The sequence below is a fragment of the Lepisosteus platostomus genome, chromosome 26 (genome assembly GCF_059453375.1).
Source record: "Lepisosteus platostomus isolate fLepPlt1 chromosome 26, fLepPlt1.hap1, whole genome shotgun sequence".
In the NCBI taxonomy this organism is placed as follows: Eukaryota; Metazoa; Chordata; class Actinopteri; order Semionotiformes; family Lepisosteidae; genus Lepisosteus; species Lepisosteus platostomus.
The window spans coordinates 1,157,729-1,301,907 of record NC_142636.1 but is presented as its reverse complement, the minus strand read 5'-3'; the positions used below and the strand labels follow the sequence as shown (position 1 = coordinate 1,301,907).

General features: G+C 39.2%; 1 protein-coding gene and 1 long non-coding RNA gene across 4 annotated transcripts; one reads left to right on the top strand and one right to left on the bottom strand.

Annotated features, from left to right (window-relative positions):
- Positions 1 to 51,321: 51,321 nt before the first annotated feature.
- LOC148639367 (uncharacterized) lies at positions 51,322 to 51,940 on the top strand. Its single transcript, XR_015930654.1, has 2 exons — positions 51,322 to 51,640; positions 51,791 to 51,940. It is a non-coding gene; the product is annotated as an uncharacterized LOC148639367 (long non-coding RNA).
- Positions 51,941 to 60,060: 8,120 nt separating this feature from the next.
- On the bottom strand, positions 60,061 to 131,302 carry LOC148639366 (uncharacterized). Of its 3 annotated transcripts, XR_015930598.1 has the most exons (4): positions 130,879 to 131,283; positions 61,647 to 61,694; positions 61,289 to 61,350; positions 60,061 to 60,231 (listed from the first exon to the last, which is right to left on the bottom strand). XR_015930598.1 is itself a non-coding variant. In XM_088620810.1 (3 exons), exon 3 carries the CDS (start codon positions 101,970 to 101,972, stop codon positions 100,953 to 100,955), a length of 1,020 nt encoding a protein of 339 aa, XP_088476936.1. In that variant the 5' UTR covers positions 101,973 to 102,007; positions 130,879 to 131,022; positions 131,172 to 131,302; the 3' UTR covers positions 99,958 to 100,952. The 3 variants fall into 3 exon arrangements, 1 of the variants encoding a protein (XP_088476936.1); XM_088620810.1 differs by lacking the exons at positions 60,061 to 60,231; positions 61,289 to 61,350; positions 61,647 to 61,694 and adding an exon at positions 99,958 to 102,007 and having other exon boundaries at positions 130,879 to 131,022; positions 131,172 to 131,302; XR_015930597.1 differs by lacking the exons at positions 60,061 to 60,231; positions 61,289 to 61,350; positions 61,647 to 61,694 and adding an exon at positions 115,333 to 115,734 and having other exon boundaries at positions 130,879 to 131,285.
- Positions 131,303 to 144,179: the final 12,877 nt, after the last annotated feature.

The window sequence follows — 144,179 nt, the reverse complement described above, 5'->3', positions numbered from 1 at the left end:
TAACAGCATTTTTCAGCTTCATGAAAATTTGCCTAAACCAGACAGAATATTAAAGAAGATACGTTTTCCTAAAGTTTTTAGAAACCGTTTTGATAGTTTGAGGCTGATTTTTTGGAGTTTGAGGAAAATATTCAACTTTGATGTTTGGAGGGCTTCTGAGACACCCTGCCGGAATGTACATTTGAAACCCTAGCTAGGGTTAGGGATAGCATTCCCACAACAGGTAGAAGTTTTTTACTGCTAGTGCTGCATTCCGGGCCCCCAGTTATCTTTAGGATGTGTGATAATTTGCTCCTATCTGCACTTTTAGTTTTCGGACAGTTTTGGTCACCTTTTTGTATATTGCCCTATCCAGTGATTTTATCCAAAACTGAGCCAGATGAAAAGTGTGAAGAATACATGTTCTAATGGGTAAACTCTCTTCATTTTGTCATTTAAAGTGCAGCTAAAAGTGCAAGAGAGGGCAAAATTCTATGGTTCTTGTAACCCTAACCCTAGCCAGGCATTAAAAGCATGCCGATTTAACTACCATTTAACAGCATTTTTCAGCTTCATGAAAATTTGCCTAAACCAGACAGAATATTAAAGAAGATACACTTCCTAGCGTTTTTAAAAACCGTTTTGATAGTTTGAGATTGATTTTTTTTGGTTTGAGGAAAAAATTCAACTTTGATGTTTGGAGGGCTTCTGTTACACCCTGCCGGAATGTACATTTGAAACCCTAGCTAGGGTTAGGGTTAGCATTCCCACAACAGGTAGAAGTTTTTTACTGCTAGTGCTGCATTCCGGGCCCCCAGTTATCTTTAGGATGTGTGATAATTTGCTCCTATCTGCACTTTTAGTTTTCGGACAGTTTTGGTCACCTTTTTGTATATTGCCCTATCCAGTGATTTTATCCAAAACTGAGCCAAATGAAAAGTGTGAAGAATACCTGTTCTAATGGGTAAACTCTCTTCATTTTGTCATTTAAAGTGCAGCTAAAAGTGCAACAGAGGGCAAAATTCTATGGTTCTTGTAACCCTAACCCTAGCCAGGCATTAAAAGCATGCCGATTTAACTACCATTTAACAGCATTTTTCAGCTTTATTAAAATTTGCCTAAACCAGACAGAATATTAAAGAAGATACATTTCCTAGAAGTTTTAGAAACCGTTTTGATAGTTTGAGACTGATTTTTTGGAGTTTGAGGAAAAAATTCAACTTTGATGTTTGGAGGGCTTCTGAGACACCCTGCCGGAATGTACATTTGAAACCCTAGCTAGGGTTAGGGTTAGCATTCCCACAACAGGTAGAAGTTTTTTACTGCTAGTGCTGCATTCCGGGCCCCCAGTTATCTTTAGGATGTGTGATAATTAACTACCATTTAACAGCATTTTTCAGCTTTATGAAAATTTGCCTAAACCAGACAGAATATTAAAGAAGATACGTTTTCCTAAAGTTTTTAGAAACCGTTTTGATAGTTTGAGACTGATTTTTTGGAGTTTGAGGAGAAAGTTCAACTTTGATGTTTGGAGGGCTTCTGAGATATCCTGCTGGAATGCAAATTTGAAACCCTAGCTAGGGTTAGGGTTAGCATTCCCACAACAGGTAGAAGTTTTTTACTGTCAGTGCTGCATTCCGGGTCCCCAGTTATCTTTAGAATGAGTGATAATTTGCTCCTATCTGCACTTTTAGTTTTCGGACAGTTTTGGTCACCTTTTTGTATTTTGCCCTATCCAGTGATTTTATCCAAAACTGAGCCAGATGAAAAGTGTGAAGAATACCTGTTCTAATGGGTAAACTCTCTTCATTTTGTCATTTAAAGTGCAGCTAAAAGTGCAACAGCGGGCAAAATTCTGTGGTTCTTGTAACCCTAACCCTAGCCAGGCATTAAAAGCATGCCGATTTAACTACCATTTAACAGCATTTTTCAGCTTCATGAAAATTTGCCTAAACCAGACAGAATATTAAAGAAGATACATTTCCTAGCGTTTTTAAAAACCGTTTTGATAGTTTGAGATTGATTTTTTTTGGTTTGAGGAAAAAATTCAACTTTGATGTTTGGAGGGCTTCTGTTACACCCTGCCGGAATGTACATTTGAAACCCTAGCTAGGGTTAGGGTTAGCATTCCCACAACAGGTAGAAGTTTTTTACTGCTAGTGCTGCATTCCGGGCCCCCAGTTATCTTTAGGATGTGTGATAATTTGCTCCTATCTGCACTTTTAGTTTTCGGACAGTTTTGGTCATCTTTTTGTATATTGCCCTATCCAGCGATTTTATCTAAAACTGAGCCAGATGAAAAGTGTGAAGTATTCCTGTTCTAATAGGCAACCTCTCTTCATTTTGTCATTTAAAGTGCAGCTAAAAGTGCAACAGCGGGCAAAATTCTTTGGTTCTTGTAACCCTAACCCTAGCCAGGCATTAAAAGCATGCCGATTTAACTACCATTTAACAGCATTTTTCAGCTTTATGAAAATTTGCCTAAACCAGACAGAATATTAAAGAAGATACATTTCCTAGAGTTTTAGAAACCGTTTTGATAGTTTGAGACTGATTTTTTGGAATTTGAGGAAAAAATTCAACTTTGATGTTTGGAGGGCTTCTGAGACACCCTGCCGGAATCTACATTTGAAACCCTACCTAGGGTTAGGGATAGCATTCCCACAACAGGTAGAAGTTTTTTACTGCTAGTGCTGCATTCCGGGTCCCCAGTTATCTTTAGAATGAGTGATAATTTGCTCCTATCTGCACTTTTAGTTTTCGGACAGTTTTGGTCACCTTTTTGTATTTTGCCCTATCCAGTGATTTTATCCAAAACTGAGCCAGATGAAAAGTGTGAAGAATACCTGTTTTAATGGGTAAACTCTCTTCATTTTGTCATTTAAAGTGCAGCTAAAAGTGAAACAGCGGGCAAAATTCTATGGTTCTTGTAACCCTAACCCTAGCCACGCATTAAAAGCATGCCGATTTAACTACCATTTAACAGCATTTTTCAGCTTCATGAAAATTTGCCTAAACCAGACAGAATATTAAAGAAGATACATTTCCTAGCGTTTTTAAAAACCGTTTTGATAGTTTGAGATTGATTTTTTTTGGTTTGAGGAAAAAATTCAACTTTGATGTTTGGAGGGCTTCTGTTACACCCTGCCGGAATGTACATTTGAAACCCTAGCTAGGGTTAGGGTTAGCATTCCCACAACAGGTAGAAGTTTTTTACTGCTAGTGCTGCATTCCGGGCCTCCAGTTATCTTTAGGATGTGTGATAATTTGCTCCTATCTGCACTTTTAGTTTTCGGACAGTTTTGGTCACCTTTTTGTATATTGCCCTATCCAGTGATTTTATCCAAAACTGAGCCAAATGAAAAGTGTGAAGAATACCTGTTCTAATGGGTAAACTCTCTTCATTTTGTCATTTAAAGTGCAGCTAAAAGTGCAACAGCGGGCAATATTCTATGGTTCTTGTAACCCTAACCCTAGCCAGGCATTAAAAGCATGCCGATTTAACTACAATTTAACAGCATTTTTCAGCTTTATGAAAATTTGCCTAAACCAGACAGAATATTAAAGAAGATACATTTCCTAGAAGTTTTAGAAACCGTTTTGATAAATTGAGACTGATTTTTTGGAGTTTGAGGAAAAAATTCAACTTTGATGTTTGGAGGGCTTCTGAGACACCCTGCCGGAATGTACATTTGAAACCCTAGCTAGGGTTAGGGTTAGCATTCCCACAACACGTAGAAGTTTTTTACTGTCAGTGCTGCATTCCGGGTCCCCAGTTATCTTTAGGATGAGTGATAATTTGCTCCTATCTGCACTTTTAGTTTTCGGACAGTTTTGGTAACCTTTTTGTATATTGCCCTATCCAGTGATTTTATCCAAAACTGAGCCAGATGAAAAGTGTGAAGAATACATGTTCTAATGGGTAAACTCTCTTCATTTTGTCATTTAAAGTGCAGCTAAAAGTGCAAGAGAGGGCAAAATTCTATGGTTCTTGTAACCCTAACCCTAGCCAGGCATTAAAAGCATGCCGATTTAACTACCATTTAACAGCATTTTTCAACTTCATGAAAATTTGCCTAAACCAGACAGAATATTAAAGAAGATACATTTCCTAGCGTTTTTAAAAACCGTTTTGATAGTTTGAGATTGATTTTTTTTGGTTTGAGGAAAAAATTCAACTTTGATGTTTGGAGGGCTTCTGTTACACCCTGCCGGAATGTACATTTGAAACCCTAGCTAGGGTTAGGGTTAGCATTCCCACAACAGGTAGAAGTTTTTTACTGCTAGTGCTGCATTCCGGGCCCCCAGTTATCTTTAGGATGTGTGATAATTTGCTCCTATCTGCACTTTTAGTTTTCGGACAGTTTTGGTCACCTTTTTGTATATTGCCCTATCCAGTGATTTTATCCAAAACTGAGCCAAATGAAAAGTGTGAAGAATACCTGTTCTAATGGGTAAACTCTCTTCATTTTGTCATTTAAAGTGCAGCTAAAAGTGCAACAGAGGGCAATATTCTATGGTTCTTGTAACCCTAACCCTAGCCAGGCATTAAAAGCATGCCGATTTAACTACCATTTAACAGCATTTTTCAGCTTTATGAAAATTTGCCTAAACCAGACAGAATATTAAAGAAGATACATTTCCTAGAAGTTTTAGAAACCGTTTTGATAGTTTGAGACTGATTTTTTGGAGTTTGAGGAAAAAATTCAACTTTGATGTTTGGAGGGCTTCTGAGACACCCTGCCGGAATGTACATTTGAAAGCCTAGCTAGGGTTAGGGTTAGCATTCCCACAACAGGTAGAAGTTTTTTACTGCTAGTGCTGCATTCCGGGCCCCCAGTTATCTTTAGGATGTGTGATAATTTGCTCCTATCTGCACTTTTAGTTTTCGGACAGTTTTGGTCACCTTTTTGTATATTGCCCTATCCAGTGATTTTATCCAAAACTGAGCCAGATGAAAAGTGTGAAAAATACATGTTCTAATGGGTAACCTCTCTTCATTTTGTCATTTTAAGTGCAGCTAAAAGTGCAACAGCGGGCAAAATTCTTTGGTTCTTGTAACCCTAACCCTAGCCAGGCATTAAAAGCATGCCGATTTAACTACCATTTAACAGCATTTTTCAGCTTTATGAAAATTTGCCTAAACCAGACAGAATATTAAAGAAGATACATTTCCTAGAAGTTTTAGAAACCGTTTTGATAGTTTGAGATTGATTTTTTTTGGTTTGAGGAAAAAATTCAAAATTGATGTTTGGAGGGCTTCTGTTACACCCTGCCGGAATGTACATTTGAAACCCTAGCTAGGGTTAGGGTTAGCATTCCCACAACAGGTAGAAGTTTTTTACTGCTAGTGCTGCATTCCGGGCCTCCAGTTATCTTTAGGATGTGTGATAATTTGCTCCTATCTGCACTTTTAGTTTTCGGACAGTTTTGGTCACCTTTTTGTATATTGCCCTATCCAGTGATTTTATCCAAAACTGAGCCAAATGAAAAGTGTGAAGAATACATGTTCTAATGGGTAAACTCTCTTCATTTTGTCATTTAAAGTGCAGCTAAAAGTGCAACAGAGGGCAAAATTCTATGGTTCTTGTAACCCTAACCCTAGCCAGGCATTAAAAGCATGCCGATTTAACTACCATTTAACAGCATTTTTCAGCTTCATGAAAATTTGCCTAAACCAAACAGAATATTAAAGAAGATACGTTTTCCTAGAGTTTTTAGAAACCGTTTTGATAGTTTGAGACTGATTTTTTGGAGTTTGAGGAGAAAATTCAACTTTGATGTTTGGAGGGCTTCTGAGATCCCTGCTGGAATGCACATTTGAAACCCTAGCTAGGGTTAGGGTTAGCATTCCCACAACAGGTAGACGTTTTTTACTGTCAGTGCTGCATTCCGGGTCCCCAGTTATCTTTAGAATGAGTGATAATTTGCTCCTATCTGCACTTTTAGTTTTCGGACAGTTTTGGTCACCTTTTTGTATTTTGCCCTATCCAGTGATTTTATCCAAAACTGAGCCAGATGAAAAGTGTGAAGAATACCTGTTCTAATGGGTAAACTCTCTTCATTTTGTCATTTAAAGTGCAGCTAAAAGTGCAACAGCGGGCAAAATTCTGTGGTTCTTGTAACCCTAACCCTAGCCAGGCATTAAAAGCATGCCGATTTAACTTCCATTTAACAGCATTTTTCAGCTTCATGAAAATTTGCCTAAACCAGACAGAATATTAAAGAAGATACATTTCCTAGAAGTTTTAGAAACCGTTTTGATAGTTTGAGACTGATTTTTTGGAGTTTGAGGAAAAAATTCAACTTTGATGTTTGGAGGGCTTCTGAGACACCCTGCCGGAATGTACATTTGAAACCCTAGCTAGGGTTAGGGTTAGCATTCCCACAACAGGTAGAAGTTTTTTACTGCTAGTGCTGCATTCCGGGCCCCCAGTTATCTTTAGGATGTGTGATAATTTGCTCCTATCTGCACTTTTAGTTTTCGGACAGTTTTGGTCACCTTTTTGTATATTGCCCTATCCAGTGATTTTATCCAAAACTGAGCCAGATGAAAAGTGTGAAGAATACATGTTCTAATGGGTAAACTCTCTTCATTTTGTCATTTAAAGTGCAACTAAAAGTGCAAGAGAGGGCAAAATTCTATGGTTCTTGTAACCCTAACCCTAGCCAGGCATTAAAAGCATGCCGATTTAACTACCATTTAACAGCATTTTTCAGCTTCATGAAAATTTGCCTAAACCAGACAAAATATTAAAGAAGATACATTTCCTAGCGTTTTTAAAAACCGTTTTGATAGTTTGAGATTGATTTTTTTTGGTTTGAGGAAAAAATTCAACTTTGATGTTTGGAGGGCTTCTGTTACAACCTGCCGGAATGTACATTTGAAACCCTAGCTAGGGTTAGGGTTAGCATTCCCACAACAGGTAGAAGTTTTTTACTGCTAGTGCTGCATTCCGGGCCTCCATTTATCTTTAGGATGTGTGATAATTTGCTCCTATCTGCACTTTTAGTTTTCGGACAGTTTTGGTCACCTTTTTGTATATTGCCCTATCCAGTGATTTTATCCAAAACTGAGCCAAATGAAAAGTGTGAAGAATACATGTTCTAATGGGTAAACTCTCTTCATTTTGTCATTTAAAGTGCAGCTAAAAGTGCAACAGCGGGCAAAATTCTATGGTTCTTGTAACCCTAACCCTAGCCAGGCATTAAAAGCATGCCGATTTAACTACCATTTAACAGCATTTTTCAGCTTCATGAAAATTTGCCTAAACCAAACAGAATATTAAAGAAGATACGTTTTCCTAGAGTTTTTAGAAACCGTTTTGATAGTTTGAGACTGATTTTTTGGAGTTTGAGGAAAAAATTCAACTTTGATGTTTGGAGGGCTTCTGAGACACCCTGCCGGAATGTACATTTGAAACCCTAGCTAGGGTTAGGGTTAGCATTCCCACAACAGGTAGAAGTTTTTTACTGCTAGTGCTGCATTCCGGGCCCCCAGTTATCTTTAGGATGTGTGATAATTTGCTCCTATCTGCACTTTTAGTTTTCGGACAGTTTTGGTCACCTTTTTGTATATTGCCCTATCCAGTGATTTTATCCAAAACTGAGCCAGATGAAAAGTGTGAAAAATACATGTTCTAATGGGTAACCTCTCTTCATTTTGTCATTTAAAGTGCAGCTAAAAGTGCAACAGCGGGCAAAATTCTTTGGTTCTTGTAACCCTAACCCTAGCCAGGCATTAAAAGCATGCCGATTTAACTACCATTTAACAGCATTTTTCAGCTTCATGAAAATTTGCCTAAACCAGACAGAATATTAAAGAAGATACATTTCCTAGAAGTTTTAGAAACCGTTTTGATAGTTTGAGACTGATTTTTTGGAGTTTGAGGAAATAATTCAACTTTGATGTTTGGAGGGCTTCTGAGACACCCTGCCGGAATCTACATTTGAAACCCTAGCTAGGGTTAGGGTTAGCATTCCCACAACAGGTAGAAGTTTTTTACTGCTAGTGCTGCATTCCGGGCCCCCAGTTATTTTTAGGATGTGTGATAATTTGCTCCTATCTGCACTTTTAGTTTTCGGACAGTTTTGGTCACCTTTTTGTATATTGCCCTATCCAGTGATTTTATCCAAAACTGAGCCAGATGAAAAGTGTGAAGAATACATGTTCTAATGGGTAAACTCTCTTCATTTTGTCATTTAAAGTGCAGCTAAAAGTGCAAGAGAGGGCAAAATTCTATGGTTCTTGTAACCCTAACCCTAGCCAGGCATTAAAAGCATGCCGATTTAGTTACCATTTAACAGCATTTTTCAGCTTCATGAAAATTTGCCTAAACCAGACAGAATATTAAAGAAGATACATTTCCTAGCGTTTTTAAAAACCGTTTTGATAGTTTGAGATTGATTTTTTTTGGTTTGAGGAAAAAATTCAAAATTGATGTTTGGAGGGCTTCTGTTACACCCTGCCGGAATGTACATTTGAAACCCTAGCTAGGGTTAGGGTTAGCATTCCCACAACAGGTAGAAGTTTTTTACTGCTAGTGCTGCATTCCGGGCCTCCAGTTATCTTTAGGATGTGTGATAATTTGCTCCTATCTGCACTTTTAGTTTTCGGACAGTTTTGGTCACCTTTTTGTATATTGCCCTATCCAGTGATTTTATCCAAAACTGAGCCAAATGAAAAGTGTGAAGAATACATGTTCTAATGGGTAAACTCTCTTCATTTTGTCATTTAAAGTGCAGCTAAAAGTGCAACAGAGGGCAAAATTCTATGGTTCTTGTAACCCTAACCCTAGCCAGGCATTAAAAGCATGCCGATTTAACTACCATTTAACAGCATTTTTCAGCTTCATGAAAATTTGCCTAAACCAAACAGAATATTAAAGAAGATACGTTTTCCTAGAGTTTTTAGAAACCGTTTTGATAGTTTGAGACTGATTTTTTGGAGTTTGAGGAGAAAATTCAACTTTGATGTTTGGAGGGCTTCTGAGATCCCTGCTGGAATGCACATTTGAAACCCTAGCTAGGGTTAGGGTTAGCATTCCCACAACAGGTAGACGTTTTTTACTGTCAGTGCTGCATTCCGGGTCCCCAGTTATCTTTAGAATGAGTGATAATTTGCTCCTATCTGCACTTTTAGTTTTCGGACAGTTTTGGTCACCTTTTTGTATTTTGCCCTATCCAGTGATTTTATCCAAAACTGAGCCAGATGAAAAGTGTGAAGAATACCTGTTCTAATGGGTAAACTCTCTTCATTTTGTCATTTAAAGTGCAGCTAAAAGTGCAACAGCGGGCAAAATTCTGTGGTTCTTGTAACCCTAACCCTAGCCAGGCATTAAAAGCATGCCGATTTAACTACCATTTAACAGCATTTTTCAGCTTCATGAAAATTTGCCTAAACCAGACAGAATATTAAAGAAGATACATTTCCTAGAAGTTTTAGAAACCGTTTTGATAGTTTGAGACTGATTTTTTGGAGTTTGAGGAAAAAATTCAACTTTGATGTTTGGAGGGCTTCTGAGACACCCTGCCGGAATGTACATTTGAAACCCTAGCTAGGGTTAGGGTTAGCATTCCTACAACAGGTAGAAGTTTTTTACTGCTAGTGCTGCATTCCGGGCCCCCAGTTATCTTTAGGATGTGTGATAATTTGCTCCTATCTGCACTTTTAGTTTTCGGACAGTTTTGGTCACCTTTTTGTATATTGCCCTATCCAGTGATTTTATCCAAAACTGAGCCAGATGAAAAGTGTGAAGAATACATGTTCTAATGGGTAAACTCTCTTCATTTTGTCATTTAAAGTGCAGCTAAATGTGCAACAGCGGGCAAAATTCTATGGTTCTTGTAACCCTAACCCTAGCCAGGCATTAAAAGCATGCCGATTTAACTACCATTTAACAGCATTTTTCAGCTTCATGAAAATTTGCCTAAACCAAACAGAATATTAAAGAAGATACGTTTTCCTAGAGTTTTTAGAAACCGTTTTGATAGTTTGAGACTGATTTTTTGGAGTTTGAGGAGAAAATTCAACTTTGATGTTTGGAGGGCTTCTGAGATACCCTGCTGGAATGCACATTTGAAACCCTAGCTAGGGTTAGGGTTAGCATTCCCACAACAGGTAGAAGTTTTTTACTGTCAGTGCTGCATTCCGGGTCCCCAGTTATCTTTAGAATGAGTGATAATTTGCTCCTATCTGCACTTTTAGTTTTCGGACAGTTTTGGTCACCTTTTTGTATTTTGCCCTATCCAGTGATTTTATCCAAAACTGAGCCAGATGAAAAGTGTGAAGAATACCTGTTCTAATGGGTAAACTCTCTTCATTTTGTCATTTAAAGTGCAGCTAAAAGTGCAACAGAGGGCAAAATTCTGTGGTTCTTGTAACCCTAACCCTAGCCAGGCATTAAAAGCATGCCGATTTAACTACCATTTAACAGCATTTTTCAGCTTCATGAAAATTTGCCTAAACCAGACAGAATATTAAAGAAGATACATTTCCTAGAAGGTTTAGAAACCGTTTTAATAGTTTGAGACTGATTTTTTGGAGTTTGAGGAAAAAATTCAACTTTGATGTTTGGAGGGCTTCTGAGACACCCTGCCGGAATGTACATTTGAAACCCTAGCTAGGGTTAGGGTTAGCATTCCCACAACAGGTAGAAGTTTTTTACTGCTAGTGCTGCATTCCGGGCCCCCAGTTATCTTTAGGATGTGTGATAATTTGCTCCTATCTGCACTTTTAGTTTTCGGACAGTTTTGGTCACCTTTTTGTATATTGCCCTATCCAGTGATTTTATCCAAAACTGAGCCAGATGAAAAGTGTGAAGAATACATGTTCTAATGGGTAAACTCTCTTCATTTTGTCATTTAAAGTGCAGCTAAAAGTGCAAGAGAGGGCAAAATTCTATGGTTCTTGTAACCCTAACCCTAGCCAGGCATTAAAAGCATGCCGATTTAACTACCATTTAACAGCATTTTTCAGCTTCATGAAAATTTGCCTAAACCAGACAGAATATTAAAGAAGATACATTTCCTAGCGTTTTTAAAAACCGTTTTGATAGTTTGAGATTGATTTTTTTTGGTTTGAGGAAAAAATTCAACTTTGATGTTTGGAGGGCTTCTGTTACACCCTGCCGGAATGTACATTTGAAACCCTAGCTATGGTTAGGGTTAGCATTCCCACAACAGGTAGAAGTTTTTTACTGCTAGTGCTGCATTCCGGGCCTCCATTTATCTTTAGGATGTGTGATAATTTGCTCCTATCTGCACTTTTAGTTTTCGGACAGTTTTGGTCACCTTTTTGTATATTGCCCTATCCAGTGATTTTATCCAAAACTGAGCCAAATGAAAAGTGTGAAGAATACATGTTCTAATGGGTAAACTCTCTTCATTTTGTCATTTAAAGTGCAGCTAAAAGTGCAACAGCGGGCAAAATTCTATGGTTCTTGTAACCCTAACCCTAGCCAGGCATTAAAAGCATGCCGATTTAACTACCATTTAACAGCATTTTTCAGCTTCATGAAAATTTGCCTAAACCAAACAGAATATTAAAGAAGATACGTTTTCCTAGAGTTTTTAGAAACCGTTTTGATAGTTTGAGACTGATTTTTTGGAGTTTGAGGAGAAAATTCAACTTTGATGTTTGGAGGGCTTCTGAGATACCCTGCTGGAATGCACATTTGAAACCCTAGCTAGGGTTAGGGTTAGCATTCCCACAACAGGTAGAAGTTTTTTACTGTCAGTGCTGCATTCCGGGTCCCCAGTTATCTTTAGAATGAGTGATAATTTGCTCCTATCTGCACTTTTAGTTTTCGGACAGTTTTGGTCACCTTTTTGTATTTTGCCCTATCCAGTGATTTTATCCAAAACTGAGCCAGATGAAAAGTGTGAAGAATACCTGTTCTAATGGGTAAACTCTCTTCATTTTGTCATTTAAAGTGCAGCTAAAAGTGCAACAGCGGGCAAAATTCTGTGGTTCTTGTAACCCTAACCCTAGCCAGGCATTAAAAGCATGCCGATTTAACTACCATTTAACAGCATTTTTCAGCTTCATGAAAATTTGCCTAAACCAGACAGAATATTAAAGAAGATACATTTCCTAGAAGTTTTAGAAACCGTTTTGATAGTTTGAGACTGATTTTTTGAAGTTTGAGGAAAAAATTCAACTTTGATGTTTGGAGGGCTTCTGAGACACCCTGCCGGAATGTACATTTGAAACCCTAGCTAGGGTTAGGGTTAGCATTCCCACAACAGGTAGAAGTTTTTTACTGCTAGTGCTGCATTCCGGGCCCCCAGTTATCTTTAGGATGTGTGATAATTTGCTCCTATCTGCACTTTTAGTTTTCGGACAGTTTTGGTCACCTTTTTGTATATTGCCCTATCCAGTGATTTTATCCAAAACTGAGCCAGATGAAAAGTGTGAAGAATACATGTTCTAATGGGTAAACTCTCTTCATTTTGTCATTTAAAGTGCAGCTAAAAGTGCAAGAGAGGGCAAAATTCTATGGTTCTTGTAACCCTAACCCTAGCCAGGCATTAAAAGCATGCCGATTTAACTACCATTTAACAGCATTTTTCAGCTTCATGAAAATTTGCCTAAACCAGACAGAATATTAAAGAAGATACATTTCCTAGCGTTTTTAAAAACCGTTTTGATAGTTTGAGATTGATTTTTTTTGGTTTGAGGAAAAAATTCAACTTTGATGTTTGGAGGGCTTCTGTTACACCCTGCCGGAATGTACATTTGAAACCCTAGCTAGGGTTAGGGTTAGCATTCCCACAACAGGTAGAAGTTTTTTACTGCTAGTGCTGCATTCCGGGCCTCCATTTATCTTTAGGATGTGTGATAATTTGCTCCTATCTGCACTTTTAGTTTTCGGACAGTTTTGGTCACCTTTTTGTATATTGCCCTATCCAGTGATTTTATCCAAAACTGAGCCAAATGAAAAGTGTGAAGAATACATGTTCTAATGGGTAAACTCTCTTCATTTTGTCATTTAAAGTGCAGCTAAAAGTGCAACAGCGGGCAAAATTCTATGGTTCTTGTAACCCTAACCCTAGCCAGGCATTAAAAGCATGCCGATTTAACTACCATTTAACAGCATTTTTCAGCTTCATGAAAATTTGCCTAAACCAAACAGAATATTAAAGAAGATACGTTTTCCTAGAGTTTTTAGAAACCGTTTTGATAGTTTGAGACTGATTTTTTGGAGTTTGAGGAGAAAATTCAACTTTGATGTTTGGAGGGCTTCTGAGATACCCTGCTGGAATGCACATTTGAAACCCTAGCTAGGGTTAGGGTTAGCATTCCCACAACAGGTAGAAGTTTTTTACTGTCAGTGCTGCATTCGGGGTCCCCAGTTATCTTTAGAATGAGTGATAATTTGCTCCTATCTGCACTTTTAGTTTTCGGACAGTTTTGGTCACCTTTTTGTATTTTGCCCTATCCAGTGATTTTATCCAAAACTGAGCCAGATGAAAAGTGTGAAGAATACCTGTTCTAATGGGTAAACTCTCTTCATTTTGTCATTTAAAGTGCAGCTAAAAGTGCAACAGCGGGCAAAATTCTGTGGTTCTTGTAACCCTAACCCTAGCCAGGCATTAAAAGCATGCCGATTTAACTACCATTTAACAGCATTTTTCAGCTTCATGAAAATTTGCCTAAACCAGACAGAATATTAAAGAAGATACATTTCCTAGAAGTTTTAGAAACCGTTTTGATAGTTTGAGACTGATTTTTTGGAGTTTGAGGAAAAAATTCAACTTTGATGTTTGGAGGGCTTCTGAGACACCCTGCCGGAATGTACATTTGAAACCCTAGCTAGGGTTAGGGTTAGCATTCCCACAACAGGTAGAAGTTTTTTACTGCTAGTGCTGCATTCCGGGCCCCCAGTTATCTTTAGGATGTGTGATAATTTGCTCCTATCTGCACTTTTAGTTTTCGGACAGTTTTGGTCACCTTTTTGTATATTGCCCTATCCAGTGATTTTATCCAAAACTGAGCCAGATGAAAAGTGTGAAGAATACATGTTCTAATGGGTAAACTCTCTTCATTTTGTCATTTAAAGTGCAGCTAAAAGTGCAAGAGAGGGCAAAATTCTATGGTTCTTGTAACCCTAACCCTAGCCAGGCATTAAAAGCATGCCGATTTAACTACCATTTAACAGCATTTTTCAGCTTCATGAAAATTTGCCTAAACCAGACAGAATATTAAAGAAGATACATTTCCTAGCGTTTTTAAAAACCGTTTTGATAGTTTGAGATTGATTTTTTTTGGTTTGAGGAAAAAATTCAACTTTGATGTTTGGAGGGCTTCTGTTACACCCTGCCGGAATGTACATTTGAAACCCTAGCTAGGGTTAGGGTTAGCATTCCCACAACAGGTAGAAGTTTTTTACTGCTAGTGCTGCATTCCGGGCCTCCATTTATCTTTAGGATGTGTGATAATTTGCTCCTATCTGCACTTTTAGTTTTCGGACAGTTTTGGTCACCTTTTTGTATATTGCCCTATCCAGTGATTTTATCCAAAACTGAGCCAAATGAAAAGTGTGAAGAATACATGTTCTAATGGGTAAACTCTCTTCATTTTGTCATTTAAAGTGCAGCTAAAAGTGCAACAGCGGGCAAAATTCTATGGTTCTTGTAACCCTAACCCTAGCCAGGCATTAAAAGCATGCCGATTTAACTACCATTTAACAGCATTTTTCAGCTTCATGAAAATTTGCCTAAACCAAACAGAATATTAAAGAAGATACGTTTTCCTAGAGTTTTTAGAAACCGTTTTGATAGTTTGAGACTGATTTTTTGGAGTTTGAGGAGAAAATTCAACTTTGATGTTTGGAGGGCTTCTGAGATACCCTGCTGGAATGCACATTTGAAACCCTAGCTAGGGTTAGGGTTAGCATTCCCACAACAGGTAGAAGTTTTTTACTGTCAGTGCTGCATTCGGGGTCCCCAGTTATCTTTAGAATGAGTGATAATTTGCTCCTATCTGCACTTTTAGTTTTCGGACAGTTTTGGTCACCTTTTTGTATTTTGCCCTATCCAGTGATTTTATCCAAAACTGAGCCAGATGAAAAGTGTGAAGAATACCTGTTCTAATGGGTAAACTCTCTTCATTTTGTCATTTAAAGTGCAGCTAAAAGTGCAACAGCGGGCAAAATTCTGTGGTTCTTGTAACCCTAACCCTAGCCAGGCATTAAAAGCATGCCGATTTAACTACCATTTAACAGCATTTTTCAGCTTCATGAAAATTTGCCTAAACCAGACAGAATATTAAAGAAGATACATTTCCTAGAAGTTTTAGAAACCGTTTTGATAGTTTGAGACTGATTGTTTGGAGTTTGAGGAAAAAATTCAACTTTGATGTTTGGAGGGCTTCTGAGACACCCTGCCGGAATGTACATTTGAAACCCTAGCTAGGGTTAGGGTTAGCATTCCCACAACAGGTAGAAGTTTTTTACTGCTAGTGCTGCATTCCGGGCCCCCAGTTATCTTTAGGATGTGTGATAATTTGCTCCTATCTGCACTTTTAGTTTTCGGACAGTTTTGGTCACCTTTTTGTATATTGCCCTATCCAGTGATTTTATCCAAAACTGAGCCAGATGAAAAGTGTGAAGAATACATGTTCTAATGGGTAAACTCTCTTCATTTTGTCATTTAAAGTGCAGCTAAAAGTGCAAGAGAGGGCAAAATTCTATGGTTCTTGTAACCCTAACCCTAGCCAGGCATTAAAAGCATGCCGATTTAACTACCATTTAACAGCATTTTTCAGCTTCATGAAAATTTGCCTAAACCAGACAGAATATTAAAGAAGATACATTTCCTAGCGTTTTTAAAAACCGTTTTGATAGTTTGAGATTGATTTTTTTTGGTTTGAGGAAAAAATTCAACTTTGATGTTTGGAGGGCTTCTGTTACACCCTGCCGGAATGTACATTTGAAACCCTACCTAGGGTTAGGGTTAGCATTCCCACAACAGGTAGAAGTTTTTTACTGCTAGTGCTGCATTCCGGGCCCCCAGTTATCTTTAGGATGTGTGATAATTTGCTCCTATCTGCACTTTTAGTTTTCGGACAGTTTTGGTAACCTTTTTGTATATTGCCCTATCCAGTGATTTTATCCAAAACTGAGCCAAATGAAAAGTGTGAAGAATACCTGTTCTAATGGGTAAACTCTCTTCATTTTGTCATTTAAAGTGCAGCTAAAAGTGCAACAGCGGGCAAAATTCTGTGGTTCTTGTAACCCTAACCCTAGCCAGGCATTAAAAGCATGCCGATTTAACTACCATTTAACAGCATTTTTCAGCTTCATGAAAATTTGCCTAAACCAGACAGAATATTAAAGAAGATACATTTCCTAGAAGTTTTAGAAACCGTTTTGATAGTTTGAGACTGATTTTTTGGAGTTTGAGGAAAAAATTCAACTTTGATGTTTGGAGGGCTTCTGAGACACCCTGCCGGAATGTACATTTGAAACCCTAGCTAGGGTTAGGGTTAGCATTCCCACAACAGGTAGAAGTTTTTTACTGCTAGTGCTGCATTCCGGGCCCCCAGTTATCTTTAGGATGTGTGATAATTTGCTCCTATCTGCACTTTTAGTTTTCGGACAGTTTTGGTCACCTTTTTGTATATTGCCCTATCCAGTGATTTTATCCAAAACTGAGCCAGATGAAAAGTGTGAAGAATACATGTTCTAATGGGTAAACTCTCTTCATTTTGTCATTTAAAGTGCAGCTAAAAGTGCAAGAGAGGGCAAAATTCTATGGTTCTTGTAACCCTAACCCTAGCCAGGCATTAAAAGCATGCCGATTTAACTACCATTTAACAGCATTTTTCAGCTTCATGAAAATTTGCCTAAACCAGACAGAATATTAAAGAAGATACATTTCCTAGCGTTTTTAAAAACCGTTTTGATAGTTTGAGATTGATTTTTTTTGGTTTGAGGAAAAAATTCAACTTTGATGTTTGGAGGGCTTCTGTTACACCCTGCCGGAATGTACATTTGAAACCCTAGCTAGGGTTAGGGTTAGCATTCCCACAACAGGTAGAAGTTTTTTACTGCTAGTGCTGCATTCCGGGCCTCCATTTATCTTTAGGATGTGTGATAATTTGCTCCTATCTGCACTTTTAGTTTTCGGACAGTTTTGGTCACCTTTTTGTATATTGCCCTATCCAGTGATTTTATCCAAAACTGAGCCAAATGAAAAGTGTGAAGAATACATGTTCTAATGGGTAAACTCTCTTCATTTTGTCATTTAAAGTGCAGCTAAAAGTGCAACAGCGGGCAAAATTCTATGGTTCTTGTAACCCTAACCCTAGCCAGGCATTAAAAGCATGCCGATTTAACTACCATTTAACAGCATTTTTCAGCTTCATGAAAATTTGCCTAAACCAAACAGAATATTAAAGAAGATACGTTTTCCTAGAGTTTTTAGAAACCGTTTTGATAGTTTGAGACTGATTTTTTGGAGTTTGAGGAGAAAATTCAACTTTGATGTTTGGAGGGCTTCTGAGATACCCTGCTGGAATGCACATTTGAAACCCTAGCTAGGGTTAGGGTTAGCATTCCCACAACAGGTAGAAGTTTTTTACTGCTAGTGCTGCATTCCGGGCCCCCAGTTATCTTTAGGATGTGTGATAATTTGCTCCTATCTGCACTTTTAGTTTTCGGACAGTTTTGGTCACCTTTTTGTATATTGCCCTATCCAGTGATTTTATCCAAAACTGAGCCAGATGAAAAGTGTGAAGAATACATGTTCTAATGGGTAAACTCTCTTCATTTTGTCATTTAAAGTGCAGCTAAAAGTGCAAGAGAGGGCAAAATTCTATGGTTCTTGTAACCCTAACCCTAGCCAGGCATTAAAAGCATGCCGATTTAACTACCATTTAACAGCATTTTTCAGCTTCATGAAAATTTGCCTAAACCAAACAGAATATTAAAGAAGATACGTTTTCCTAGAGTTTTTAGAAACCGTTTTGATAGTTTGAGACTGATTTTTTGGAGTTTGAGGAGAAAATTCAACTTTGATGTTTGGAGGGCTTCTGAGATACCCTGCTGGAATGCACATTTGAAACCCTAGCTAGGGTTAGGGTTAGCATTCCCACAACAGGTAGAAGTTTTTTACTGTCAGTGCTGCATTCGGGGTCCCCAGTTATCTTTAGAATGAGTGATAATTTGCTCCTATCTGCACTTTTAGTTTTCGGACAGTTTTGGTCACCTTTTTGTATTTTGCCCTATCCAGTGATTTTATCCAAAACTGAGCCAGATGAAAAGTGTGAAGAATACCTGTTCTAATGGGTAAACTCTCTTCATTTTGTCATTTAAAGTGCAGCTAAAAGTGCAACAGCGGGCAAAATTCTGTGGTTCTTGTAACCCTAACCCTAGCCAGGCATTAAAAGCATGCCGATTTAACTACCATTTAACAGCATTTTTCAGCTTCATGAAAATTTGCCTAAACCAGACAGAATATTAAAGAAGATACATTTCCTAGAAGTTTTAGAAACCGTTTTGATAGTTTGAGACTGATTTTTTGGAGTTTGAGGAAAAAATTCAACTTTGATGTTTGGAGGGCTTCTGAGACACCCTGCCGGAATGTACATTTGAAACCCTAGCTAGGGTTAGGGTTAGCATTCCCACAACAGGTAGAAGTTTTTTACTGCTAGTGCTGCATTCCGGGCCCCCAGTTATCTTTAGGATGTGTGATAATTTGCTCCTATCTGCACTTTTAGTTTTCGGACAGTTTTGGTCACCTTTTTGTATATTGCCCTATCCAGTGATTTTATCCAAAACTGAGCCAGATGAAAAGTGTGAAGAATACATGTTCTAATGGGTAAACTCTCTTCATTTTGTCATTTAAAGTGCAGCTAAAAGTGCAAGAGAGGGCAAAATTCTATGGTTCTTGTAACCCTAACCCTAGCCAGGCATTAAAAGCATGCCGATTTAACTACCATTTAACAGCATTTTTCAGCTTCATGAAAATTTGCCTAAACCAGACAGAATATTAAAGAAGATACATTTCCTAGCGTTTTTAAAAACCGTTTTGATAGTTTGAGATTGATTTTTTTTGGTTTGAGGAAAAAATTCAACTTTGATGTTTGGAGGGCTTCTGTTACACCCTGCCGGAATGTACATTTGAAACCCTAGCTAGGGTTAGGGTTAGCATTCCCACAACAGGTAGAAGTTTTTTACTGCTAGTGCTGCATTCCGGGCCTCCATTTATCTTTAGGATGTGTGATAATTTGCTCCTATCTGCACTTTTAGTTTTCGGACAGTTTTGGTCACCTTTTTGTATATTGCCCTATCCAGTGATTTTATCCAAAACTGAGCCAAATGAAAAGTGTGAAGAATACATGTTCTAATGGGTAAACTCTCTTCATTTTGTCATTTAAAGTGCAGCTAAAAGTGCAACAGCGGGCAAAATTCTATGGTTCTTGTAACCCTAACCCTAGCCAGGCATTAAAAGCATGCCGATTTAACTACCATTTAACAGCATTTTTCAGCTTCATGAAAATTTGCCTAAACCAAACAGAATATTAAAGAAGATACGTTTTCCTAGAGTTTTTAGAAACCGTTTTGATAGTTTGAGACTGATTTTTTGGAGTTTGAGGAGAAAATTCAACTTTGATGTTTGGAGGGCTTCTGAGATACCCTGCTGGAATGCACATTTGAAACCCTAGCTAGGGTTAGGGTTAGCATTCCCACAACAGGTAGAAGTTTTTTACTGTCAGTGCTGCATTCGGGGTCCCCAGTTATCTTTAGAATGAGTGATAATTTGCTCCTATCTGCACTTTTAGTTTTCGGACAGTTTTGGTCACCTTTTTGTATTTTGCCCTATCCAGTGATTTTATCCAAAACTGAGCCAGATGAAAAGTGTGAAGAATACCTGTTCTAATGGGTAAACTCTCTTCATTTTGTCATTTAAAGTGCAGCTAAAAGTGCAACAGCGGGCAAAATTCTGTGGTTCTTGTAACCCTAACCCTAGCCAGGCATTAAAAGCATGCCGATTTAACTACCATTTAACAGCATTTTTCAGCTTCATGAAAATTTGCCTAAACCAGACAGAATATTAAAGAAGATACATTTCCTAGAAGTTTTAGAAACCGTTTTGATAGTTTGAGACTGATTGTTTGGAGTTTGAGGAAAAAATTCAACTTTGATGTTTGGAGGGCTTCTGAGACACCCTGCCGGAATGTACATTTGAAACCCTAGCTAGGGTTAGGGTTAGCATTCCCACAACAGGTAGAAGTTTTTTACTGCTAGTGCTGCATTCCGGGCCCCCAGTTATCTTTAGGATGTGTGATAATTTGCTCCTATCTGCACTTTTAGTTTTCGGACAGTTTTGGTCACCTTTTTGTATATTGCCCTATCCAGTGATTTTATCCAAAACTGAGCCAGATGAAAAGTGTGAAGAATACATGTTCTAATGGGTAAACTCTCTTCATTTTGTCATTTAAAGTGCAGCTAAAAGTGCAAGAGAGGGCAAAATTCTATGGTTCTTGTAACCCTAACCCTAGCCAGGCATTAAAAGCATGCCGATTTAACTACCATTTAACAGCATTTTTCAGCTTCATGAAAATTTGCCTAAACCAGACAGAATATTAAAGAAGATACATTTCCTAGCGTTTTTAAAAACCGTTTTGATAGTTTGAGATTGATTTTTTTTGGTTTGAGGAAAAAATTCAACTTTGATGTTTGGAGGGCTTCTGTTACACCCTGCCGGAATGTACATTTGAAACCCTACCTAGGGTTAGGGTTAGCATTCCCACAACAGGTAGAAGTTTTTTACTGCTAGTGCTGCATTCCGGGCCCCCAGTTATCTTTAGGATGTGTGATAATTTGCTCCTATCTGCACTTTTAGTTTTCGGACAGTTTTGGTAACCTTTTTGTATATTGCCCTATCCAGTGATTTTATCCAAAACTGAGCCAAATGAAAAGTGTGAAGAATACCTGTTCTAATGGGTAAACTCTCTTCATTTTGTCATTTAAAGTGCAGCTAAAAGTGCAACAGCGGGCAAAATTCTGTGGTTCTTGTAACCCTAACCCTAGCCAGGCATTAAAAGCATGCCGATTTAACTACCATTTAACAGCATTTTTCAGCTTCATGAAAATTTGCCTAAACCAGACAGAATATTAAAGAAGATACATTTCCTAGAAGTTTTAGAAACCGTTTTGATAGTTTGAGACTGATTTTTTGGAGTTTGAGGAAAAAATTCAACTTTGATGTTTGGAGGGCTTCTGAGACACCCTGCCGGAATGTACATTTGAAACCCTAGCTAGGGTTAGGGTTAGCATTCCCACAACAGGTAGAAGTTTTTTACTGCTAGTGCTGCATTCCGGGCCCCCAGTTATCTTTAGGATGTGTGATAATTTGCTCCTATCTGCACTTTTAGTTTTCGGACAGTTTTGGTCACCTTTTTGTATATTGCCCTATCCAGTGATTTTATCCAAAACTGAGCCAGATGAAAAGTGTGAAGAATACATGTTCTAATGGGTAAACTCTCTTCATTTTGTCATTTAAAGTGCAGCTAAAAGTGCAAGAGAGGGCAAAATTCTATGGTTCTTGTAACCCTAACCCTAGCCAGGCATTAAAAGCATGCCGATTTAACTACCATTTAACAGCATTTTTCAGCTTCATGAAAATTTGCCTAAACCAGACAGAATATTAAAGAAGATACATTTCCTAGCGTTTTTAAAAACCGTTTTGATAGTTTGAGATTGATTTTTTTTGGTTTGAGGAAAAAATTCAACTTTGATGTTTGGAGGGCTTCTGTTACACCCTGCCGGAATGTACATTTGAAACCCTAGCTAGGGTTAGGGTTAGCATTCCCACAACAGGTAGAAGTTTTTTACTGCTAGTGCTGCATTCCGGGCCTCCATTTATCTTTAGGATGTGTGATAATTTGCTCCTATCTGCACTTTTAGTTTTCGGACAGTTTTGGTCACCTTTTTGTATATTGCCCTATCCAGTGATTTTATCCAAAACTGAGCCAAATGAAAAGTGTGAAGAATACATGTTCTAATGGGTAAACTCTCTTCATTTTGTCATTTAAAGTGCAGCTAAAAGTGCAACAGCGGGCAAAATTCTATGGTTCTTGTAACCCTAACCCTAGCCAGGCATTAAAAGCATGCCGATTTAACTACCATTTAACAGCATTTTTCAGCTTCATGAAAATTTGCCTAAACCAAACAGAATATTAAAGAAGATACGTTTTCCTAGAGTTTTTAGAAACCGTTTTGATAGTTTGAGACTGATTTTTTGGAGTTTGAGGAGAAAATTCAACTTTGATGTTTGGAGGGCTTCTGAGATACCCTGCTGGAATGCACATTTGAAACCCTAGCTAGGGTTAGGGTTAGCATTCCCACAACAGGTAGAAGTTTTTTACTGCTAGTGCTGCATTCCGGGCCCCCAGTTATCTTTAGGATGTGTGATAATTTGCTCCTATCTGCACTTTTAGTTTTCGGACAGTTTTGGTCACCTTTTTGTATATTGCCCTATCCAGTGATTTTATCCAAAACTGAGCCAGATGAAAAGTGTGAAGAATACATGTTCTAATGGGTAAACTCTCTTCATTTTGTCATTTAAAGTGCAGCTAAAAGTGCAAGAGAGGGCAAAATTCTATGGTTCTTGTAACCCTAACCCTAGCCAGGCATTAAAAGCATGCCGATTTAACTACCATTTAACAGCATTTTTCAGCTTCATGAAAATTTGCCTAAACCAGACAGAATATTAAAGAAGATACATTTCCTAGCGTTTTTAAAAACCGTTTTGATAGTTTGAGATTGATTTTTTTGGAGTTTGAGGAAAAAATTCAACTTTGATGTTTGGAGGGCTTCTGTTACACCCTGCCGGAATATACATTTGAAACCCTAGCTAGGGTTAGGGTTAGCATTCCCACAACAGGTAGAAGTTTTTTACTGCTAGTGCTGCATTCCGGGCCCCCAGTTATCTTTAGGATGTGTGATAATTTGCTCCTATCTGCACTTTTAGTTTTCGGACAGTTTTGGTCACCTTTTTGTATATTGCCCTATCCAGTGATTTTATCCAAAACTGAGCCAAATGAAAAGTGTGAAGAATACCTGTTCTAATGGGTAAACTCTCTTCATTTTGTCATTTAAAGTGCAGCTAAAAGTGCAACAGCGGGCAAAATTCTGTGGTTCTTGTAACCCTAACCCTAGCCAGGCATTAAAAGCATGCCGATTTAACTACCATTTAACAGCATTTTTCAGCTTCATGAAAATTTGCCTAAACCAGACAGAATATTAAAGAAGATACATTTCCTAGCGTTTTTAAAAACCGTTTTGATAGTTTGAGATTGATTTTTTTTGGTTTGAGGAAAAAATTCAACTTTGATGTTTGGAGGGCTTCTGTTACACCCTGCCGGAATGTACATTTGAAACCCTACCTAGGGTTAGGGTTAGCATTCCCACAACAGGTAGAAGTTTTTTACTGCTAGTGCTGCATTCCGGGCCCCCAGTTATCTTTAGGATGTGTGATAATTTGCTCCTATCTGCACTTTTAGTTTTCGGACAGTTTTGGTCACCTTTTTGTATATTGCCCTATCCAGTGATTTTATCCAAAACTGAGCCAAATGAAAAGTGTGAAGAATACATGTTCTAATGGGTAAACTCTCTTCATTTTGTCATTTAAAGTGCAGCTAAAAGTGCAACAGCGGGCAAAATTCTATGGTTCTTGTAATCCTAACCCTAGCCAGGCATTAAAAGCATGCCGATTTAACTACCATTTAACAGCATTTTTCAGCTTCATGAAAATTTGCCTAAACCAGACAGAATATTAAAGAAGATACGTTTTCCTAGAGTTTTTAGAAACCGTTTTGATAGTTTGAGACTGATTTTTTGGAGTTTGAGGAGAAAATTCAACTTTGATGTTTGGAGGGCTTCTGAGATACCCTGCTGGAATGCACATTTGAAACCCTAGCTAGGGTTAGGGTTAGCATTCCCACAACAGGTAGAAGTTTCTTACTGTCAGTGCTGCATTCCGGGTCCCCAGTTATCTTTAGAATGAGTGATAATTTGCTCCTATCTGCACTTTTAGTTTTCGGACAGTTTTGGTCACCTTTTTGTATTTTGCCCTATCCAGTGATTTTATCCAAAACTGAGCCAGATGAAAAGTGTGAAGAATACCTGTTCTAATGGGTAAACTCTCTTCATTTTGTCATTTAAAGTGCAGCTAAAAGTGCAACAGCGGGCAAAATTCTGTGGTTCTTGTAACCCTAACCCTAGCCAGGCATTAAAAGCATGCCGATTTAACTACCATTTAACAGCATTTTTCAGCTTCATGAAAATTTGCCTAAACCAGACAGAATATTAAAGAAGATACATTTCCTAGCGTTTTTAAAAACCGTTTTGATAGTTTGAGATTGATTTTTTTTGGTTTGAGGAAAAAATTCAACTTTGATGTTTGGAGGGCTTCTGTTACACCCTGCCGGAATGTACATTTGAAACCCTAGCTAGGGTTAGGGTTAGCATTCCCACAACAGGTAGAAGTTTTTTACTGCTAGTGCTGCATTCCGGGCCCCCAGTTATCTTTAGGATGTGTGATAATTTGCTCCTATCTGCACTTTTAGTTTTCGGACAGTTTTGGTCACCTTTTTGTATATTGCCCTATCCAGTGATTTTATCCAAAACTGAGCCAAATGAAAAGTGTGAAGAATACCTGTTCTAATGGGTAAACTCTCTTCATTTTGTCATTTAAAGTGCAGCTAAAAGTGCAACAGCGGGCAAAATTCTGTGGTTCTTGTAACCCTAACCCTAGCCAGGCATTAAAAGCATGCCGATTTAACTACCATTTAACAGCATTTTTCAGCTTCATGAAAATTTGCCTAAACCAGACAGAATATTAAAGAAGATACATTTCCTAGAAGTTTTAGAAACCGTTTTGATAGTTTGAGACTGATTTTTTGGAGTTTGAGGAAAAAATTCAACTTTGATGTTTGGAGGGCTTCTGAGACACCCTGCCGGAATGTACATTTGAAACCCTAGCTAGGGTTAGGGTTAGCATTCCCACAACAGGTAGAAGTTTTTTACTGCTAGTGCTGCATTCCGGGCCCCCAGTTATCTTTAGGATGTGTGATAATTTGCTCCTATCTGCACTTTTAGTTTTCGGACAGTTTTGGTCACCTTTTTGTATATTGCCCTATCCAGTGATTTTATCCAAAACTGAGCCAGATGAAAAGTGTGAAGAATACATGTTCTAATGGGTAAACTCTCTTCATTTTGTCATTTAAAGTGCAGCTAAAAGTGCCAGAGAGGGCAAAATTCTATGGTTCTTGTAACCCTAACCCTAGCCAGGCATTAAAAGCATGCCGATTTAACTACCATTTAACAGCATTTTTCAGCTTCATGAAAATTTGCCTAAACCAGACAGAATATTAAAGAAGATACATTTCCTAGCGTTTTTAAAAACCGTTTTGATAGTTTGAGATTGATTTTTTTTGGTTTGAGGAAAAAATTCAACTTTGATGTTTGGAGGGCTTCTGTTACACCCTGCCGGAATGTACATTTGAAACCCTAGCTAGGGTTAGGGTTAGCATTCCCACAACAGGTAGAAGTTTTTTACTGCTAGTGCTGCATTCCGGGCCTCCATTTATCTTTAGGATGTGTGATAATTTGCTCCTATCTGCACTTTTAGTTTTCGGACAGTTTTGGTCACCTTTTTGTATATTGCCCTATCCAGTGATTTTATCCAAAACTGAGCCAAATGAAAAGTGTGAAGAATACATGTTCTAATGGGTAAACTCTCTTCATTTTGTCATTTAAAGTGCAGCTAAAAGTGCAACAGCGGGCAAAATTCTATGGTTCTTGTAACCCTAACCCTAGCCAGGCATTAAAAGCATGCCGATTTAACTACCATTTAACAGCATTTTTCAGCTTCATGAAAATTTGCCTAAACCAAACAGAATATTAAAGAAGATACGTTTTCCTAGAGTTTTTAGAAACCGTTTTGATAGTTTGAGACTGATTTTTTGGAGTTTGAGGAGAAAATTCAACTTTGATGTTTGGAGGGCTTCTGAGATACCCTGCTGGAATGCACATTTGAAACCCTAGCTAGGGTTAGGGTTAGCATTCCCACAACAGGTAGAAGTTTTTTACTGCTAGTGCTGCATTCCGGGCCCCCAGTTATCTTTAGGATGTGTGATAATTTGCTCCTATCTGCACTTTTAGTTTTCGGACAGTTTTGGTCACCTTTTTGTATATTGCCCTATCCAGTGATTTTATCCAAAACTGAGCCAGATGAAAAGTGTGAAGAATACATGTTCTAATGGGTAAACTCTCTTCATTTTGTCATTTAAAGTGCAGCTAAAAGTGCAAGAGAGGGCAAAATTCTATGGTTCTTGTAACCCTAACCCTAGCCAGGCATTAAAAGCATGCCGATTTAACTACCATTTAACAGCATTTTTCAGCTTCATGAAAATTTGCCTAAACCAGACAGAATATTAAAGAAGATACATTTCCTAGCGTTTTTAAAAACCGTTTTGATAGTTTGAGATTGATTTTTTTGGAGTTTGAGGAAAAAATTCAACTTTGATGTTTGGAGGGCTTCTGTTACACCCTGCCGGAATATACATTTGAAACCCTAGCTAGGGTTAGGGTTAGCATTCCCACAACAGGTAGAAGTTTTTTACTGCTAGTGCTGCATTCCGGGCCCCCAGTTATCTTTAGGATGTGTGATAATTTGCTCCTATCTGCACTTTTAGTTTTCGGACAGTTTTGGTCACCTTTTTGTATATTGCCCTATCCAGTGATTTTATCCAAAACTGAGCCAAATGAAAAGTGTGAAGAATACCTGTTCTAATGGGTAAACTCTCTTCATTTTGTCATTTAAAGTGCAGCTAAAAGTGCAACAGCGGGCAAAATTCTGTGGTTCTTGTAACCCTAACCCTAGCCAGGCATTAAAAGCATGCCGATTTAACTACCATTTAACAGCATTTTTCAGCTTCATGAAAATTTGCCTAAACCAGACAGAATATTAAAGAAGATACATTTCCTAGCGTTTTTAAAAACCGTTTTGATAGTTTGAGATTGATTTTTTTTGGTTTGAGGAAAAAATTCAACTTTGATGTTTGGAGGGCTTCTGTTACACCCTGCCGGAATGTACATTTGAAACCCTACCTAGGGTTAGGGTTAGCATTCCCACAACAGGTAGAAGTTTTTTACTGCTAGTGCTGCATTCCGGGCCCCCAGTTATCTTTAGGATGTGTGATAATTTGCTCCTATCTGCACTTTTAGTTTTCGGACAGTTTTGGTCACCTTTTTGTATATTGCCCTATCCAGTGATTTTATCCAAAACTGAGCCAAATGAAAAGTGTGAAGAATACATGTTCTAATGGGTAAACTCTCTTCATTTTGTCATTTAAAGTGCAGCTAAAAGTGCAACAGCGGGCAAAATTCTATGGTTCTTGTAATCCTAACCCTAGCCAGGCATTAAAAGCATGCCGATTTAACTACCATTTAACAGCATTTTTCAGCTTCATGAAAATTTGCCTAAACCAGACAGAATATTAAAGAAGATACGTTTTCCTAGAGTTTTTAGAAACCGTTTTGATAGTTTGAGACTGATTTTTTGGAGTTTGAGGAGAAAATTCAACTTTGATGTTTGGAGGGCTTCTGAGATACCCTGCTGGAATGCACATTTGAAACCCTAGCTAGGGTTAGGGTTAGCATTCCCACAACAGGTAGAAGTTTCTTACTGTCAGTGCTGCATTCCGGGTCCCCAGTTATCTTTAGAATGAGTGATAATTTGCTCCTATCTGCACTTTTAGTTTTCGGACAGTTTTGGTCACCTTTTTGTATTTTGCCCTATCCAGTGATTTTATCCAAAACTGAGCCAGATGAAAAGTGTGAAGAATACCTGTTCTAATGGGTAAACTCTCTTCATTTTGTCATTTAAAGTGCAGCTAAAAGTGCAACAGCGGGCAAAATTCTGTGGTTCTTGTAACCCTAACCCTAGCCAGGCATTAAAAGCATGCCGATTTAACTACCATTTAACAGCATTTTTCAGCTTCATGAAAATTTGCCTAAACCAGACAGAATATTAAAGAAGATACATTTCCTAGCGTTTTTAAAAACCGTTTTGATAGTTTGAGGCTGATTTTTTGGAGTTTGAGGAAAATATTCAACTTTGATGTTTGGAGGGCTTCTGAGACACCCTGCCGGAATGTACATTTGAAACCCTAGCTAGGGTTAGGGTTAGCATTCCCACAACAGGTTGAAGTTTTTTACTGCTAGTGCTGCATTCCGGGCCCCCAGTTATCTTTAGGATGTGTGATAATTTGCTCCTATCTGCACTTTTTGTTTTCGGACAGTTTTGGTCATCTTTTTGTATATTGCCCTATCCAGCGATTTTATCTAAAACTGAGCCAGATGAAAAGTGTGAAGAATTCCTGTTCTAATAGGTAACCTCTCTTCATTTTGTCATTTAAAGTGCAGCTAAAAGTGCAACAGCGTGCAAAATTCTTTGGTTCTTGTAACCCGAACCCTAGCCAGGCATTAAAAGCATGCCGATTTAACTACCATTTAACAGCATTTTTCAGCTTTATGAAAATTTGCCTAAACCAGACAGAATATTAAAGAAGATACATTTCCTAGTAGTTTTAGAAAACGTTTTGATAGTTTGAGACTGATTTTTTGGAGTTTGAGGAAAAAATTCAACTTTGATGTTTGGAGGGCTTCTGAGACACCCTGCCGGAATGTACATTTGAAACCCTAGCTAGGGTTAGGGTTAGCATTCCCACAACAGGTAGAAGTTTTTTACTGCTAGTGCTGCATTCCGGGCCCCCATTATTTTAGGATGTGTGATAATTTGCTCCTATCTGCACTTTTAGTTTTCGGACAGTTTTGGTCACCTTTTTGTATATTGCCCTATCCAGTGATTTTATCCAAAACTGAGCCAGATGAAAAGTGTGAAGAATACATGTTCTAATGGGTAAACTCTCTTCATTTTGTCATTTAAAGTGCAGCTAAAAGTGCAACAGCGGGCAAAATTCTGTGGTTCTTGTAACCCGAACCCTAGCCAGGCATTAAAAGCATGCCGATTTAACTACCATTTAACAGCATTTTTCAGCTTCATGAAAATTTGCCTAAACCAGACAGAATATTAAAGAAGATACATTTCCTAGCGTTTTTAAAAACTGTTTTGATAGTTTGAGATTGATTTTTTCTGGTTTGAGGAAAAAATTCAACTTTGATGTTTGGAGGGCTTCTGTTACACCCTGCCGGAATGTACATTTGAAACCCTAGCTAGGGTTAGGGTTAGCATTCCCACAGCAGGTAGAAGTTTTTTACTGCTAGTGCTGCATTCCGGGCCCCCATTATTTTAGGATGTGTGATAATTTGCTCCTATCTGCACTTTTAGTTTTCGGACAGTTTTGGTCACCTTTTTGTATATTGCCCTATCCAGTGATTTTATCCAAAACTGAGCCAGATGAAAAGTGTGAAGAATACATGTTCTAATGGGTAAACTCTCTTCATTTTGTCATTTAAAGTGCAGCTAAAAGTGCAACAGCGGGCAAAATTCGATGGTTCTTGTAACCCTAACCCTAGCCAGGCATTAAAAGCATGCCGATTTAACTACCATTTAACAGCATTTTTCAGCTTCATGAAAATTGCCTAAACATGACAGAATATTAAAGAAGATACATTTCCTAGCGTTTTTAAAAACTGTTTTGATAGTTTGAGATTGATTTTTTTTGGTTTGAGGAAAAAATTCAACTTTGATGTTTGGAGGGCTTCTGTTACACCCTGCCGGAATGTACATTTGAAACCCTAGCTAGGGTTAGGGTTAGCATTCCCACAACAGGTAGAAGTTTTTTACTGCTAGTGCTGCATTCCGGGCCCCCAGTTATCTTTAGGATGTGTGATAATTTGCTCCTATCTGCACTTTTAGTTTTCGGACAGTTTTGGTCACCTTTTTGTATTTTGCCCTATCCAGTGAATTTATCCAAAACTGAGCCAGATGAAAAGTGTGAAGAATACCTGTTCTAATGTGTAAACTCTCTTCATTTTGTCATTTAAAGTGCAGCTAAAAGTGCAACAGCGGGCAAAATTCTGTGGTTCTTGTAACCCTAACCCTAGCCAGGCATTAAAAGCATGCCGATTTAACTACCATTTAACAGCATTTTTCAGCTTCATGAAAATTTGCCTAAACCAGACAGAATATTAAAGAAGATACATTTCCTAGCGTTTTTAAAAACCGTTTTGATAGTTTGAGATTGATTTTTTTTGGTTTGAGGAAAAAATTCAACTTTGATGTTTGGAGGGCTTCTGAGACACCCTGCCGGAATGTACATTTGAAACCCTAGCTAGGGTTAGGGTTAGCATTCCCACAACAGGTTGAAGTTTTTTACTGCTAGTGCTGCATTCCGGGCCCCCAGTTATCTTTAGGATGTGTGATAATTTGCTCCTATCTGCACTTTTAGTTTTCGGACAGTTTTGGTCATCTTTTTGTATATTGCCCTATCCAGCGATTTTATCTAAAACTGAGCCAGATGAAAAGTGTGAAGAATTCCTGTTCTAATAGGTAACCTCTCTTCATTTTGTCATTTAAAGTGCAGCTAAAAGTGCAACAGCGTGCAAAATTCTTTGGTTCTTGTAACCCGAACCCTAGCCAGGCATTAAAAGCATGCCGATTTAACTACCATTTAACAGCATTTTTCAGCTTTATGAAAATTTGCCTAAACCAGACAGAATATTAAAGAAGATACATTTCCTAGTAGTTTTAGAAAAAGTTTTGATAGTTTGAGACTGATTTTTTGGAGTTTGAGGAAAAAATTCAACTTTGATGTTTGGAGGGCTTCTGAGACACCCTGCCGGAATGTACATTTGAAACCCTAGCTAGGGTTAGGGTTAGCATTCCCACAACAGGTAGAAGTTTTTTACTGCTAGTGCTGCATTCCGGGCCCCCATTATTTTAGGATGTGTGATAATTTGCTCCTATCTGCACTTTTAGTTTTCGGACAGTTTTGGTCACCTTTTTGTATATTGCCCTATCCAGTGATTTTATCCAAAACTGAGCCAGATGAAAAGTGTGAAGAATACATGTTCTAATGGGTAAACTCTCTTCATTTTGTCATTTAAAGTGCAGCTAAAAGTGCAACAGCGGGCAAAATTCTGTGGTTCTTGTAACCCTAACCCTAGCCAGGCATTAAAAGTATGCCGATTTAACTACCATTTAACAGCATTTTTCAGCTTCATGAAAATTTGCCTAAACCAGACAGAATATTAAAGAAGATACATTTCCTAGCGTTTTTAAAAACTGTTTTGATAGTTTGAGATTGATTTTTTCTGGTTTGAGGAAAAAATTCAACTTTGATGTTTGGAGGGCTTCTGTTACACCCTGCCGGAATGTACATTTGAAACCCTAGCTAGGGTTAGGGTTAGCATTCCCACAGCAGGTAGAAGTTTTTTACTGCTAGTGCTGCATTCCGGGCCCCCAGTTATCTTTAGGATGTGTGATAATTTGCTCCTATCTGTACTTTTAGTTTTCGGACAGTTTTGGTCACCTTTTTGTATATTGCCCTATCCAGTGATTTTATCCAAAACTGAGCCAGATGAAAAGTGTGAAGAATACATGTTCTAATGGGTAAACTCTCTTCATTTTGTCATTTAAAGTGCAGCTAAAAGTGCAACAGCGGGCAAAATTCGATGGTTCTTGTAACCCTAACCCTAGCCAGGCATTAAAAGCATGCCGATTTAACTACCATTTAACAGCATTTTTCAGCTTCATGAAAATTTGCCTAAACCAGACAGAATATTAAAGAAGATACATTTCCTAGAGTTTTTAAAAAACGTTTTGATAGTTTGAGACTGATTTTTTGGTTTGAGGAAAAAATTCAACTTTGATGTTTGGAGGGCTTCTGAGACACCCTGCCGGAATGTACATTTGAAACCCTAGCTAGGGTTAGGGTTAGCATTCCCACAACAGGTAGAAGTTTTTTACTGCTAGTGCTGCATTCCGGGCCCCCATTATCTTTAGGATGTGTGATAATTTGCTCCTATCTGCACTTTTAGTTTTCGGACAGTTTTGGTCACCTTTTTGTATATTGCCCTATCCAGTGATTTTATCCAAAACTGAGCCAGATGAAAAGTGTGAAGAATACATGTTCTAATGGGTAAACTCTCTTCATTTTGTCATTTAAAGTGCAGCTAAAAGTGCAACAGCGGGCAAAATTCTGTGGTTCTTGTAACCCTAACCCTAGCCAGGCATTAAAAGCATGCCGATTTAACTACCATTTAACAGCATTTTTCAGCTTCATGAAAATTGCCTAAACATGACAGAATATTAAAGAAGATACATTTCCTAGCGTTTTTAAAAACTGTTTTGATAGTTTGAGATTGATTTTTTTTGGTTTGAGGAAAAAATTCAACTTTGATGTTTGGAGGGCTTCTGTTACACCCTGCCGGAATGTACATTTGAAACCCTAGCTAGGGTTAGGGTTAGCATTCCCACAACAGGTAGAAGTTTTTTACTGCTAGTGCTGCATTCCGGGCCCCCAGTTATCTTTAGGATGTGTGATAATTTGCTCCTATCTGCACTTTTAGTTTTCGGACAGTTTTGGTCACCTTTTTGTATTTTGCCCTATCCAGTGATTTTATCCAAAACTGAGCCAGATGAAAAGTGTGAAGAATACCTGTTCTAATGGGTAAACTCTCTTCATTTTGTCATTTAAAGTGCAGCTAAAAGTGCAACAGCGGGCAAAATTCTGTGGTTCTTGTAACCCTAACCCTAGCCAGGCATTAAAAGCATGCCGATTTAACTACCATTTAACAGCATTTTTCAGCTTCATGAAAATTTGCCTAAACCAGACAGAATATTAAAGAAGATACATTTCCTAGCGTTTTTAAAAACCGTTTTGATAGTTTGAGATTGATTTTTTTTGGTTTGAGGAAAAAATTCAACTTTGATGTTTGGAGGGCTTCTGTTACACCCTGCCGGAATGTACATTTGAAACCCTACCTAGGGTTAGGGTTAGCATTCCCACAACAGGTAGAAGTTTTTTACTGCTAGTGCTGCATTCCGGGCCTCCAGTTATCTTTAGGATGTGTGATAATTTGCTCCTATCTGCACTTTTAGTTTTCGGACAGTTTTGGTCACCTTTTTGTATATTGCCCTATCCAGTGATTTTATCCAAAACTGAGCCAGATGAAAAGTGTGAAGAATACATGTTCTAATGGGTAAACTCTCTTCATTTTGTCATTTAAAGTGCAGCTAAAAGTGCAACAGCGGGCAAAATTCTATGGTTCTTGTAACCCTAACCCTAGCCAGGCATTAAAAGCATGCCGATTTAACTACCATTTAACAGCATTTTTCAGCTTTATGAAAATTTGCCTAAACCAAACAGAATATTAAAGAAGATACGTTTTCCTAGAGTTTTTAGAAACCGTTTTGATAGTTTGAGACTGATTTTTTGGAGTTTGAGGAGAAAATTCAACTTTGATGTTTGGAGGGCTTCTGAGACACCCTGCTGGAATGCACATTTGAAACCCTAGCTAGGGTTAGGGTTAGCATTCCCACAACAGGTAGAAGTTTTTTACTGTCAGTGCTGCATTCCGGGTCCCCAGTTATCTTTAGAATGAGTGATAATTTGCTCCTATCTGCACTTTTAGTTTTCGGACAGTTTTGGTCACCTTTTTGTATTTTGCCCTATCCAGTGATTTTATCCAAAACTGAGCCAGATGAAAAGTGTGAAGAATACCTGTTCTAATGTGTAAACTCTCTTCATTTTGTCATTTAAAGTGCAGCTAAAAGTGCAACAGCGGGCAAAATTCTGTGGTTCTTGTAACCCTAACCCTAGCCAGGCATTAAAAGCATGCCGATTTAACTACCATTTAACAGCATTTTTCAGCTTCATGAAAATTTGCCTAAACCAGACAGAATATTAAAGAAGATACATTTCCTAGCGTTTTTAAAAACCGTTTTGATAGTTTGAGATTGATTTTTTTTGGTTTGAGGAAAAAATTCAACTTTGATGTTTGGAGGGCTTCTGAGACACCCTGCCGGAATGTACATTTGAAACCCTAGCTAGGGTTAGGGTTAGCATTCCCACAACAGGTTGAAGTTTTTTACTGCTAGTGCTGCATTCCGGGCCCCCAGTTATCTTTAGGATGTGTGATAATTTGCTCCTATCTGCACTTTTAGTTTTCGGACAGTTTTGGTCATCTTTTTGTATATTGCCCTATCCAGCGATTTTATCTAAAACTGAGCCAGATGAAAAGTGTGAAGAATTCCTGTTCTAATAGGTAACCTCTCTTCATTTTGTCATTTAAAGTGCAGCTAAAAGTGCAACAGCGTGCAAAATTCTTTGGTTCTTGTAACCCGAACCCTAGCCAGGCATTAAAAGCATGCCGATTTAACTACCATTTAACAGCATTTTTCAGCTTTATGAAAATTTGCCTAAACCAGACAGAATATTAAAGAAGATACATTTCCTAGTAGTTTTAGAAAAAGTTTTGATAGTTTGAGACTGATTTTTTGGAGTTTGAGGAAAAAATTCAACTTTGATGTTTGGAGGGCTTCTGAGACACCCTGCCGGAATGTACATTTGAAACCCTAGCTAGGGTTAGGGTTAGCATTCCCACAACAGGTAGAAGTTTTTTACTGCTAGTGCTGCATTCCGGGCCCCCATTATTTTAGGATGTGTGATAATTTGCTCCTATCTGCACTTTTAGTTTTCGGACAGTTTTGGTCACCTTTTTGTATATTGCCCTATCCAGTGATTTTATCCAAAACTGAGCCAGATGAAAAGTGTGAAGAATACATGTTCTAATGGGTAAACTCTCTTCATTTTGTCATTTAAAGTGCAGCTAAAAGTGCAACAGCGGGCAAAATTCTGTGGTTCTTGTAACCCTAACCCTAGCCAGGCATTAAAAGCATGCCGATTTAACTACCATTTAACAGCATTTTTCAGCTTCATGAAAATTTGCCTAAACCAGACAGAATATTAAAGAAGATACATTTCCTAGCGTTTTTAAAAACTGTTTTGATAGTTTGAGATTGATTTTTTCTGGTTTGAGGAAAAAATTCAACTTTGATGTTTGGAGGGCTTCTGTTACACCCTGCCGGAATGTACATTTGAAACCCTAGCTAGGGTTAGGGTTAGCATTCCCACAGCAGGTAGAAGTTTTTTACTGCTAGTGCTGCATTCCGGGCCCCCAGTTATCTTTAGGATGTGTGATAATTTGCTCCTATCTGTACTTTTAGTTTTCGGACAGTTTTGGTCACCTTTTTGTATATTGCCCTATCCAGTGATTTTATCCAAAACTGAGCCAGATGAAAAGTGTGAAGAATACATGTTCTAATGGGTAAACTCTCTTCATTTTGTCATTTAAAGTGCAGCTAAAAGTGCAACAGCGGGCAAAATTCGATGGTTCTTGTAACCCTAACCCTAGCCAGGCATTAAAAGCATGCCGATTTAACTACCATTTAACAGCATTTTTCAGCTTCATGAAAATTTGCCTAAACCAGACAGAATATTAAAGAAGATACATTTCCTAGAGTTTTTAAAAAACGTTTTGATAGTTTGAGACTGATTTTTTGGTTTGAGGAAAAAATTCAACTTTGATGTTTGGAGGGCTTCTGAGACACCCTGCCGGAATGTACATTTGAAACCCTAGCTAGGGTTAGGGTTAGCATTCCCACAACAGGTAGAAGTTTTTTACTGCTAGTGCTGCATTCCGGGCCCCCATTATCTTTAGGATGTGTGATAATTTGCTCCTATCTGCACTTTTAGTTTTCGGACAGTTTTGGTCACCTTTTTGTATATTGCCCTATCCAGTGATTTTATCCAAAACTGAGCCAGATGAAAAGTGTGAAGAATACATGTTCTAATGGGTAAACTCTCTTCATTTTGTCATTTAAAGTGCAGCTAAAAGTGCAACAGCGGGCAAAATTCTGTGGTTCTTGTAACCCTAACCCTAGCCAGGCATTAAAAGCATGCCGATTTAACTACCATTTAACAGCATTTTTCAGCTTCATGAAAATTTGCCTAAACATGACAGAATATTAAAGAAGATACATTTCCTAGCGTTTTTAAAAACTGTTTTGATAGTTTGAGATTGATTTTTTTTGGTTTGAGGAAAAAATTCAACTTTGATGTTTGGAGGGCTTCTGTTACACCCTGCCGGAATGTACATTTGAAACCCTAGCTAGGGTTAGGGTTAGCATTCCCACAACAGGTAGAAGTTTTTTACTGCTAGTGCTGCATTCCGGGCCCCCAGTTATCTTTAGGATGTGTGATAATTTGCTCCTATCTGCACTTTTAGTTTTCGGACAGTTTTGGTCACCTTTTTGTATATTGCCCTATCCAGTGATTTTATCCAAAACTGAGCCAAATGAAAAGTGTGAAGAATACATGTTCTAATGGGTAAACTCTCTTCATTTTGTCATTTAAAGTGCAGCTAAAAGTGCAACAGCGGGCAAAATTCGATGGTTCTTGTAACCCTAACCCTAGCCAGGCATTAAAAGCATGCCGATTTAACTACCATTTAACAGCATTTTTCAGCTTTATGAAAATTTGCCTAAACCAGACAGAATATTAAAGAAGATACATTTCCTAGTAGTTTTAGAAAACGTTCTGATAGTTTGAGACTGATTTTTTGGAGTTTGAGGAAAAAATTCAACTTTGATGTTTGGAGGGCTTCTGAGACACCCTGCCGGAATGTACGTTTGGAACCCTAGCTAGGGTTAGGGTTAGCATTCCCACAACAGGTAGAAGTTTTTTACTGCTAGTGCTGCATTCCGGGCCCCCAGTTATCTTTAGGATGTGTGATAATTTGCTCCTATCTGCACTATTAGTTTTCGGACAGTTTTGGTCACCTTTTTGTATATTGCCCTATCCAGTGATTTTATCCAAAACTGAGCCAGATGAAAAGTGTGAAGAATACATGTTCTAATGGGTAAACTCTCGTCATTTTGTCATTTAAAGTGCAGCTAAAAGTGCAACAGCGGGCAAAATTCGATGGTTCTTGTAACCCTAACCCTAGCCAGGCATTAAAAGCATGCCGATTTAACTACCATTTAACAGCATTTTTCAGCTTCATGAAAATTTGCCTAAACCAGACAGAATATTAAAGAAGATACATTTCCTAGAGTTTTTAAAAAACGTTTTGATAGTTTGAGACTGATTTTTTGGTTTGAGGAAAAAATTCAACTTTGATGTTTGGAGGGCTTCTGAGACACCCTGCCGGAATGTACATTTGAAACCCTAGCTAGGGTTAGGGTTAGCATTCCCACAACAGGTAGAAGTTTTTTACTGCTAGTGCTGCATTCCGGGCCCCCATTATCTTTAGGATGTGTGATAATTTGCTCCTATCTGCACTTTTAGTTTTCGGACAGTTTTGGTCACCTTTTTGTATATTGCCCTATCCAGTGATTTTATCCAAAACTGAGCCAGATGAAAAGTGTGAAGAATACATGTTCTAATGGGTAAACTCTCTTCATTTTGTCATTTAAAGTGCAGCTAAAAGTGCAACAGCGGGCAAAATTCTGTGGTTCTTGTAACCCTAACCCTAGCCAGGCATTAAAAGCATGCCGATTTAACTACCATTTAACAGCATTTTTCAGCTTCATGAAAATTTGCCTAAACATGACAGAATATTAAAGAAGATACATTTCCTAGCGTTTTTAAAAACTGTTTTGATAGTTTGAGATTGATTTTTTTTGGTTTGAGGAAAAAATTCAACTTTGATGTTTGGAGGGCTTCTGTTACACCCTGCCGGAATGTACATTTGAAACCCTAGCTAGGGTTAGGGTTAGCATTCCCACAACAGGTAGAAGTTTTTTACTGCTAGTGCTGCATTCCGGGCCCCCAGTTATCTTTAGGATGTGTGATAATTTGCTCCTATCTGCACTTTTAGTTTTCGGACAGTTTTGGTCACCTTTTTGTATATTGCCCTATCCAGTGATTTTATCCAAAACTGAGCCAAATGAAAAGTGTGAAGAATACATGTTCTAATGGGTAAACTGTCTTCATTTTGTCATTTAAAGTGCAGCTAAAAGTGCAACAGCGGGCAAAATTCGATGGTTCTTGTAACCCTAACCCTAGCCAGGCATTAAAAGCATGCCGATTTAACTACCATTTAACAGCATTTTTCAGCTTTATGAAAATTTGCCTAAACCAGACAGAATATTAAAGAAGATACATTTCCTAGTAGTTTTAGAAAACGTTCTGATAGTTTGAGACTGATTTTTTGGAGTTTGAGGAAAATATTCAACTTTGATCTGTAGATTATGCCGGTTCAGGGACGCCAAATATGTAATCATAGTGGCTTTCTGAAGGCACCAGTTCTGTAGGGTTTGGGCATTTACTGGGACAATTATTAATTGTAGCAGTAAATCACAAAGTTGATTCTTTTGGTGGCTTTAGAATCCAACCATGCGATATAACTCAAACAACGCACACACACAGGTACTAATACACGAGGATACATTTATTAATACATAGAATATGCATATAAACCTAACAGATCTTATCGAGAGGGTTATCAGAATACAAAAGATATATATTCAGTCAGTTACAAAGAGTTACACATATCAAGAGGACATACGTTCAGTATATCATTCATTAAGACCGTTTCGTAAAGTGAACTTGGTTACAACTTCTACATTAGATACTCAAACAAGTACATAACTCTTAGGAATTAAATTGATATCAACTGGTTGGGATAACAATTGAATTCTCGAGCTGTAATGCATTGAAGTTGAATACTCATCCAATCTCTGGGGATTCAGATCTCCTGCGGGCACAAAGAAACAGTTGCAGGCTGTTGCTGTCCAATCCGCGCTCTCTGGCTCCGTGCCAGGCTGTGCTGTGCGGCTTGCGACGGTGCGCTGCTGATGCTCACTGTTGGCTTTAACTAGCAAAGTTTGTGCACAGGAGAAAAGATGACTGTGGGTCCCAGCAAGTCAGGAAGAGGACCGGTTCGTCCCTGATGAAGAGCTAGTTCTGAATAGTGATTCAGCTGTCCACAGTTCCGACCTGTTCACGAGGCCTGCTGCTGGTTACTCTCTGGCAACCTCCACTCTAGACTCTTAGAACAAAGGAAAGTTCTGGCACTCGGACACACTGGCCGTTCCGTGGTTGTCCGGTTGTCAGGATGGTCAGGAGGCGCGCTGCGAGAATGTCCTGCCCTTGGGAGCCTTCTGCTCCTGGGCCGTCCTGCCCTGGAATTCTCCTTTGAATTCCCTTTAGAATTGTTGGATCTGAATCTGAATCTGAATCTCACAGGCTCTCTGTGTTGCCTGTTTTTACCTGGAGGAACTTCAACTCATTGATTGGCTGAAAGTTCCATGGGCATCAGAGTCCCACGTGGGTTACTCGGCCCTACCGGTCCCTGATTGGTTGATCAAGGTGAGATATGAGTCACTTAGTCCTGACACTTAGGAATGCAATCCAGATGTCCAACTCGCACTCCCTAGACAGATAGGCGCCAATGGGTGACCATTGATCATGATAGCCAGGCTTAGCTAAGTGCATCCCCCTTTGGGAGCTGTCCTTATCAAAAGAAAACATCTTGCATGAATAGTTTCTCTGTGGCTGCACCACAGAGATGAACAGAGAAATGGGGCCTCATTTGGGAAGCTCAGAAACACTTAATTCTGCCTTATTATTAAGCCTCGCCGCTACATATCCCCCCTTTTTGAAGGTCACGAGGTCCTGAGGCGTTGTTGCCTTCAAAACAAAACAGAGTTAAGTGATGTCCCTTGCCATTAGAACATTAATCTTAAATGTCTACATTACTCCTCGAGAATTCATACCGGAACCAGCATTGGATACAAACAGGATGAATAACATCTGGAGTATGTATAAACACGGTAGGAGACATTATCTCAGTCTAGGAATTACACATCAGGAAGTTCACTGTCAATATCTGATACCTCTGTGGTAGATATTTGGGGAGAAGTCACTTCCTTTCTTTTGACATGCTACCTTTGACTCATTCATGCTACCCAGAGTACATCTTGATGTGAGAGTACATCATTCAGAGTACACTGTCAGTCATGATCCAGGTACCTGGCAGTAGTGTTACAATAACAACAGTTCCTGTTCCCAGCCCCCCGATAAACCACAACACCTGTGTTGGGTATCTGCTAGGGTGATTTGGAGGTTTGTTCCATTAAAGCAAACTAACTACCTGTACCTCTTCAGGGCTTACTGTTTCTTGGATTTCTATCCAATTGAATAGTGTGGCACCTAAAGGCATCTTAGACCTCAAGTTTGGTCTTATATTGTCTGGTTCCAGACCGTACAGTGTTAAGTTACCATGCTGTACTATGGCCTCCTCGGGAACTTACAGGAAAACTATTGGTTAGATAGCTGCATTGTGGTAGCTGTATCATACCTGTCACAAGTCACAGTGTCTGTTAAATGTGGTGTGCTGACCAGCCATTTACTTCCCACCTGCTCTTCATGGGGTTCATTAACCTCCCTCTGCTCGTCAGTAGCTTTACCCCCTTCATTGGTGAATCGTTTAGACACAGCCAATGGATAGCTTTGGTAGCCATACCCATCTCAAGATTTGGAACCGAATTCAATCTTGGATTGCCTTCTGGGTGAGCTATGAGCGATGGGGTTAATGTCACATGCTCCTCTACTGAGAAGAGTGGAATCAAGTGGGTTGGGATTTGTGCCGTGGTTAGACTGGCTACAGTGGCACTAAACTCCCTTAACAGGTCTTGTGTCAACATTCTGGCCTGTTGCACACAAGCATAAACCCACTGTATAACACCAACAATCATGTCCACTGGTTGGGGAATAAGATTTAACCCTGTTGCATAGGAAATTGCCTGTAGGGTTTTCCCTAAGCTTTCCAACTTTTGCTGCTGTCGATACAGTCTGTCACTACCCTCTGGCATCTCTGACCCCTGCCTTCTTGGGGCAGTCAGGGTGAGAGTGCCAGTAGCACACAAACCTACCAGAAATAGCAAATGCACAACAGTGGTGGCAGCAATCAGTCCTCCCAAAAGTCTTTTCGGGTGGCTGATCCCAGTCATCTCCTTCTGAGTGACTGTTGCCTTTCTAAGCTGGCGTGGCGTGTACATGGTGTCTTTCTCAGTATGCCCTGTGGCATCTTGGGCACCAACATCCTGGAAATCTGGGGAGATCTGACGCAGCGGCTGATGCTGCTCCTCCGTTTCCAGGGCATCTGTTTTTTCGATTTGTTCATGCCTGTGCTCTAGTAACCCTGCAGGGGGCGGTGCAGCGGTGGAGCATGCCTGACCCTCGGCTGAGTGGTCATCTGGAGCACCTGAGTGATCTGGGATTGTTATCCCATTCTCACTGTTCAGGTCCACCCTGCACACTTCCTGATTGAGGAATCCCTCTATCGGCATGTTTACAATCGTTTGCTGGGGGTAGGTGTAGGACACCTGCTCGCTCCCCCCTTCCCTCGCTAGGGCTTCAGGGAGCTGCCCCAGCAGTGAGATAGCTAGTTCACTGTCTCTGAACTTACTATCACTCACCAGGCCCATGTCAGTGCAGGCTGGGGTTCTGACACCCCTCTTTGCGATGTCCTGCACTGGCAGGCGGGTGACTTTACCATCCAGCTCCAGTCTGGCTGAACCACTGTTGGTCAGACTCAGACTGACAGACTGAGCTGGTGGCTGTAAGAAAACCATCTCGGCTTTCATTCCCTGTCCCTTCTGGGGGACTGGGTGTGTTGGCAACCCTGCCGTTGAGGCAGGAACAATCAGGTCAGTCTCACTCACTACCAGGTAGTTGTGAGAAATAATGTTACCTGACTGCAGGTTCCCTGGGTCAAAGCAGAGGGAATCGGCATCTGGGAACAGGTGTGTCCACAGCGCAGTAGTCTCAGCGTCCAGCTGGACCTCCTGTCTAACCTGTGAATGTTGCACCAGGGGCACCTGGCGGTGGCCCTGTGACAGCTGCTCAAGCAGATCCTCACTAATAGAGGACCTCTCAGCGCTAAGGGTGAGGGCTACATCACCAACCTGCTCTCCTGCCATCTGGATCCCTTCCACCACTGCAGGGTGGTGGTCCTGACCCCTCTTGGGTGCCAGGGTGTACAGGGAAAGCTCCTTTTCATCGCCAGGTGGGGAGATCTGCTCCTCTTTAGGGATGTAAAAGGTGTGTGCTTTACCTGGTGGATCAGGCGGCTGCTCGGAGCAGCGCTCCTGTGGCAGGGAGGCTGTTGGGACCTCAGCCGGGACAGGACTTCCCTGTATATCTGGGGAACAAGGAAATATTTTTATTTCTTGTCCAGAGGGAACAGAAGGAATCTCCGCATAGGCTTCTGTGTTCGGTGGGCACTGTGTGAGCACAGTCTGCCTCTTGGCCCCCCTTTCCTTCTGTACAGAAGGCTTAGGAGCCTTGACCTGTTTCCACACCTTGCCTTTCTGGTGATTCACCAAAGGTTCCTCTCTGAGTCGCATGCCCTTTCCTTTTTCTACCCGTTTGAGCTTGCCGTGTGACATCAAACACCTTTCAACCTCAGTGTCAATCAGTGTCTCACTGGGTAAGACATCTCCCATGGCAGCCTTGAAGTAAAAGCTTCTTGCTTTTCCTCTGCGTTTTACTGCCTGCTCTGTGACTTCAGGGGTGGAGTCAGCACTCGCTTGGGAGTGGCTGACCTCATCCAGGCAGGAACTCTTCCGCTCAATCAGATAGACTGAGGGAGGGAGAGGGGGCGGGTCTCCGCCTCCTCCAGTGGAGAGTATCAGCTCATTCACGCTTCCGGCAGCCTTGGGGAGCGGTTGTCCCTGTCCTAATAAAGCTTGTTCAAGCCTGGCCAGGCGGGCGGCTACTGAATCCTTTTGTTCAGCTTTTTCTAGCCCTTTCCCTCCCCCGGTGTTCTCATGGCACTTAGGACGCTGGGTGCGGTCCTGTGTGAGTGCTTTGGAACTGGGCTTAGCCAGCTCAGGAGCCTGTGCTCCTTCGAGCAGGGGGGAATTAACCCTGCTGGCTCTGACGGCGAACGCAGTCGCTTTAGCAACTTTTTGCTCAGAGCGACTTTGGACATCATACTCCCAGGCTTTCTGCACGAATCTCTTGATATCAGTCATTTTCATGGTCTGTGCATCTGTATGCATTAAGATCATCTTTCTGACTGACGGGTGGAGATTCGCAATGAATAAACCCTTGAAATGTGTGTTCTCTTCGCAACCCTCATCATTTCGCCCTGCAAAATAAGTTCGTCTAAGTCTCTCGTAATATTCGCGAGGGGACTCTGCTCTCTCGTGCTTAATGTTAAGTGCGGCGACTGTCGCGGCAGTCGGGTCAATAAACGCACTGTATTCTTCGATAAGTGCTTGACACAGCTCCTCAAAATCATTACAGACTTCTTTCATCTGCCTAGCCATCCACTCATGTACGGCTCTGCTGGTAGTTTTCCTGACCAGAAACACTTTCTCCTGTTCTGTGGCGTTTGGCAGGTACTGCAGGTTATACCTGAGGTCTTTAATATAACTCTCGATATTATTCTCTGACACTGCGGGGTCAAATCTCTCTATGTCCTTCGCTAGCTCTCTCAGAGAATGGAGATTTATTCTTCTAGCTTCTCCGCTGACGGAGATATGGAAGAGATCGTGGTCAGACTTGTCGCTGCTAGAGAGAGTGCTTAATAGCGACTCGAATTCAGACCTTTTAGCAACCATCGTTAAACTTAAAGAGTATTACTTTTAAGTACGAAATCACAGTTTTACCACAGAAAACCACAAGATCAAGTATGCAATCAACCCGGTAGATCGCAAAAGATCACAAAACAATCAAGCACTGCTTAAAGAGCAAGGGGAACTTTTTTTCTTTCTGCTTTCAGCACACTGTATTGTCGTGTATGAAACCCGCGGCGTATTATATTGAATTATTCCGCTTGGTTGACTCATTTCAGTCTTGCCACGCCCACCCAGGGACGCCAAATAATGTAGATTATGCCGGTTCAGGGACGCCAAATATGTAATCATAGTGGCTTTCTGAAGGCACCAGTTCTGTAGGGTTTGGGCATTTACTGAGACAATTATTAATTGTAGCAGTAAATCACAAAGTTGATTCTTTTGGTGGCTTTAGAATCCAACCATGCGATATAACTCAAACAACGCACACACACAGGTACTAATACACGAGGATACATTTATTAATACATAGAATATGCATATAAACCTAACAGATCTTATCGAGAGGGTTATCAGAATACAAAAGATATATATTCAGTCAGTTACAAAGAGTTACACATATCAAGAGGACATACGTTCAGTATATCATTCATTAAGACCGTTTCGTAAAGTGAACTTGGTTACAACTTCTACATTAGATACTCAAACAAGTACATAACTCTTAGGAATTAAATTGATATCAACTGGTTGGGATAACAATTGAATTCTCGAGCTGTAATGCATTGAAGTTGAATACTCATCCAATCTCTCGGGATTCAGATCTCCTGCGGGCACAAAGAAACAGTTGCAGGCTGTTGCTGTCCAATCCGCGCTCTCTGGCTCCGTGCCAGGCTGTGCTGTGTGGCTTGCGACGGTGCGCTGCTGATGCTCACTGTTGGCTTTAACTAGCAAAGTTTGTGCACAGGAGAAAAGATGACTGTGGGTCCCAGCAAGTCAGGAAGAGGACCGGTTCGTCCCTGATGAAGAGCTAGTTCTGAATAGTGATTCAGCTGTCCACAGTTCCGACCTGTTCACGAGGCCTGCTGCTGGTTACTCTCTGGCAACCTCCACTCTAGACTCTTAGAACAAAGGAAAGTTCTGGCACTCGGACACACTGGCCGTTCCGTGGTTGTCCGGGCTGAGTCTCAGGATGGTCAGGAGGCGCGCTGCGAGAATGTCCTGCCCTTGGGAGCCTTCTGCTCCTGGGCCGTCCTGCCCTGGAATTCTCCTTTGAATTCCCTTTAGAATTGTTGGATCTGAATCTGAATCTGAATCTCACAGGCTCTCTGTGTTGCCTGTTTTTACCTGGAGGAACTTCAACTCATTGATTGGCTGAAAGTTCCATGGGCATCAGAGTCCTACGTGGGTTACTCGGCCCTACCGGTCCCTGATTGGTTGATCAAGGTGAGATATGAGTCACTTAGTCCTGACACTTAGGAATGCAATCCAGATGTCCAACTCGCACTCCCTAGACAGATAGGCGCCAATGGGTGACCATTGATCATGATAGCCAGGCTTAGCTAAGTGCATCCCCCTTTGGGAGCTGTCCTTATCAAAAGAAAACATCTTGCATGAATAGTTTCTCTGTGGCTGCACCACAGAGATGAACAGAGAAATGGGGCCTCATTTGGGAAGCTCAGAAACACTTAATTCTGCCTTATTATTAAGCCTCGCCGCTACAGATGTTTGGAGGGCTTCTGAGACACCCTGCCGGAATGTACATTTGAAACCCTAGCTAGGGTTAGGGTTAGCATTCCCACAACAGGTAGAAGTTTTTTACTGCTAGTGCTGCATTCCGGGCCCCCAGTTATCTTTAGGATGTGTGATAATTTGCTCCTATCTGCACTTTTAGTTTTCGGACAGTTTTGGTCATCTTTTTGTATATTGCCCTATCCAGCGATTTTATCTAAAACTGAGCCAGATGAAAAGTGTGAAGAATTCCTGTTCTAATAGGTAACCTCTCTTCATTTTGTCATTTAAAGTGCAGCTAAAAGTGCAACAGCGGGCAAAATTCTATGGTTCTTGTAACCCTAACCCTAGCCAGGCATTAAAAGCATGCCGATTTAACTACCATTTAACAGCATTTTTCAGCTTTATGAAAATTTACCTAAACCAGACAGAATATTAAAGAAGATACATTTCCTAGTAGTTTTAGAAAACGTTTTGATAGTTTGAGACTGATTTTTTGGAGTTTGAGGAAAAAATTCAACTTTGATGTTTGGAGGGCTTCTGAGACACCCTGCCGGAATGTACATTTGAAACCCTAGCTAGGGTTAGGGTTAGCATTCCCACAACAGGTAGAAGTTTTTTACTGCTAGTGCTGCATTCCGGGCCCCCAGTTATCTTTAGGATGTGTGATAATTTGCTCCAATCTCCACTTTTAGTTTTTGGACAGTTTTGGTCACCTTTTTGTATTTTGCCCTATCCAGTGATTTTATCCAAAACTGAGCCAGATGAAAAGTGTGAAGAATACCTGTTCTAATGGGTAAACTCTCTTCATTTTGTCATTTAAAGTGCAGCTAAAAGTGCAACAGCGGGCAAAATTCTATGGTTCTTGTAACCCTAACCCTAGCCAGGCATTAAAAGCATGCCGATTTAACTACCATTTAACAGCATTTTTCAGCTTTATGAAAATTTGCCTAAACCAGACAGAATATTAAAGAGATACATTTCCTAGAAGTTTTAGAAACCGTTTTGATAGTTTGAGACTGATTTTTTGGAGTTTGAGGAAAATATTCAACTTTGATGTTTGGGGGGCTTCTGAGACACCCTGCCGGAATGTACATTTGAAACCCTAGCTAGGGTTAGGGTTAGCATTCCCACAACAGGTAGAAGTTTTTTACTGCTAGTGCTGCATTCCGGGCCCCCAGTTATCTTTAGGATGTGTGATAATTTGCTCCTATCTGCACTTTTAGTTTTCGGACAGTTTTGGTCATCTTTTTGTATATTGCCCTATCCAGCGATTTTATCTAAAACTGAGCCAGATGAAAAGTGTGAAGAATTCCTGTTCTAATGGGTAACCTCTCTTCATTTTGTCATTTAAAGTGCAGCTAAAAGTGCAACAGAGGGCAAAATTCTTTGGTTCTTGTAACCCTAACCCTAGCCAGGCATTAAAAGCATGCCGATTTAACTACCATTTAACAGCATTTTTCAGCTTTATGAAAATTTGCCTAAACCAGACAGAATATTAAAGAAGATACATTTCCTAGAAGTTTTAGAAACCGTTTTGATAGTTTGAGACTGATTTTTTGGAGTTTGAGGAGAAAATTCAACTTTGATGTTTGGAGGGCTTCTGAGATACCCTGCTGGAATGCACATTTGAAACCCTAGCTAGGGTTAGGGTTAGCATTCCCACAACAGGTAGAAGTTTTTTACTGCTAGTGCTGCATTCCGGGCCCCCAGTTATCTTTAGGATGTGTGATAATTTGCTCCTATCTGCACTTTTAGTTTTCGGACAGTTTTGGTCACCTTTTTGTATATTGCCCTATCCAGTGATTTTATCCAAAACTGAGCCAAATGAAAAGTGTGAAGAATACATGTTCTAATGGGTAAACTGTCTTCATTTTGTCATTTAAAGTGCAGCTAAAAGTGCAACAGCGGGCAACATTCTATGGTTCTTGTAACCCTAACCCTAGCCAGGCATTAAAAGCATGCCGATTTAACTACCATTTAACAGCATTTTTCAGCTTTATGAAAATTTGCGTAAACCAGACAGAATATTAAAGAAGATACATTTCCTAGTAGTTTTAGAAAACGTTTTGATAGTTTGAGACTGATTTTTTGGAGTTTGAGGAAAAAATTCAACTTTGATGTTTGGAGGGCTTCTGAGACACCCTGCCGGAATGTACATTTGAAACCCTAGCTAGGGTTAGGGTTAGCATTCCCACAACAGGTAGAAGTTTTTTACTGTCAGTGCTGCATTCCGGGTCCCCAGTTATCTTTAGGATGAGTGATAATTTGCTCCTATCTGCACTTTTAGTTTTCGGACAGTTTTGGTCACCTTTTTGTATTTTGCCCTATCCAGTGATTTTATCCAAAACTGAGCCAGATGAAAAGTGTGAAGAATACCTGTTCTAATGGGTAAACTCTCTTCATTTTGTCATTTAAAGTGCAGCTAAAAGTGCAACAGCGGGCAAAATTCTGTGGTTCTTGTAACCCTAACCCTAGCCAGGCATTAAAAGCATGCCGATTTAACTACCATTTAACAGCATTTTTCAGCTTTATGAAAATTTGCCTAAACCAGACAGAATATTAAAGAAGATACATTTCCTAGAAGTTTTAGAAACCGTTTTGATAGTTTGAGACTGATTTTTTGGAGTTTGAGGAGAAAATTCAACTTTGATGTTTGGAGGGCTTCTGAGATACCCTGCTGGAATGCACATTTGAAACCCTAGCTAGGGTTAGGGTTAGCATTCCCACAACAGGTAGAAGTTTTTTACTGCTAGTGCTGCATTCCGGGCCCCCAGTTATCTTTAGGATGTGTGATAATTTGCTCCTATCTGCACTTTTAGTTTTCGGACAGTTTTGGTCACCTTTTTGTATATTGCCCTATCCAGTGATTTTATCCAAAACTGAGCCAAATGAAAAGTGTGAAGAATACATGTTCTAATGGGTAAACTGTCTTCATTTTGTCATTTAAAGTGCAGCTAAAAGTGCAACAGCGGGCAACATTCTATGGTTCTTGTAACCCTAACCCTAGCCAGGCATTAAAAGCATGCCGATTTAACTACCATTTAACAGCATTTTTCAGCTTTATGAAAATTTGCGTAAACCAGACAGAATATTAAAGAAGATACATTTCCTAGTAGTTTTAGAAAACGTTTTGATAGTTTGAGACTGATTTTTTGGAGTTTGAGGAAAAAATTCAACTTTGATGTTTGGAGGGCTTCTGAGACACCCTGCCGGAATGTACATTTGAAACCCTAGCTAGGGTTAGGGTTAGCATTCCCACAACAGGTAGAAGTTTTTTACTGTCAGTGCTGCATTCCGGGTCCCCAGTTATCTTTAGGATGAGTGATAATTTGCTCCTATCTGCACTTTTAGTTTTCGGACAGTTTTGGTCACCTTTTTGTATTTTGCCCTATCCATTGATTTTATCCAAAACTGAGCCAGATGAAAAGTGTGAAGAATACCTGTTCTAATGGGTAAACTCTCTTCATTTTGTCATTTAAAGTGCAGCTAAAAGTGCAACAGCGGGCAAAATTCTGTGGTTCTTGTAACCCTAACCCTAGCCAGGCATTAAAAGCATGCCGATTGAACTACCATTTAACAGCATTTTTCAGCTTTATGAAAATTTGCCTAAACCAGACAGAATATTAAAGAAGATACAGTTCCTAGAGGTTTTAAAAACCGTTTTAATAGTTTGAGACTGATTTTTTGGAGTTTGAGGAAAAAATTCAACTTTGATGTTTGGGTTAGCATTCCTACAAAATCTAAAATACAATCCTCATTTCAGTATCTATGTAAACATACAGTCTGTTAACTTCATCATCTTCATCAAAAGTATGCCTAATTAGGAAGTGTTTTTGTTATCAGTGTATTCCTTAGCTTTCCCAAAATTATCTTCTTCTTATCAACATCTCTAGTCTTTTATCCTGCAATATCTCAGCCAACACTTAAATCCCCAAAAGCTGCTTGTGTTAATTTCTTTAAATCACAAATATCAGGTGTAAATACTGGCCATTTAATACTCTGCATTGTGGGATAATAGTTTATTTTAAAGGGAACTAGAGAAACTAAGAACTAAAGAAATTAAGAAAGGCTTTTTTTCCCTGGAATTAATAAATGCACATCCTGTTCACTGGGGAAATTAAATCCACACTGAGCAATCTTCAATATGTTCAGAATATGACAGCGAGAATCCTATCAGGGATGCATTACACCTGTTTTCAAGTCCTTGCACTGGTTACCTATCAGGTTTCGAGTCAACTTCAAATTCCTCATCCTCATTCAGTACCTACAGTATATGGCTTATTATCTGTCTACTCCCCCACCTTTGTCCGTCTGACTATGGTCTTCTAGCTGTCCTCAAGAACATCTACATTCTGTGGTCTTCTCTAGCTGCACCCCAGAGCTCTCAATTTGTATTCCCAGTGATATCAGTCACGTACCCTGAGTGCATTTAAATCTAACCTCAGAACCTTTCTTTTCAGAAGACTTAGTGTCTGTATCTGCTTCATTTTCTAATTTTGGTAGCACCTCTAACTGCTTGTCTTTCTTATATGTATTTACTTTGTAATCTGTGGTCCTTTTATCTGTTTTTACATCTACTGTATTGCTTTGAGATGCCACCTTTAATGGTAATATATAAAATAAAGTTTTTTATTATTGTTATAGGGAAACATGATCAGATTTTCCCTGGTTCAGAAAAAAAGATCTAAAGTATACTAGTTTGTCACTCTTCTCATTCCCTTTGCTAAATGACTTTTCATACTAATCTGATCAATCTAACTGCCAGTTTTCTGTGCTTTCTCTATCCTGCTAGATTTGCAATTATTCTGAAAATGTTCATCTTGAAATAACTCATTTCTAAATACCCTTTTCACTGTTAACATCTTATAGCAACTCTGCGACAGAATATACACTTAGCTCAACCTGACAGTTCATCCTGCTACCAACATTAAATAAAACAAATCTTAAGATTTCTATATTTATGTCTTTATTTAGTGGTTTCATTAGTGACAAGGGCTAAACTTTCTTGGAAAAATGTCTTTTATGTGTTGCAGAAAAAACTGACTTGCTTTAACAAAATATGTTTACAAGTCCTTTCACCTGGCAGTTTACCTAAATGCCCAACTATCTGAGAAGCCCTCCATGTAACCATAGCTGCTATTAATTCATTTAGGGCTCACTGACAGAATTGCTGTTTTTTATGCATGCTAATTTCTGATTCCTCACTCTGTTTCATGTTTATAGATAAGACTATTGATCGCGAAGGGAAATTGATGTACATGTTTACATGTTCTTTTGTAACATACACCTTTTTGTGATTTTTTTGTATATCTAAGCAAGTGTCCCTGCATCCCTCTTCTGCACTATAGGCATGGTTTTTATTCTGTTTGCTCCATTTCTAAAACTTTTTGCTCATGTGCATTTTTGTATTTTTTTACACCTCTAGCACTTTAACGTCCTGAATTTTAATTTGCCTTAATTTGTAGAATGAATTTGAGTTTTAGCCTTAAAAATCTTAAGTTTTCACTATCTTTTGTTTCTTGTCCTACAACTGTTATTATTGATCACCATGACTTCATTCAGCCTTTCCTGAACGTCTATGACAGGCAGAGAGAGTGCTGTTTCTGGTGCGATCTTTTGCAGCTGACATTTCACTGTTTTAAACGAACAAGAAATTAGATTGCTCATAAATCACTTATTCTATATAAATACAGCGTAATTGCCCTCCGAAAATCCTCTTTTTCTTGTTCGTTTTAGAGACCTTGATCGAAACTGATTTTAGATGTCAGAAAGGATTTATTTTCTCTGTATTTCCTACATTGCTTTGTCGAGATTTAAACTTTATATTTAGGCTCAGATTTCAACTATAAATCGTACACTAATTAATAGCAGTAAATACTGATGTATTGCTCCCTCTTACCACAAAAATATATATGTTTTGTAGCTGGGATGAACTTTATTTCGTACGCGTAGCTACTGCGATTTGGACAAGAAGCGGTTAAAGATGGCGGCAAATCAGGCACCCAGAGAGGGGGGGGGGGGCGTCTTCTCGCCTCCATAACTAAAATGCCAAATAGGAGTGGCTTAAGCGACATACACAGTCGTGTAACTGACAGTTTGAGGTAGCCTATCGTGTAAATTTCGCTTTGTTGCTGATAGGTTAAGCTTTCGAAACTCTGCCCCAAAGTCATGTGACTGATTTTTCGCCCTGTTTCGTTGGTTAAACGCAATGATCACAAGCACCACCATGGTAACTGGGATGTGTAGTTTTTAATTCCGTTTGAATTATAACTGTACGTACTGTCTTCATATTTGGCCAGGGCTTTAAAGAGAAGGCGCGCCAAAAAATTTCGGTGCCGTCGTCTCCGCTTTAAAGGTACAACCGTGCTGGAAGAATTTGACCTCGGAAGTTTGCCCAGCGCACTTCAAGTACTGCACCTTCTCACACGTGTAGCCAGCTGCGTTGAGCCGTGGTTATATGATGTCATCTTTTATTTTATTATTTTATTTTGTGAACTTCCCCCAGATGAGTTCCGTTTTTCTGTATGGAGTTGGCTTTGCGACAGCCCTTGGGGTTTGTTGGTGGCGGGGCGCCAGTGAAGGTGCCCCTGGGGTCACAGGCGGCTCGTTTCTCTGGGGAGCCCTCAGACGCGCTGTGGCCGCCAGTCGGGTGAGACGCCAGCGGCATTTTTAATTTTATTTTCATTACAGATTCGTGTGGCGACATTATATATATTATTTCTGTAGTGGTACAGTTGTGTGCCAGATGAATCGCGGTAATGCACGAAGGTGATGTTTAATGCCTCACACGGTGTTGACCCACATGTTGTGTTTTGCTGAGCAGGAGAGAGAGAGACATTCAGCGTGTGTGACACCAACGGGTTTTCTGTTCTAGAGGCTCTGTCATCCGTTGTGTTATAATTGTTTTCTTTCTTATTTAGTATTTCAGGTGTGTCGATTTTATGAACCAAATGTTAACGTACAACACGGGAAAAGGTGCATTGTAGAGTAAGATAACGGATATCGGCTTGTATCGTGGAGAGGACGTATAATGTGCTGAAAGATGGGAAGAGAAAGGGGCGATTTCTGCGCGCATTCTAATCATTGTGATTGATTTGATATTGATCTGATATGTGTGGTCATGTGAATGTACATAGATGGTGGGTATGGTGTTAATAATATATGATATGATATAATTACTTGTATATATCATATATCATTCTTTCTATTTTTATATATGGTAATCCTTCTAGATATTATGATTCTGTTTCCCGAAAGCATCGTAGCGCTAAGAACATCGTAAACTCGCTCTTAAGCTCGATCGTTAATTGACGAGTGTTTCCCAAAACCCATCGTAACTGAAGTAGCAGGTTAAATCCTTCGTCATCTACGTGCTCCCCGACCCGCTCGTTCATCACTAAGTGCTTCTTAAACTGGCCTCCTCCTACCCACCCTGAGCGCCAGAGATCGCCAGACAGAGCACAGTCACTTCACGCCAGGGGCATCCTCTGGGAATACAGGACACTAAGAGTTTATATGAAGGACTTTGATATTGTGTTGTACTGTGTCAGAGGAAATTCGAAAAAAGAACATTTATTTATACAGTGATGAATTTATGAGTCATCTTGGGTATATTTCATATTCATTTTTATACTTGACTAGATGATATTATTTTCAGTATGAAGTGCAGCAATGCATTATTTTAGTGAAATCATTGGGCCTAACATGTATTTATAATGTAGCGCCACGCAGGGCGCTTTAGTCATGCGCACGCAAGGCGGGCTGAGAACAGCACCTGGGTTCTACCGGACTGTATAGCGGGACGGAGGCTGGGATACAGTCTCTTCCCTTCAGGTGTGTGTGTGTGTTAGTGAAGGTGCAGCGCTGTAACCCCTGTCCCTGTGTGTGTACCTTTCCCGATTCGAGTTAATAAATGTGTTGTTAAGCCCCATTCCTGAGTCCCACGCCTGCTCCATTCCGTACCCAAACCCGCGGTCGATACCGCGTAGTTCCAACACCGTTTGATGTTCTGTCGTGATTGTTTACGGTAAAGCTTAGATCTACTTGTTTTTAAATTTGATTATAGGTCCTGTATTTGTTGAGTGACACATGCCAAGCTTAGTAGTTAATGTTTCCATTGAGTTCCAGTACACCCAATAACTATAAATAACAGTTTTTTCTTATGAAATATTGTGATTCTTAACTATGGCAGCGCGCCAAAAAATATTGCTTTAAATCAAGGACGTCGTGCAGGACGCATACACTGTCCACGCAGTTAATCTTGGTTTTCTTTTACGGCATGTCAGTCATTTCTTTTCTTTGCTCTTAGAAACAATAAGGTCCCTTTTTGTGTCTATATGCTTTTGCTTAAATTATGATGTCAAGTTTACTTCATATTACTTTTCACAACTTTATTTCATCCCACTGAAGGACCAAAACCGACACCATATAATGAAAGAATTGTCAATCGATTGTTTACATACGTACATTGTAAAGTTGCTTGAAAGTCTCTAAGATTAGTTGTTTTCGGGAAACTCACCCCTGTTCTTTATCCTTCTGCTCTCACTGTGTTTAGTACCACCATCTACTGTCTCCTCTAACTGTGTATTGTCATCATGCATATCTTGTGTATTATTTATTGTTGTTGGTTTTGTCATTCTATTAAGAAGCCACCTTTCAAGGCGCTATATAAGTTAATGTTTATTATTATTATTATTATTTATTTTTTTAAAGTTGTACATTCTGACGCCATGAGATTTTTAGATTTTGAGATTCTCATATTTTTGGCTTCTACAACAAACAGTAACAATGCGCTTGAATGGTTCTGCAAAAGTTTAGCTGTATCTTTAAAGCCATCCTCATCCTTATCAGGTACAAAGAAAAGAAGGTAAGCCGGCTTCTGTTTGGAATGTTTTAGTTAGTTTTAATTTTTTAAACCCCAAGTAAACATATTTTGTGCCTTTCTCTGAACTTTTTTGCATTTCAGTTCAGTTTTTTTAAGCTTATTTTACAGTTGCTAGGTTCCTGAACTGTGCAGTATTTCTTTTGGGTTTTGTGCAAATCATATTCTAACGGTTGGGGGGAAAAAGCACAGGTGCCATCCCACCATTAAACCCTGAAACTTACCTTAGCCGATTCTTCAACTAAACCAGACATGTTAACTAAGTGTTACAGTATGTTCTTCGAATGTGTGTCAGCCAATCAGATTTCAGGACCGGAATTATTGGTTTTGTAATAGGATATATAGTATGGAATCACGTATCTAAAGAAATGAATAATGATATTAATTTAAGGATCTGAATATCTAAAAATATGTATCTATATAGCAGGTAGTATTACTGTATTCCACTTTCTTGTAAATACGGAATAACAGATTCACAACGCATAGCTGTGTCACTCTTCTGGGTAAAAAAAAAACGTTTTGAACACCCTGTTTTTAATAAGCTGCTGAGTAAAGAACAGGAATGTTCCTGCTGTCAGTCTTTACCGAAGATATCCCTAATATTATTAATAATGAATGACCTTGGACAAGCTGTAAACTCAAAGTATTACCCTGGTCCACATTCTTTGTAGTCTTTGTAAACGAAAAAACTTTATTTTGTGTGACGATATAAAGTTTTCACGAAACCTCCTCGAGTTGTGAGAACACGTGCTTTGTGTATACAGCACATTCTGAATGTTTTCACAGCCTTCACTTTGTCGTTTTTATGTCATTTTTTGACCACGCACGAATATTCTTATGTCCATATCTTCGCAGGGGAATCAGTGCGAATTGTAATACTAATTAAATGACCGCGGGCACTTTCCACCCCCTATACATTCTCTGAGTAGAATAGGCTAACCTTCTAATGAAAGACAGTCATCCCTCCACGGACAGGAAAAGTGCCAGCAGGCAGGCAGTATGGTCAGTAACAGTGAACAGTTTTAACTGCACTGCATCCCAGAGAATACCAGAGCGCATTTTTTTTACTCCCTGGCGGAAACAGGCTTCCATAAGAATCAGTATAGCTTCTGGGAAATCCATTTTTCCTGCATTAAAGTTGAAGTCGTTCAGAGCGCCGTACAATGCAAACTCTAAGCGTTTCATTTTGAGCTGAAGACCCTCACAGCTGAAGAAGGATTCACAGCCGAAACGTAGCAGGCTGACGCGGCTGACACTCCTCCATACACTCAAGTGAAAAATGAATAACGCCAAAGTAAACGTTTTATTTACAATTTGTTGATAATAAAAATGTTAAGTTCTCTAAAGCTTTCTCAGTCGAGTATGATAATTTACCTAGGGAGCTGTGTAAGCATGTGTAGGCAGCAAAAGATCAGCTAAACTGGGAAGAAAACACTTTCAGAAAAAATGTTTCAGGTTTCAAGAACACAGATCCCCAATGCAATTTCAACCAAACCTGTCCCCACACACCCTGTCGCGCTGTCCCCACTGCGATTAGAATATACACAAAGCACTGAAATCTTTCGAGTAGATGATCAGGTGTTTCGCAGACGTAGGCATAGTACGTAAATCAGGCTTTATGAACTCACACCTGGGATTTGATTAATTAGGGTTATTTATTATTCATAAAGTTCATAAAGCCTGAATTACGTACTATGCCTATGTCTGCAAAACACCTTTTCTAGTTAATGCTACAGTACTTCACTTTCTCGGGCGTGATTTTTTTAGGTAAAATCCAGGCTAGCAGGCTTGTTTTGTGATCTTCCTAAGATTGTTGAACGCTGTGTCAAAATGTTTCCATATGAAAGGTAGTGACGTCACCATCCTGAGGTGCGTGTGGTAGATCTGTGGTTGAGCGTGAATTGTGGTGAGCCTCTGATTCGGGGAAAAAAAGACCATGTTCAAAAAATCCTAAAAAGAGATTTAAAGTTTCACATAACAAGGCATGAGGTGTGCTGGCAGCTGTGGGACGCATGGGTGGCCTGGCACAGTGAGGTGCACTGGCATCTGTGTGGTGTGACTCAGAGGTGGCCTGGCACGGTGAGGTGCGCTGGCAGCTGTGTGGTGTGACGCAGTGGTGGCCTGGCATGGTGATGTGCGCTGGCAGCTGTGTGGTGTGACTCAGTGGTGGCCTGGCACGGTGATGTGCGCTGGCAGCTGTGTGGTGTGACTCAGTGGTGGCCTGGCACGGTGAGGTGCACTGGCAGCTGTGAGATGTAGTGGCTTCTGGGCACAGTGAGGTGCACTGGCACCTGTGTGGTTTGACGTAGTGGTGGCCTGGTATGGTGAGGTGCGCTGGCAGCTGTGTGATGTAGTGGCTTCTGGGCACAGTGAGGTGCACTGGCACCTGTGTGGTTTGACGTAGTGGTGGCCTGGTATGGTGAGGTGCGCTGGCAGCTGTGTGATACAGTGGTGGCTGGGCATGGGAGGTGTGCTGGCAGCTGTGTGATGCAGTTGTGGCCTGGTACGGTGAGGTGTGCTGGTAGCTGTGTGGTGTGACGCAGTGGTTGCCTGTCATGGTGAGGTGCTCTGGCAGCTCTGTGTTGTGACGCCGTGGTGGCCTGGTACGGTGAGGTGTGCTTGCAGCTGTGTGACGCAGTGGTGGCCTGGTACGGTGAGGTGCGCTGGCAGCTGTGTGATGCAGTGGTGGCCGGGCACAGTGAGGTGCACTTGCAGCTGTGTGGTGTGACACAGTGGTGTTCATCAGGCACTAGTTCATCAGTGAAAAGACCACTGGCATTTTTCCATCCCCCTACATTCTCAGAGCAGAATCGAATTTAATATTAGCATAATTTATTACAGTGCTAAGTTTAATATTATTTATTACTAATAGTTTATGCTAACACCTAACTTTCTTAACGCGAGAAGTACTAATGTAAGAACCTACTGTACTGTACTTAAGTACTACCATAACAAGTACAGCTGTATGCAACAAAAAAAAAAAGGAGTGGTGAAACAGCCCTACTCATACAGTATCAGTATCAACAGACATTGTATCAGTATCAGTTCTTGCTTTGTGCTGGGTTTAGCAGTTTTCCAAACATAGTCTTTCAGCGAATGCCATACCATCTCTATTGGATTTAAATCTGGAGATTCGGCTGGAGTTTTCACCCAGTTCACTCGTTCTGCTATAAGCCTAGACCTTGGTGCTGTGTGTTTCGGATTGTTGTCTTGAAAGAGACTGTGCCTTGATCCAATGTGCTCCCTGATATATGGGGCGGCATGCTGTGTGACCCCGACTTAATCGAAGAATTCCCGATCCATAATTCCTTCGAAATAAGATTGTTTTTCAAGCAATGTAATGCAAGGTGCTTTCTAATGTTGGGGAATGTGTTTTTTCTCGAATTTTTTTTTCGAGAGACTAGATAAGTTAAGTGTTTATGATATGTCACTGTTGTGAATGTCTGTGGAGTGTCTGTGGAGTGTATCTTATTAGCCTGTCCTGACTGGTGGAGCTCATCCAGCTGTGTCTGGATATCTTGGTCAAATATTCGGGTAGTATGTTTTGTCTGTTTAGGGTTCTGTAGCATTCCACACGGCTGGGCAGCTTGTTCCCCCCTCCCTCCCCTCTCTGTGTACAGTAGAGCCTCCTGTCCTGGCTGGTAGAGCTCATCCAGCTGTGTCTGGCTAATAATAAAACCAGTACTTTAATATCGTTTTCTGTATGTTTATCAATAGTGGGTACTGCCCTAATTCGGTCCTGCACCCGTTGTTAGGTGTTTTTTAGGTGTTGTTAGGGCTTCAACCAAATATGAACACATGGCTGAAAATGTATACAATTCTAATATTTCCTTTTTTCCCATTGAAGGTATAACATATGTGGTGTGAGAATGAGGTCCTCATTTAAGTGCATGAAACTCAGGCACTGGCGCAACAAACTGAACAAAGTTCAAGGGGGTATACGCTTTCTGTAGACACTTTATTTCCTCTTTTTCCATACTTTAAGAAATGATTTGGGAAACCTGTTGGGCCACTGGAGGTCATTATACATGAGCCTCTTTCTGCACCTTTTAAGCCATTGAAACCTAGTTGCCTTGTTAAAAGGTCTAATATTACAGTAGGTGTGGTTTCTGTCTCCTAATTTCTGAGAATTATCAAATTGGGGAATAAGTTGTAGGGAATACCACTCTTGCACTTCTAAGAAAAGACTATCTCAAATGAAACTCGCTATAGAAAGACATCTTGTTGAAAAATTCTTTATTTTTTGTCATTTCTAAAGAAAAAACATTCATCAAGTCCTTCACAAATGCTTTGTTTGTGACTTTCTCTGTCGTTCCCTTTCACACTCAACTGAACTATGTCTTATGTCTTGTAAACGTAATCAAACATTTCACTTAGGTGTGTGGGTTAACACAAACTCATATTGTATGAAACATTCAGTTTTTCATTCCCGTTTTTTCTAACAATTGCATCCATGCTAGGACTACAGTAAACAACACTTTTTACTAAAGTAAATGAAATTGTTCATTAAACAAGACACATTGTTTTAAATGTATGCAATACGACGACACTAAAAACAACACTGAAACGTCTCATTGAAATACTGTACGAGATTGTGCATATTCAATGGTTTCTCCTGGTGCTTTTTTTCATCAGTCTTTTCATATTCTTGTTCTCTACTCAGGTGTCTTCTTTTCCTTTGGTGATGTCTGCTGTACACACATGGTATCATACACTTGAGCAAAGTGTGATACCACCGTTTGTTCTTCTCCTAAAATAAGGATGAACATTGACAAAAGTCAGAAGCACTCTTTTCTTTGACAGACGAACAAAACAATGCAAGAATAACCATACTCTCTGTTCCTTACTCATTTCTACCTACCTGTTTGACCACTTTGTCTGCTTCAGTCAGGACAGGGTCCTGGGGCTGACTCTGAGCAATCTGAGAAGAGCTCTCTGTGATCTTCTCCCCTACATTGGCTACATTGTGCTGTGTTTGAAATCCAGGTATCGCCTCCGGTAAGTTCCTCGGTCCTTTTTGGGACTTGAAAGGGTAGAATCATTTTGTGACAACATTTCATTGTCATGCACTGATATGTTCTGGTTTGTGTTCGATTACTGCAGGCGTTCAAGTACTTTCTTTTTGTTCTAGATTGGCAGTGTTTGAGATGGTAGGAACTTGTCATATTCTCAACTTATTTTCTCTATGAGACTCTGAATGCTCTGTAAACATACTATATTAGCAATTCTTAGAAATCTGAAAGCAGTGTTACCTGTATCATTTCTTGTCTTGGTAGTAGTATTGCAGCTCCAACATCAGCACTTAAATAATGGTTTGTGATCTTACTTGTCCTTGGAGTTAGTATACTCCTGAGAAGTCAAGAGAAATCTTACGTAAGCATTAATTATGTTTCACTTTTGAAAGCAAAGTACGTGTCAAGTACTTTGAAGGCATTTGTTGATACTTTTAAGCACTTTCGTTGATTATTATTATCCTTCAATTAGTTATTACAAGTCCAAAATTCTCTACATGATCTCACTCCATATTCAGAATGTGGGAATACAGTTGTTTTAAGGAAATGCCACTGAATAGATAGTAGCTGCACTCTACAAAGATGAATTTGCTAATTAATCAGTCAGGGACACAGCTTATAGTTCAGTAGTCTTAGATCATTTAATGATGATTATTGTACTTTATAACTAGCAAAATCCCCATATCCTGTTCATTGCCCCTTTTTCAGTCATGTGGATTGACTTATGCCTGAAGTGGTTCATTCTCACCTTGACATCTCATAGAACAACTGAATCTCTACCAAGGGTGAATGTGTCCTTCCTCTTGTCTAAATGTCTAAAAGAAAAGGTTAAAATTCATTGAAGCAAAATGCAACAACCCAAAATGTTGGGGAGGTCGTTTCCACAGTTATTTCATATGACAGTGCTTGGAGTGAAACTACATGACCATGGTGAAGAAGTAAAAACACTTTACCTTGTTCCTCCTGACTGATGTCCTTATGCGTGTTTTGCACAGTTGAGCGTTTTGTGTCTTGTCGTCTGTGTAGGCAACAGCCCTCTTCCCTGGGATAGAACTAGATGATATTTAGACACGTTAATTTGACTTCTCCATTGCTCACATTGATGTGGATATGATTGTAATGCTCTGTTTTGTGGGCTTCCCAAGAAAACAATAAATCCCTTACTACTTGTTCGAAATGCAGTAGCGCAGATCCTAACAAATACAAGAAAGAGAATATCATTCCTGTTTTGAAAAAACTTCACTGGTCACCTGTATTATCTAGGATAAATTTGAAAGTTCTTTTACTTGTTTTTAAAGCTTTAAGCGACCTAGCACGTCTGTACCTTACTGAATGTCTGTCTTCATATGTTCCTATACGTGACCTGAGATCTGCACATACTGGCCTACTGCAAATACCACATGTGAAATGCAGAAAGAGTGGAGAGGCTGCTTTTTGTTTTTATGCTTCTAAATTATGAAACTCACTTCCACTTTTTATTAGGCAGTCAAGCTCGGTACATTGTTTTAAAAAACATTTGAAAATGTTGCTTTTAGTTAAAGTGGTTCTTTGTTCTTTCTATTTCTGTTTCTTTTTTTAGTTCTCTTTAATTGTTCTTATTTTATTACGACTTTCCTTATTTTTATTTATTTAATTGACATGTATGTTGCTTTACTGTATTGCTGTATTTTCCTTTACAACTGAAAGTATATCTCTCAATTTTAATATTTGATTTTTACGCTTGGTTTTTAAAGCACCAAAGCACTCTTTGTATGAAAGGTGCTCTATAAATAAAGTTTATTATTATTATTTTTAATATTATTATTATACTTTGTTACATTTTTGGTTAGGAAAAAGATTCTAGTAGAGGTGGCCTCTTTTACCCCATTCCAAAAAATTGGAAAACTACCTTCAGAATACACTGACAATGACCATCTACTGTCTCCTCTAACTGTGTATTGTCATCATGCATATCTTGTGTATTCTTTATTGTTGTTGGTTTTGTCATTCTGTAAAAAAGCCACCTTTCAAGGCACTATATCAAATAATGTTTGTTATTATTATTTATATTTTTCATCGTTAAATCTGGCGAAGAGTCTTAAGAGAATATCAAAGAACACGTTGCTCTTACCTTTCCATTCCAAGAAATGCCCTCAGCTCGGATTGCAGAGATTGACCTCTCTGTCTCAAATTCTGAGAAACATAGACTCGATTGAAAAATGACCATTTCCTAAGATTCACATAACATCACCAGTCAACATTTGCCACTTGACATCAATAGAAACCATAGAGTACATGACATTTCCAATCAGTTTTCTTTCAAGGTACAATACCAATCGCCTTGCCAGAAGAGTTATACTGCGGTAGATAAATATTACAAATGTCAGATACACGCAGAGTTGTTTGGATTACTATGAAAAGATTGGCAAATATATTTATGTTCATTATATTTCTTGGAGTGACAGAGCTAAAGAGAAAAAAATACTTACCTTTATCTCTGCAGACAGGATCGCAAGGGATTCCCTTATACTGGGTTCCTATATAACAGATAATACATTATTCAAAAAACATGATATTTCTCTGTCCATTGGCAGCATGATTGTTTATCATTACAGTTTTAGTTAGCTTTAATTTTGGAAACCCCAAGTAAACATAGTTTGTGCCTTTCTCTGAACTTTTTGGCATTTCAATTCAGTTGTTTGTAAGCTTATTTTACAGTTGCTAGGTTGATGAAGTTCCTGAACTGTGCAGTATTTCTTTTGGGTTTGGTGCGAATCATATTCTAGCGGTTGGGGGAAAAAAGCACAGGTGCCATCCCACCATTAAACCCTGAAACTTACCTTAGCCGATTCTTCAACTAAACCAGACATGTTAACTAAGTGTTACAGTATGTTTCAAAGTGTGTATTTTAGCAAACACAATTGAAGTTCTGTTGTCTTCTTGGAGACACCTGGAACTGGTGTGATGCTGGTTCTATGACATCATTCGTTCTAAATGTAAATGCAGGTATTGGCACAACATAGTAAATTGATGTAAAGTTATGGATCCATTTATGATTTTCACTCAGTTTGAAAGAGTTCCTGTCTTGTGGTTAAACTTTGTGTTACGGAGGGTTAACTGGGGTTCTGGCTACTAGTTAGGCTTGGTCATTCAGTCATCTGGTTCATGAAATAGGAAGCTAAGAGATCTGTGTTTTAGTTTTACTGTTTGTTTTTGTTCCATAGAATAAGAAATGTTTCATTAATATAAGTAATAGAGTAGCTGTTTCTCTAAACAGTGTGTGTCAGTTTGCACTGCAGGTGTGCCAGGTAGAGACCATTTAAGAACCAAAAAACATGCTGTCATTTACTGCCGTGGCTAATTTCTGTTAACCTTGTCTCTCACTCACTTTGATGAGCAAAATGTTCATACATAAAGCATACATTTCTGATTGGTCAGAAGAAGCTTCTTAACATATAAGGTATAAACAAAGTCAGAAAGTTAGGCACTTAGGTCAGCCTTAGGCAGTTAACCAAGACCATAATCCGATAAGAAGCTATTCCCTTTCATGTTGCTAAATCACATGTAGGATACATGAGTTACACCTCCACTTAAGAGACCTTAAAGAGACCTTGGCCAGCCAGGAGTGTAGAAAACCTTAAAACAGTTCTTGAGGACGTAATTGTTAACTCTTAACAGGCAAAGGTTCCTTCAGTCCTATGAGAAATATTTTAGAATTGAACTAAAGTGTGTTTCCGATACAGGAGCATATGTCTGTCAGGGCCTGTTGGAGAGGCCCTGCATGAGAACCCCTGGCTGCAGTTCCACATCCCCCTGAAAGTAAATAGAGCCATAAGCACGGAGCTAAGGACACTGCTCCAGGACATGCTGGCTGTCGATCCTGACCAGCGACCAGAAGCCATCCAGCTGAAGAAGCAAGTCAGGCAAGCCATGGCACGAGAGAAAACATCTTTGTAGTGACTGATAGCAAGATGTCCGTGACCAAGGGCAATTCGTCTGAGTAAAGGCTGATTTCATTTTTATGTCCCGAAAGGCCACTGCCTTTGTGCTGTAGACTTCTGATTTAGACGGGCATTTCTATGGACAACTTTGACTTTTCTGTGGGTCCAATGAAAATACGTTTTTTAACTTATTCTTTGTTACAGTTTTCGAAAGTTTAAAGACATTCACTGAGTTGACGATAAAGAAAAAGTTTCATCTTTCACCTCTTCGAAGGTAGGCCGGTCAGAGGTACAATATATGTCTTCATGTCTTCATCCTCCATGTTTGTAACTACAGGTTTCACAGTGTTGAGCTAAGATACAAAAACACCTACAAATGGCAGTTCCAAATGTATCAAATGTATAAACCTGGGCTGAAAAAGTGTGTACAGTATACACTCTGTGTAGGTCTGATAAAAGTATTCGAGTCAAAGTGTCATATGGATACAAATTCTCATGATTTTGTATTGTGTGTTTTTTCTGTTCTGCTTTAGTGAAAGAAATCAGATGCTCTTCCTGAAACTTACCTTAGCTGATTCTTCAGCTAAACCAGACAGACTTCTCAAATTCTCAAATATTATCAAATCTTGTTGGTGCAGAGGTGGTGGAACCCATTACCAACAGACTCACAGCTGAAATTGCTGTGAAAAGGGCTTCTACCAAATATTAACATGTGGCTGAAAATGTATACAATTGTAATGCCCTTATTATGGCGATATCCTCCTAAACATTGGAGAAATAACTTTGTTAGGATCTGAGCTACTGCATTTTGAACAAGTAGGGATTTATTGTTTTCTTGTGAAGAAAGATGTGAAGACGGGGGTTTGAATTTAATCCTTTCTGTAGGGGGTTTAGACTTCTAAGTCACAAGCTGGGGTTTATGGCAGGAAAGGGGGTTAAGTGATAAGGATTGCAGATGCAAGCTAGGAACCCCCCTGGGTGTAATCTTAAACTGACCATTTGTCCAGAACATCATAAACTGGCCAAATACCATGAACCCCCCTCTTTACCATCAGACCGAGTGACGTCAGAAACGGAGAAGAAAACACTATATAACCCAAAAGTTTGTAACAGTACGTTGAACAATACTGCGGTTTTGTTGTTTCTTGCGGGAAACAAGACTTCGGCTTTATTGTTCCTTGCATGCAATAAACTCATTTGTTTTACTTCATCTCGGGATCAAGAACCTTATTTCTTCTGTTACAACACTTGGGAAGCCCACAAAACAGAGCATTGCAATCATATCCACATCAATGTGAGCAATGGAGAAGTCAAATAACGTGACTAAATATCATCTAGTTCTATCCCAGGGAGGAGGGCTGTTGCCTTCACAGACGACAAGACAAGACGACTTAGACATTAAGAGGAAGGACACATTCACCCTTGGTAGAGATTCAGTTGTTCTATGAGATGTCAAGGTGAAAATTAACCACTTCAGGCATAAGTCAATCCACAAGACTGAAAAAGGGGCAATGAACAGGATATGGGGATTTTGATAGTTATAAAGTACAATAATCATCATTAAATGATCTAAGACTATTGAAGTATAAGCTGTGTCCATGACTGAATAATTAGCAAATTCATCTTTATAGAGTGCAGCTACTATATATTCAGTGCCATTTCCTTAAAACAACTGTATTCCCACATTCTGAATATGGAGTGAGATCATGTAGAGAATGTTGGACTTGTAATAACTAATTGAAGGATAATAATAATCAACGAAAGTGCTTAAAAGTATCAACAAATACCTTCATAGTACTTGACACGTACTTTGCTTTCAAAAGTGAAACATAATTAATGCTTACGTAAGATTTCTCTTGACTTCTCAGGAGTATACTAACTCCAAGGACAAGTAAGATCACAAACCATTATTTAAGTGCTGATGTTGGAGCTGCAATACTACTACAGATGCAGCCATTCAAAGTGTGCGGTACAGACACGTACCGCAGGTAATTGGCTGCGGTATCGCATATCATTACGCAATATGACGCGGTGCGTGATTGGTTGACCGACAGGGGCACACGTGGTCTGTTTGTCTGTCGTAGAAAGACTTACTGTAAAAGTCTTTACTGTGCCTGTTGTAGATATTGAATTTTACCACTGAAGGGAAATCTTAGTAGCTGAGCATAAAAAGAGTAGGAGCATAGTGTAACGCGTGTGAAGGCCATAAACGATATTAATTTTGGAACATAAACATACAGTATATAGCTGGTCTTGGTACTTTAAAGAAAAAAATACACACCAGTATTCCATTTCTCCCTAAACATTTTAAGCTTCGAAGTCTTTAACTAACGTGATACTGGAGTCAACAAGCATACTTTTAGAATTTGATTAAAAGGGAATATAATATGGAATCGCGTATCTAAAGAATTTAATAACGGTATGATTATATCCGTGTACTGCGACAGGGCTGTGTAAGGCTGTTTCGCCTCCCTGTGAATGTGAGTTGTCTTGTAGCCTACTGGTCTAGGTGCGTGACTAACAACACACAGGTTGTGTGTTCGAATCCAGCTGGTGCTGGACTTTTCTTTTAACAAACATTTCTTTGAAAAAATAGAATAGCGATATTATGGACAATTGACTTTTATGTTTCAAAATATCGCAACATGATCGATTCTAAGTCATTTTTGATAACAATGAATAGTCACCTTCTTCCTTTCTGACAGCGGTTCCTGCTTCTATTGTGTGTGTGTGTGTGCAACAGTAAATTATTATAGAGAAATGGAGGCTGGACAGTATGCGTTACAATATAAACATCTATATTGATTTAAATCGTGTTCTGATTTAAATCGCAAACGCGTGTTTAATTATGTGTTTTTTAATCATAATCAGGCTAATGCATTTCTACATTTTCTGTATGAACCAGCTTAGAGGTTCATACAGAAAGACAGCTTGTGTTTAAATTGAGTGTTAGGTACTTTATGCTTCTAAAGTCATGGTCAGCATTTATTATTGTACTGTGCTGTAAACTTTTTCCGTGCCTAGTCACATTATTTTATAGCGTTTTTATTGCGTTATTAAATCCGGTGGCGCTGTGTGTTAGTTTCCTGACTCCCATGTCACATGGTCTGTGATTGAATCCCATGGAACTATGACTTTATTTTTTAACAAACATTTCTTTGAAAAAATGAAATGTTTCCCTTGGTCAGAGATTAAATAAAACCTCACTCGCACCAAATAAATTTATATTTCTAAATATCACGACATGATCTAATTTAAGTCTTTTTAATAACAATGAATAGTCACCTATGCGTTACAAAATATACATTTATATTGATTTGAATCGCGTTTTGATTTAAATCGTAAATGCGTGTTTAAATATATGTGTTTAAAGGCGATATACTGTATAAAAGCGCTGATTCCTATGGAGTGTGTTTCCCTTGTAAGGATGGTATCAAAAGCAAACTTAAGTGGTGAGAAAGGTGTGCTCAATGTATTTAAGGGACTTAAAAGTCGTGTAACTGACAGTTTGAGGTAGCCTATCGTGTAAATTTAACTTTGTTGCTGATAGGTTAAGCTTTTGAAACTCTGCCCCAAAGTCATGTGACTGATTTTTTGCCCTGTTTCGTTGGTTAAACGCAATGATCACAAGCACGACCATGGTAACTGGGATGTGTAGTTTTTAATTCCGTTTGAATTATAACTGTACGTACTGTCTTCATATTACTAATAGTATTAATAATGAATGACCTTGGACAAGCTGTAAGTGTAAACTCAAAGTATTGCCCTGGTCAACATTATTTTTTTCATTGACCGTCTTTGTAAAAGTAACACCACAGCATTTCGCAATCACGCATTTGTTTCAAATCATGCAAAGTACAGTGATTCACCATGCCTTTCACATGCTCATAAAAGAGATTGATTTAGGAACATAAACATATTACCGTATGCAAACTGTACTGTATACAGTATGTATATGTATATTTAATGTCTTAACTGTGCCTGTTTAAGTATTGAATATTCATATCTAATTTTACCACTGAAGGGAAATCTTAGTAGCTGAGCATAAAAAGAATAGGAGCATACTGCAACGCGTGTGAATTCAATTCAATTCAAGGTGTTTCATTTGCATGACAGATGGGTACAAGCAGTGTTGGGCATGTATATTGTAATGCTTACTGCCGACAGGCACTGTGTAAGAGCCGGCATACCAGAGCAGCGCACCGAGGGAGCGTCTGCATTTATAACTTAGTTTTTAAAATTAGTCAAGCAATATGAAGCATCTCCTTTTACTTTTAAGTCCCTTAAATACAATGAGCACAGCTTTCTCACCACTTAAGATTGCTTTTGATACCATCCTTACAAGGGAAATCTTCTGCCCCTTATGCAAAACCAAACCCTCCTCCCATCCCAGTTTACCCTCTTTATCATCCTCAAAATCTACCTCGACTTTCAACTTAAAGCATTACTGCTTACTGGGTTTTTGAGGGGGAGGTGTCTTTCGCTGGAAATCTCGCCTACTCAACCCCTCTCTCAAGGAGTGCTGGCTGTGACGAATTAAACCGGTCTCACAGGTATTCAAAGTAGGAAGTACAGTGTTAAGTGGTAGCTGGGCTCCTCCCTCAATAGAATCGCTTTAACATGCTAATGCGTTGGTTTAACAGTACGCTGTTGGTTTAACAGTACCTACTGTAAATATAAAGGAAAAGCATTTTCAGAGAGCAATCACGCTGTGTTTATGTAGAAAAAGCGATTAGGTTTATGAGCAATCTAATTACCTATTCGCTTAAAACGCTATATAAAATAAAGTTTATTTAGAGATGAATGATCAGTGTCGCAGTTTAAATAATTTTTGTAGGAGGGCTTGGACAGATTCCAAGTGCATTTTTGCAACTTACGTTGCATTGTTCAATGTTCTGTTGTAATACAGGCTAGAATACAGTTACAGTAGCCTAAGCTTTATCAGCCTATTTAAAATATTTTTTTTGAATCCCCGGCGAAACACTTTTAAAGGCGATATGTAAAATAAAGTTTTTTATTATTGTTATAGAGAAACATGATCAGATTTTCCCTGGTTCAGAAAAAAAGATCTAAAGTGCTACACATAACTTTCTTAATTCGATGTATTTAAAACAGAGAACTACTGCAGGTGTAACATAACATTCAGAAATACAATCGAGAATAGTTTTGTGGTGTTTGTTTAGATGCAACGTTCCTAAAACATATAATGTAATAAAATTAAAGACGATTAAAATCTGTAATCTTTCCACTTGTACTGTGAGTCATCGGAAAGTTTCTGCTTTGTGTAAGGATGGTATCGAAAAGCAATCTTAAGTGGTGAGAAAGCTGTGCTCAATGTATTTAAGGGACTTAAAAGTAAAAGGAGATGCTTCATATTGCTTGACTAATTTTAAAAACTAAGTTATAAATGCAGACGCTCCCTCGGGGCCGCGCCGGGTGTAAATATCAAAGTATACATTCCCAACAAGAATTGTACCCATCTGTCATGCAAATAAAACACCTTGAATTGAATTCAATTGAGGGAGAGAGGGGGGTAGGGGGACAAATATACTGTAGACAGGACTCAAGGCAAATAAGATACTTATGGGTACGCAGGCATTCACGACAGCAACATACAAAACGTTTGCACGTATTAAGTTAAGTTATTACTTGGTTTTCAAAGTGCAATGAAATACAATATTGTTGTTGCTGCTGTTCTGGTTGTTTTTATCCCGTAAAGCGTTTTGAGAAGCCACCTTTAAAGGCGAAATATACTGTAAAACCGGTGATTCTTATGGAATGTGTTCCGCAGGAGATTCAAATGTTTATTTATTTATTTTTTAATCGCGTATCTAAGGAAATCTCAGTATAACTTAGTTCATGAACAAACAGTGGCATGTTACATTATCATTAGTTTTTTTAACAAGGCTCGCCAGCTAATGTGAATCGAAACCTGTCTTGCTAGCTTTTAAAGGGAAGAAGGTGACTATTCATTGTTATCAAAAATGACTGAGAATCGATCATGTTGCGATATTTTGACATATAAAAGTCAATTGATTGTCCATAATATCGCTATTCTATTTCTTCGAAGAAATGTTTGTTAAAAGAAAAGTCCAGTACCAGCTGGATTTGAACACACAACCTGCCAGTTGTTAGTCACGCACCTAGACCAGTAGACTATAAGACAGCTCGCATGAACAGGCAGGCGAAACAGCCCTACACAGCCCTGTCGCAGCACACGAATATAATCATACCGTTATTAAATTCTTTAGATACGCGATTCCATATTATATTAGCAGAAATGCTTAAAACTACCACTTTTTCACACGCTATTTCACATGCTAGTTAAATACTTCGATGCTTAAAATCGTTAGGGAGAAATGGAATACCGGTGTGTATTTTTTCTTTAAAGTGCCGATTTCTGGAATCTGACTGGCTGACACCCCTCTGAAGTGGTTCCATAAAATCTGGTATACGGAAAAGAAAGCGTTGATAAATACAAGTGTCTTTTAATACACTCTTTGCTGTGCTCTTGATGATCCTTGTGATATTTTAAGCTCTAGTTGAATGATAAGTGTCGCATTTTAAATCATTTTCGTATTTAGAAATTATGAAACGCCCTGTTAAAAGCAAGGAAGTTTTTATGCCCGTTGAAGTAAAACAAAATGCCTGACAATGTATGGCTTGGACAGATTCCAAGTGCTTGTACAAATGTGCTAAAGAAATTATACTTTGAGTATACAGCTTGGCCAAAGTCATCCATTATTAATACTATTAGTAATATCTTCAGTAAAGGCTTTGATGCATAAATATTTCTGGTAAAGGTAGGTTGTGTACTTTTGTCCAACTGAGCAATCTTGCTTTCATAAAATATACCAACATTTTAATGACTGATGATTAACATGCTGTAATACACAGTTCAAAATTAAAGGCTCAAATGCTGTAAATGAGAGGTTAAGCTCCCCCTGTCGGTTTTACAAGGTGACGCCGGATAGTTTCCGGCAGAGCGTCAAATCATACGTGACACCACGTGATACCGCGTGATACCGCGACACGCCCACCGGGGTATGCCGCGAAATACCTCACCCATTTTGAATGGCTGCATCTGTACCAAGACGAAAAATGATACAGGTAACACTGCTTTCAGATTTCTAAGAATCGCTTAAATAGTATGTTTACAGAGCATTCAGAGTCTCATAGAGAAAATAAGTTGAGAATATGACAAGTTTCTACCATCTCAAACACTGCCAATCTAGAACAAAAAGAAAGTACTTGAACGCCTACAGTAATCAAACACAAACCAGAACATATCAGTGCATGACAATGAAATGTAGTCACAAAATGATTCTACGCTTTCAAGTCCCAAAAATGACCGAGGAACTTACCGGAGGCGATCCCTAGATTTCAAACACAGCACAATGTAGCCAATGTAGGGGAGAAGATCACAGAGAGCTCTTCTCAGGTTGCTCAGAGTCAGCCCCAGGACCCTGTCCTGACTGAAGGAGACAAAGTGGTCAAACAGGTAGGTAGAAATGAGTAAGGAACAGAGAGTATGGTTATTCTTGCATTGTTTTGTTCGTCTGTCAAAGAAAAGAGTGCTTCTAACTTTTGTCAATGTTCATCTTTATTTTAGGAGAAGAACAAACGGTGGTATCACACATTGCTCAAGTGTATGATACCATGTGTATACAGCACACATCACCAAAGGAACAGGAGACACCTGAGTAGAGAACAAGAAAATGAAAAGACTGATGAAAAAAAGCACCAGGAGAAATCCACTGAATATGCACAATCTCATCCAGTATTTCAATTAAAAGTTTCAGTGTTGTTTTTAGTGTCGTCGTATTGCATACATTTAAAACAATGTGTCTTGTTTAATGAACAATTTCGTTTACTTTAGTAAAAAGTGTTGTTTACTGTAGTCCTAGAATGGATGCAATTGTTAGAAAAAACTTGAATGAAAATGTTTCATTTGAGATAGTCTTTTCTTAGAAGTGCAAGAGTGGTATTCCCTACAACTTATTCCCCAATTTGATCATTCTCAGAAATTAGGAGACGGAAACCACACCTACTGTAATATTAGACCTTGTAACAAGGCAACTAGGTTTCAATGGCTTAAAAGGTGCAGAAAGAGGCTCATGTATAATGACCTCCAGTGTCCCACAGGTTTCCTAAATCATTTCTTAGAGTATGGAAAAAAAGGAAATAAAGTGTCTACAGAAAGCGTATACCCCCTTGAACTTTGTTCAGTTTGTTGCGCCAGTGCCTGAGTTTCATGCACTTAAATGAGGACCTCTTTCTCACACCACATATGTTATACTTTCAATGGGAAAAAAGGAAATATTAGAACTGCATACATTTTCACCCACGTGTTAATATTTGGTAGAAGCCCTTTTCACAGCAATTTCAGCTGTGAGTCTGTTGGTATAGGGCTCCACCACCTCTGCACCAACAAGATTTGATAATATTTGAGAATTTCAGAAGTCTGTCTGGTTTAGCTGAAGAATCAGCTAAGGTAAGTTTCAGGAAGAGCATCTGATATCTTTCAATAAAGCAGAACAGAGAAAAAGCACACAATACAAAATCATGAGAATTTGTATCCATATGACACTTTGACTCGAATACTTTTATCAGACCTACACAGAGTATATACTGTACACACTTTTTCAGCCCAGGTTTATACATTTGATACATTTGGAACTGCCATTTGTAGGTGTTTTTGTGTCTTAGCTCAACACTGTGAAACCTGTAGTTTCAAACATGGAGGATGAAGAAATGAAGACATATATTGTACCTCTGACCGGACTACCTTCGAAGAGGTGAAAGATGAAACTTTTCCTTTATCGTCAACTCAGTGAAACTTTCGAAAACTGTAACAAAGAATAAGTTAAAAAACTTATTTTCATTGGACCCACAGAAAAGTCAAAGTTGTCCATAGAAATGCCTGTCTAAATCAGAAATCTACAGCACAAAGGCAGTGGCCTTTCGGGACATAAAAATGAAATCAGACTTTACTCAGACGAATTGCCCTTGGTCACGGACATCTTGCTATCAGTCACTACAAAGATGTTTTCTCTCGTGCCATGGCTTGCCTGACTTGCTTCTTCCGCTAGATGGCTTCTGGTCGCTGGTCAGGATCGACAGCCAGCATGTCCTGGAGCAGTGTCCTTAGCTCCGTGCTTATGGCTCTATTTACTTTCAGGGGGATGTGGAACTGCAGCCAGGGGTTCTCATGCAGGGCCTCTCCAACAGGCCCTGACAGACATATGCTCCTGTATCAGAAACACACTTTAGTTCAATTCTAAAATATTTCTCATAGGACTGAAGGAACCTTTGCCTGTTAAGAGTTAACAATTAGGTCCTCAAGAACTGTTTTACGGTTTTCTACACTCCTGGCTGGCCAAGGTCTCTTTAAGGTCTCTTAAGTGGAGGCGTAACTCATGTATCCTACATGTGATTTAGCAACATGAAAGGGAATAGCTTCTTATCGGATTATGGTCTTGGTTAACTGCCTAAGGCTGACCTAAGTGCCTAACTTTCTGACTTTCTTTATACCTTATATGTTAAGAAGTTTCTTCTGACCAATCAGAAATGTATGCTTTATATATGAACTGTAACGAACAGTTCTTTCCGGACCCTATGCGGACAACACAGTCCCACGGAGTGGGGGAAACACTAGGGAAACGTCATGCAGGAAAACGGGGCTGAAGTGTCCAAGGTGCGCTGGTGCACGGGGAGGTGTGGCCGAGGCAAACAATCCGAGAGTAGTCCTTAGAGTATCCAAAACACACGAGTAAGTCCAAAACCAGGAGATCCATCAGAAGAAGGATTAAAAACCACGAAGGCCGGGTCGGAACCGGCGGACGGGGAACAGGAATGGGAACAGAGGTTAAAATCTTAGCGGGACCAGGCGCTTCCAGGTCCAGGACTCGCACGATGCGGAAACCAGATGCAGAACCCGGATGAGCATCAGCGCCTGGCTTTTAAGGTGGGCTAGGTAAAAGGGATCAGGTGCACAGAATGAAGTCTTTAGTGAAAGGGCTGGAGCACCCTTAAGGAGGGGGGACTATAATCGTGACATGAACATTTTGCTCATCAAAGTGAGTGAGAGAGAAGGTTAACAGAAATTATCCACGGCAGTAAATGACAGGATATTTTTGGGTTCTTAAATGGTCTCTACCTGGCACACCTGCAGTGCAAACTGACACACACTGTTTAGAGAAACAGCTACTCTATTACTAATATTAATGAAACATTTCTTATTCTATGGAACAAAAACAAACAGTAAAACTAAAACACAGATCTCTTAGCTTCCTATTTCATGAACCAGATGACTGAATGACCAAGCCTAACTAGTAGCCAGAACCCCAGTTAACCCTCCGTAACACAAAGTTTAACCACACGACAGGAACTCTTTCAAACTGAGTGAAAATCATAAATGGATCCATAACTTTACATCAATTTACTATGTTGTGCCAATACCTGCATTTACATTTAGAACGAATGATGTCATAGAACCAGCATCACACCAGTTCCAGGTGTCTCCAAGGAGACAACAGAACTTCAGTTGTGTTTGCTAAAATACACACTTTGAAACATACTGTAACACTTAGTTAACATGTCTGGTTTAGTTGAAGAATCGGCTAAGGTAAGTTTCAGGGTTTAATGGTGGGATGGCACCTGTGCTTTTTTCCCCCAACCGCTAGAATATGATTCGCACCTAACCCAAAAGAAATACTGCACAGTTCAGGAACTTCATCAACCTAGCAACTGTAAAATAAGCTTACAAACAACTGAATTGAAATGCCAAAAAGTTCAGAGAAAGGCACAAACTATGTTTACTTGGGGTTTACAAAATTAAAGCTAACTAAAACTGTAATGATAAACAATCATGCTGCCAATGGACAGAGAAATATCATGTTTTTTGAATAATGTATTATTTGTTACATAGGAACCCAGTATAAGGGAATCCCTTGCGATCCTGTCTGCAGAGATAAAGGTAAGTATTGTTTTCTCTTTAGCTCTGTCACTCCAAGAAATATAATGAACATAAATATATTTGCCAATCTTTTCATAGTAATCCAAACAACTCTGCGTGTATCTGACATTTGTAATATTTATCTACCGCAGTATAACTCTTCTGGCAAGGCGATTGGTATTGTACCTTGAAAGAAAACTGATTGGAAATGTCATGTACTCTATGGTTTCTATTGATGTCAAGTGGCAAATGTTGACTGGTGATGTTATGTGAATCTTAGGAAATGGTCATTTTTCAATCGAGTCTATGTTTCTCAGAATTTGAGACAGAGAGGTCAATCTCTGCAATCCGAGCTGAGGGCATTTCTTGGAATGGAAAGGTAAGAGCAACGTGTTCTTTGTTATTCTCTTAAGACTCTTTGCCAGATTTTACGATGAAAAATGTAAATAATAATAACAAACATTATTTTATATAGTGCCTTGAAAGGTGGCTTCTTTACAGAATGACAAAACCAACTACAATAAATAATACACAAGATATGCATGATGACAATACACAGTTAGAGGAGACAGTAGATGGTCATTGTCAGTGTATTCTGAAGGTAGTTTTCCAATTTTTTGGAACTGGGTAAAAGAGGCCATCTCTACTAGAATCTTTGTCCTAACCAAAAATGTAACAAAGTATAACAATAATATTAAAAATAATAATGATAAACTTTATCTATAGAGCACCTTTCATACAAATAGTGCTTTGGTGCTTTAAAAACCAAGCGTAAAAATAAAATATTAAAATTGAGAGATATACTTTCAGTTGTCAAGGAAAATACAGCAATACAGTAAAGCAACATACATGTCAATTAAATAAATAAAAATTAGGAAAGTCGTAATAAAATAAGAACAATTAAAGAGAACTAAAAAAAGAAACAGAAATAGAAAGAACAAAGAACCACTTTAACTAAAAGCAACATTTTCAAATGTTTTTTAAAACAATGTACCGAGCTTGACTGCCTAATAAAAAGTGGAAGTGAGTTTCATAATTTGGAAGCATAAAAACAAAAAGCAGCCTCTCCACTCTTTCTGCATTTCACATGTGGTATTTGCAGTAGGCCAGTATGTGCAGATCTCAGGTCACGTATAGGAACATATGAAGACAGACATTCAGTAAGGTACAGACGTGCTAGGTCGCTTAAAGCTTTAAAAACAAGTAAAAGAACTTTCAAATTTATCCTAGATAATACAGGTGACCAGTGAAGTTTTTTCAAAACAGGAATGATATTCTCTTTCTTGTATTTGTTAGGATCTGTGCTACTGCATTTCGAACAAGTAGTAAGGGATTTATTGTTTTCTTGGGAAGCCCACAAAACAGAGCATTATAATCATATCCACATCAATGTGAGCAATGGAGAAGTCAAATTAATGTGTCTAAATATCATCTAGTTCTATCCCAGGGAAGAGGGCTGTTGCCTACACAGACGACAAGACACAAAACGCTCAACTGTGCAAAACACGCATAAGGACATCAGTCAGGAGGAACAAGGTAAAGTGTTTTTTCTTCTTCACCATGGTCATGTAGTTTCACTCCAAGCACTGTCATATGAAATAACTGTGGAAACGACCTCCCCAACATTTTGGGTTGTTGCATTTTGCTTCAATGAATTTTAACCTTTTCTTTTAGACATTAAGAGGAAGGACACATTCACCCTTGGTAGAGATTCAGTTGTTCTATGAGATGTCAAGGTGAGAATTAACCACTTCAGGCATAAGTCAATCCACATGACTGAAAAAGGGGCAATGAACAGGATATGGGGATTTTGCTAGTTATAAAGTACAATAATCATCATTACATGATCTAAGACTACTGAAGTATAAGCTGTGTCCCTGACTGATTAATTAGCAAATTCATCTTTGTAGAATGCAGCTACTATCTATTCAGTGGCATTTCCTTAAAACAACTGTATTCCCACATTCTAAATATGGAGTGAGATCATGTAGAGAATGTTGGACTTGTAATAACTAATTGAAGGATAATAATAATCAACGAAAGTGCTTAAAAGTATCAACAAATACCTTCAAAGTACTTGACACGTACTTTGCTTTCAAAGGTGAAACATAATTAATGCTTACGTAAGATTTCTCTTGACTTCTCAGGAGTATACTAACTCCAAGGACAAGTAACATCACAAACCATTATTTAAGTGCTGATGTTGGAGCTGCAATACTACTACCAAGACAAAAAATGATACAGGTAACACTGCTTTCAGATTTCTAAGAATTGTTAAAATAGTATGTTTACAGAGCATTCAGAGTTGAGAATATGACAAGTTCCTACCATCTCAAACACTGCCAATCTAGAACAAAAAGAAAGTACTTGAACGCCTGCAGTAATCGAACACAAACCAGAACATATCAGTGCATGACAAGGAAATGTAGTCACAAAATGATTCTACCCTTTCAAGTCCCAAAAAGGACCGAGGAACTTACCGGAGGTGATACCTGGATTTCAAACAGAGTACAATGTAGCCACTGTAGGGGAGAAGATCACAGAGAGCTCTTCTCAGATTGCTCAGAGTCAGCCCCAGCACCCTGTCCTGACTGAAGCAGACAAAGTGGTCAAACAGGTAGGTAGAAATGAGTAAGGAACAGAGAATATGGTTATTCTTGCATTGTTTTGTTCGTCTGTCAAAGAAAAGAGTGCTTCTGACTTTTGTCAATGTTCATCTTTATTTTAGGAGAAGAACAAACGGTGGTATCACACTTTGCTCAAGTGTATGATACCATGTGTGTACAGCAGACATCACCAAAGGAACAGGAGACACCTGAGTAGAGAACAAGAATATGAAAAGACTGATGAAAAAAAGCACCAGGAGAAATCCATTGAATATGCACAATCTCGTCCAGTATTTCAATGAAAAGTTTCAGTGTTGTTTTTAGTGTCGTCGTATTGCATACATTTAAAACAATGTGTCTTGTTTAATGAACAATTTCATTTACTTTAGTAAAAAGTGTTGTTTACTGTAGTCCTAGCATGGATGCAATTGTTAGAAAAAACGTGAATGAAAAACTGAATGTTTCATACAATATGGGTTTGTGTTAACCCACACACCTAAGTGAAATGTTTGATTACGTTTACAAGACATAACACATAGTTCAGTTGAGTGTGAAAGGGAACAACAGAGAAAGTCACAAACAAAACATTTGTGAAGGACTTGATGAATGTTTTTTCTTTAGAAATGACAAAAAATAAAGAATTTTTCAACAAGATGTCTTTCTATAGCGAGTTTCATTTGAGATAGTCTTTTCTTAGAAGTGCAAGAGTGGTATTCCCTACAACTTATTCCCCAATTTGATCATTCTCAGAAATTAGGAGACGGAAACCACACCTACTGTAATATTAGACCTTGTAACAAGGCAACTAGGTTTCAATGGCTTAAAAGGTGCAGAAAGAGGCTCATGTATAATGACCTCCAGTGTCCCACAGGTTTCCCAAATCATTTCTTAGAGTATGGAAAAAGAGGAAATAAAGTGTCTACAGAAAGCGTATACCCCCTTGAACTTTGTTCAGTTTGTTGCGCCAGTACCAGAGTTTCATGCAATTAAATGAGGACCTCTATCTCACACCACATATGTTATACTTTCAATGGGAAAAAAGGAAATATTACAATTGTTTACATTTTCACCCACATGTTAATATTTGGTAGAAGCCCTTTTCACAGCAATTTCAGCTGTGAGTCTGTTGGTAATGGGCTCCACCACCTGTGCACCAACAAGATTTGATAATATTTGAGAATTTCAGAAGTCTGTCTGGTTTAGCTGAAGAATCAGCTAAGGTAAGTTTCAGGAAGAGCATCTGATTTCTTTCAATAAAGCAGAACAGAGAAAAAACACACAATACAAAATCATGAGAATTTGTATCCATATGACACTTTGACTCGAATACTTTTATCAGACCTACACAGAGTATATACTGTACACACTTTTTCAGCCCAGGTTTATACATTTGGAACTGCCATTTGTAGGTGTTTTTGTGTCTTAGCTCAACACTGTGAAACCTGTAGTTACAAACATGGAGGATGAAGACATGAAGACATATATTGTACCTCTGACCGGCCTACCTTCCAAGAGGTGAAAGATGAAACTTTTCCTTTATCGTCAACTCAGTGAATGTCTTTAAACTTTCGAAAACTGTAACAAAGAATAAGTTAAAAAACTTATTTTCATTGGACCCACAGAAAAGTCAAAGTTGTCCATAGAAATGCCCGTCTAAATCAGAAATCTACAGCACAAAGGCAGTGGCCTTTCGGGACATAAAAATGAAATCAGACTTTACTCAGACGAATTGCCCTTGGTCACGGACATCTTGCTATCAGTCACTACAAAGATGTTTTCTCTCGTGCCATGGCTTGCCTGACTTGCTTCTTCTGCTGGATGGCTTCTGGTCGCTGGTCAGGATCGACAGCCAGCATGTCCTGGAGCAGTGTCCTTAGCTCAGTGCTTATGGCTCTATTTACTTTCAGGGGGATGTGGAACTGCAGCCAGGGGTTCTCATCCAGGGCCTCTCCAACAGGCCCTGACAGACATATGCTCCTGTATCGGAAACACACTTTAGTTCAATTCTAAAATATTTCTCATAGGACTGAAGGAACCTTTGCCTGTTAAGAGTTAACAATTAGGTCCTCAAGAACTGTTTTACGGTTTTCTACACTCCTGGCTGGCCAAGGTCTCTTTAAGGTCTCTTAAGTGGAGGTGTAACTCATGTATCCTACACGTGATTTAGCAACATGAAAGGGAATAGCTTCTTATCGGATTATGGTCTTGGTTAACTGCCTAAGGCTGACCTAAGTGCCTAACTTTCTGACTTTCTTTATACCTTATATGTTAAGAAGCTTCTTCTGACCAATCAGAAATGTATGCTTTATGTATGAACATTTTGCTCATCAAAGTGAGTGAGAGACAAGGTTAACAGAAATTAGCCACGGCAGTAAATGACAGCATATTTTTGGGTTCTTAAATGGTCTCTACCTGGCACACCTGCAGTGCAAACTGACACACACTGTTTAGAGAAACAGCTACTCTATTACTAATATTAATGAAACATTTCTTATTCTATGGGACAAAAACAAACAGTAAAACTAAAACACAGATCTCTTAGCTTCCTATTTCATGAACCAGATGACTGAATGACCAAGCCTAACTAGTAGCCAGAACCCCAGTTAACCCTCCGTAACACAAAGTTTAACCACACGACAGGAACTCTTTCAAACTGAGTGAAAATCATAAATGGATCCATAACTTTACATCAATTTACTATGTTGTGCCAATACCTGCATTTACATTTAGAACGAATGATGTCATAGAACCAGCATCACACCAGTTCCAGGTGTCTCCAAGGAGACAACAGAACTTCAGTTGTGTTTGCTAAAATACACACTTTGAAACATACTGTAACACTTAGTTAACATGTCTGGTTTAGTTGAAGAATCGGCTAAGGTAAGTTTCAGGGTTTAATGGTGGGATGGCACCTGTGCTTTTTTCCCCCAACCGCTAGAATATGATTCGCACCAAACCCAAAAGAAATACTGCACAGTTCAGGAACTTCATCAACCTAGCAACTGTAAAATAAGCTTACAAACAACTGAATTGAAATGCCAAAAAGTTCAGAGAAAGGCACAAACTATGTTTACTTGGGGTTTACAAAATTAAAGCTAACTAAAACTGTAATGATAAACAATCATGCTGCCAATGGACAGAGAAATATCATGTTTTTTGAATAATGTATTATTTGTTACATAGGAACCCAGTATAAGGGAATCCCTTGCGATCCTGTCTGCAGAGATAAAGGTAAGTATTGTTTTCTCTTTAGCTCTGTCACTCCAAGAAATATAATGAACATAAATATATTTGCCAATCTTTTCATAGTAATCCAAACAACTCTGCGTGTATCTGACATTTGTAATATTTATCTACCGCAGTATAACTCTTCTGGCAAGGCGATTGGTATTGTACCTTGAAAGAAAACTGATTGGAAATGTCATGTACTCTATGGTTTCTATTGATGTCAAGTGGCAAATGTTGACTGGTGATGTTATGTGAATCTTAGGAAATGGTCATTTTTCAATCGAGTCTATGTTTCTCAGAATTTGAGACAGAGAGGTCAATCTCTGCAATCCGAGCTGAGGGCATTTCTTGGAATGGAAAGGTAAGAGCAACGTGTTCTTTGTTATTCTCTTAAGACTCTTTGCCAGATTTTACGATGAAAAATGTAAATAATAATAACAAACATTATTTTATATAGTGCCTTGAAAGGTGGCTTCTTTACAGAATGACAAAACCAACTACAATAAATAATACACAAGATATGCATGATGACAATACACAGTTAGAGGAGACAGTAGATGGTCATTGTCAGTGTATTCTGAAGGTAGTTTTCCAATTTTTTGGAACGGGGTAAAAGAGGCCACCTCTACTAGAATCTTTGTCCTAACCAAAAATGTAACAAAGTATAATAATAATATTAAAAATAATAATGATAAACTTTATCTATAGAGCACCTTTCATACAAATAGTGCTTTGGTGCTTTAAAAACCAAGCGTAAAAATAAAATATTAAAATTGAGAGATATACTTTCAGTTGTCAAGGAAAATACAGCAATACAGTAAAGCAACATACATGTCAATTAAATAAATAAAAATTAGGAAAGTCGTAATAAAATAAGAACAATTAAAGAGAACTAAAAAAAGAAACAGAAATAGAAAGAACAAAGAACCACTTTAACTAAAAGCAACATTTTCAAATGTTTTTTAAAACAATGTACCTAGCTTGACTGCCTAATAAAAAGTGGAAGTGAGTTTCATAATTTAGAAGCATAAAAACAAAAAGCAGCCTCTCCACTCTTTCTGCATTTCACATGTGGTATTTGCAGTAGGCCAGTATGTGCAGATCTCAGGTCACGTATACGAACATATGAAGACAGACATTCAGTAAGGTACAGACGTGCTAGGTCGCTTAAAGCTTTAAAAACAAGTAAAAGAACTTTCAAATTTATCCTAGATAATACAGGTGACCAGTGAAGTTTTTTCAAAACAGGAATGATATTCTCTTTCTTGTATTTGTTAGGATCTGTGCTACTGCATTTCGAACAAGTAGTAAGGGATTTATTGTTTTCTTGGGAAGCCCACAAAACAGAGCATTATAATCATATCCACATCAATGTGAGCAATGGAGAAGTCAAATTAATGTGTCTAAATATCATCTAGTTCTATCCCAGGGAAGAGGGCTGTTGCCTACACAGACGACAAGACACAAAACGCTCAACTGTGCAAAACACGCATAAGGACATCAGTCAGGAGGAACAAGGTAAAGTGTTTTTTCTTCTTCACCATGGTCATGTAGTTTCACTCCAAGCACTGTCATATGAAATAACTGTGGAAACGACCTCCCCAACATTTTGGGTTGTTGCATTTTGCTTCAATGAATTTTAACCTTTTCTTTTAGACATTAAGAGGAAGGACACATTCACCCTTGGTAGAGATTCAGTTGTTCTATGAGATGTCAAGGTGAGAATTAACCACTTCAGGGATAAGTCAATCCGCATAACTGAAAAAGGGGCAATGAACAGGATATGGGGATTTTGCTAGTTATAAAGTACAATAATCATCATTTTATGATCTAAGACTACTGAAGTATAAGCTGTGTCCCTGACTGATTAATTAGCAAATTCATCTTTGTAGAGTGCAGCTACTATCTATTCAGTGGCATTTCCTTAAAACAACTGTATTCCCACATTCTGAATATGGAGTGAGATCATGTAGAGAATGTTGGACTTGTAATAACTAATTGAAGGATAATAATAATCAACGAAAGTGCTTAAAAGTATCAACAAATGCCTTCAAAGTACTTGACACGTACTTTGCTTTCAAAAGTGAAACATAATTAATGCTTACGTAAGATTTCTCTTGACTTCTCAGGAGTATACTAACTCCAAGGACAAGTAACATCACAAACCATTATTTAAGTGCTGATGTTGGAGCTGCAATACTACTACCAAGACAAAAAATGATACAGGTAACACTGCTTTCAGATTTCTAAGAATTGCTAAAATAGTATGTTTACAGAGCATTCAGAGTTGAGAATATGACAAGTTCCTACCATCTCAAACACTGCCAATCTAGAACAAAAAGAAAGTACTTGAACGCCTGCAGTAATCGAACACAAACCAGAACATATCAGTGCATGACAAGGAAATGTAGTCACAAAATGATTCTACCCTTTCAAGTCCCAAAAAGGACCGAGGAACTTACCGGAGGCGATACCTGGATTTCAAACAGAGTACAATGTAGCCACTGTAGGGGAGAAGATCACAGAGAGCTCTTCTCAGATTGCTCAGAGTCAGCCCCAGCACCCTGTCCTGACTGAAGCAGACAAAGTGGTCAAACAGGTAGGTAGAAATGAGTAAGGAACAGAGAGTATGGTTATTCTTGCATTGTTTTGTTCGTCTGTCAAAGAAAAGAGTGCTTCTGACTTTTGTCAATGTTCATCTTTATTTTAGGAGAAGAACAAACGGTGGTATCACACTTTGCTCAAGTGTATGATACCATGTGTGTACAGCAGACATCACCAAAGGAACAGGAGACACCTGAGTAGAGAACAAGAATATGAAAAGACTGATGAAAAAAAGCACCAGGAGAAATCCATTGAATATGCACAATCTCGTCCAGTATTTCAATGAAAAGTTTCAGTGTTGTTTTTAGTGTCGTCGTATTGCATACATTTAAAACAATGTGTCTTGTTTAATGAACAATTTCATTTACTTTAGTAAAAAGTGGTGTTTACTGTAGTCCTAGCATGGATGCAATTGTTAGAAAAAACGTGAATGAAAAACTGAATGTTTCATACAATATGGGTTTGTGTTAACCCACACACCTAAGTGAAATGTTTGATTACGTTTACAAGACATAACACATAGTTCAGTTGAGTGTGAAAGGGAACAACAGAGAAAGTCACAAACAAAACATTTGTGAAGGACTTGATGAATGTTTTTTCTTTAGAAATGACAAAAAATAAAGAATTTTTCAACAAGATGTCTTTCTATAGCGAGTTTCATTTGAGATAGTCTTTTCTTAGAAGTGCAAGAGTGGTATTCCCTACAACTTATTCCCCAATTTGATCATTCTCAGAAATTAGGAGACGGAAACCACACCTACTGTAATATTAGACCTTGTAACAAGGCAACTAGGTTTCAATGGCTTAAAAGGTGCAGAAAGAGGCTCATGTATAATGACCTCCAGTGTCCCACAGGTTTCCCAAATCATTTCTTAGAGTATGGAAAAAGAGGAAATAAAGTGTCTACAGAAAGCGTATACCCCCTTGAACTTTGATCAGTTTGTTGCGCCAGTACCAGAGTTTCATGCAATTAAATGAGGACCTCTATCTCACACCACATATGTTATACTTTCAATGGGAAAAAAGGAAATATTACAATTGTTTACATTTTCACCCACATGTTAATATTTGGTAGAAGCCCTTTTCACAGCAATTTCAGCTGTGAGTCTGTTGGTAATGGGCTCCACCACCTGTGCACCAACAAGATTTGATAATATTTGAGAATTTCAGAAGTCTGTCTGGTTTAGCTGAAGAATCAGCTAAGGTAAGTTTCAGGAAGAGCATCTGATTTCTTTCAATAAAGCAGAACAGAGAAAAAACACACAATACAAAATCATGAGAATTTGTATCCATATGACACTTTGACTCGAATACTTTTATCAGACCTACACAGAGTATATACTGTACACACTTTTTCAGCCCAGGTTTATACATTTGGAACTGCCATTTGTAGGTGTTTTTGTGTCTTAGCTCAACACTGTGAAACCTGTAGTTACAAACATGGAGGATGAAGACATGAAGACATATATTGTACCTCTGACCGGCCTACCTTCCAAGAGGTGAAAGATGAAACTTTTCCTTTATCGTCAACTCAGTGAATGTCTTTAAACTTTCGAAAACTGTAACAAAGAATAAGTTAAAAAACTTATTTTCATTGGACCCACAGAAAAGTCAAAGTTGTCCATAGAAATGCCCGTCTAAATCAGAAATCTACAGCACAAAGGCAGTGGCCTTTCGGGACATAAAAATGAAATCAGACTTTACTCAGACGAATTGCCCTTGGTCACGGACATCTTGCTATCAGTCACTACAAAGATGTTTTCTCTCGTGCCATGGCTTGCCTGACTTGCTTCTTCTGCTGGATGGCTTCTGGTCGCTGGTCAGGATCGACAGCCAGCATGTCCTGGAGCAGTGTCCTTAGCTCAGTGCTTATGGCTCTATTTACTTTCAGGGGGATGTGGAACTGCAGCCAGGGGTTCTCATCCAGGGCCTCTCCAACAGGCCCTGACAGACATATGCTCCTGTATCGGAAACACACTTTAGTTCAATTCTAAAATATTTCTCATAGGACTGAAGGAACCTTTGCCTGTTAAGAGTTAACAATTAGGTCCTCAAGAACTGTTTTACGGTTTTCTACACTCCTGGCTGGCCAAGGTCTCTTTAAGGTCTCTTAAGTGGAGGTGTAACTCATGTATCCTACACGTGATTTAGCAACATGAAAGGGAATAGCTTCTTATCGGATTATGGTCTTGGTTAACTGCCTAAGGCTGACCTAAGTGCCTAACTTTCTGACTTTCTTTATACCTTATATGTTAAGAAGCTTCTTCTGACCAATCAGAAATGTATGCTTTATGTATGAACATTTTGCTCATCAAAGTGAGTGAGAGACAAGGTTAACAGAAATTAGCCACGGCAGTAAATGACAGCATATTTTTGGGTTCTTAAATGGTCTCTACCTGGCACACCTGCAGTGCAAACTGACACACACTGTTTAGAGAAACAGCTACTCTATTACTAATATTAATGAAACATTTCTTATTCTATGGGACAAAAACAAACAGTAAAACTAAAACACAGATCTCTTAGCTTCCTATTTCATGAACCAGATGACTGAATGACCAAGCCTAACTAGTAGCCAGAACCCCAGTTAACCCTCCGTAACACAAAGTTTAACCACACGACAGGAACTCTTTCAAACTGAGTGAAAATCATAAATGGATCCATAACTTTACATCAATTTACTATGTTGTGCCAATACCTGCATTTACATTTAGAACGAATGATGTCATAGAACCAGCATCACACCAGTTCCAGGTGTCTCCAAGGAGACAACAGAACTTCAGTTGTGTTTGCTAAAATACACACTTTGAAACATACTGTAACACTTAGTTAACATGTCTGGTTTAGTTGAAGAATCGGCTAAGGTAAGTTTCAGGGTTTAATGGTGGGATGGCACCTGTGCTTTTTTCCCCCAACCGCTAGAATATGATTCGCACCAAACCCAAAAGAAATACTGCACAGTTCAGGAACTTCATCAACCTAGCAACTGTAAAATAAGCTTACAAACAACTGAATTGAAATGCCAAAAAGTTCAGAGAAAGGCACAAACTATGTTTACTTGGGGTTTACAAAATTAAAGCTAACTAAAACTGTAATGATAAACAATCATGCTGCCAATGGACAGAGAAATATCATGTTTTTTGAATAATGTATTATTTGTTACATAGGAACCCAGTATAAGGGAATCCCTTGCGATCCTGTCTGCAGAGATAAAGGTAAGTATTGTTTTCTCTTTAGCTCTGTCACTCCAAGAAATATAATGAACATAAATATATTTGCCAATCTTTTCATAGTAATCCAAACAACTCTGCGTGTATCTGACATTTGTAATATTTATCTACCGCAGTATAACTCTTCTGGCAAGGCGATTGGTATTGTACCTTGAAAGAAAACTGATTGGAAATGTCACGTACTCTATGGTTTCTATTGATGTCAAGTGGCAAATGTTGACTGGTGATGTTATGTGAATCTTAGGAAATGGTCATTTTTCAATCGAGTCTATGTTTCTCAGAATTTGAGACAGAGAGGTCAATCTCTGCAATCCGAGCTGAGGGCATTTCTTGGAATGGAAAGGTAAGAGCAACGTGTTCTTTGATATTCTCTTAAGACTCTTCGCCAGATTTAACGATGAAAAATGTAAATAATAATAACAAACATTATTTTATATAGTGCCTTGAAAGGTGGCTTCTTTACAGAATGACAAAACCAACTACAATAAATAATACACAAGATATGCATGATGACAATACACAGTTAGAGGAGACAGTAGATGGTCATTGTCAGTGTATTCTGAAGGTAGTTTTCCACTTTTTTGGAACGGGGTAAAAGAGGCCACCTCTACTAGAATCTTTGTCCTAACCAAAAATGTAACAAAGTATAATAATAATATTAAAAATAATAATAATAAACTTTATTTATAGAGCACCTTTCATACAAATAGTGCTTTGGTGCTTTAAAAAACAAGCGTAAAAATAAAATATTAAAATTGAGAGATATACTTTCAGTTGTAAAGGAAAATACAGCAATACAGTAAAGCAACATACATGTCAATTAAAGAAATAAAAATTAGGAAAGTCGTAATAAAATAAGAACAATTAAAGAGAACTAAAAAAAGAAACAGAAATAGAAAGAACAAAGAACCACTTTAACTAAAAGCAACATTTTCAAATGTTTTTTAAAACAATGTACCGAGCTTGACTGCCTAATAAAAAGTGGAAGTGAGTTTCATAATTTGGAAGCATAAAAACAAAAAGCAGCCTCTCCACTCTTTCTGCATTTCACATGTGGTATTTGCAGTAGGCCAGTATGTGCAGATCTCAGGTCACGTATAGGAACATATGAAGACAGACATTCAGTAAGGTACAGACGTGCTAGGTCGCTTAAAGCTTTAAAAACAAGTAAAAGAACTTTCAAATTTATCCTAGATAATACAGGTGACCAGTGAAGTTTTTTCAAAACAGGAATGATATTCTCTTTCTTGTATTTGTTAGGATCTGTGCTACTGCATTTCGAACAAGTAGTAAGGGATTTATTGTTTTCTTGGGAAGCCCACAAAACAGAGCATTATAATCATATCCACATCAATGTGAGCAATGGAGAAGTCAAATTAACGTGTCTAAATATCATCTAGTTCTATCCCAGGGAAGAGGGCTGTTGCCTACACAGACGACAAGACACAAAACGCTCAACTGTGCAAAACACGCATAAGGACATCAGTCAGGAGGAACAAGGTAAAGTGTTTTTCCTTCTTCACCATGGTCATGTAGTTTCACTCCAAGCACTGTCTTATGAAATAACTGTGGAAACGACCTCCCCAACATTTTGGGTTGTTGCATTTTGCTTCAATGAATTTTAACCTTTTCTTTTAGACATTAAGTGAAAGGACACATTCACCCTTGGTAGAGATTCAGTTGTTCTATGAGATGTCAAGGTGAGAATTAACCACTTCAGGGATAAGTCAATCCACATAACTGAAAAAGGGGCAATGAACAGGATATGGGGATTTTGCTAGTTATAAAGTACAATAATCATCATTACATGATCTAAGACTACTGGAGTATAAGCTGTGTCCCTGACTGATTAATTAGCAAATTCATCTTTGTAGAGTGCAGCTTCTGTCTATTCAGTGGCATTTCCTTAAAACAATTGTATTCCTACATTCTGAATATGGAGTGAGATCATGTAGAGAATGTTGGACTTGTAATAACTAATTGAAGGATAATAATAATCAACGAAAGTGCTTAAAAGTATCAACAAATGCCTTCAAAGTACTTGACACGTACTTTGCTTTCAAAAGTGAAACATAATTAATGCTTACGTAAGATTTCTCTTGACTTCTCAGGAGTATACTAACTCCAAGGACAAGTAACATCACAAACCATTATTTAAGTGCTGATGTTGGAGCTGCAATACTACTACCAAGACAAAAAATGATACAGGTAACACTGCTTTCAGATTTCTAAGAATTGCTAAAATAGTATGTTTACAGAGCATTCAGAGTTGAGAATATGACAAGTTCCTACCATCTCAAACACTGCCAATCTAGAACAAAAAGAAAGTACTTGAACGCCTGCAGTAATCGAACACAAACCAGAACATATCAGTGCATGACAAGGAAATGTAGTCACAAAATGATTCTACCCTTTCAAGTCCCAAAAAGGACCGAGGAACTTACCGGAGGCGATACCTGGATTTCAAACAGAGTACAATGTAGCCACTGTAGGGGAGAAGATCACAGAGAGCTCTTCTCAGATTGCTCAGAGTCAGCCCCAAAACCCTGTCCTGACTGAAGCAGACAAAGTGGTCAAACAGGTAGGTAGAAATGAGTAAGGAACAGAGAGTAAGGTTATTCTTGCATTGTTTGTTCGTCTGTCAAAGAAAAGAGTGCTTCTGACTTTTGTCAATGTTCATCTTTATTTTAGGAGAAGAACAAACGGTGGTATCACACTTTGCTCAAGTGTATGATACCATGTGTGTACAGCAGACATCACCAAAGGAACAGGAGACACCTGAGTAGAGAACAAGAATATGAAAAGACTGATGAAAAAAGCACCAGGAGAAATCCATTGAATATGCACAATCTCGTCCAATATTTCAATGAAAAGTTTCAGTATTGTTTTTAGTGTCGTCGTATTGCATACATTTAAAACAATGTGTCTTGTTTAATGAACAATTTCATTTACTTTAGTAAAAAGTGTTGTTTACTGTAGTCCTAGCATGGATGCAATTGTTAGAAAAAACGTGAATGAAAAACTGAATGTTTCATACAATATGGGTTTGTGTTAACCCACACACCTAAGTGAAATGTTTGATTACGTTTACAAGACATAACACATAGTTCAGTTGAGTGTGAAAGGGAACAACAGAGAAAGTCACAAACAAAACATTTGTGAAGGACTTGAATGTTTTTTCTTTAGAAATTACAAAAAATAAAGAATTTTTCAACAAGATGTCTTTCTATAGCGAGTTTCATTTGAGATAGTCTTTTCTTAGAAGTGCAAGAGTGGTATTCCCTACAACTTATTCCCCAATTTGATCATTCTCAGAAATTAGGAGACGGAAACCGCACCTACTGTAATATTAGACCTTGTAACAAGGCAACTAGGTTTCAATGGCTTAAAAGGTGCAGAAAGAGGCTCATGTATAATGACCTCCAGTGTCCCACAGGTTTCCCAAATCATTTCTTAGAGTATGGAAAAAGAGGAAATAAAGTGTCTACAGAAAGCGTATACCCCCTTGAACTTTGTTCAGTTTGTTGCGCCAGTGCCAGAGTTTCATGCAATTAAATGAGGACCTCTTTCTCACACCACATATGTTATACTTTCAATGGGAAAAAAGGAAATATTACAATTGTATACATTTTAAAGCCATGTGTTCATATTTGGTAGAAGCCCTAACAACACCTAAAAAACACCTAACAACGGGTGCAGAACCGAATTAGGGCAATATCCACTATTGATAAACATACAGAAAACAATATTAAAGTACTGGCTTTAATATTAGCCAGACACAGCTGGATGAGCTCTACCAGCCAGGACAGGAGGCTCTACTGTACACAGAGAGGGGAGGGAGGGGGGAACAAGCTGCCCAGCCCTGTGGAATGCTACAGAACCCTAAACAGACAAAACATACTACCCGAATATTTGACCAAGATATCCAGACACAGCTGGATGAGCTCCACCAGTCAGGACAGGCTAATAAGATACACTCCACAGACAATCACAACAGTGACATATCATAAACACTTGAATTACTTATCTAGTCTCTCGAAACAAAATTTCGAGAAAATACACATTGCCCAATGTTAGAAAGCAACTTGCATTACATTGCTTGAAAAACAATTTTATTTCGAAGGAATTATGGATCGGGAATTCTTCGAGGAAGTCGGGGTCACACAGCATGCCGCCCCATATATCAGGGAGCACAATGGATCAAGGCACAGTCTCTTTCAAGACAACGATCCGAAACACAAAGCAGCAAGGGCGAGGCTTATAGCAGAACGAGTGAACTGGGTGAAAACTCCAGCCGAATCTCCAGATTTAAATCCAATAAGGATGGTATGGCATTAGCTGAAAGACTATGTTTGGAAAACTCCTAAACCCAGCACAAAGCAAGAACTGATACTGATACAATGTCTGTTGATACTGATACTGTATGAGTAGGGCTGTTTCACCACTCCTTTTTTTTTGTTGCATACAGCAGTACTTCTTATGGTAGTACTTAAGTACAATACAGTAGGTACTTACATTAGTACTTCTCGCGTTAAGAAAGTTAGGTGTTAGCATAAACTATTAGTAATAAATAATATTAAACTTAGCACTGTAATAAATTATGCTAATATTAAATTCGATTCTGCTCTGAGAATGTAGGGGGAAGGAAAAATGCCAGTGGTCTTTTCACTGATGAACTTGTGCCTGATGAACACCACTGCGTCACATCACACAGCTGCCAGCGAACCTCACAGTGCCAGGCCACCACTGCGTCCCAAAGCTGCCAGCACACCTCACCGTACCAGGCCGCCACTGCGTCATACCACATAGCTACCAGCGCAACTCACCGTGCCAGGCCACCACTGCATCACACCACACAGTTGCCAGTGCACATCACTCTCCCCGGCCACCATTTCATTACACAGATGCCAAGGCATCTCACCGTGCCAGGCCACCACTACGTCAAACCACACAGGTGCCAGTGCACCTCACTGTGCCAGGCCACCACTGCGTCACACAGCTGCCAGCACACCTCACCATGCCAGGCCACCACTGCGTCAGACCACACACAGCTGAAAGCGCACCTCACCGTACCAGGCCACCACTGAGTCACACCACACAGCTGCCAGCGCACATCACCATGCCAGGCCACCACTGAGTCACACCACACAGCTGCCAGTGCACCTCACCGTGCCAGGCCACCACTGAGTCACAACACACAGCTGCCAGCGCACCTCAACGTGCCAGGCCACCACTGCGTCCCACAGCTGCCAGCACACCTCATGCCTTTAAATCTCTTTGTAGGATTTTTTCAACATGGTCTTTTTGAAGATCACAAAACAAGCCTGCTAGCCTGGATTTTACTTAAAAAAATCACGCCCGAGAAAGAGAAGTACTGTAGCATTAACTAGAAAAGGTGTTTTGCAGACATAGGCATAGTACGTTATTCAGGCTTTATGAACTTTATGAATAATAAATAACCCTAATTAATCAAATCCCAGGTGTGAGTTCATAAGGCCTGATTTACGTACTATGCCTACGTCTGCGAAACACCTGATCATCTACTCGAAAGATTTTAGTGCTTTGTGTATATTCTAATCGCAGTGGGGAGAGGGTGTGTGGGGACAGGTTTGGTTGAAATTGCATTGGGGATCTGTGTTCTTGAAACCTGAAACATTTTTTCTGAAAGTGTTTTCTTCCCAGTTTAGCTGTTCTTTACTCAGCAGCTTATTAAAAACAGGGTGTTCAAAAAGTTTTTTTTACCCAGAAGAGTGACACAGCTTTGCGTTGTGAATCTGTTATTCTGTATTTACAAAGAAAGTGGAATACAGTAATACTACCTGCTATATAGATACATATTTTTAGATATTCAGATCCTTAAATTAATATAATTATTCATTTCTTTAGATACGTGATTCCATACTATATTCCCTATTACAAAACCAATAATTCCAGTCCTGAAATCTGATTGGCTGACACACATTCGAAGAACATACTGTAACACTTAGTTAACATGTCTGGTTTAGTTGAAGAATCGGCTAAGGTAAGTTTCAGGGTTTAATGGTGGGATGGCACCTGTGCTTTTTCCCCCCAACCGTTAGAATATGATTTGCACAAAACCCAAAAGAAATACTGCACAGTTCAGGAACCTAGCAACTGTAAAATAAGCTTAAAAACAACTGAACTGAAATGCAAAAAAGTTCAGAGAAAGGCACAAAATATGTTTACCTGGGGTTTAGAAAATTAAAACTAACTAAAAGATTCCAAACAGAAGCCGACCTACCCTCTTTTCTTTGTACCTGATAAGGATGAGGATGGCTTTAAAGATACAGCTAAACTTTTGCAGAACCATTCAAGCGCGTTGTTACTGTTTGTTGTAGAAGCCAAAAATATGAGAATCTCAAAATCTAAAAATCTCATGGCGTCAGAATGTACAACTTTAAAAAAATAAATAATAATAATAAAAATAAACATTAATTTATATAGCGCCTTGAAAGGTGGCTTCTAAATAGAATGACAAAACCAACAACAATAAATAATACACAAGATATGCATGATGACAATACACAGTTAGAGGAGACAGTAGATGGCGGTAATAAACACAGTGAGAGCAGAAGGATAAAGAACAGGGGTGAGTTTCCCGAAAACAACTAATCTTAGAGACTTTCAAGCAACTTTACGATGTACGTATGTACGTATGTAAACAATCGATTGACAATTCTTTCATTATATGGTGTCGGTTTTGGTCCTTCAGTGGGATGAAATAAAGTTGTGAAAAGGAATATGAAGTAAACTTGACATCATAGTTTAAGCAAAAGCATATAGATAGGCACAAAAAGGGACCTTATTGTTTCTAAGAGCAAAGAAAAGAAATGACTGACATGCCGTAAAAGAAAACCAAGATTAACTGCGTGGACAGTGTATGCGTCCCGCACGACGTCCTTGATTTAAAGCAATATTTTTTGGCGCGCTGCCATAGTTAAGAATCAATATTTCATGAGAAAAAACTGTTATTTAGAGTTATTGGGTGTACTGGAACTCAATGGAAACATTAACTACTAAGCTTGGCATGTGTCACTCAACAAATACAGGACCTATAATCAAATTTAAAAACAAGCAGATCTAAGCTTTACCGTCAACAATCACGACAGAACATCAAACGGTGTTGAACTACGCGGTATCGACCGCGGGTTTGGGTACGGAATGGAGCAGGCGTGGGACTCAGGACTGGGGCTGAACAACACATTTATTAACTCGAATCGGGAAAGGTACACACACAGGGACAGGGGTTACAGCGCTGCACCTTCACTAACACACACACACACCTGAAGGGAAGAGACTGTATCCCAGCCTCCGTCCCGCTATACAGTCCGGTAGAACCCAGGTGCTGCTCTCAGCCCGCCTTGCGTGCGCATGACTAAAGCGCCCTGCGTGGCGCTACATTATAAATACATGTTAGGCCCAATGATTTCACTAAAATAATGCATTGCTGCACTTCATACTGAAAATAATATCATCTAGTCAAGTATAAAAATGAATATGAAATATACCCAAGATGACTCATAAATTCATGAGTATAAATAAATGTTCTTTTTTCGAATTTCCTCTGACACAGTACAACACAATATCAAAGTCCTTCATATAAACTCTTAGTGTCCTGTATTCCCAGAGGATGCCCCTGCCGTGAAGTGACTGTGCTCTGTCTGGCGATCTCTGGCGCTCAGGGTGGGCAGGAGGAGGCCAGTTTAAGAAGCACTTAGTGATGAACGAGCGGGTCGGGGAGCACGTAGATGACGAAGGATTTAACGTGCTACTTCAGTTACGATGGGTTTTGGGAAACACTCGTCAATTAACGATCGAGCTTAAGAGCGAGTTTACGATGTTCTTAGCGCTACGATGCTTTCGGGAAACAGAATCATAATATCTAGAAGGATTACCATATATAAAAATAGAAAGAATGATATATGATATATACAAGTAATTATATCATATCATATATTATTAACACCATACCCACCATCTATGTACATTCACATGACCACACATATCAGATAAATATCAAATCAATCACAATGATTAGAATGCGCGCAGAAATCGCCCCTTTCTCTTCCCATCTTTCAGCACATTATACGTCCTCTCCACGATACAAGCCGATATCCGTTATCTTACTCTACAATGCACCTTTTCCCGTGTTGTACGTTAACATTCGGTTCATAAAATCGACACACCTGAAATACTAAATAAGAAAGAAACAATTATAACACAACGGATGACAGAGCCTCTAGAACAGAAAACCCGTTGGCGTCACACACGCTGAATGTCTCTCTCTCTCCTGCTCAGCAAAACACAACATGTGGGTCAACACCGTGTGAGGCATTAAACATCACCTTCGTGCATTACCGCGATTCATCTGGCACACAACTGTACTACTACAGAAATAATATATATATATATAATGTCGCCACACGAATCTGTAATGAAAATAAAATTAAAAATGCCGCTGGCGTCTCACCCGACTGGCGGCCACAGCGCGTCTGAGGGCTCCCCAGAGAAACGAGCCGCCTGTGACCCCAGGGGCACCTTCACAAACCCCAAGGGCTGTCGCAAAGCCAACTCCATACAGAAAAACGGAACTCATCTGGGGGAAGTTCACAAAATAAAATAATAAAATAAAAGATGACATCATATAACCACGGCTCAACGCAGCTGGCTACACGTGTGAGAAGGTGCAGTACTTGAAGTGCGCTGGGCAAACTTCCGAGGTCAAATTCTTCAGCACGGTTGTACCTTTAAAGCGGAGACGACGGCACCGAAATTTTTTGGCGCGCCTTCTCTTTAAAGCCCTGGCCAAATATGAAGACAGTACGTACAGTTATAATTCAAACGGAATGAAAAACTACACATCCCAGTTACCATGGTGGTGCTTGTGATCATTGCGTTTAACCAACGAAAACAGGGGCAGAGTTTCGAAAGCTTAACCTATCAGCAACAAAGCGAAATTTACACGATAGGCTACCTCAAACTGTCAGTTACACGACTGTGTATGTCGCTTAAGCCACTCCTAGTTGACATTTTAGTTATGGAGGCGAGAAGACGCACCCCCCCCCCCCCCCGGGTGCCTGATTTGCCGCCATCTTTAACCGCTTCGTGTCCAAATCGCAGTAGCTACGCGTACGAAATAAAGTTCATCCCAGCTACAAAACATATATATTTTTGTGGTAAGAGGGAGCAAAACATCAGTATTTACTGCTATTAATTAGTGTACGATTTATAGTTGAAATCTGAGCCTAAATATAAAGTTAAAATCTCGACAAAGCAATGTAGGAAATACAGAGAAAATAAATCCTTTCTGACATCTAAAATCAGTTTCGATCAAGGTCTCTAAAACGAACAAGAAAAAGAGGATTTTCGGAGGGCAATTACGCTGTATTTATATAGAATAAGTGATTTATGAGCAATCTAATTTCTTGTTCGTTTAAAACAGTGAAATGTCAGCTGCAAAAGATCGCACCAGAAACAGCACTCTCTCTGCCTGTCATAGACGTTCAGGAAAGGCTGAATGAAGTCATGGTGATCAATAATAACAGTTGTAGGACAAGAAACAAAAGATAGTGAAAACTTAAGATTTTTAAGGCTAAAACTCAAATTCATTCTACAAATTAAGGCAAATTAAAATTCAGGACGTTAAAGTGCTAGAGGTGTAAAAAAATACAAAAATGCACATGAGCAAAAAGTTTTAGAAATGGAGCAAACAAAATAAAAGCCATGCCTATAGTGCAGAAGAGGGATGCAGGAACACTTGCTTAGATATACAACAACATTACTTTATTAACCCTTTACAATTTCTTGCATTAGTAATTATCTTTTCGCATACCCCAGCTTGCTCTCCATGAGATACACAGACACACAGATGAAAGAGATAGGGAGAGAGCCTGTGGTCAGAGTACAGGGTCAGCCATTGTACAGCGCCCCTGGAGCAGTTGGGGTTAAGGGCCTTGCTCAGCAGCCCAACGGAGTAGGATTCTTCTGCTGGGTGCGGGATTTATTGTTAAATTATTACTTTAAATAAATACTTTGAGTTACTGAAACAGCCCGCTAATAAAATGTCGCAATTTTGTTCTCGTTTGGAAGAGAGAATCAAAAATGAGACATAATGATGGTTTCCGGCTTAGACCTTTAAAGGTACCCCCATCACGGAAGAATTTGACCTCGGAACGTTTACCCAGCGTAATATTGTATTTCATTTCACTTTGACCGATTGTCTTTAAATCAATTGTTGTCAGAATATCCCCACCTCCAAACAAGAACAAAATTGCAACGATTTTATTAACTGGCTGTTTCAGTAACTTAAAGTACATATTTAAAGTAATAATTTAACAAGATATGTAAATGTTTTAAGATATGTATATGTTGTGAATGTCTGTAGATTGTATCTTATGATTTAAATACTTTTATTTTTTCACAATCTGGCAATGCCAGACAGAATTCAAATGGCCTTGCAGATCAGAAAATCAAGGAACAAAACAATTATTGCGCCCAGCTCCTCAATGGGATAGCTTTAACTTGCTAATGCGTTGGTGTAACAGTCCGGGTGTGGCAAGCTTCTAATGTCTCCAGACTTCGCGAAAGGAACCCGTCTTTCATAGGCACTCTTTCCCCTAGTTTAACAGTCTGTCCAGAAACAAAACATTCCTGTTAAACAAGAGGAATGTAAAACAAATTGTACAAAAGTAAAACACAATTACTTTTTGACAATGAAAACTGGTGTGTATCTCTCTCTTTGCTGGCGCGCGGGCGCGGTGGGGTGCTGTACCACCCGCACAGAACATTAAAGTGTCCCTTTCCATTCAATGGGTGTCTGAGTTGCTGTGTCCTATCTTCTGACAGTCGCTGTTGTGAATGTCTGCAGAGTGTATCTTATTTTTAGCATTGTATAGGATTGTAATAGGTTTATTCCATGCTGAAAAAAAGAAGAATACACATTCCATAGGAATCAGTGCCTTTATATAGCGCCTTTAAAGGTGGCTTCTCAAAGCGCCTTACGGGATAAAAACAACAAAAACAAAAACAATATTGTTTTCCATTGCACTTTGACAGATCATCTTTAAATCAATTGTTGATTTAAAGTTTGACAGTAAATGTTTATATTGTAAAGCATACAGCCGCCATTTCTTTCTAAAAATTAAAAAAATTGTTTGCGCAGTCTAAGAGGGGGGGGGGGGTCTGCTGACAATCCCCCATACACTCAAGTGAAATATTAATAACCCCAATGTAAACAGCGTATTTACAATTTGTTGATAATAAAAATGTTCCCTAAGACTTTGTGATACTTTACCCAGGGAGCTGTGTAAGCATGCGTGGTGACTATTCATTGTTATTAAAAAATGACTTAGATTCGAACATGTTGTGATATTTAGAAATATAAAAAGTCAATTAATTGTCCATAATATTGCTATTTTATTTTTTCAAAGAAATGCTTGTTAAAAGAAAAGTCATGGCACAGGCTGGATTTGAACAGCCAACCTCTCACTTACAAGTTCAGCACATGAATAGAATTATAACATTATTAATCTTTAGATATGGGATTCCATATTATATTCCCTATTAATCAAATTCTAAAAGTATGCTTGTTTGCTCCTGTATTGAGCGTATTTGCAGAAAAGCTTAAAACTACCACTTTTTATACACACGTTATTTCACATGTTAGTTAAAGACTTCGATGCTTAATATTGTTTAGGGAGAAATGGAATACTGGTGTGTATTTTTGTACCGAGACCAGCCATATACAGTTTACATACTGTAATACTGTATGTTTATGTTCCAAAATTAATATCGTTTATGGCCTTCACACGCATTATGCTCCTATTTTTTTTGGATTATGTTTAACCTTCTTCAATTTCTTTCATTTCTTCAACCATGTTTTGAGATGATTACATTTACAGAAGCAAATATTATTCAGTGCTTTTTCTTCACTCCTTTAATCAAACCCACATTTCTATAAGGAGGGCCATTGTGAAACTCCCCAAAGTGAGCTGAATTAATCTTTTATTCTTCACACCTGCAAAGTCATTCCTTCATTGTGTAATATGAAGGCCTTTCATTATTCACATATACTACAACATCTGAAAATAATAGGTCTTGAAATAGTTGAATGAAAGAAAATCCTGAATAACTCCTCCAAATGCGTGTTACACTTTCATCAAGTACACACACTTTGAATGTGATGAACTATAAAAAGTTATTTTAACCATACCCAATGGAGCTCGGGAGTGCGATTGCATACACAATCATGTTTTCAAAAGAAAGAAAATCCTGAATAACTCCTCCAAATGCGTGTTACACTTTCATCAAGTACACACACTTTGAATGTGATGAACTATAAAAAGTTATTTTAACCATACCCAATGGAGCTCGGGAGTGCGATTGCATACACAATCATGTTTTCAAAAGAAAGAAAATCCTGAATAACTCCTCCAAATGCGTGTTACACTTTCATCAAGTACACACACTTTGAATGTGATGAACTATAAAAAGTTATTTTAACCATACCCAATGGAGCTCGGGAGTGCGATTGCATACACAATCATGTTTTCAGTGTTTGGACATCAGCCGTACATCAGAACAATCATTTCTCTAACACAGCTCCATATTGAGTGACATCCCTCCAAAAACACAAAGTCACTTTCCCTTAGCAATTATTGCATGGACTTAGATTATCTGCCTTCTGCATCAAGCCCTGTAGGATATACTGTACAAAGCCAAGCTTTGGGAAAGTGCTTTGTTTGGATCCTTGTCTTTATCCTTTTGGATCCCAGGCTGCTCATTTGCAAATGTGTTTTGACATTAATTATAGTGACTATAGCAATGAGGTGGCACTGTGGTTCACAGAGCTGGGGTCCTGGGTTCAATTCCTGGGGTGCAGTCTGGATGGAATTGTATGTTCTCCCTTCATTTGTGTGGATTTCTTCCAGGTGCTCCAGTTTCTTCCCACAGTCCAAAGACATACAGTACTAGTAGGTTAAGGTGGAACTACAGTCCCAATTTTGCAGACACAAAATTATTTAATTTCAGTCACAAAATAAAATCATTGACATTATAGAAAAAACTTTACAAACTCAAAATTGAGCACAAAATCATGAACTTTATGAAAGTACTGTAAGTTACGCCATGTTGTAACAAATTCGCATTCAAGTTCCACACAAATTGCGATGTGATGCAGCCTTTCCTGCTCACTAATCACTGTAATGACTGTAATGACTAATGACTAATGACTAATGCAATGTGATGTAGGAGAGAAAAGGCATAGGTTATGCAGCAAACATTTCACAGCAAAAAACGTTCCATTCCAAGGTTCTTTATGCAGAGTTAACAATATAATATTAACAATATAAAATTATTTATTGGCAAAAATGTAAAAAAGAGTAATATTTCCATTGGATTAAATGAGATGTATTCACAAGCCTGCTCCTTTACAATGTCATAGGGCCACATCAGATTACAGGAAGTTTTGCTGCCTCGTTCTGAATCGCAGAACATGGTAATTCTTTAACCTTGAAATGTAGTCTATTTTGTGATGTAAATTGGAGGTTTTACAAGTTATTGTGTGTTCCCCTTTAATTGGCTTCTGGGAAAACTGGCCTCAACACTGTATTGGATTAGGCACTTAGAAAACAGATTCATGCGTGGACCACAGCAATGTCCCTTTACTGAGAGCCAGCAATCAACGGATGTGTCTGATCGTGAATGGTTTTCCCTGTTGTTTGTTGTATTACTCGGTGTTGCATTTTAAGCTGTGCATGAGGCAGGACCCGGAGGCTGCTACTTCTGCTGGGATTGAGGAAGAGCTGAGCGCCATCTAAGGCAAAGACACTGCGTTCCACTTTATCAGGTGCCTGGAGTGTAAGAGCTGCAGACAATATTGAGTCACATTAATCCCAACATATTTCAAATATTATGAAAATTAAATAAATTAAATCAAATAACTTTCATTAAAAAATCAATCACTCTTTACCTTGCTTTTTCAGTTGTTTTTAAGGAAAATTGATGCCGAGAATGTGTGAATACTACTTTTTGATGGTTCCAAGGCCAATGTGACCTGTTCTATTGCCTGCTAATTGTACGTTCCAGGTTGAAAAATTATTTTTAGGAGGTCAAGGTGTATGAATGATAAGAACAGCTTGAAATTTATTTTCACGGTCGACACACATTTTCGCAAGGGAAAAAAGCTGAAATAACCACAGTTACGCAAACACCAGTCCACCAAAAAAAAAATCATTTTATTAAAACAAGGTAACATTTTTTTTATCATCATACGGATGAACTGTGCTAAATATATTTCTAAAAAGAAAAAGCAGGACGTGAGTCGTGAGCCAAGATCATGACTCTTTTGCTGTTCTTCACATCAGTTTTCATCTGCGAGGAGGAGGAGGAGGGCGGCTCCTGATGTGCTGACACTTGGGGATGTGCCTCTGTGCCGGCCTGGGGGCAAAGCGCCGGCCGCAGTGAGGGCAGGTCATTGGGTAGAGAGTACAATTTATGTAGTTATGGTTTTGTTTCCTGTGAGTGCTATTTGCTTGATATCTCATGTAGATTTTTACAACAGAATTCAGAAGTCACTTAGACCCATTTATTCTGACTGGCAAATGTGCCTTTGCGGGAATTTTTCAGAAGTGTACTTCATAAAACACTTATTTATTGTTTACATTGATTTATAAGCTGAGTCTGACTCTAGGAGAAAACAAGGGAAGCTTGGAAAGAGTTTAAGGATAGCCCTTACCACGATTGGCGGTTTAACCTTCTTCTTATGGATGTATGTCTCCAGTTCTGTTCCTTTGGCCCTGTGCTTGAAAGAGTCAAAAACCTTTCTCTTTGAATTCTGAAGCTTCTTGCAGATCTTGCTGTGTTTCTCCAGCCTCTCTACAGCAAACTTCCTGTGACACAGTTCACAGGGCACCAGCTGAGGGTTTCCACTCTGGCTATTCTCATATGGAAATTGCTCAGCGGTAGGGCAGATCAAACTTGTAGGGGACAAATATCTGTTTTCCACTGACAGAGTTTGTTCATCCAGACATGCAGTGTTATTTCTGAAGTGGGCCTGCGCGGCCTGTGCCGCTGACACGTCGCTTTCAGGGAGCCTTGCTTTCTTGAGATACTTTCTCCTTCCACAGGGGACGTCTTCTAGCCCACGGCTGCAAGGGCTCACTTGACGTCTCTCCTGATGGGAAAGCGCAGAGGGAAAGTGCGATTCTGTTCATCTGCCGTCTTCCATTGGAGAACCATAATCAAGGTTGTCTCCTCTGATAGGAAGGGCTTTCCTTGGAGTGAAGGCTTTTTGCTTCTCCATTCTGCAGGTCAGAAGAGGCACGGCCTTAGAGCGGTGGTTGGCCCACGGTCCTCTGGGGCGAAGCTCGCTCTGCCTCGCCTGGAGTGTCTTCCTTCGGGTCAGGAGTCCTCTATTTTCCCTTCCGGCCACCTCTCTGGAGTCTTCCATCTCTCTCTGAACCATCCTCAGCTCCTCCTGAGCTCTGAAGAGCTTCGCCTGCATCATGGCCTCCTTCTGGCGAATCTCGTCCTTCATCATGGCCTCCTTCCGGCGCATCTCATCCTGCAGGCTGGCCTCCCTCCGGCGATTCTCCTCCTTCAGCGCGGCCTCTGCCTCGGCCACTTTTCGTAGCTCCTCTTGCAACTGAAAGTGCTCCTTCCCATTGGCATGAGAAGGGCATTGCCCTGGAGGGGTCGCCACCATGGGGAGGACAGTCCTGTCCTTAGGTTTGCGTACTCTTGAGCCCCTCCTGCCCGGCCTCTCGCAGGGCCTCTCATGACCATCCTGAGGCGGGGTGGGGGCAAACAAGGAATCACTCTGTGCTTCCGGGCGGTCCACAGCCCGAACCTCACCAGGGCCGGAGACTTTCCTGTTACCCATAGGCTTCAGGGGGTAAGACCGATCATACCCCACAATGTTCTTCTCGGGGCCCTGTTGGGCTTGGAAGCGATAGCTGTTCCCCGTCTTCTTCTCCGCAGCGTATTTGACATATTGGAAACATTTTCTCATCTTCTGTACAGCTGCCTCCTGCCGCCGATTGTACATGGCGATCATTTTTTTCTCCTTTTCCTGCATCAGTTTCTCTTGGAAGGTGTCCTTCAGAAGCTGTATCTTGGGAGGCGGGCAGTACGTGGAGATCAGATCCTGTCGCCTTAAGGGCGCGGGTCGATTCGAGTCTGTGTCCTTCGGGGAGGGGGACAGAGCACCAGGCTTAGGGCTGGGCTCCATTGGCAAATGAGATATGAGCTTTGTTTCCCAGGTATCTGGAAAAGGCAAAAATGGCAAATAAATGATATCCTGCACAGTCTAGTATGGTCTAATAGAAAAGAATAAAAAAAAACAATTCAGGAAATACACAACTTTTTAATATTAAACCTAATGGTGTTGAATGCTGCATGCTGACTCAGTAGGAGACAGATCCTAAACATAAACATTATAATAAACATTTGTTTCCCAAATAACATTCTCAATGTTCAGAATGCTTAAAGTCATGAGCTTTTTTAAAAATGTTTAACTGAAACCTGGAAATGTGCTATTTCATTTCAAAGCTTGTATTATATCTATGATATACATGTTTTTTATATAAAATTAACCCATTATGCAACAGGGGTTTGAGCAAAAGTCACTGTGAATAAGGGAATTTATCAATATTAATTAGCAGTTTCACTACATTATAGATAGCTGAAGGACTATGATACAGTATATCGATTTCGATACAAATTGACTTGCATATTTGATGACACTTACCAAACAAGTTTTAAACAGCGGAGAAATAGTTCACCACGACGATAGCAATGCAATGTTTGACTGCATCTCCCTATGTGATATATCTGTATTTGGGTATATACAGATCACGTAATTCAGGGAGCACTGTTACGTCAGGTCACCAACCATTATTACTACGCTCATATGTCATTGAGCTCCTTAGGATGTTTGGGCCGCAGTTACGGCGTTTATTTTACAGTTAATGTAACAGGGTGTCATTATATTTTTCTGTCTTTATGGTGGCAGACCACTTAACTAAATCTGAGTAGGCAGTTTCTACAAGTGGGTCAGATAAAATATTAAATATACAGTAAAAGCTCACACCTATTCATACCCTTTATGTACTGTATATCTACAATTACGTATACTGTATAATACGATAACTACCATTACAAAATGTCTCCCTTTTGATTTGAAGTGGTTCTTTTAAATAAGTAAATTGCAATCACTTAGCCTACATCTGAGCTCCTATTTCATCGCGACGACGGACTGAGACTCCAGTTGGATTTGTGAGAAGTAAAGGGGTGTGCCTGTTTTAAAACCGATTCATACGTCTTAAACACATGGACATAGATAGCAGTCTGTGTTATATAATTTATCTTTTTATTTTATTTAAATTTAAGTATCACATACACATTTTCAAAGTAACTGTACCCCTTTTAATTACGATCCCCATCGCTCACAGCTCCGAAGCTGAGACGAGGGCTACTTCAGATGGGATTTCCAGTATTTCTCTCTTAGCTTGTATACCGGTGGAAAGGAGAGGGCTCTTAAAACGTGTTGATAGTAAGATTGGGATGTATTTGCAGTCTAGACATAGTTTTTTTAATGTTCGGAGCCGCCACAGATTCATTTTCTTACGACTGCTTTTCTGGATGACAATGACAATGCAAACGATGGTGTTAAGGCGAAGCTGTGCCTTAAGGCTCCTCTGCTTACAATATTCAGCGCGTAAATCGCAAACGAGCGCCTTCCCTTACGATGAAAATGCAGAAAATAAGACCACGAGATTTAAACCTACGGCTTACAAATTTATGCGTAAACACTAAAACCGTATCTTTAGCAAAACTGGCGAGACAATGTGTTTTATCATTTCAAAAAGTACTGGAAAATAATTAAAGGTTATCACGATAAACAGAGGTTACTGATCTACTACTGTACGCTGTGACCAAAAATGAGAGTCCCCCGATCCTCGCAGCCTTCATGCTTTGGTCTGGGCCTGGCCGTTTTTTTTTTAAGATAATGGGGTCAAGTTAAGAAATTATGCAAGTTTCTAATCAAATCCAAGGGCACCTCCATCTCCTAAACATCTTTAGAAGGCCGACGGACCACACTGCACGGTCCGGGTCCGGGCCCTGACCCGGTTCTGGATAATGCCAGCTTAAAGTGAAAAATTCTACGGTACATATTATGTTTCTTATTATGGTATATATGTATAATATGGGGCGACCGCTTCACGAAGCTAGAAAGAAAGTTATCCGCCATTTTTATTTTACCTGCAATTGAATTTGCCATTAAAATCATTATTAATACCGCAGCTGCTAAATTACTTACCTAAAAGCGTTCAGATACAAAAGCACTTGAGCTGTAATGTTTATATACTGTTGGCCCGATGACCTACTTCAAGAAGAATTGTTACATAGACCGCCAAGGACTGTCATCACACTTTACGTCATAAAGCGCTTTAAAACTTTTGACAAGTTCAACACCTCATATTTTGTACTGTTTATCGTGGTAAAAGCAACTCAAAGCAATTATAAAAATGATCGAAAGGTAAAAATACAAGCTTATACGAGCTGTCATTTTAACATTTATAACATATATTTAAACAAAATATATATAATCTATTTGAATAAAATAGAAAAGTGTTCTTAGTCTTCACTTAAAAGCTGTTAGAAGCTGCCTTTCTGACAAGAGAGTTCTGTGAGTTCCACAGTCTCAGTGCATTAAAGTCAAAACCAGTTGCTTTTTATTTCCTGTTTTACGACAGAGCAAGGAGGGTGTCCACAGACCACTGTGCACCTGCAGGCTGATATGGGGGGTAAAAAGTCTAGAAGTGAGTAAATAAGATTTTAGCACATGTTCTAAAACAAACCGGACACCTGTACAGCGATGCCAACACAGTGATCTGAGCTCCTTCTTTGAGTTAAATCCTAGCATCTGCATTTTTTACAAGTTGTTGCTATGGCAGAGCATGACCAGAGCATAACAGAAACCACCCATTTTCTAACCGCTTCATCCAATTCAGGGTCAGGGGGTCAGGGGGTCGCGGGGCACGGGGGAGCCAGAGCCTCAGAAAGTAATAAGCAGGAGATACCTGGGACTGGATGGTAGTCCAATGCAGGGAAGACACAGACACTCACCAATTATCCCAGAAGCCAATTAACCTACCAGTAGTTCTTTGAAGTGTGGGAGGAAGCCGGAGCACCCAAAGCAAACTCATGCAAACATGGGGAGAACATACAAGCTCCATACAGATAGCACCCCAGGTCCAGAAGTGTACCCAGGGCCTCAGCACTGTGAGCTAGCAATGCTAAACGCTGGGCTACTGTGCATGCTAATTTCTAGGCATCAGGTGATCAATCAGGTAGTGTTTCTCAGATAAAAGGACACCAGTAATTTAGTATGAGATTCAAATTGACCTCAGAACAAAAAACTGTATAACTTATGTTATATAACTTACTACAGCATAACTGTCTTATTTGGCTCTTGTAGAAAATATTAACAGCATGCCTATTAAACATACAGTATCTAGCAATCAGCAATCAAAATAAAAACATTTCCAAACATGGAAACTGCCCAGTTAATGAAGCATTTCAAAGACATTAATCTATTCAATAATTACAGTTTTAAGTAGATAACAGATTTATATTCAGATTACGAAAGTATCATAACAACGGCTGCTTTTGTAAGGAATCCATGAATACCACTGTACATGAGAATTCCACACCTATTTGTAATCAATACACAAAATCCTATTGAATTTCAGGTACTTGTTTATTCAGCATTGCTTGACTCCGCGGACTCTTTGTTGTTTCAATATTCTAGCAATAGGACTAATCGCCAATACAGTGCCGTTGTAATCTATTCCTTCTGCCAGCAGAGGACGGTATTCGCACAGCCCGTTCAGGATAAGATACGGTCCTCGCAGTTCACAGTACAACTGGCCACAGCCGTACTCGGAATATGCTCTCGATAACCTCGTTTAGTTTAAGTACGGCCGTATTTCATATCAACCCACAGATGCATTGCATAAACACTAGAATTCTTGTTGTACTTAAATTGACCTTATACGTTTTGGATTATGTTTAACCTTCTTCAATTTCTTCAACCATATTTTGAGATGATTACGTTTACAGAAGCAAATATTATTCAGTGCTTATTCTTCACTCCTTTAATCAAACCCACATTTCTATAAGGAGGGCCATTGTGAAACTCCCCAAAGTGAGCTGAATTAATCTTTTATTCTTCACACCTGCAAAGTCATTCCTTCATTCTGTAATATGAAGGCCTTTCATTATTCACGTATAGTACAACATCTGAAAATAATGGGTCTTGAAATAGTTGAATGAAAGAAAATCCTGAATAACTCCTCCAAATGCGTGTTACACTTTCATCAAGTACACACACTTTGAATGTGATGAACTATAAAAAGTTATTTTAACCATACCCAATGGAGCTCGGGAGTGCGACTGCATACACAATCATGTTTTCAGTGTTTGGACATCAGCCGTACATCAGAACAATCATTTCACTAACACAGCTCCGTGTTGAGTGATATATCTGTATTTGGGTATATGCAGATCATGTAATTCAGGGAGCACTGTTACGTCAGGTCACCAACCATTATTACGACGCTCATATGTCATAGAGCTCCTTAGGATGTTTGTATAATCTTTATCCAAATTTTCTTATGGCCGCAGTTACGGCGTTTATTTTACAGTTAATGTAACAGGGTGTCATTATATTTTTCTGTCTTTATGGTGGCAGACCACTTAACTAAATCTGAGTAGGCGGTTTCTACAAGTGGGTCAGATAAAATATTAAATATACAGTAAAAGCTCACACCTATTCATACCCTTTATGTACTGTATATCTACAATTACGTATACTGTATAATACGATAACTACCATTACAAAATGGCTCCCTTTTGATTTGAAGTGGTTCTTTTAAATAAGTAAATTGCAATCACTTAGCCTACATCTGAGCTCCTAATTCATCGCGACGACGGACTGAGACTCCAGTTGGATTTGTGAGAAGTAAAGGGGTGTGCCTGTTTTAAAACCGATTCATACGTCTTAAACACATGGACATAGATAGCAGTCTGTGTTATATAATTTATCTTTTTATTTTATTTAAATTTAAGTATCACATACACATTTTCAAAGTAACTGTACCCCTTTTAATTACGATCCCCATCGCTCACAGCTCCGAAGCTGAGACGAGGGCTACTTCAGATGGGATTTCCAGTATTTCTCTCTTAGCTTGTATACCGGTGGAAAGGAGAGGGCTCTTAAAACGTGTTGATAGTAAGATTGGGATGTATTTGCAGTCTAGACATAGTTTTTTTAATGTTCGGAGCCGCCACAGATTCATTTTCTTACGACTGCTTTTCTGGATGACAATGACAATGCAAACGATGGTGTTAAGGCGAGGCTGTGCCTTAAGGCTCCTCTGCTTACAATGTTCAGCGCGTAAATCGCAAACGAGCGCCTTCCCTTACGATGAAAATGCAGAAAATAAGACCACGAGATTTAAACCTACGGCTTACAAATTTATGCGTAAACACTAAAACCGTATCTTTAGCAAAACTGGCGAGACAATGTGTTTTATCATTTCAAAAAGTACTGGAAAATAATTAAAGGTTATCACGATAAACAGAGGTTACTGATCTACTACTGTACGCTGTGACCAAAAATGAGAGTCCCCCGATCCTCGCAGCCTTCATGCTTTGGTCTTGGCCTGGCCGTTTTTTTTTTAAGATAATAGGGTCAAGTTAAGAAATTATGCAAGTTTCTAATCAAATCCAAGGGCGCCTCCATCTCCTAAACATCTTTAGAAGGCCGACGGACCACACTGCACGGTCCGGGTCCGGGCCCTGACCCGGTTCTGGATAATGCCAGCTTAAAGTGAAAAATTCTACTGTACATATTATGTTTCTTATTATGGTATATATGTATAATATAGCGCGACCGCTTCACGAAGCTAGAAAGAAAGTTATCCGCCATTTTTATTTTACCTGCAATTGAATTTGCCATTAAAATCATTATTAATACCGCAGCTGCTAAATTACTTACCTAAAAGCGTTCAGATACAAAAGCACTTGAGCTGTAATGTTTATATACTGTTGGCCCGATGACCTACTTCAAGAAGAATTGTTACATAGACCGCCAAGGACTGTCATCACACTTTACGTCATAAAGCGCTTTAAAACTTTTGACAAGTTCAACACCTCATATTTTGTACTGTTTATCGTGGTAAAAGCAACTCAAAGCAATTATAAAAATGATCGAAAGGTAAAAATACAAGCTTATACGAGCTGTCATTTTAACATTTATAACATATATTTAAACAAAATATATATAATCTATTTGAATAAAATAGAAAAGTGTTCTTAGTCTTCACTTAAAAGCTGTTAGAAGCTGCCTTTCTGACAAGAGAGTTCTGTGAGTTCCACAGTCTCAGTGCATTAAAGTCAAAACCAGTTGCTTTTTATTTCCTGTTTTACGACAGAGCAAGGAGGGTGTCCACAGACCACTGTGCACCTGCAGGCTGATATGGGGGGTAAAAAGTCTAGAAGTGAGTAAATAAGATTTTAGCACATGTTCTAAAACAAACCGGACACCTGTACAGCGATGCCAACACAGTGATCTGAGCTCCTTCTTTGAGTTAAATCCTAGCATCTGCATTTTTTACAAGTTGTTGCTATGGCAGAGCATGACCAGAGCATAACAGAAACCACCCATTTTCTAACCGCTTCATCTAATTCAGGGTCAGGGGGTCAGGGGGTCGCGGGGCACGGGGGAGCCAGAGCCTCAGAAAGTAATAAGCAGGAGATACCTGGGACTGGATGGTAGTCCAATGCAGGGAAGACACAGACACTCACCAATTATCCCAGAAGCCAATTAACCTACCAGTAGTTCTTTGAAGTGTGGGAGGAAGCCGGAGCACCCAAAGCAAACTCATGCAAACATGGGGAGAACATACAAGCTCCATACAGATAGCACCCCAGGTCCAGAAGTGTACCCAGGGCCTCAGCACTGTGAGCTAGCAATGCTAAACGCTGGGCTACTGTGCATGCTAATTTCTAGGCATCAGGTGATCAATCAGGTAGTGTTTCTCAGATAAAAGGACACCAGTAATTTAGTATGAGATTCAAATTGACCTCAGAACAAAAAACTGTATAACTTATGTTATATAACTTACTACAGCATAACTGTCTTATTTGGCTTTTGTAGAAAATATTAACAGCATGCCTATTAAACATACAGTATCTAGCAATCAGCAATCAAAATAAAAACATTTCCAAACATGGAAACTGGCCAGTTAATGAAGCATTTCAAAGACATTAATCTATTCAATAATTACAGTTTTAAGTAGATAACAGATTTATATTCAGATTACGAAAGTATCATAACAACGGCTGCTTGTGTAAGGAATCCATGAATACCACTGTACATGAGAATTCCACACCTATTTGTAATCAATACACAAAATCCTATTGAATTTCAGGTACTTGTTTATTCAGCATTGCTTGACTCCGCGGACTCCTTGTTGTTTCAATATTCTAGCAATAGGACTAATCGCCAATACAGTGCCGTTGTAATCTATTCCTTCTGCCAGCAGAGGACGGTATTTGCACAGCCCGTTCAGGATAAGATACGGTCCTCGCAGTTCACAGTACAACTGGCCACAGCCGTACTCGGAATATGCTCTCGATAACCTCGTTTAGTTTAAGTACGGCCGTATTTCATATCAACCCACAGATGCATTGCATAAACACTAGAATTCTGGTTGTACTTAAATTGACCTTATACGTTTTGGATTATGTTTAACCTTCTTCAATTTCTTCAACCATATTTTGAGATGATTACGTTTACAGAAGCAAATATTATTCAGTGCTTTTTCTTCACTCCTTTAATCAAACCCACATTTCTATAAGGAGGGCCATTGTGAAACTCCCCAAAGTGAGCTGAATTAATCTTTTATTCTTCACACCTGCGAAGTCATTCCTTCATTCTGTAATATGAAGGCCTTTCATTATTCACGTATACTACAACATCTGAAAATAATGGGTCTTGAAATAGTTGAATGAAAGAAAATCCTGAATAACTCCTCCAAATGCGTGTTACACTTTCATCAAGTACACACACTTTGAATGTGATGAACTATAAAAAGTTATTTTAACCATACCCAATGGAGCTCGGGAGTGCGATTGCATACACAATCATGTTTTCAGTGTTTGGACATCAGCCGTACATCAGAACAATCATTTCACTAACACAGCTCCGTGTTGAGTGATATATCTGTATTTGGGTATATACAGATCATGTAATTCAGGGAGCACTGTTACGTCAGGACACCAACCATTATTACGACGCTCATATGTCATAGAGCTCCTTAGGATGTTTGTATAATCTTTATCCAAATTTTCATATGGCCGCAGTTACGGCGTTTATTTTACAGTTAATGTAACAGGGTGTCATTATATTTTTCTGTCTTTATGGTGGCAGACCACTTAACTAAATCTGAGTAGGCGGTTTCTACAAGTGGGTCAGATAAAATATTAAATATACAGTAAAAGCTCACACCTATTCATACCCTTTATGTACTGTATATCTACAATTACGTATACTGTATAATACGATAACTACCATTACAAAATGGCTCCCTTTTGATTTGAAGTGGTTCTTTTAAATAAGTAAATTGCAATCACTTAGCCTACATCTGAGCTCCTAATTCATCGCGACGACGGACTGAGACTCCAGTTGGATTTCTGAGAAGTAAAGGGGTGTGCCTGTTTTAAAACCGATTCATACGTCTTAAACACATGGACATAGATAGCAGTCTGTGTTATATAATTTATCTTTTTATTTTATTTAAATTTAAGTATCACATACACATTTTCAAAGTAACTGTACCCCTTTTAATTATGATCCCCATCGCTCACAGCTCCGAAGGTGAGACGAGGGCTACTTCAGATGGGATTTCCAATATTTCTCTCTTAGCTTGTATACCGGTGGAAAGGAGAGGGCTCTTAAAACGTGTTGATAGTAAGATTGGGATGTATTTGCAGTCTAGATATAGTTTTTTTAATGTTCGGAGCCGCCACAGATTCATTTTCTTACGACTGCTTTTCTGGATGACAATGACAATGCAAACGATGGTGTTAAGGCGAGGCTGTGCCTTAAGGCTCCTCTGCTTACAATGTTCAGCGCGTAAATCGCAAACGAGCGACTTCCCTTACGATGAAAATGCATAAAATAAGACCACGAGATTTAAACCTACGGCTTACAAATTTATGCGTAAACACTAAAACCGTATCTTTAGCAAAACTGGCGAGACAATGTGTTTTATCATTTCAAAAAGTACTGGAAAATAATTAAAGGTTATCACGATAAACAGAGGTTACTGATCTACTACTGTACGCTGTGACCAAAAATGAGAGTCCCCCCGATCCTCGCAGCCTTCATGCTTTGGTCTTGGCCTGGCCGTTTTTTTTTTAAGATAATGGGGTCAAGTTAAGAAATTATGCAAGTTTCTAATCAAATCCAAGGGCGCCTCGATCTCCTAAACATCTTTAGAAGGCCGACGGACCACACTGCACGGTCCGGGTCCGGGCCCTGACCCGGTTCTGGATAATGCCAGCTTAAAGTGAAAAATTCTACTGTACATATTATGTTTCTTATTATTGTATATATGTATAATGTGGCGCGACCGCTTCACGAAGCTAGAAAGAAAGTTATCCGCCATTTTTATTTTACCTGCAATTGAATTTGCCATTAAAATCATTATTAATACCGCAGCTGCTAAATTACTTACCTAAAAGCGTTCAGATACAAAAGCACTTGAGCTGTAATGTTTATATACTGTTGGCCCGATGACCTACTTCAAGAAGAATTGTTACATAGACTGTCATCACACTTTACGTCATAAAGCGCTTTAAAACTTTTGACAAGTTCAACACCTCATATTTTGTACTGTTTATCATGGTAAAAGCAACTCAAAGCAATTATAAAAATGATCGAAAGGTAAAAATACAAGCTTATACGAGCTGTCGTTTTAACATTTATAACATATATTTAAACAAAACATATATAATCTATTTTAATAAAATAGAAAAGTGTTCTTAGTCTTCACTTAAAAGCTGTTAGAAGCTGCCTTTCTGACAAGAGAGTTCTGTGAGTTCCACAGTCTCAGTGCATTAAAGTCAAAACCAGTTGCTTTTTATTTCCTCTTTTATGACAGAGCAAGGAGGGTGTCCACAGACCACTGTGCACCTGCAGACTGATATGGGGGGTAAAAAGTCTAGAAGTTAGTAAATAAGATTTTAACATATGTTCTAAAACACACCGGACACCTGTACAGTGATGCCAACACAGTGATCTGAGCTCCTTCTTTGAGTTAAATCCTAGCATCTGCATTTTTTACAAGTTGTTGCTATGGCAGAGCATGACCAGAGCATAACAGAAACCACCCATTTTCTAACCGCTTCATCCAATTCAGGGTCAGGTGGTCAGGGGGTCGGGGGGTCACGGGGGAGCCAGAGCCTCAGAAAGTAATAAGCAGGAGATACCTGGGACTGGATGGTAGTCCAATGCAGGGAAGACACAGACACTCACCAATTATCCCAGAAGCCAATTAACCTACCAGTAGTTCTTTGAACTGTGGGAGGAAGCCGGAGCACCCAAAGCAAACTCATGCAAACATGGGGAGAACATACAAGCTCCATACAGATAGCACCCCAGGTCCAGAAGTGTACCCAGGGCCTCAGCACTGTGAGCTAGCAATGCTAAACGCTGGGCTACTGTGCATGCTAATTTCTAGGCATCAGGTGATCAATCAGGTAGTGTTTCTCAGATAAAAGGACACCAGTAATTTAGTATGAGATTCAAATTGACCTCAGAACAAAATATAACTTATGTTATATAACTTATATAGAACTTACTACAGCATAACTGTCTTATTTGTAGAAAATATTAAATGCATGCCTATTAAACATACAGTATCTAGCAATCAGCAATCAAAATAAAAACATTTCCAAACATGGAAACTGCCCAGTTAATGAAGCATTTCAAAGACATTAATCTATTCAATAATTACAGTTTCAAGTAGATAACAGATTTATATTCAGATTACGAAAGTATCATAACAACGGCTGCTTGTGTAAGGAATCCATGAATACCACTGTACATGAGAATTCCACACCTATTTGTAATCAATACACAAAATCCTATTGAATTTCAGGTACTTGTTTATTCAGCATTGCTTGACTCCGCGGACTCCTTGTTGTTTCAATATTCTAGCAATAGGACTAATCGCCAATACAGTGCCGTTGTAATCTATTCCTTCTACCAGCAGAGGACGGTATTCGCACAGCCCGTTCAGGATAAGATACGGTCCTCGCAGTTCACAGTACAACTGGCCACAGCCGTACTCGGAATATGCTCTCGATAACCTCGTTTAGTTTAAGAACGGCCGTATTTCATATCAACCCACAGATGCATTGCATAAACACTAGAATTCTGGTTGTACTTAAATTGACCTTATACGTTTTGGATTATGTTTAACCTTCTTCAATTTCTTCAACCATATTTTGACATGATTACGTTTACAGAAGCAAATATTATTCAGTGCTTTTTCTTCACTCCTTTAATCAAACCCACATTTCTTTAAGGAGGGCCATTGTGAAACTCCCCAAAGTGAGCTGAATTAATCTTTTATTCTTCACACCTGCGAAGTCATTCCTTCATTGTCTAATATGAAGGCCTTTCATTATTCACGTATACTACAACATCTGAAAATAATCGGTCTTGAAATAGTTGAATGAAAGAAAATCCTGAATAACTCCTCCAAATGCGTGTTACACTTTCATCAGGTACACACACTTTGAATGTGATGAACTATAAAAAGTTATTTTAACCATACCCAATGGAGCTCGGGAGTGCGATTGCATACACAATCATGTTTTCAGTGTTTGGACATCAGCCGTACATCAGAACAATCATTTCACTAACACAGCTCCATGTTGAGTGACTTCCCTCCAAAAACACAAAGTCACTTTCCCTTAGCAATTATTGCATGGACTTAGATTATCTGCCTTCTGCATCAAGCCCTGTATGATATACTGTACAAAGCCAAGCTTTGGGATAGTGCTTTGTTTGGATCCTTGTCTTGATCCTTTTGGATCCCAGGCTGCTCATTTGCAAATGAGTTTTGACATTAATTATAGTGACTATAGCAATGAGGTGGCACTGTGGTTCACAGAGCTGGGGTCCTGGGTTCAATTCCTGGGGTGCAGTCTGGATGGAATTGTATGTTCTCCCTTCATTTGTGTGGATTTCTTCCGGGTGCTCCAGTTTCTTCCCACAGTCCAAAGACATACAGTACTAGTAGGTTAAGGTGGAACTACAGTCCCAATTTTGCAGACACAAAAGTATTTAATTTCAGTCACAAAATAAAATCATTGACATTATAGAAAAACTTTACAAACTCAAAATTGAGCACAAAATCATGAATTTTGTGAAAGTACTGTAAGTTACGCCATGTTGTAACAAATTCGCATTCCAGTTCCACACAAATTGCGATGTGATGCAGCCCTTCCTGCTCACTAATCACTGTAATGACTAATGCAATGTGATGTAGGAGAGAAAAAGTATAGGTTATGCAGCAAACATTTCACTGCAAAAAACGTTCCATTCCAAGGTTCTTTATGCAGAGTTAACAATGTAATATTATTTATTGGCAAAAACGTTAAAAAGTTGAGAGCAATATTTCCATTGGATTAAACGAGATGTATTCACAAGCCTGCTCCTTTACAATGTCACAGGGCCACATCAGATTACAGGAAGTTTTGCTGCCTCGTTCTGAATCGCAGAACATGGTAATTCTTTAACCTTGAAATGTAGTCTATTTTGTGATGTAAATTGGAGGTTTTACAAGTTATTGTGTGTTCCCCTTTAGATGGCTTCTGGGAAAACTGGCCTCAACACTGTATTGGATAAGGCACTTAGAAAACAGATTCATGCGTGGACCACAGCAATGTCCCTTAACTGAGAGCCAGCAATCAACGGATGTGTCCGATCGTGAATGGTTTTCCCTGTTGTTTGTTGTATTACTCGGTGTTGCATTTTAAGCTGTGCATGAGGCAGGACCCGGAGGCTGCTGCTTCTGCTGGGATTGAGGAAGAGCTGAGCGCCATGTAAGGCAAAGACACTGCGTTCCACTTTATCAGGTGCCTGGAGTGTAAGAGCTGCAGATAATATTGAGTCACATTAATCCCAACATATTTCAAATATTATGAAAATTAAATAAATTAAATCAAATAACTTTCATTAAAAAAATCAATCACTCTTTACCTTGCTTTTTCAGTTGTTTTAAAGGAAAATTGATGCAGAGAATGTGTGAATACTACTTTTTGATGGTTCCAAGGCCAATGTGACCTGTTCTATTGCCTGCTAATTGTACGTTCCAGGTTGAACAATTATTTTTAGGAGGTCAAGGTGTATGAATGATAAGAACAGCTTGAAATTTATTTTCACGGTCGACACACATTTTCGCAAGGGAAAAAAACTGAAATAACCACAGTTACGCAAACACCAGTCCACCAAAAAAAAAATCATTTTATTAAAACAAGGTAACATTTTTTTTATCATCATACAGATAAACTGTGCTAAACATATTTCTAAAAAGAAAAAGCAGGACGTGAGTCGTGAGCCAAGATCATGACTCTTTTACTCTTCTTCACATCAGTTTTCATCTGTGAGGAGGAGGAGGAGGGCGGCTCCTGATGTGCTGACACTTGGGGATGTGCCTCTGTGCCGGCCTAGGGGCAAAGCGCCGGCCGCAGTGAGGGCAGGGCACGTAGTCGAGGTTTGGATTCGCGGGGGGCTGGGGCAGGTTCACAACCTTCCCTCCTTGCGTGATCACCTGCTGCACCTCCCTGGCCTATTTGATGCTCCGAATGAAATCCTCGTGCTTCTGCCTCCAGTTGTTCTTTCTCAGCTGGGAACAGGAAATGAAACCAATGAAACAGCTTCCAGAAAAAGTCCAGACTAGCACTACGTACACAGTCTGGTCGCAAACCATTCACAAGGCAAGAAAATATCAATACAGTAATAACTTAGCTTTCTGGGCCTACCTTTCATGTCATTGGGTAGAGAGTACAATTTAGTTATGGTTTTGTTTCCCGTGAGTGCTATTTGCTTGATATCTCATGTAGATTTTTACAACAGAATTCAGAAGTCACTAAGACCCATTTATTCTGTCTGGCAAATGTGCCTTTGCGGCAGTTTTTCAGAAGAGTACTTCATAAAACACTTATTTATTGTTTACATTGATTTATAAGCTGAGTCTGACTCTAGGAGAAAACAAGGGAAGCTTGGAAAGAGTTTAAGGATAGCCCTTACCACGATTGGCGGTCTAACCTTCTTCTTATGGATGTATGTCTCCAGTTCTGTTCCCTTGGCCCTGTGCTTGAAAGAGTCAAAAACCTTCCTCTTTGAATTCTGAAGCTTCTTGCAGATCTTGCTGTGTTTCTCCAACCTCTCTACAGCAAACTTCCTGTGACACAGTTCACAGGGCACCAGCTGAGGGTTTCCACTCTGGCTATTCTCATATGGAAATTGCTCAGCGGTAGGGCACATCAGACTTGTAGGGGACTGTTGTAACAGAAGAAATAAGGTTCTTGATCCCGAGATGAAGTAAAACAAATGAGTTTATTGCATGCAAGGAACAATAAAGCCGAAGTCTTGTTTCCCGCAAGAAACAACAAAACCGAAGTATTGTTAGCCGTACTGTTACAAACTTTTGGGTTATATAGTGTTTTCTTCTCCGTTTCTGACTTCACTTGGTCTGATGGTAAAGAGGGGGGTTCATGGTATTTGGCCAGTTTACGATGTTCTGGACAAATGGTCAGTTTAAGATTACACCCAGGGGGGTTCCTAGCTTGCATCTGCAGTCCTTATCAGTTAACCCCCTTTCCTGCCATAAACCCCAGCTTGTGACTTAGAAGTCTAAACCCCCTACAGAAAGGATTAAATTCAAACCCCCGTCTTCAAATCATTCTTCAATGTCAAGTGGCAAATGTTGACTGGTGATGTTATGTGAATCTTAGGAAATGGTCATTTTTCAATCGAGTCTATGTTTCTCAGAATTTGAGACAGAGAGGTCAATCTCTGCAATCCGAGCTGAGGGCATTTCTTGGAATGGAAAGGTAAGAGCAACGTGTTCTTTGATATTCTCTTAAGACTCTTCGCCAGATTTAACGATGAAAAATGTAAATAATAATAACAAACATTATTTTATATAGTGCCTTGAAAGGTGGCTTCTTTACAGAATGACAAAACCAACTACAATAAATAATACACAAGATACGCATGATGACAATACACAGTTAGAGGAGACAGTAGATGGTCATTGTCAGTGTATTCTGAAGGTAGTTTTCCAATTTTTTGGAACGGGGTAAAAGAGGCCACCTCTACTAGAATCTTTGTCCTAACCAAAAATGTAACAAAGTATAATAATAATATTAAAAAGAATAATAATAAACTTTATTTATAGAGCACCTTTCATACAAATAGTGCTTTGGTGCTTTAAAAACCAAGCGTAAAAATAAAATATTAAAATTGAGAGATATACTTTCAGTTGTAAAGGAAAATACAGCAATACAGTAAAGCAACATACATGTCAATTAAAGAAATAAAAATTAGGAAAGTCGTAATAAAATAAGAACAATTAAAGAGAACTAAAAAAGAAACAGAAATAGAAAGAACAAAGAACCACTTTAACTAAAAGCAACATTTTCAAATGTTTTTTAAAACAATGTACCGAGCTTGACTGCCTAATAAAAAGTGGAAGTGAGTTTCATAATTTGGAAGCATAAAAACAAAAAGCAGCCTCTCCACTCTTTCTGCATTTCACATGTGGTATTTGCATTAGGCCAGTATGTGCAGATCTCAGGTCACGTATACGAACATATGAACACAGACATTCAGTAAGGTACAGACGTGCTAGGTCGCTTAAAGCTTTAAAAACAAGTAAAAGAACTTTCGAATTTATCCTAGATAATACAGGTGACCAGTGAAGTTTTTTCAAAACAGGAATGATATTCTCTTTCTTGTATTTGTTAGGATCTGTGCTACTGCATTTCGAACAAGTAGTAAGGGATTTATTGTTTTCTTGGGAAGCCCACAAAACAGAGCATTATAATCATATCCACATCAATGTGAGCAATGGAGAAGTCAAATTAACGTGTCTAAATATCATCTAGTTCTATCCCAGGGAAGAGGGCTGTTGCCTACACAGACGACAAGACACAAAACGCTCAACTGTGCAAAACACGCATAAGGACATCAGTCAGGAGGAACAAGGTAAAGTGTTTTTACTTCTTCACCATGGTCATGTAGTTTCACTCCAAGCACTGTCTTATGAAATAACTGTGGAAACGACCTCCCCAACATTTTGGGTTGTTGCATTTTGCTTCAATGAATTTTAACCTTTTCTTTTAGACATTAAGAGGAAGGACACATTCACCCTTGGTAGAGATTCAGTTGTTCTACGAGATGTCAAGGTGAGAATTAACCACTTCAGGCATAAGTCAATCCACATGACCGGAAATGGGGCAATGAACAGGATATGGGGATTTTGCTAGTTATAAAGTACAATAATCATCATTAAATGATCTAAGACTACTGAAGTATAAGCTGTGTCCCTGACTGATTAATTAGCAAATTCATCTTCGTAGAGTGGAGCTACACTGAATATGGAGTGAGATCATGTAGGGAATGTTGGACTTGTAATAACTAATTGAAGGATAATAATAATCAACGAAAGTGCTTAAAAGTATCAACAAATGCCTTCAAAGTACTTGACACGTACTTTGCTTTCAAAAGTGAAACATAATTAATGCTTACGTAAGATTTCTCTTGACTTCTCAGGAGTATACTAACTCCAAGGACAAGTAACATCACAAACCATTATTTAAGTGCTGATGTTGGAGCTGCAATACTACTACCAAGACAAAAAATGATACAGGTAACACTGCTTTCAGATTTCTAAGAATTGCTAAAATAGTATGTTTGCAGAGCATTCAGAGTCTCATAGAGAAAATAAGTTGAGAATATGACAAGTTCCTACCATCTCAAACACTGCCAATCTAGAACAAAAAGAAAGTACTTGAACGCCTGCAGTAATCGAACACAAACCAGAACATATCAGTGCATGACAAGGAAATGTAGTCACAAAATGATTCTACCCTTTCAAGTCCCAAAAAGGACCGAGGAACTTACCGGAGGCGATACCTGGATTTCAAACAGAGTACAATGTAGCCACTGTAGGGGAGAAGATCACAGAGAGCTCTTCTCAGATTGCTCAGAGTCAGCCCCAAAACCCTGTCCTGACTGAAGCAGACAAAGTGGTCAAACAGGTAGGTAGAAATGAGTAAGGAACAGAGAGTATGGTTATTCTTGCATTGTTTTGTTCGTCTGTCAAAGAAAAGAGTGCTTCTGACTTTTGTCAATGTTCATCTTTATTTTAGGAGAAGAACAAACGGTGGTATCACACTTTGCTCAAGTGTATGATACCATGTGTGTACAGCAGACATCACCAAAGGAACAGGAGACACCTGAGTAGAGAACAAGAATATGAAAAGACTGATGAAAAAAAGCACCAGGAGAAATCCATTGAATATGCACAATCTCGTCCAGTATTTCAATGAAAAGTTTCAGTGTTGTTTTTAGTGTCGTCGTATTGCATACATTTAAAACAATGTGTCTTGTTTAATGAACAATTTCATTTACTTTAGTAAAAAGTGTTGTTTACTGTAGTCCTAGCATGGATGCAATTGTTAGAAAAAACTTGAATGAAAAACTGAATGTGTCATACAATATGGGTTTGTGTTAACCCACACACCTAAGTGAAATGTTTGATTACGTTTACAAGACATAACACATAGTTCAGTTGAGTGTGAAAGGGAACAACAGAGAAAGTCACAAACAAAACATTTGTGAAGGACTTGATGAATGTTTTTTCTTTAGAAATGACAAAAAATAAAGAATTTTTCAACAAGATGTCTTTCTATAGCAAATTCATTTGAGATAGTCTTTTCTTAGAAGTGCAAGAGTGGTATTCCCTACAACTTATTCCCCAATTTGATCATTCTCAGAAATTAGGAGACGGAAACCACACCTACTGTAATATTAGACCTTGTAACAAGGCAACTGGGTTTCAATGGCTTAAAAGGTGCAGAAAGAGGCTCATGTATAATGACCTCCAGTGTCCCACAGGTTTCCCAAATCATTTCTTAGAGTATGGAAAGAGAGGAAATAAAGTGTCTACAGAAAGCGTATACCCCCTTGAACTTTGTTCAGTTTGTTGCGCCAGTGCCAGAGTTTCATGCAACTAAATGAGGACCTCTATCTCACACCACATATGTTATACTTTCAATTGGAAAAAAGGAAATATTACAATTGTATACATTTTCACCCACATGTTAATATTTGGTAGAAGCCCTTTTCACAGCAATTTCAGCTGTGAGTCTGTTGGTAATGGGCTCCACCACCTCTGCACCAACAAGATTTGATAATATTTGAGAATTTCAGAAGTCTGTCTGGTTTAGCTGAAGAATCAGCTAAGGTAAGTTTCAGGAAGAGCATCTGATTTCTTTCAATAAAGCAGAACAGAGAAAAAACACACAATACAAAATCATGAGAATTTGTATCCATATGACACTTTGACTCGAATACTTTTATCAGACCTACACAGAGTATATACTGTACACACTTTTTCAGCCCAGGTTTATACATTTGGATCTGCCATTTGTAGGTGTTTTTGTGTCTTAGCTCAACACTGTGAAACCTGTAGTTACAAACATGGAGGATGAAGACATGAAGACATATATTGTACCTCTGACCGGCCTACCTTCCAAGAGGTGAAAGATGAAACTTTTCCTTTATCGTCAACTCAGTGAATGTCTTTAAACTTTCGAAAACTGTAACAAAGAATAAGTTAAAAAACTTATTTTCATTGGACCCACAGAAAAGTCAAAGTTGTCCATAGAAATGCCCGTCTAAATCAGAAATCTACAACACAAAGGCAGTGGCCTTTCGGGACATAAAAATGAAATCAGACTTTACTCAGACGAATTGCCCTTGGTCACGGACATCTTGCTATCAGTCACTACAAAGATGTTTTCTCTCGTGCCATGGCTTGCCTGACTTGCTTCTTCTGCTGGATGGCTTCTGGTCGCTGGTCAGGATCGACAGCCAGCATGTCCTGGAGCAGTGTCCTTAGCTCAGTGCTTATGGCTCTATTTACTTTCAGGGGGATGTGGAACTGCAGCCAGGGGTTCTCATCCAGGGCCTCTCCAACAGGCCCTGACAGACATATGCTCCTGTATCGGAAACACACTTTAGTTCAATTCTAAAATATTTCTCATAGGACTGAAGGAACCTTTGCCTGTTAAGAGTTAACAATTAGGTCCTCAAGAACTGTTTTACGGTTTTCTACACTCCTGGCTGGCCAAGGTCTCTTTAAGGTCTCTTAAGTGGAGGTGTAACTCATGTATCCTACATGTGATTTAGCAACATGAAAGGGAATAGCTTCTTATCGGATTATGGTCTTGGTTAACTGCCTAAGGCTGACCTAAGTGCCTAACTTTCTGACTTTCTTTATACCTTATATGTTAAGAAGCTTCTTCTGACCAATCAGAAATGTATGCTTTATGTATGAACATTTTGCTCATCAAAGTGAGTGAGAGACAAGGTTAACAGAAATTAGCCACGGCAGTAAATGACAGCATATTTTTGGGTTCTTAAATGGTCTCTACCTGGCACACCTGCAGTGCAAACTGACACACACTGTTTAGAGAAACAGCTACTCTATTACTAATATTAATGAAACATTTCATATTCTATGGAACAAAAACAATCAGTAAAACTAAAACACAGATCTCTTAGCTTCCTATTTCATGAACCAGATGACTGAATGACCAAGCCTAACTAGTAGCCAGAACCCCAGTTAACCCTCCGTAACACAAAGTTTAACCACACGACAGGAACTCTTTCAAACTGAGTGAAAATCATAAATGGATCCATAACTTTACATCAATTTACTATGTTGTGCCAATACCTGCATTTACATTTAGAACGAATGATGTCATAGAACCAGCATCACACCAGTTCCATGTGTCTCCAAGGAGACAACAGAACTTCAGTTGTGTTTGCTAAAATACACACTTTGAAACATACTGTAACACTTAGTTAACATGTCTGGTTTAGTTGAACAATCGGCTAAGGTAAGTTTCAGGGTTTAATGGTGGGATGGCACCTGTGCTTTTTTCCCCCAACCGCTAGAATATGATTCGCACCAAACCCAAAAGAAATACTGCGCAGTTCAGGAACTTCATCAACCTAGCAACTGTAAAATAAACTTACAAACAACTGAATTGAAATGCCAAAAAGTTCAGAGAAAGGCACAAACTATGTTTACTTGGGGTTTACAAAATTAAAGCTAACTAAAACTGTAATGATAAACAATCATGCTGCCAATGGACAGAGAAATATCATGTTTTTTGAATAATGTATTATTTGTTACATAGGAACCCAGTATAAGGGAATCCCTTGCGATCCTGTCTGCAGAGATAAAGGTAAGTATTGTTTTCTCTTTAGCTCTGTCACTCCAAGAAATATAATGAACATAAATATATTTGCCAATCTTTTCATAGTAATCCAAACAACTCTGCGTGTATCTGACATTTGTAATATTTATCTACCGCAGTATAACTCTTCTGGCAAGGCGATTGGTATTGTACCTTGAAAGAAAACTGATTGGAAATGTCATGTACTCTATGGTTTCTATTGATGTCAAGTGGCAAATGTTGACTGGTGATGTTATGTGAATCTTAGGAAATGGTCATTTTTCAATCGAGTCTATGTTTCTCAGAATTTGAGACAGAGAGGTCAATCTCTGCAATCCGAGCTGAGGGCATTTCTTGGAATGGAAAGGTAAGAGCAACGTGTTCTTTGATATTCTCTTAAGACTCTTCGCCAGATTTAACGATGAAAAATGTAAATAATAATAACAAACATTATTTTATATAGTGCCTTGAAAGGTGGCTTCTTTACAGAATGACAAAACCAACTACAATAAATAATACACAAGATATGCATGATGACAATACACAGTTAGAGGAGACAGTAGATGGTCATTGTCAGTGTATTCTGAAGGTAGTTTTCCACTTTTTTGGAACGGGGTAAAAGAGGCCACCTCTACTAGAATCTTTGTCCTAACCAAAAATGTAACAAAGTATAATAATAATATTAAAAATAATAATAATAAACTTTATCTATAGAGCACCTTTCATACAAATAGTGCTTTGGTGCTTTAAAAACCAAGCGTAAAAATAAAATATTAAAATTGAGAGATATACTTTCAGTTGTAAAGGAAAATACAGCAATACAGTAAAGCAACATACATGTCAATTAAAGAAATAAAAATTAGGAAAGTCGTAATAAAATAAGAACAATTAAAGAGAACTAAAAAAAGAAACAGAAATAGAAAGAACAAAGAACCACTTTAACTAAAAGCAACATTTTCAAATGTTTTTTAAAACAATGTACCGAGCTTGACTGCCTAATAAAAAGTGGAAGTGAGTTTCATAATTTGGAAGCATAAAAACAAAAAGCAGCCTCTCCACTCTTTCTGCATTTCACATGTGGTATTTGCAGTAGGCCAGTATGTGCAGATCTCAGGTCACGTATACGAACATATGAACACAGACATTCAGTAAGGTACAGACGTGCTAGGTCGCTTAAAGCTTTAAAAACAAGTAAAAGAACTTTCAAATTTATCCTAGATAATACAGGTGACCAGTGAAGTTTTTTCAAAACAGGAATGATATTCTCTTTCTTGTATTTGTTAGGATCTGTGCTACTGCATTTCGAACAAGTAGTAAGGGATTTATTGTTTTCTTGGGAAGCCCACAAAACAGAGCATTATAATCATATCCACATCAATGTGAGCAATGGAGAAGTCAAATTAACGTGTCTAAATATCATCTAGTTCTATCCCAGGGAAGAGGGCTGTTGCCTACACAGACGACAAGACACAAAACGCTCAACTGTGCAAAACACGCATAAGGACATCAGTCAGGAGGAACAAGGTAAAGTGTTTTTCCTTCTTCACCATGGTCATGTAGTTTCACTCCAAGCACTGTCTTATGAAATAACTGTGGAAACGACCTCCCCAACATTTTGGGTTGTTGCATTTTGCTTCAATGAATTTTAACCTTTTCTTTTAGACATTAAGTGAAAGGACACATTCACCCTTGGTAGAGATTCAGTTGTTCTATGAGATGTCAAGGTGAGAATTAACCACTTCAGGGATAAGTCAATCCACATAACTGAAAAAGGGGCAATGAACAGGATATGGGGATTTTGCTAGTTATAAAGTACAATAATCATCATTACATGATCTAAGACTACTGGAGTATAAGCTGTGTCCCTGACTGATTAATTAGCAAATTCATCTTTGTAGAGTGCAGCTTCTGTCTATTCAGTGGCATTTCCTTAAAACAATTGTATTCCTACATTCTGAATATGGAGTGAGATCATGTAGAGAATGTTGGACTTGTAATAACTAATTGAAGGATAATAATAATCAACGAAAGTGCTTAAAAGTATCAACAAATGCCTTCAAAGTACTTGACACGTACTTTGCTTTCAAAAGTGAAACATAATTAATGCTTACGTAAGATTTCTCTTGACTTCTCAGGAGTATACTAACTCCAAGGACAAGTAACATCACAAACCATTATTTAAGTGCTGATGTTGGAGCTGCAATACTACTACCAAGACAAAAAATGATACAGGTAACACTGCTTTCAGATTTCTAAGAATTGCTAAAATAGTATGTTTACAGAGCATTCAGAGTTGAGAATATGACAAGTTCCTACCATCTCAAACACTGCCAATCTAGAACAAAAAGAAAGTACTTGAACGCCTGCAGTAATCGAACACAAACCAGAACATATCAGTGCATGACAAGGAAATGTAGTCACAAAATGATTCTACCCTTTCAAGTCCCAAAAAGGACCGAGGAACTTACCGGAGGCGATACCTGGATTTCAAACAGAGTACAATGTAGCCACTGTAGGGGAGAAGATCACAGAGAGCTCTTCTCAGATTGCTCAGAGTCAGCCCCAAAACCCTGTCCTGACTGAAGCAGACAAAGTGGTCAAACAGGTAGGTAGAAATGAGTAAGGAACAGAGAGTAAGGTTATTCTTGCATTGTTTGTTCGTCTGTCAAAGAAAAGAGTGCTTCTGACTTTTGTCAATGTTCATCTTTATTTTAGGAGAAGAACAAACGGTGGTATCACACTTTGCTCAAGTGTATGATACCATGTGTGTACAGCAGACATCACCAAAGGAACAGGAGACACCTGAGTAGAGAACAAGAATATGAAAAGACTGATGAAAAAAGCACCAGGAGAAATCCATTGAATATGCACAATCTCGTCCAATATTTCAATGAAAAGTTTCAGTATTGTTTTTAGTGTCGTCGTATTGCATACATTTAAAACAATGTGTCTTGTTTAATGAACAATTTCATTTACTTTAGTAAAAAGTGTTGTTTACTGTAGTCCTAGCATGGATGCAATTGTTAGAAAAAACGTGAATGAAAAACTGAATGTTTCATACAATATGGGTTTGTGTTAACCCACACACCTAAGTGAAATGTTTGATTACGTTTACAAGACATAACACATAGTTCAGTTGAGTGTGAAAGGGAACAACAGAGAAAGTCACAAACAAAACATTTGTGAAGGACTTGAATGTTTTTTCTTTAGAAATTACAAAAAATAAAGAATTTTTCAACAAGATGTCTTTCTATAGCGAGTTTCATTTGAGATAGTCTTTTCTTAGAAGTGCAAGAGTGGTATTCCCTACAACTTATTCCCCAATTTGATCATTCTCAGAAATTAGGAGACGGAAACCACACCTACTGTAATATTAGACCTTGTAACAAGGCAACTAGGTTTCAATGGCTTAAAAGGTGCAGAAAGAGGCTCATGTATAATGACCTCCAGTGTCCCACAGGTTTCCCAAATCATTTCTTAGAGTATGGAAAAAGAGGAAATAAAGTGTCTACAGAAAGCGTATACCCCCTTGAACTTTGTTCAGTTTGTTGCGCCAGTGCCAGAGTTTCATGCAATTAAATGAGGACCTCTTTCTCACACCACATATGTTATACTTTCAATGGGAAAAAAGGAAATATTACAATTGTATACATTTTAAAGCCATGTGTTCATATTTGGTAGAAGCCCTAACAACACCTAAAAAACACCTAACAACGGGTGCAGAACCGAATTAGGGCAATATCCACTATTGATAAACATACAGAAAACAATATTAAAGTACTGGCTTTAATATTAGCCAGACACAGCTGGATGAGCTCTACCAGCCAGGACAGGAGGCTCTACTGTACACAGAGAGGGGAGGGAGGGGGGAACAAGCTGCCCAGCCCTGTGGAATGCTACAGAACCCTAAACAGACAAAACATACTACCCGAATATTTGACCAAGATATCCAGACACAGCTGGATGAGCTCCACCAGTCAGGACAGGCTAATAAGATACACTCCACAGACAATCACAACAGTGACATATCATAAACACTTGAATTACTTATCTAGTCTCTCGAAACAAAATTTCGAGAAAATACACATTGCCCAATGTTAGAAAGCAACTTGCATTACATTGCTTGAAAAACAATTTTATTTCGAAGGAATTATGGATCGGGAATTCTTCGAGGAAGTCGGGGTCACACAGCATGCCGCCCCATATATCAGGGAGCACAATGGATCAAGGCACAGTCTCTTTCAAGACAACGATCCGAAACACAAAGCAGCAAGGGCGAGGCTTATAGCAGAACGAGTGAACTGGGTGAAAACTCCAGCCGAATCTCCAGATTTAAATCCAATAAGGATGGTATGGCATTAGCTGAAAGACTATGTTTGGAAAACTCCTAAACCCAGCACAAAGCAAGAACTGATACTGATACAATGTCTGTTGATACTGATACTGTATGAGTAGGGCTGTTTCACCACTCCTTTTTTTTTGTTGCATACAGCAGTACTTCTTATGGTAGTACTTAAGTACAATACAGTAGGTACTTACATTAGTACTTCTCGCGTTAAGAAAGTTAGGTGTTAGCATAAACTATTAGTAATAAATAATATTAAACTTAGCACTGTAATAAATTATGCTAATATTAAATTCGATTCTGCTCTGAGAATGTAGGGGGAAGGAAAAATGCCAGTGGTCTTTTCACTGATGAACTTGTGCCTGATGAACACCACTGCGTCACATCACACAGCTGCCAGCGAACCTCACAGTGCCAGGCCACCACTGCGTCCCAAAGCTGCCAGCACACCTCACCGTACCAGGCCGCCACTGCGTCATACCACATAGCTACCAGCGCAACTCACCGTGCCAGGCCACCACTGCATCACACCACACAGTTGCCAGTGCACATCACTCTCCCCGGCCACCATTTCATTACACAGATGCCAAGGCATCTCACCGTGCCAGGCCACCACTACGTCAAACCACACAGGTGCCAGTGCACCTCACTGTGCCAGGCCACCACTGCGTCACACAGCTGCCAGCACACCTCACCATGCCAGGCCACCACTGCGTCAGACCACACACAGCTGAAAGCGCACCTCACCGTACCAGGCCACCACTGAGTCACACCACACAGCTGCCAGCGCACATCACCATGCCAGGCCACCACTGAGTCACACCACACAGCTGCCAGTGCACCTCACCGTGCCAGGCCACCACTGAGTCACAACACACAGCTGCCAGCGCACCTCAACGTGCCAGGCCACCACTGCGTCCCACAGCTGCCAGCACACCTCATGCCTTTAAATCTCTTTGTAGGATTTTTTCAACATGGTCTTTTTGAAGATCACAAAACAAGCCTGCTAGCCTGGATTTTACTTAAAAAAATCACGCCCGAGAAAGAGAAGTACTGTAGCATTAACTAGAAAAGGTGTTTTGCAGACATAGGCATAGTACGTTATTCAGGCTTTATGAACTTTATGAATAATAAATAACCCTAATTAATCAAATCCCAGGTGTGAGTTCATAAGGCCTGATTTACGTACTATGCCTACGTCTGCGAAACACCTGATCATCTACTCGAAAGATTTTAGTGCTTTGTGTATATTCTAATCGCAGTGGGGAGAGGGTGTGTGGGGACAGGTTTGGTTGAAATTGCATTGGGGATCTGTGTTCTTGAAACCTGAAACATTTTTTCTGAAAGTGTTTTCTTCCCAGTTTAGCTGTTCTTTACTCAGCAGCTTATTAAAAACAGGGTGTTCAAAAAGTTTTTTTTACCCAGAAGAGTGACACAGCTTTGCGTTGTGAATCTGTTATTCTGTATTTACAAAGAAAGTGGAATACAGTAATACTACCTGCTATATAGATACATATTTTTAGATATTCAGATCCTTAAATTAATATAATTATTCATTTCTTTAGATACGTGATTCCATACTATATTCCCTATTACAAAACCAATAATTCCAGTCCTGAAATCTGATTGGCTGACACACATTCGAAGAACATACTGTAACACTTAGTTAACATGTCTGGTTTAGTTGAAGAATCGGCTAAGGTAAGTTTCAGGGTTTAATGGTGGGATGGCACCTGTGCTTTTTCCCCCCAACCGTTAGAATATGATTTGCACAAAACCCAAAAGAAATACTGCACAGTTCAGGAACCTAGCAACTGTAAAATAAGCTTAAAAACAACTGAACTGAAATGCAAAAAAGTTCAGAGAAAGGCACAAAATATGTTTACCTGGGGTTTAGAAAATTAAAACTAACTAAAAGATTCCAAACAGAAGCCGACCTACCCTCTTTTCTTTGTACCTGATAAGGATGAGGATGGCTTTAAAGATACAGCTAAACTTTTGCAGAACCATTCAAGCGCGTTGTTACTGTTTGTTGTAGAAGCCAAAAATATGAGAATCTCAAAATCTAAAAATCTCATGGCGTCAGAATGTACAACTTTAAAAAAATAAATAATAATAATAAAAATAAACATTAATTTATATAGCGCCTTGAAAGGTGGCTTCTAAATAGAATGACAAAACCAACAACAATAAATAATACACAAGATATGCATGATGACAATACACAGTTAGAGGAGACAGTAGATGGCGGTAATAAACACAGTGAGAGCAGAAGGATAAAGAACAGGGGTGAGTTTCCCGAAAACAACTAATCTTAGAGACTTTCAAGCAACTTTACGATGTACGTATGTACGTATGTAAACAATCGATTGACAATTCTTTCATTATATGGTGTCGGTTTTGGTCCTTCAGTGGGATGAAATAAAGTTGTGAAAAGGAATATGAAGTAAACTTGACATCATAGTTTAAGCAAAAGCATATAGATAGGCACAAAAAGGGACCTTATTGTTTCTAAGAGCAAAGAAAAGAAATGACTGACATGCCGTAAAAGAAAACCAAGATTAACTGCGTGGACAGTGTATGCGTCCCGCACGACGTCCTTGATTTAAAGCAATATTTTTTGGCGCGCTGCCATAGTTAAGAATCAATATTTCATGAGAAAAAACTGTTATTTAGAGTTATTGGGTGTACTGGAACTCAATGGAAACATTAACTACTAAGCTTGGCATGTGTCACTCAACAAATACAGGACCTATAATCAAATTTAAAAACAAGCAGATCTAAGCTTTACCGTCAACAATCACGACAGAACATCAAACGGTGTTGAACTACGCGGTATCGACCGCGGGTTTGGGTACGGAATGGAGCAGGCGTGGGACTCAGGACTGGGGCTGAACAACACATTTATTAACTCGAATCGGGAAAGGTACACACACAGGGACAGGGGTTACAGCGCTGCACCTTCACTAACACACACACACACCTGAAGGGAAGAGACTGTATCCCAGCCTCCGTCCCGCTATACAGTCCGGTAGAACCCAGGTGCTGCTCTCAGCCCGCCTTGCGTGCGCATGACTAAAGCGCCCTGCGTGGCGCTACATTATAAATACATGTTAGGCCCAATGATTTCACTAAAATAATGCATTGCTGCACTTCATACTGAAAATAATATCATCTAGTCAAGTATAAAAATGAATATGAAATATACCCAAGATGACTCATAAATTCATGAGTATAAATAAATGTTCTTTTTTCGAATTTCCTCTGACACAGTACAACACAATATCAAAGTCCTTCATATAAACTCTTAGTGTCCTGTATTCCCAGAGGATGCCCCTGCCGTGAAGTGACTGTGCTCTGTCTGGCGATCTCTGGCGCTCAGGGTGGGCAGGAGGAGGCCAGTTTAAGAAGCACTTAGTGATGAACGAGCGGGTCGGGGAGCACGTAGATGACGAAGGATTTAACGTGCTACTTCAGTTACGATGGGTTTTGGGAAACACTCGTCAATTAACGATGGAGCTTAAGAGCGAGTTTACGATGTTCTTAGCGCTACGATGCTTTCGGGAAACAGAATCATAATATCTAGAAGGATTACCATATATAAAAATAGAAAGAATGATATATGATATATACAAGTAATTATATCATATCATATATTATTAACACCATACCCACCATCTATGTACATTCACATGACCACACATATCAGATAAATATCAAATCAATCACAATGATTAGAATGCGCGCAGAAATCGCCCCTTTCTCTTCCCATCTTTCAGCACATTATACGTCCTCTCCACGATACAAGCCGATATCCGTTATCTTACTCTACAATGCACCTTTTCCCGTGTTGTACGTTAACATTCGGTTCATAAAATCGACACACCTGAAATACTAAATAAGAAAGAAACAATTATAACACAACGGATGACAGAGCCTCTAGAACAGAAAACCCGTTGGCGTCACACACGCTGAATGTCTCTCTCTCTCCTGCTCAGCAAAACACAACATGTGGGTCAACACCGTGTGAGGCATTAAACATCACCTTCGTGCATTACCGCGATTCATCTGGCACACAACTGTACTACTACAGAAATAATATATATATATAATGTCGCCACACGAATCTGTAATGAAAATAAAATTAAAAATGCCGCTGGCGTCTCACCCGACTGGCGGCCACAGCGCGTCTGAGGGCTCCCCAGAGAAACGAGCCGCCTGTGACCCCAGGGGCACCTTCACTGGCGCCCCGCCACCAACAAACCCCAAGGGCTGTCGCAAAGCCAACTCCATACAGAAAAACGGAACTCATCTGGGGGAAGTTCACAAAATAAAATAATAAAATAAAAGATGACATCATATAACCACGGCTCAACGCAGCTGGCTACACGTGTGAGAAGGTGCAGTACTTGAAGTGCGCTGGGCAAACTTCCGAGGTCAAATTCTTCAGCACGGTTGTACCTTTAAAGCGGAGACGACGGCACCGAAATTTTTTGGCGCGCCTTCTCTTTAAAGCCCTGGCCAAATATGAAGACAGTACGTACAGTTATAATTCAAACGGAATTAAAAACTACACATCCCAGTTACCATGGTGGTGCTTGTGATCATTGCGTTTAACCAACGAAACAGGGCGAAAAATCAGTCACATGACTTTGGGGCAGCGTTTCGAAAGCTTAACCTATCAGCAACAAAGCGAAATTTACACGATAGGCTACGTCAAACTGTCAGTTACACGACTGTGTATGTCGCTTAAGCCACTCCTATTTGGCATTTTAGTTATGGAGGCGAGAAGACGCCCCCCCCCCCTCTGGGTGCCTGATTTGCCGCCATCTTTAACCGCTTCGTGTCCAAATCGCAGTAGCTACGCGTACGAAATAAAGTTCATCCCAGCTACAAAACATATATATTTTTGTGGTAAGAGGGAGCAAAACATCAGTATTTACTGCTATTAATTAGTGTACGATTTATAGTTGAAATCTGAGCCTAAATATAAAGTTAAAATCTCGACAAAGCAATGTAGGAAATACAGAGAAAATAAATCCTTTCTGACATCTAAAATCAGTTTCGATCAAGGTCTCTAAAACGAACAAGAAAAAGAGGATTTTCGGAGGGCAATTACGCTGTATTTATATAGAATAAGTAATTTATGAGCAATCTAATTTCTTGTTCGTTTAAAACAGTGAAATGTCAGCTGCAAAAGATCGCCCCAGAAACAGCAATCTCTCTGCCTGTCATAGACGTTCAGGAAAGGCTGAATGAAGTCGTGGTGATCAATAATAACAGTTGTAGGACAAGAAACAAAAGATAGTGAAAACTTAAGATTTTTAAGGCTAAAACTCAAATTCATTCTACAAATTAAGGCAAATGAAAATTCAGGACGTTAAAGTGCTAGAGGTGTAAAAAAATACAAAAATGCACATGAGCAAAAAGTTTTAGAAATGAGCAAACAGAATAAAAGCCATGCCTATAGTGCAGAAGAGGGATGCAGGAACACTTGCTTAGATATACAACAACATTACTTTATTAACCCTTTACAATTTCTTTCATCAGTAATTATCTTTTCGCATACCCCAGCTTGCTCTCCATCAGATACACAGACACACAGATGAAAGAGATAGGGAGAGAGCCTGTGGTCAGAGTACAGGGTCAGCCATTGTACAGCTCCCCTGGAGCAGTTGGGGTTAAGGGCCTTGCTCAGCAGCCCAACGGAGTTACTTTGAGTTACTGAAACAGCCCGCTTATAAAATTGTCGCAATTTTGTTCTCGTTTGGAAGAGAGAATCAAAAATGAGACATAATGATGGTTTCCAGCTTAGACCTTTAAAGGTACCCCCATCACGGAAGAATTTGACCTCGGAACGTTTACCCAGCGTAATATTGTATTTCATTTCACTTTGACCGATTGTCTTTAAATCAATTGTTGTCAGAATATCCCCACCTCCAAACAAGAACAAAATTGCAACGATTTTATTAACTGGCTGTTTCAGTAACTTAAAGTACATATTTAAAGTAATAATTTAACAAGATATGTAAATGTTTTAAGATATGTATATGTTGTGAATGTCTGTAGATTGTATCTTATGATTTAAATACTTTTATTTTTTCACAATCTGGCAATGCCAGACAGAATTCAAATGGCCTTGCAGATCAGAAAATCAAGGAACAAAACAATTATTGCGCCCAGCTCCTCAATGGGATAGCTTTAACTTGCTAATGCGTTGGTGTAACAGTCCTGGTGTGGCAAGCTTCTAATGTCTCCAGACTTCGCGAAAGGAACCCGTCTTTCATAGGCACTCTTTCCCCTAGTTTAACAGTCTGTCCAGAAACAAAACATTCCTGTTAAACAAGAGGAATGTAAAACAAATTGTACAAAAGTAAAAAACAATTACTTTTTGACAATGAAAACTGGTGTGTATCTCTCTCTTTGCTGGCGCGGTGGGGTGCTGTACCACCCGCACAGAACATTAAAGTGTCCCTTTCCATTCAATGGGTGTCTGAGTTGCGGTGTCCTATCTTCTGACAGTCGCTGTTGTGAATGTCTGCAGAGTGTATCTTATTTTTAGCAAGGTAGCGCTTTCGCCCTGGGGGGCGGCTGAAGAACACCCGGCTGGGGTGCGCGGTGAGGGGCAGGACAGGAGTGGTCAGGGCGGGGTTTAGGTAGGCCGCTGACTATTGCAGCTGCCACACAGTGAAAGGGGCATACGGGCTGGGGAGATCGCCCGTTTTCCATGTAAATAGTTCCCTGGTTCCGCACCCCTCTCTCTCTCCCTCTCCAGATACAGCTGTATGAGCTCCACCAGTCAGGACAGGAGGCTCTACTGTACGCACAGAGGGGTGGTAGAGGGGAACAAGTTGCCAGCCGTGGGGTTGAAGCTGATACCCTGGATCCTCTCCAGACACAGCTGTATGAGCTCCACCAGTCAGGACAGGAGGCTCTACTGTACACAGAGAGGGGCGGGAGGGGGGAACAAGCTACCCAGCCATGGGGTTGAAGCTGATACCCTGGATCCTCTCGAGACACAGCTGTATGAGCTCCACCAGTCATGAGAGAATGCTCTACTGTACACAGAGGAGGGCAGGAGAGGGGAACAAGCTGCCCAGCCGTGGGTTTGAAGCTGATACCCCGCTTGATCCTCTCCAGATACAGCTGAATGAGCTCCACCAGTCGAGACAGGAGGCTCTACTGTACACAGAGAGGTGCAGGGGGGGAAACAAGCTGCATAGCCATGGGGTTGACCCTGATACCATGGATCCTCTCCAGACACAGTTGTATGAGCTCCACCAGTCAGGACAGGAGCCTCAACTGTACAGAGAGAGGTGCGGGAGGGGGGAACAAGCTGCCCAGCCGTGGGGTTGACGCTGATACCCTGGATCCCCTCCAGACACAGCTGTATGAGCTCCACCAGTCAGGACAGGAGGCTCTACTGTACACAGAGAGAGGCGGTGGGGAGAACAAGCTGATACCCTGGCTTCTCACACAAACCTTAAAATCACGTAATAGGTTTATTCCATGCTGAAAAAAAGAAGAAAGAATACACATTCCATAGGAATCAGTGCCTTTATATAACGCCTTTAAAGGTGGCTTCTCAAAGCGCCTTACGGGATAAAAACAACAAAAACAAAAACAATATTGTTTTCCATTGCACTTTGACAGATCATCTTTAAATCAATTGTTGATTTAAAGTTTGACAGTAAATGTTTATATTGTAAAGCATACAGCTGCCATTTCTTTCTAAAAATTAAAAAAATTGTTTGCGCAGTCTAAGAGGGGGGGGGGTCTGCTGACAATCCCCCATACACTCAAGTGAAATATTAATAACCCCAATGTAAACAGCGTATTTACAATTTGTTGATAATAAAAATGTTAAGTTCTCTAAGACTTTGTGATACTTTACCCAGGGAGCTGTGTAAGCATGCGTGGTGACTATTCATTGTTATTAAAAAATGACTTAGATTCGAACGTGTTGTGATATTTAGAAATATAAAAAGTCAATTAATTGTCCATAATATTGCTATTTTATTTTTTCAAAGAAATGCTTGTTAAAAGAAAAGTCATGGCACAGGCTGGATTTGAACAGCCAACCTCTCACTTACAAGTTCAGCACATGAATAGAATTATATCATTATTAATTTCTTTAGATATGCGATTCCATATTATATTCCCTATTAATCAAATTCTAAAAGTATGCTTGTTTGCTCCTGTATTGAGCGTATTTGCAGAAAAGCTTAAAACTACCACTTTTTATACACACGTTATTTCACATGTTAGTTAAAGACTTCGATGCTTAATATTGTTTAGGGAGAAATGGAATACTGGTGTGTATTTTTGTACCGAGACCAGCCATATACAGTTTACATACTGTAATACTGTATGTTTATGTTCCAAAATGGCCTTCACACGCGTTATGCTCCTATTCTTTTTATGCTCAGCTACTAAGATTTCCCTTCAGTGGTAAAATTCCATATAAATATTTAATACTTAAACGGGCACAGTAAAGACATTAAATATACATATACATACTGTATACAGTACAGTTTGCATACAGTAATATGTTTATGTTCCTAAATCAATATCTCTTATGAGCATGCAAAAGGCATGGTGAATTGGAGATTCTCAAAAATGACTGTACTTTGCATGATTGGAAACAAATGCGTGATTGGATCAACGAAATGCTGTGGTGTTACTTTTACAAAGACGGTCAATGAAAAAAAGAATGTGGACCAGGGCAATACTTTGAGTTTACAGCTTGTCCAAGGTCATTCATTAGAACATGTGGTATTATGCGGTACTATGCGAGAATACACGGTATTAATATGGTAACTTGTGTTACACCGCGATAAGCACACCGCAAAATAATGCGGTATCGCCCGCTTGTTTTGAATGGCTGCATCTGTATATCCCTGCTAGTGATGATGACCATGGTCACCTCACCCTCGCAATACACCGGCTGAAAGAACTTAAGAACAGGGTAAATCAAGAACAGGGCATTGGCAATGAGTTCCCCTTCTTTTCATGGTTAAAATCATTTTTGGGTCATGGGGACTGTTTTTCTTAAAGCTATTCATGCCTGTTGTAGTGTTTTTGCTGTTGTGCTGTTGTCTGACTAGGGTGACCCCTATGAGGACTCTGTGGTATGAACACATTTAAGGATAAAAAGGAGGGAATGTAATGAAAAGTTACTGAGAAAAAGTGTTTTATTCTATGTTGTTTACGGACAGAGCTGTGCTGCAGAAGCAGCTGGATACTTAGAACAAAGATAGCACCCAACTTGTCAAGGGCACAGGATGTTTTAATACTGTTTATCTCGGCTGCTTGAAGAAGGGAGTGTGAGAAACCATTTGAATAACTGCTCTTCTTTGCTTAAAGCAAAAACCTATAAGGAATGGAAAATGACTGCTTTGCCTGTCCTTGAAGTGTTGCATCAGCTTAAAAAAGATATAAAACAAGGGGTCTCCCTGCTTGCTTTTGAATCAGCTTTCACTTCTCTGCGCAGACAGGTGATGGCTTTTTCCCATATTGCAAAATGAATAAAGACCTTACTGAGTGAATGAGAATACCTCTCCTGGCTAAATCCCTTACAACTTGTTCGAAATGCAGTACGGCCATATTTCATATCAACCCACAGATGCATTGCATAAACACTAGAATTCTGGTTGTACTTAAATTGACCTTATACGTTTTGGATTATGTTTAACCTTCTTCAATTTCTTTCATTTCTTCAACCATATTTTGAGATGATTACGTTTACAGAAGCAAATATTATTCAGTGCTTTTTCTTCACTCCTTTAATCAAACCCACATTTCTATAAGGAGGGCCATTGTGAAACTCCCCAAAGTGAGCTGAATTAATCTTTTATTCTTCACACCTGCAAAGTCATTCCTTCATTGTGAAATATGAAGGCCTTTCATTATTCACATATACTACAACATCTGAAAATAATAGGTCTTGAAATAGTTGAATGAAAGAAAATCCTGAATAACTCCTCCAAATGCGTGTTACACTTTCATCAAGTACACACACTTTGAATGTGATGAACTATAAAAAGTTATTTTAACCATACCCAATGGAGCTCGGGAGTGCGATTGCATACACAATCATGTTTTCAGTGTTTGGACATCAGCCGTACATCAGAACAATCATTTCACTAACACAGCTCCATGTTGAGTGACTTCCTTCCAAAAACACAAAGTCACTTTCCCTTAGCAATTATTGCATGGACTTAGATTATCTGCCTTCTGCATCAAGCCCTGTATGATATACTGTACAAAGCCAAGCTTTGGGAAAGTGCTTTGTTTGGATCCTTGTCTTGATCCTTTTGGATCCCAGGCTGCTCATTTGCAAATGTGTTTTGACATTAATTATAGTGACTATAGCAATGAGGTGGCACTGTGGTTCTCAGAGCTGGGGTCCTGGGTTCAATTTCTGGGGTGCAGTCTGGATGGAATTGTATGTTCTCCCTTCATTTGTGTGGATTTCTTCCAGGTGCTCCAGTTTCTTCCCACAGTCCAAAGACATACAGTACTAGTAGGTTAAGGTGGAACTACAGTCCCAATTTTGCAGACACAAAATTATTTAATTTCAGTCACAAAATAAAATCATTGACATTTTAGAAAAAACTTTACAAACTCAAAATTGAGCACAAAATCATGAACTTTGTGAAAGTACTGTAAGTTATGCCATGTTGTAACAAATTCGCATTCAAGTTCCACACAAATTGCGATGTGATGCAGCCCTTCCTGCTCACTAATCACTGTAATGACTAATGCAATGTGATGTAGGAGAGAAAAGGTATAGGTTATGCAGCAAACATTTCACTGCAAAAAACGTTCCATTCCAAAGTTCTTTATGCAGAGTTAACAATATATAATTATTTATTGGCAAAAACGTAAAAAAGTTGAGAGTAATATTTCCATTGGATTAAACGAGATGTATTCACAAGCCTGCTCCTTTACAATGTCATAGGGCCACATCAGATTACAGGAAGTTTTGCTGCCTCGTTCTGAATCGCAGAACATGGTAATTCTTTAACTTTGAAATGTAGTCTATTTTGTGATGTGAATTGGAGGTTTCACAAGTTATTGTGTGTTCCCCTTTAATTGGCTTCTGGGAAAACTGGCCTCAACACCGTATTGGATAAGGCACTTAGAAAACAGATTCATGCGTGGACCACAGCAATGTCCCTTTACTGAGAGCCAGCAATCAACGGATGTGTCTGATCGTGAATGGTTTTCCCTGTTGTTTGTTGTATTACTCGGTGTTGCATTTTAAGCTGTGCATGAGGCAGGACCCGGAGGCTGCTGCTTCTGCTGGGATTGAGGAAGAGCTGAGCGCCATGTAAGGCACTGCGTTCCACTTTATCAGGTGCCTGGAGTGTAAGAGCTGCAGATAATATTGAGTCACATTAATCCCAACATATTTCAAATATTATGAAAATTAAATAAATTAAATCAAATAACTTTCATTAAAAAAAATCAATCACTCTTTACCTTGCTTTTTCAGTTGTTTTTAAGGAAAATTGATGCCGAGAATGTGTGAATACTACTTTTTGATGGTTCCAAGGCCAATGTGACCTGTTCTATTGCCTGCTAATTGTACGTTGCAGGTTGAAAAATTATTTTTAGGAGGTCAAGGTGTATGAATGATAAGAACAGCTTGAAATTTATTTTCACGGTCGACACACATTTTCGCAAGGGAAAAAAACTGAAATAACCACAGTTACGCAAACACCAGTCCACCAAAAAAAAATCATTTTATTAAAACAAGGTAACATTTTTTTTATCATCATACGGATGAACTGTGCTAAATATATTTCTAAAAAGAAAAAGCAGGACGTGAGTCGTGAGCCAAGATCATGACTCTTTTGCTCTTCTTCACATCAGTTTTCATGTGGGAGGAGGAGGAGGAGGAGGGCGGCTCCTGATGTGCTGACACTTGGGGATGTGCCTCTGTGCCGGCCTGGGGGCAAAGCGCCGGACGCAGTGAGGGCAGGGCACGTAGTCGGGGTTTGGATTCGCGGGGGGCTGGGGAAGGTTCACAACCTTCCCTCCTTGCGTGATCACCTGCTGCAGCTTCCTGGCCTGTTTGATGCTCCGAATGAAATCCTTGTGCTTCTGCCTCCAGTTGTTCTTTCTCAGCTGGGAACAGGAAATGAAACCAATGAAACAGCTTCCAGAAAAAGTCCAGACTAGCACTGCGTACACAGTCTGGTCACAAACCATTCACAAGGCAAGAAAATATCAATACAGTAATAACTTAGCTTTCTGGGGCTACCTTTCAGGTCATTGGGTAGAGAGTACAATTTAGTTATGTTTTTTTTCCCGTGAGTGCTATTTGCTTGATATCTCATGTACATTTTTACAACAGAATTCAGAAGTCACTAAGACCCATTTATTCTGTCTGGCAAATGTGCCTTTGCGGCAGTTTTTCAGAAGAGTACTTCATAAAACACTTATTTATTGTTTACATTGATTTATAAGCTGAGTCTGACTCTAGGAGAAAACAACGGAAGCTTGGAAAGAGTTTAAGGATAGCCCTTACCACGATTGGCGGTTTAACCTTCTTCTTATGGATGTATGTCTACAGTTCTGTTCCCTTGGCCCTGTGCTTGAAAGAGTCAAAAACCTTCCTCTTTGAATTCTGAAGCTTCTTGCAGATCTTGCTGTTTTTCTCCAACCTCTCTACAGCAAACTTCCTGTGACACAGTTCACAGGGCACCAGCTGAGGGTTTCCACTCTGGCTATTCTCATATGGAAATTGCTCAGCGATAGGGCACATCAGACTTGTAGGGGACAACTATCTGTTTTCCACTGACAGAGTTTGTTCATCCAGACATGCGGTGTTATTTCTGAAGTGGGCCTGCGCGGCCTGTGCCGCTGACACGTCACTTTCAGGGAGCCTTGCTTTCTTGAGGTACTTTCTCCTTCCACAGGGGACGTCTTCTAGCCCACGGCTGCAAGGGCTCACTTGACGTCTCTCCTGATGGGAAAGCGCAGAGGGAAAGTGCGATTCTGCGCATCCGCCGTCTTCCATTGGAGAACCATAATCAAGGTTGTCTCCTTTGAAAGGAAGGGCTTTCCTTGGAGTGAAGGCTTTTTGCTTCTCCATTCTGCAGGTCAGAAGAGGCACGGCCTTAGAGCGGTGGTTGGCCCACGGTCCTCTGGGGCGAAGCTCGCTCTGCTTCGCCTGGAGTGTCTTCCTTAGGGTCAGGAGTCCTCTATTTTCCCTTCCGGCCACCTCTCTGGAGTCTTCCATCTCTCTCGGAACCATCCTCAGCTCCTCCTGAGCTCTGAAGAGCTTCGCCTGCATCATGGCCTCCTTCTGGCGAATCTCGTCCTTCATCATGGCCTCCTTCCGGCGCATCTCATCCTGCAGATTGGCCTCCCTCCAGCGATGCTCCTACTTCAGCGCGGCCTCTGCCTCGGCCACTTTTCGTAGCAACTGAAAGTGCTCCTTCCCATTGGCATGAGAAAGGCATTGCCCTGGAGGGGTCGCCACCATGGGGAGGACAGTCCTGTCCTTAGGTTTGCGTACTCTTGAGCCCCTCCTGCCCAGCCTCTCGCAGGGCCTCTCATGACCATCCTGAGGCGGGGTGGGGGCAAACAAGGAATCACTCTGTGCTTCCGGGCGGTCCACAGCCCGAACCTCACCAGGGCCGGAGACTTTCCTGTTACCCATAGGCTTCAGGGGGTAAGACCGATCATACCCCACAATGTTCTTCTCGGGGCCCTGTTGGGCTTGGAAGCGATAGCTGTTCCCCGTCTTCTTCTCCGCAGCGTATTTGACATATTGGAAAGATTTTCTCATCTTCTGTAGAGCTGCCTCCTGCCGCCGATTGTACATGGCGATCATTTTTTTCTCCTTTTCCTGCATCAGTTTCTCTTGGAAGGTGTCCTTCAGAAGCTGTATCTTGGGAGGCGGGCAGTACGTGGAGATCAGATCCTGTTGCCTTAAGGGCGCGGGTCTATTCGAGTCTGTGTCCTTCGGGGAGGGGGACAGAGCACCAGGCTTAGGACTGGGCTCCATTGGCAAATGAGATATGAGCTTTGTTTCCCAGGTATCTGGAAAAGGCAAAAATGGCAAATAAATGATATCCTGCACAGTCTAGTATGGTCTAATAGAAAAGAATAAAAAAAACAATTCAGGAAACACACAACTTTTTAATATTAAACCTAATGGTGTTGAATGCTGCATGCTGACTCAGTAGGAGACAGATCCTAAACATAAACATTATAATAAACATTTGTTTCCCAAATAACATTCTCAATGTTCAGAATGCTTAAAGTCACGAGCTTTTTTAAATATGTTTAACTGAAACCTGGAAATGTACTATTTCATTTCAAAGCTTGTATTATATCTATGATATAAATGTTTTTTTTATATAAAATTAACCCATTATGCAACAGGGGTTTGAGCAAAAGTCACTGTGAATAAGGGAATTTATCAATATTAATTAGCCGTTTCACTACATTATAGATAGCTGAAGGATTATGATACAATATATCGATTTCGCTACAAATTGACAAGCATATTTGATGACACTTACCAAACAAGTCTCAAACAGCGGAGAAATAGTTCACCACGACGATAGCAATGCAATGTTTGACTGCATCTCCCTATGTGATATATCTGTATTTGGGTATATACAGATCACGTAATTCAGGGAGCACTGTTACGTCAGGTCACCAACCATTATTACGACGCTCATATGTCATAGAGCTCCTTAGGATGTTTGTATAATCTTTATCCAAATTTTCATATGGCCGCAGTTACGGCGTTTATTTTACAGTTAATGTAACAGGGTGTCATTATATTTTTCTGTCTTTATGGTGGCAGACCACTTAACTAAATCTGAGTAGGCGGTTTCTACAAATGGGTCAGATAAAATATTAAATATACAGTAAAAGCTCACACCTATTCATACCCTTTATGTACTGTATATCTACAATTACGTATACTGTATAATACGATAACTACCATTACAAAATGTCTCCCTTTTGATTTGAAGTGGTTCTTTTAAATAAGTAAATTGCAATCACTTAGCCTACATCTGAGCTCCTAATTCATCGCGACGACGGACTGAGACTCCAGTTGGATTTGTGAGAAGTAAAGGGGTGTGCCTGTTTTAAAACCGATTCATACGTCTTAAACACATGGACATAGATAGCAGTCTGTGTTATATAATTTATCTTTTTATTTTATTTAAATTTAAGTATCACATACACATTTTCAAAGTAACTGTACCCCTTTTAATTATGATCCCCATCGCTCACAGCTCCGAAGGTGAGACGAGGGCTACTTCAGATGGGATTTCCAATATTTCTCTCTTAGCTTGTATACCGGTGGAAAGGAGAGGGCTCTTAAAATGTGTTGATAGTAAGATTGGGATGTATTTGCAGTCTAGACATAGTTTTTTTAATGTTCGGAGCCGGCACAGATTCATTTTCTTACGACTGCTTTTCTGGATGACAATAACAATGCAAACGATGGTGTTAAGACGAGGCTGTGCCTTGAGGCTCCTCTGCTTACAATATTCAGTGCGTAAATCGCAAACGAGCACCTTCCCTTACGATGAAAATGCAGAAAATAAGAACACGAGATTTAAGCCTACGGCTTACAAATTTATGCGTAAACACTAAAACCGTATGTTTAGCAAAACTGGCGAGATAATGTGTTTTATCATTTGAAAAAGTACTGGAAAATAATTAAAGGTTATCACGATAAACAGAGGTTACTGATCTACTACTGTATGCTGTGACCAAAAATGAGAGTTCCCCGATCCTCGCAGCCTTCATACTTTGGTCTGGGCCTGGCCGTTTTTTTTTTAAGATAATGGGGTCAAGTTAAGAAATTATGCAAGTTTCTAATCAAATCCAAGGGCGCCCTGATCTCCTAAACATCTTTAGAAGGCTGACGGACCACACTGCACGGTCCGGGTCCGGGCCCTGACCCGGTTCTGGATAACGCCAGCTTAAAGTGAAAAATTCTACTGTACATATTATGTTTCTTATTATGGTATATATGTATAATATGGCGCGACCGCTTCACGAAGCTAGAAAGAAAGTTATCCGCCATTTTTATTTTACCTGCAATTGAATTTGCCATTAAAATCATTATTAATACCGCAGCTGCTAAAATACTTACCTAAAAGCGTTCAGATACAAAAGCACTTGAGCTGTAATGTTTATATACTGTTGGCCCGATGACCTACTTCAAGAAAAATTGTTACATAGACCGCCAAGGACTGTCATCACACTTTACATCATAAAGCGCTTTAAAACTTTAGACAAGTTCAACACCCCATATTTTGTACTGTTTATCATGGTAAAAGCAACTCAAAGCAATTATAAAAATGATCGAAAGGTAAAAATACAAGCTTATACGAGCTGTCATTTTAACATTTATAACATATATTTAAACAAAACATATATAATCTATTTTAATAAAATAGAAAAGTGTTCTTAGTCTTCACTTAAAAGCTGTTAGAAGCTGCCTTTCTGACAAGAGAGTTCTGTGAGTTCCACAGTCTCAGTGCATTAAAGTCAAAACCAGTTGCTTTTTATTTCCTGTTTTACGACAGAGCAAGGAGGGTGTCCACAGACCACTGTGCACCTGCAGGCTGATATGGGGGGTAAAAAGTCTAGAAGTTAGTAAATAAGATTTTAGCACATGTTCTAAAACAAACTGGACACCTGTACAGTGATGCCAACACAGTGCTCTGAGCTCCTTCTTTGAGTTAAATCCTAGCATCTGCATTTTTTACAAGTTGTTGCTATGGCAGAGCATGACCAGAGCATAACAGAAACCACCCATTTTCTAACCGCTTCATCCAATTCAGGGTCAGGGGGTCAGGGGGTCGCGGGGCACGGGGGAACCAGAGCCTCAGAAAGTAATAAGCAGGAGATACCTGGGACTGGATGGTAGTCCAATGCAGGGAAGACACAGACACTCACCAATTATCCCAGAAGCCAATTAACCTACCAGTAGTTCTTTGAAGTGTGGGAGGAAGCCGGAGCACCCAAAGCAAACTCATGCAAACATGGGGAGAACATACAAGCTCCATACAGATAGCACCCCAGGTGAGCTAGCAATGCTAAACGCTGGGCTACTGTGCATGCTAATTTCTAGGCATCAGGTGATCAATCAGGTAGTGTTTCTCAGATAAAAGGACACCAGTAATTTAGTATGAGATTGAAATTGACCTCAGAACAAAATATAACTTATGTTATATAACTTATATATCGCGTACTACAGCATAACTGTCTTATTTGGCTCTTGTAGAAAATATTAACAGCATGCCTATTAAACATACAGTATCTAGCAATCAGCAATCAAAATAAAAACATTTCCAAACATGGAAACTGCCCAGTTAATGAAGCATTTCAAAGACATTAATCTATTCAATAATTACAGTTTCAAGTAGATAACAGATTTATATTCAGATTACGAAAGTATGATAACAACGGCTGCTT

Coding starts and splice junctions, on each gene's coding strand:
- LOC148639366 (XM_088620810.1), bottom strand. CDS start 101,972: ATGGAGCCCAGCCCTAAGCCTGGTGCTCTGTCCCCCTCCCCGAAGGAC.